General features: G+C 40.7%; 7 protein-coding genes across 14 annotated transcripts; 2 read left to right on the top strand and 5 right to left on the bottom strand.

Annotated features, from left to right (window-relative positions):
- Positions 1-4,079: 4,079 nt before the first annotated feature.
- Positions 4,080-10,547, bottom strand: chrdl2 (chordin-like 2). Of its 2 annotated transcripts, XM_041052226.1 has the most exons (11): positions 10,423-10,547; positions 9,824-9,936; positions 9,559-9,652; positions 9,306-9,451; positions 7,636-7,729; positions 7,251-7,312; positions 6,454-6,622; positions 6,143-6,331; positions 5,858-6,031; positions 5,279-5,371; positions 4,080-5,171 (listed from the first exon to the last, which is right to left on the bottom strand). In XM_041052226.1, the coding sequence occupies exons 1-11, from the start codon at positions 10,487-10,489 to the stop codon at positions 5,038-5,040; spliced, it is 1,335 nt and encodes a 444-aa protein (XP_040908160.1). In that variant the 5' UTR covers positions 10,490-10,547; the 3' UTR covers positions 4,080-5,037. The 2 variants fall into 2 exon arrangements, with proteins under 2 accessions (XP_040908160.1, XP_040908161.1); XM_041052227.1 differs by lacking the exons at positions 9,306-9,451; positions 9,559-9,652.
- A 1,012-nt stretch (positions 10,548-11,559) lies between these two features.
- On the bottom strand, positions 11,560-15,099 carry spag7 (sperm associated antigen 7). The gene is made up of 7 exons (XM_041052507.1): positions 14,956-15,099; positions 13,625-13,692; positions 13,398-13,486; positions 13,202-13,286; positions 12,996-13,085; positions 12,194-12,347; positions 11,560-12,076 (listed from the first exon to the last, which is right to left on the bottom strand). The coding sequence occupies exons 1-7, from the start codon at positions 15,038-15,040 to the stop codon at positions 11,961-11,963; spliced, it is 687 nt and encodes a 228-aa protein (XP_040908441.1). The 5' UTR covers positions 15,041-15,099; the 3' UTR covers positions 11,560-11,960.
- Positions 15,100-20,075: 4,976 nt separating this feature from the next.
- On the bottom strand, positions 20,076-29,798 carry mepcea (methylphosphate capping enzyme a). Of its 4 annotated transcripts, none has more exons than XM_041051245.1 (5): positions 29,199-29,798; positions 26,827-28,691; positions 24,829-25,047; positions 24,544-24,667; positions 20,076-24,452 (listed from the first exon to the last, which is right to left on the bottom strand). In XM_041051245.1, the coding sequence occupies exons 2-5, from the start codon at positions 28,642-28,644 to the stop codon at positions 24,418-24,420; spliced, it is 2,196 nt and encodes a 731-aa protein (XP_040907179.1). In that variant the 5' UTR covers positions 28,645-28,691; positions 29,199-29,798; the 3' UTR covers positions 20,076-24,417. The 4 variants fall into 4 exon arrangements, with proteins under 4 accessions (XP_040907179.1, XP_040907182.1, XP_040907180.1 ...); XM_041051248.1 differs by having other exon boundaries at positions 29,354-29,798; XM_041051246.1 differs by having other exon boundaries at positions 29,482-29,798.
- A 10,600-nt stretch (positions 29,799-40,398) lies between these two features.
- Positions 40,399-69,710, top strand: LOC121190361 (serine/threonine-protein kinase PAK 3). 2 transcript variants are annotated; one of them, XM_041051022.1, is made up of 16 exons: positions 40,399-40,553; positions 53,655-53,848; positions 53,976-54,076; positions 56,509-56,662; positions 56,784-56,821; positions 59,575-59,637; positions 61,106-61,261; positions 61,349-61,523; positions 62,344-62,407; positions 63,410-63,458; positions 63,560-63,672; positions 64,605-64,722; positions 64,955-65,054; positions 65,262-65,458; positions 65,600-65,737; positions 66,158-69,710. In XM_041051022.1, exons 2-16 carry the CDS (start codon positions 53,677-53,679, stop codon positions 66,245-66,247), a joined length of 1,728 nt encoding a protein of 575 aa, XP_040906956.1. In that variant the 5' UTR covers positions 40,399-40,553; positions 53,655-53,676; the 3' UTR covers positions 66,248-69,710. The 2 variants fall into 2 exon arrangements, with proteins under 2 accessions (XP_040906956.1, XP_040906957.1); XM_041051023.1 differs by lacking the exon at positions 59,575-59,637.
- Positions 69,711-80,403, bottom strand: LOC121190360 (calpain-5-like). The gene is made up of 13 exons (XM_041051021.1): positions 80,189-80,403; positions 78,182-78,370; positions 77,958-78,089; positions 75,537-75,745; positions 75,088-75,280; positions 74,807-74,997; positions 74,208-74,285; positions 73,914-74,109; positions 73,699-73,821; positions 71,581-71,783; positions 70,955-71,076; positions 70,713-70,849; positions 69,711-70,427 (listed from the first exon to the last, which is right to left on the bottom strand). The coding sequence occupies exons 2-13, from the start codon at positions 78,344-78,346 to the stop codon at positions 70,245-70,247; spliced, it is 1,932 nt and encodes a 643-aa protein (XP_040906955.1). The 5' UTR covers positions 78,347-78,370; positions 80,189-80,403; the 3' UTR covers positions 69,711-70,244.
- A 3,324-nt stretch (positions 80,404-83,727) lies between these two features.
- LOC121190233 (neuronal migration protein doublecortin-like) lies at positions 83,728-110,168 on the bottom strand. Of its 3 annotated transcripts, none has more exons than XM_041050794.1 (7): positions 110,047-110,168; positions 105,939-106,367; positions 102,715-103,055; positions 92,535-92,637; positions 89,797-89,907; positions 86,862-86,959; positions 83,728-86,772 (listed from the first exon to the last, which is right to left on the bottom strand). In XM_041050794.1, exons 2-7 carry the CDS (start codon positions 106,300-106,302, stop codon positions 86,716-86,718), a joined length of 1,074 nt encoding a protein of 357 aa, XP_040906728.1. In that variant the 5' UTR covers positions 106,303-106,367; positions 110,047-110,168; the 3' UTR covers positions 83,728-86,715. The 3 variants fall into 3 exon arrangements, with proteins under 3 accessions (XP_040906728.1, XP_040906729.1, XP_040906730.1); XM_041050795.1 differs by having other exon boundaries at positions 89,818-89,907; XM_041050796.1 differs by lacking the exon at positions 86,862-86,959 and having other exon boundaries at positions 89,818-89,907.
- Positions 110,169-121,032: 10,864 nt separating this feature from the next.
- On the top strand, positions 121,033-128,848 carry LOC121191271 (transmembrane protein 47-like). Its single transcript, XM_041052447.1, has 3 exons — positions 121,033-121,357; positions 124,092-124,232; positions 127,835-128,848. Exons 1-3 carry the CDS (start codon positions 121,141-121,143, stop codon positions 128,014-128,016), a joined length of 540 nt encoding a protein of 179 aa, XP_040908381.1. The 5' UTR covers positions 121,033-121,140; the 3' UTR covers positions 128,017-128,848.
- Positions 128,849-129,961: the final 1,113 nt, after the last annotated feature.

The following is a 129,961-nucleotide window of genomic DNA, read 5'->3' as shown; positions in this document are numbered from 1 at the left end:
ATGAGTCCTATCAAGTGATAATCTGTACATAATCAAAATAAGTGGCCTGGCCTGAGCCTGTCAGCACAGTTAAATCCTTACCGTGTGAGAACACGGTAAATTTGCTTTATATAAACACAAAGATAAGATTAGAGGAAAGCCAAAAATATCCCTAATTGAATTTGAGTACAGCTGAAATAGAACAACTGATTTTGTATGGCACTTTCATGAAGTGATGAAATGAGACACATTACAAAAAATGGTTGGTAAAAACCGAAGCAGCAGCGTCCATACGGTTCAGCTTCCAAAACACTGGATGCTACTGGATTTCCCACCATGCAACTTCTTTAACGCAGGGTTTCTGTTATAACTATGACAGGATCAGGATTTTTTTTTTTTTTTTTTTTTTTACTGTGGTGAAGTTTAGGAGTGCTCCTTTAAGATTATTGTTGTCAGTGTTTCTTTGATTCGTGTCCAAAGTTAATCCCCGTTTCTAATTGTATATCGGCAGCTTTTTTTCTTTTACTTTTCTTTTTTTTTTTTTTTTGGAACATATCAGTGTGACAGTCTGCCTTTTCATACATCACTGCAAACCACTTTGCTATCTGGCCTGCTAATCTTGGTGATTTACACTTACTGACCTCATGGAGGCATGCATGCTAAAGAAGTGAAAATGGTCTACTAATGTGACAAATCACTTCAAGACTGAGGATAATTACACAATCCACATATGTCTGTAATTTATTTCCTACAAATATGGAAAGATATTCCACAAGATTCATTTCAATAAGCACAAAGTTAGATTTACTTTACGTTGTGGAGCCGAGCCAACAGAAATTCATGCCTCTTTTTATTTTTATTGGACTCGTCCTCACATTAACATCACCACAGAATAAACGGACAAACAAAAAAGGCTCAGTTATGCTTTTCCTCTCTAACCTCTTTCGCTCTTACCATGAAAAGCTGATGAGGTGAGTTATTAACTGAAAACACATTTCATCCATGCTCTCGGTGATATAACAGAATCTGGCAGGAGAGCCGGATACTGTGTCCAAAAGCAAAAAATAACAAAGGACATGGTGGAGAAAGGCATCAACGGTCTGTGTCTTAGTCAGATCTCTGTTTATATATCTATATGTGTTTTTTTTTTTCTATGTATTTGAACGCAGTACATTTTCACATCTGGAGCAGTCATCACGGCAATCAAGCCTGAGAAATGTTTGGGTAAGGTTTGTTTGACTCTCAAATTGAGGGCCAACAGTTAAGCTTTGAGAATAACCCTGTGGAGATTCAGACACCAGATTTGGCTCAGGAAGAATAGGCCTGAATACCTCATCAACACTCCTCATTACTCAAGTGCCAAATGAGTTCACTGCAGACTGGACCTATTCATTATTTCTTTTGATGGACAATTGAACTGTAACACAATTATCATGTAATCCTGGAAAGGCTTCGGATACTCTGGCTGACATCTGAAAAGAGGCCATTATTAATTACAGATCATGACCGTAAAGTTGTTGTTGGTTTTCTTTATTCCGTGAAACAAAAGATCTCACTGTGGTCTGTCTTTAATAGTTTACAGTCATTACAAGCATGTGTTTAAAATTTTGACCTTTAAGCTGAGCCGCTCAGGATAAGGGGATGAAGACCAAAGTGTTCATGACATGTATCCCGGTATTGTCCGTGTTTTCTTGGCCAGACTCCAATCATCAGCTAAAATGATCAGGGCCAACTTAATTAATGAGAGGGTAAGGGTGTAAAAAACAGAGCCCTTGATAGATTTCGGAAGTATTTTGATGAAGTATAAACTCAGGGGTTCTGCTGAGCACCTTAATCAGCTATGAAAGCAAACGCATCTATCAGACTTAATTAACTTAACACAATTTGGCTCCCTTTGAATCAAAAGACTGCCTGATTGATTTGCAATGCTTCAGTTCCTCACAAACACTGTACACATCTGCGAGGAACTGCATGCTGCAGCAGATGAGGATACTTTATTTTCAGCTACGTTATTCTGCCTTTTGAAACAAGTTCAACTCAGCAAGACTGTGCGATTACTGCAAGGCTACAAAAAGTAAGTCTTTTCTGTACGACCATGCACGACTTAAGTGATGTTGTCTGACTGTGTCACAAAGGAAGTGACATGTAAAACAAAAGCAAAACAGATTTGTTAATATCATAATAATGGCTAAGAAGTGCCTCCAATCCTGAGCCGAGTCGTGACCCCCGAGTCTCACATTTTCTTCACTTCTCACTGAATCTGGGCTACATGGGCAGCAGGGTGGATTACACATACACAGAGAGCTGACCGACTGCATGATTTATACCTACTGACTGCCCCCAGCTGTTACAATTGCCAGAGCCAAGATTAAGCATGCATAGCTGAATGGGCCCGTGAGACGAATTCAAACATCCACAAAATGTGGACTGATAGGATTTCCATCAAAAATGACAAAGAAACTGAAACATGCGGTATGTTTGTCGAAAATAAAACAGGCTTTAAACCAGAACGCTTGATGTCCATCTGTCGATGACGTGCATGGGAAAATGACAACGTGAAAATGTTAATTACTAATTTAAGTTGGCAGCAATAAAGTAGAACACCCCTTTCTCACCCTTCTGACTGGAACAGCCACTTTGGACAACTAAGGGAGAGACTGTTGCAAACTGTCAGGTCCAGCAGCTTACAGAAAAAATGTTTGTGTGAGTAATGAAGGCACACAAGGCAAGTGCGTTTGTTTCAAAATATTGTTTCATGCCTTTAGTGAGAGACGGACAGGGCTGTCTGGCGCAAAGTGTGAAAGAAACACAATGAGTCATTGTGGAAGGGGAGGGGACAGAGAAAGAGAGAGAGAGAGCATGTCGGGAGTTCACAGAGAAGGGAAGCAATATTATTCTGAAGTGCCCACTCAGTCTACCAAATCTGCAGTTGCACACTGACTGAGTCATGGGAACCGCAGTGATAATTTGACACCTGTTGATCAAACAGGCCTTGCGAACAGACTGCACACAGTGCTGCTGAGCAAGAGGGCGGTTTCTGGGCTGTGGAGAACTCTCTTCCACAAACAGGCTACTTGTGTATATGTCATGTTTTTTCAAAGTTTAAATGTGTTTTTGTTGGCACCTAACTAATTATTAAGTATTATCTAGGCTGTTTCCTTAGCTCTGTGATTTGGAAATACAGATGTCCTTCAGTTTCTTGGCCTACACTTAGATCGACCAGTATAGTCCTACACCACATGTTAACAATAGCGCAATCCCCACTTCAGAAATTCAAAACATTTAACTAAACTTATTTTTTTCATCTTTCATCGTGATTCATAGAGTTTACAACGGGCTGTCTGACAGCCAAAACAGGGATGCAGGGAAAAAAACTGCAATAGCCCTTTATATGCAGCCATGCTAGAATTGGAAGGGGAGGGGACAGAGAGTTGTTTCAAATTGTGCTTTCATTTTTGCAGTTAACAGATTTTATGGGAAAATTGTTGTATTGTTTTTCTAAATTGTTGTTAATACATAAATATTGATAATAGCAGCTTTTCAACATTGGGGTTCCCACTGACTTGAAGGGTAATTCAAAAATATTCAGTATTTTTAAAAAATATTTATGTTTAGCTATCAGTGAATCACATACGCATGTATATACAGTATGATTTTAGTTGGACATAAATAATTGATTCAGCCAACACTTTACATATGGATTTTGCAGGAAGCTGTTACTGCAAGGGTGAGTTTCAACTTCTGCTTTTGATTTCCAGGTCTCTGATAATATTTCATCTCCAGCAGGAACACAGTTTATCCGGCCTTCCGGAGCTCTATTAAATGGAAGCCTTGAGGCGACGGCGTTGTCAGGATGGCTCTGCTGTGGCCGGCATTCGGACCATAGATGAATCAGCAAATCATTTTCAAACAACGCCTTCAAAAACAACTATGAGCTCTGAGCCACATCTTAAGCCTGTCTCAAGTACATACTCCCCCTTGTCTTACTGTGCATGACTCTGTGCAAATCAGTCCAATACATGTGGGCCGTGTAACATTAAAACATGAAAGTTACAGCTGGAAACAAATCAGACAAAAAAATAAAAAAATGCTGACCGGTGTAAAACGCTGCAAAAACTTTATGGGTTAAAATTGTGAGCAGAGGTACAGAGTGCATTCAGCTACATTAACAATGAACACTTTAAAATACAAATATTTCTGGTATGTGGAGTTGTAAAATGTCATTAGGCTATGATAACAAACCAAATCCTGTGGCTGTATAAAAATAGCTACAGTAGGTCTATATTTGACATCAGAAAGAAAGAAATGTGAAGGCTGTTTTCTCACTAACCAACACACAGTTTTGACAAAGCTGAGTTTTTACCCCAATGCAATGCCTCTCGCTACTTCATGCAAAGCAAAAAAGAAAACACCATTCAAGCAGTCAAATGTATATACAGAAATCATACAAGAACCAATACGCTTTAAATAAGGTGACAAAACCTCAATTTGTATTTACAATAAATACGTTGATCATATAACATCCTTAAAAAACCCTTTACATTCTTCTTAAAAGAACGTGGCCCCTTGCCCAGCACATTCTAAAATACAAATTATATTAATATAGTGTTTGTTTGTTTGAGAAATACTGATCCAAAAATGTCCTCAAACATCAGTGAGTCTACAAAGTCTCAACCCACAGACTCAGAGCTGGATCCTGAGGCTGTCTCCAGCTCTAAGCTTTATCCTCCGCATTCACATTTACCTTTTATTGCATTTTGTTTAGAGCTTCCAGCTAAATCCACCCAATCTAACAATGTCTGAATAATGACAGGTGGAGGCAGAACCATCTTCCAGTTTATGATCAAAACAGCTGTCAACCCCACTGCTATAGCCTGTGTTGACCCAATAATTAACAAAAATAAAAATATGTGATGATTAAAACGTGATGGACAATGATGTATGAATTAACTGATAAGCAACAATATTATAAATGAGAATTTCCAAGTGCAACATGCATGACTGAAGTATGTATATCAACCATGTACCTATGGGGAGTAGCAACATAAAGAGTGACTATTAGGGTGAACACAGGCCTTCAATCTGCGTGGGATTTAGGAAAGTCACCACCTCCCGAATGCCATCTTCACAAATTGTGGTCTGAGGAGCTTTACTCAGATTTTCTCCCTCATCTTTAAATTTTTTCCATGTCTCTGAAAAATGAATTAAAATAAATATGACCACAAAAAATAATAACAAATGAACAAAGCTCCCAAGAATTCATAAACATAAATGCATAATGAAATCATTTTCAACAAACCTTCATCGAGTGTTGTAAGCATTGTGTAATTTTCTGGATGATCAATAATATCTTTTCTTTGAACGTCACCAATTTCCATTAGTTGTAAAACACCTGTATGAAAAGAAAAGTTCAGATGAGAATCAAACACTGGTGCAGCAATACTGTATATTTGTCTTTTAGTTGTTTATTTGTTTTCCTGAAGCTTGATGTTAAAACTGATACCACTCTCATGTCTGTATATTAAATATAAAACTAAGGAGGTTAGCTTAGCTTAGCACAAACATAAGGAACACAGGGAAACAGGGTCTGGCTCTGTCAAATTGTCCAAACTCACCACCTACTGGAACCTCACTGATGAACACATTATATCCCATTTGTTTTATGCTCACAAATACAATTTGTTGGTAAGCTGTTTTGTTGTGTTTCCACTCTTTATGCTAAGCTAAGCTAACCAGCTGCTGGCTCTAGCTTCTTACTGAATGGACAGATATGAGAGCCGCATCAAACTTCTCATCAAACTCCTCAAGAAAGCAAGCGTGATTTTCCCAAAATGTCGAACTATTCCTTTAATATAGTTCCCACCAGTAGTTACAGTACCTTCTGCAGTCTTCCATGCTTGCACCTCGACTTCAGCAGTACTTTGTCTTTCGACAGCAATGATCCTAACTGTGTCGGGTGAGTCAACCCTCAAAGATGAATCTACTTTATACACCAAGAGGCTATTTTTATATCCAAGATAACACTGGGTCTGGTTACTTTCAGCTTTACTCTCTATAGAGAGAAAAAACAGAGGGAAGTTGTATGGACGATATATATATGTAACTGACATCAACACCGTATCACTATAAAAGGTTCCTTATTTGATAAGCCGTGTTTGACTACCTGGACAAGTTTTGCAGCACTTTCCCGCTGATTTCATGGGATGTTGGCAGGGGTACTGGCTGGGACACGTGATGCGTTTGCAGTCCTGGATGCCATCACTACAAGTGCACAGGATGCATTCCAGGACCTTCCCCAAAACTGGGTGCCACATGTCTCCATGAGAATACGTCTTGCCATTGTACAAACACGCTGAGAGAAATGGAAAACATCTGAGCGTTGTGCTACATATGGAAACGATCCTAAAGTCGTGAGGAAGATGCCCATAAAATCAAATACCTAAAAAGGATCTCTCTGTTTTGACAAAGTCTCACCTCTTTGGTGTTTCCTCTGCAACAAAATCTTCACAGTGGTCTCTGAAGCCCCTTTAAGGTTAAGTTTACTCAGGCTCAGGCCTCTGGGAGAAGTCCTGACCCTGGGTGGAGTGGCACGGTCGGACCGCGCCTTGCTCAGCTCTCCAGAACACTGGTCGACTGAATGCCTCTTTTGAAAACAAAGATATAATAAAATGCAGTTATCGTTCATCTATTCAGCTATTGGCTTTACTTCCTTCTTCCTTGCGTAATAGCTGAGGGAACATCTTATTTAGTACTAAATCAAAAAGGTTCATAGCTTGGCTCCAGATCGCTGAGTAACTGCCCACATCTCAGATTTTTTCAGCTATTCAAATAAAACGACATTGCAGCTCAGTCTGATTATGAGGCCAAACGGTCCACGGATCTTGAGGGAAAGTCTTTGCCTTTAACGAGCAAGGCAAAATGGATGTTTCAGTACTAATCTGAATAATGTGATGCCAAGCTGAGCAAATTACCCTATCAAATTCTCAAGGGAAAATAATAGACTTGCTTGACCCCTTGCACGGGGAGGTCAGTGGTCAGGGTCAGCTACAGAGCAGCTCCCCTGAAGCTTGCAGTGACCTGTGTCACATTCAAGGACACTTCATCAGAGCAGACGCTTGTCCGTGAGACTCGAACCCTAGGCCTGTAATTAAAGTGCAGTTACTCAACAAAACCACTTTGCTACTTTCTACTACATTTAAATATGTTAAATGATAGGCAAGTTTCATGTGAAAGCAGTGTCTAAGATATGTTGACTTCCAGTAAGGACATACAACGCCTCTGTTCAGTTGCTGGTTTCCATCCTCAGTTGATGACGACCCACTGGTGCCATGATCTAAGGGGAAAAAAAAAACCCAAAACAAGTGTAAGGAAATTGTAATTAACACAGAAAAACATGGCAGCCTGAGCTCATTTACATTAGGGCTGGGCTATAATTTAATATTATTGTATACCAATCTTTAGTGGAACTGTCTCATAATGATATGATCATATTGTGATAATTTTTTTGTGGAATATTGAATCTATTTGCATTGACTAACACACATATATCAGTGGGAGAAAAAAAACCCCATTCTCATTAATCAGTCCTGATCAACAGTTTAAATTCCTAAAAAATACCATTCCAGGTTGGAAGCAGAGTAAGTGGAGTTTGACTACCTTTACACACCAAACAGCAGGTATCTGGAACTGAAAGTGGCGAGGAACAGGTGATTGGTTGGCATGTTTTCAGAGCGCAGAAGATGTTTCCATTCTGAGAAAAGAAAGGGAGGGAAAAATTCTTATTTTATTTATTTATTTTTAATTTCCAAGAATGTGCTCCAGAAGGTGAAGGCTTAAGCACTCCAAAGCGTCTGCAGGCATCTCTAGACCTGTTTACGTATTTATCTAGACTAATATTTACAGCACATGACTTGGAATAATAGAGACATTATCACAGTCAAAACAACACAATCGTAGCGTCTTTTGAGATCTAATGTTCTTGAAAAATATCAGCAAAAACATAATGAGACCGTGGACTTGTTTGGCTTTTGTCCAGGGCAAATTACATTTTCCTCCTCCACACACAGACTCACTCATACAGCAGTGGTGGCAGAGCTGCAATGCAAGGTGCCGGCCTGCCCATCGGAAACAATTAAGGACTCACGGACACTCAAACAAGCACTCCTATGAATAATTGACATCCTGCTCTCCTACCTGAGCCGCCGCAGGGCATCTCTAGGTGTGTCTTGAAAAACTCAAGAATCCATTTTAAAAGCTGCAGTAAATCATAATTTTAATCCCAGTTTGTTTTTTTTTCATGTGATATAAGGGAAACTTAACTTTAAGTAACCTTGTTGCATTGAAATCAAGGCCTGAACTGAACCTGCAGTGCTCTAATAGTAAGAATGCAACCGACTAAGAGATAAATGAGAGGAGTGTATTAAGATAAACATGATGTGTACTGTTGTCAAGTTTATTGCTCTGTGTCGTCTCCTTGGAGACTTGGAAACATCTGTTAACGAACACCACTTAACAACTCATAAAATTAACTGCTCACATCATGACAGCTCCAGGGCGATTTCAATTTTGGCTTCACTTCCGCTTTCATCTCTGAAATCTGCCTTTTGTTATCTGAATCAAAACTTTCATCCATTCTCTTGTGCCAGTCACAAACAAGCTAAGCCAACACACAAACCAAAGCAAGATGCTTTCATCAGCCACAGTATTTGAATTAAATGGAATTCAACGACACACATTTCTGCACCGTGACTGCACATCAGCAGCACTAAGTTAGCGGGCAGAGATAATCTTCGTGCATATGCAGCAACATCATGCAGCAACTGAAATACACACAAAATTTATTTTAGAAAAATCTAAAGAAAATCTTCAAAAGCACAGGTGGCCTTGTTTGATGGGCATAAACACAAGTTTCCTAATTGTTGTAAAGATACTGTTCTTTAAAGTTTTTCATTAAAAGCTATTTTTTTTCATTCTTTTTTTCCATTCATTTTAAACTGTGGTGACTGTGCTTGAGCAAGCTGTTTAAGAGGAAAGGAACAATTCCCAGTCTGAAGAGGATTGTGAGGAATTCATGAATATTCAGTGGGAAGACAGTGGGAAGTTGTTATATTTCATTTTAGTGTACCTGATAAATTTGCTTGGAGAACACAATTCACAGAGTTTCACTACATGTCGGGCTGAAATTATAGCCCTTAAATGTCTCACACACTATTTGCATTTGACTTCTGATATTCTTTCACCGGATTAATAAAAACACAACCTGGCCAAAAAAAAAAAAACAAAAAAAAAAACAAAAACCCAAATGCAGTAAATAATCTGTAACTTACAGAGCATGTGCACATAACACACTGATTGCTTTGCTTGGACGGGAAGAGTTCGTGCTTAGTGAAGGTCTCCCCTGGCTGATAAACACTTCCATTATACCTGCAGGATTTCACCGAAGCTCTCAGCCCTGCAGGGATCCTGGGCTCATCTGAAGGACGGATCATCACACAGGACAGCAGGCTTTGAAGTCACAACGACAATCCATCGTTTCAAATGCTCAGAGCCGGTGAGGTGTTTAGTGAAAGGCAGTCTTACCTGTGCATCTCGGACAACACTGCTGAGGCTCAGCCACTGGGTTTTCACATGGCAGAGCAGGACACTTGATTGTGTTACATTTCACATGGCCTGTCTAAGAGAGAGCAGGTTTAAGGGTTTACAGGCACCGGCTGCCTTTAAAAAAAATCCCAACCACTGTGTCAGCAACTCAGAGCAGAGACAGTTGAACATTTTTTAGTGTGATATCCCTTTTAGATCTTTGCTCTGAAGTGATGCAGTTTGTAAAATATTAGTTATGAGTTACCTCTGTGCAGACACAGCGCATGCAGAACATAAATCCGAAGGGCTCCAGATAGGGATGCCAGCTGTCTCCTGGGCTGTATGTCTTGTCTTTGAAAGTACACAGCACCCCGGACCCTGGGTGTCAAAAGTGAGACAGATGATCTGTTTAAAAAACCCATATGGCGCATTTAAAACTGGACGGCACAAAAAAAAAAGAACCCAAAGGCATTTACATGCCAACTTATATAAACATTTGTTAAAGACATGGTGTCAAAGCGACAATCAGCTTAAAGTAACGCAAACTAGAGGAAAACACGGGAAACTACAAATGATCCCGCTTCAGCCCAGAACTATTCAGACAAATAGGAGTCATGATTTAACTTTTAGTGGCTTCTGTGACAGAATGAGGTGAAGAACTTTTACCACAAACACACACAGAAGTTACGTTTGGAGCAACAGAGGATGTTGATCAGAAAAATGTGTGCTCAGTTTTTGGCTAAGTCCGACAAAGCTTTCCTTACTTGGGTCACATTTTTCACGCTTTTCCTTATTTCAAGCCCTCACTCACTCACACACACGTTTGATCAGGACAGAATAAGCATCAGCAGGGTCTGGTCTTACCTTTCCGGGGTTTTAGCTCTGCATCTGCAAACCAAATGATGAAAAAGAGCAAAAGCATGGACTTCATTTTTTTACATGTGCGTGACTGACTCTTCAACGCGCAATAAAATATGTTTCTGCAGGACAGAAACTGCAGGACAGTGTGAAACAAGGATAAAAAAAAAAAAAAGCAACATTTTTCTTGGTTGATCTATGGCGCCTCCCTCAGGACAGACGTTTCATATCGTTTCAAAACCAGAGGGATGACAGGAAAGTGAAGGCATGGGCTTAAAATAGATGAGTGTGACCAAATAAAAACCCACAAATGCGTATTAACCTCCACAACCTTTTGTTGGTCCCCTCAGAAGAGAAGCCTGGCTGTCCGATTTATTAATACACGACTGTGTATAGTTGATATACATTACATAGTAGAGATAGCTGATATTATGCTTTCTCCTATTACTATTAGTGAAACAAAGGTCTAATACTGTTCTCAGTTTATTAACACACATGTGGGGGTGGGGGGGGGGGGGGGGGGGGGGGGGGGGGTAAAACAGTGCAACCATGTTAAAACAGACACCAAGATGCCAAGAAACTCTTACTTGAAGACATGACAAACAAAAGACATGGAATAAAACTTAGTGACCCATTTCCCAACAAGGAGCCTGGCACTCCCACTCCCTACTACAACGCCTATTGCAAGCCATTGCATGGCTTAACAATAAAGCATTCAACTAGGAGTAAACGGTTTAATTCACAGTCAGTGCAGACGTAAAGAAACGAAGAAAATCTCAAACTTAATCACAGATTCCTAAAATCCACAAAACAGTATTTTCTAAAATGGGGTTCCTCTCGTGATGAAGGAAATGGCATAATTCCAACTTTACAAAGTTTTGAAAGAGGCTGGGGAAAAAAAAAAAGAAAACAAACCACGAGCTGGTCAACAGACAGCACTGCTGTTTCCCTTTTAAAAACTGCACAGGAACACTGGAACACTGTCAGTTGGACTTTTCAGCCATGCTTTGCCTGAAACGCTGTTTTCAAAACTTCATCTGGCCCAGCTAAAGCCCAAAATTGTAAATATTTTAGATAAAAATGTCACTTAGAAAAATGATGTATTGAAGAAGATATCAGGTGTTTTTTTTTTTTGTTTTTTTGTTTTTACGTGGCCGAACATCAAGACACTTTTTTATTTAAATCCCAAAAAAGTTTCTTATACTGTATAGAGTCCAATCACGTGTGTGAGAAGCTTGATAACTGACAGCACGTCACGGGCTGATGTTAAATAAACATTTATACTGTAGTAACCCACCTCCTAGATCAGATCAGACACACCTGAGAATCTTCCACCTCACAGGATTTCATGATTGCAGCACAAAGAGTGGCATATATACTAGATTCATTGCCTGTCATATAAGTTAAACTTTAAATGTCTGAAGTAAAGGATATTGCATTACAGAATGAATTAAGAGTGTTCAAACAGACACACTAATGCGCCCACACGCACACACACACACACACACACACACACACACAACAGTGGACAAAGCAGTGGAGACTCAAGAACTGCTGCTGTGTGCCCCTGTGTCGTCCTCTCGCTTCTGCCGTTTCTTCGCTCGGATTTCATTCATGGCTTCCTCTATGGAGCGAGTGTCCCTCTTGTTGGCCACCGGCACTGGAAGAGAAACAACATAATGAGTACATAAAGAGGTGGGTGGAGAACGGTGTGAGGCAAAGCAATACGGTGTTTCTACGAGAGACATGACCGATCGGTTCAACAACATTTACTCACCACAGCCATAAGCCCTGTTGGCCTCCAGTGTATGCGCAGCATCTTTAGCAGCTGAGGTGCCAATCAGGTGACTGTATTTATCTCTGTAGTTGGAGTTGGGAACTTCTGACTTCTTTGTCTGACTGGATGCTTCTATTTCCAATGCAGCCTGTTCCTGCAGCGACAAGGAAAAGGTAAAGTCAGAGACTGTGACAGAAACTCAAGGATAAAATTCCTCAGAATTTTCTTACATTGTCAGATACTCTTACATAGAAAAACACGTTTAGAAATACCCTATTTAGGCAAATTAATTAACATCTGTAAACAGGACTTGCAGCAGTAACTGTGTGTTATGAATATAAAATCCATAGACAAAAAAGAAGAAGTGGCATTGACGTCCAAACAAGTTTCCAGTAAAGACAATCTAAGTCAGAGCAGCTTGCCAAACACACAGCATGTGTGATTGCATTTCTTTATTCTCCATTGAGGTGACAATCTATAATGAAACTGGTGTCTCTTTTATGATATCTTTGCCTCCCTGCATGACAGTTAAGTGTCTCTACAAAACTCGACAGAGAAATGCTTTCCTTTTCATTCTAAGACATTAAAATATATTCTTATTTGATTTTTTTATGTAGCTAATATGTGTATATGGTGCATAATAAATATCTCGTGATGTTTGTCTGCATTCAGCCTCAAACAACAAAATAGAGCCAGAGGTCCAAGGTGACATGCCAATCACGGATTTCACTGCAACACAACACTATCACCTAGATACACCTAAATACATGTGTACACACAAAGAAAGAGCATCCAGTCTTACCTTTAGTCTTTTCCGTTGCTCGGCCAGCTGGGGATCCCACTCCTCTCCTTTGCGATAGGCTTCCAGCTCCTCATCTGATGGCGCAAACTCCTGCCACAGCACAAGGTGGAAAACAGCCACATTACTCCACACAGATTTTCTCATATGTAAAGCCTAACAAGCTGGCATTTTAATATATCAAACAATGGACTGAAAAGTATTCATACCTTCTTGAAAAGCATTACATAACGGCTCTCCTCGTCCTCCCCGAAGGAAAAAGAAGTCAGACCAGCCACTTCTGCGACATCGTGCCTATGAGAAAGGAAGAAGTGAAATGTGAATTGTTGTAAACGTGTGACAAAAACATGTAATTTTTTTTGCCTAAAGGGGCTTATTTAATTAAATAAAGCCCTGACTACTTACAATATACTCCTCTCGATCTTCCCCATAGGGTTGTATTTTCGTTTCTGCTGCGAACTGTCTTGGATGAAATCCGACACCTCTTTCTCCATCTAAACAAGAGATGTTGGAAGTTAAAGTCTGTGTAATTTCGTAATGTGATGAACACAAACAGTGGTGAAGGGAAGACAGAGAAGCTCCATGCCAGAACTAAATCCACTGTGTATCAGATGTGACACTTAAGCTCTTACCTTTTTCCTGAACTCTGCTTTCTTTCTTTTCTCCTCTTCCTCCATCTTCTTGAGTCTTGCTGCTTGCTCTTAAAATAACAGAAGTTTAAGTTTTTCAAAGGGGTTTGTTTATGTCGGACAGCATTAAAAGTTTCCATTGTAAACACAGATCATGCAGTCTTACAGCCACAACCGGCCTACTTGTATTTTTAAAGGCTGAAGTCACAAAGTGGCTAATCAAGACACAGACTTTCTGTAATCCCAAAACCACATTCCCAGATCACTGAGGGCTGGAGCACAGAGTGACTCAAATCCTATTATTTGTTGCATGTGTCTAGGAAGAAACAGCCTCTGATGTTTTATTGGTGGGCAATACTCATAAGAGTTAATGAAACAGATTTGGTCACTTTTTAATCGCAGCCGTCTCATGACTTTGTCTTCACAACAACTGAGGAGTGGATAAAATTGTTTATGTAGCAATACTCCACTCAGAGTTGCTACAGTGTCACAGCTTCGAGCCTGTCTGCAAAAGATTTCAAATTTCCAACTGAAAAGTGTAGTTTTCATTATCTACAGGCAGGAAATGGTGTCAAGCATTCCCAGTTCCTGTTTTAGTGGTGCCATATGGCAGCTATGGGTTACAGCAGTTTTTTTTTTTTTATTATATATAATCGTTGAGCTTAATGGAAAAGTAGCTGCTGACTCTGAAGGTCTCCACAGTAACGTTCAGTACCATATGAATACAAAAGGGGTTTACCATCTGTCTGTGGTGTTTGTAACTACAGATGAACACAGCTAGGAATTATGTGCACATTTTATTTGTTGATTTCACTCATATTTACTGTAAACTCACTAAAGACCCACATCCTGATCTAACAGCAGATGTAATGGTTTCTGAGATGTCTAAGCAGTGAATTCACTGGCAGAGAGAAACAGTAGGTAAAACCTATCAAGAATGGAAATAATGATCATAATATAATATTCATAGAACCGAGAATGAAGTAACTTCTCCACTAACACTCAGAAGGAGGCAGCAGCAGATAAACCGGCTCTGGTTCTTTACAGGGTGATTCTGGCAGGTTTGTATTACAGTAACAGCATCTGCCTGTGATCCAGACTATGCCTTCTAGATCTAGGACATGCGGGATAGCATGCTCCGTTGAGGCGGTGCTAAACCCGGAGACCAGCAAGAGTTTACTTGAGAGCTCAACGAGCCAATGGCAGAACTAGAAGTGCTCTCTTTGCCTGTCCTCTCCATTTTTTTTACACACTTCTATGTCCCGCACTATGGCCACCTCAACGGTTTCAAACTAACGCTAAATGACTTGTTATTAAGGCAATACGTTATGTACCTCGAGCCTTTCGTCGGCTCTCCTGGTCGCCGACAGTTGGAGGCTTTTCCATCGAGTTTAAGATTGAACCTAGGAGGTCCGCCATCTTGGAATGATAGCGCAGACGGTTCAGACTGTTGTTGTTGGCCACAGCTGCACGGGCTGCGCATGCGCACATGAGCACAGTTTTCTTCGTCGAATTGAAAAACCGGCGAGTAAAGCATCTGTCGCCACCCTGTGTACTAGAAAGTCGTGTTACTATGCTGTTATGTATCTATGATGTTAGCGTTTCTGTTTTGTTTAATGAAATAAGTTACACAATAAAATCATACAGGACAGGAGAAGGCCCATGCCTGTCCTTAGTTTTGTGCCCAACATCCTTTAATCAAATTTACCAAATTTTGAATGAAAATTTATCCAGAGTAACCTTAAATCAGCATTCTGTAGGCCATCCACAGGCAAGAAAACAATTTAATTTCTCAATTTCTCTGCCATCCATCAAATTTTGCTTCAAATACAAGTGCTTGCAATAGTTTTTCCTCATCTCCAGTCTCAAAGTGTTCTTAAAGTTGCTAAGTGATGGAAAAAAAGATGGGGTTGAAAAAACATTCTTTAGACTGATTGGATCACAGATTTTAGGTGGTTTATCTGTACACGTATGCATGTGTTAGAGGGAACAAACGAGCAAACAAACATCTTTACATAAGCACTAGGGGGCATGCTATACAAGTACATGTCTGTGTATCCATGCCTTGTGCAGTTATTGTTTTGTTAACAATCCTCCCCTGCGTCACTGGAGCCGTGTGTTTTGTGCAGTTTGATTGTAGTTTCACAGCATCAGCAATAACACATGAACTACTGCCATATTCAGATGTGGGCAGAGCAGTGGACGAACAGAGGACAGTAGGACAGAATTGTACTGCTTACTGTGTCTAAAACAAACAGATTGGTCACTACTTCACCTGTAATTGTAACGTTTGGAGTCCTTTGTGGTCTATGTTTACTCCTCTGTCCAGCCATAGAGGTGTATGTAAGTACAATACCAAACAAATGTCCCTTTCTCATTTAGATGTCTGTGTTGGTGAACAGTACAGAGTACTTGTATCTCTAAATCACGGGGCAGGTCGAATAATAAAGAATAGTTTTGCACATCGAGAGGAAATTACACTATGGCTCTTTGTAAAATGCCTAAAAGCAATCTCAAATTCTCAAGATGCAGCAGCTGTTGACTAAGCTGAGTAAGCTGATAGTCCTGACCCTCAGCCCTCAGACTCCCATCATTCAGCGATACTTTGTTATTGTGATTTGGACAGAGCATGACCGACTCCTCCCCCGTGGTTGAAATGCTGTATAAATGCAGCATCAGCCTGTCAACAGCAGTGTCTGAAAGCTTATTGGTACCCAGACATGAAGGGACCGAGCTTGGTTCTCCTTGTGCTCCTACTGATGCTCGCAGCCGGGGAGGGTAAGCAACAGATACAACCATTTTCTTACTGTGTGAGATCAAATGAAACAAATCATGATATGACAAAAGCTCAAACTTCACTGTGCTCATATGGGTCCTGTTTGTGTGGAAAAACAAATCACAAAAACACAATGTGACAGTCTTCTTAGCCATTAAGTAATTTAAATTTTGTTAATTTCTTTATAAGAGTAAAGCATTTATTGTGATTACAGTTTATGAAAAGGTCATCAAATTAAGCTCATATTCACCAGGAATATTAGAACATTATTGTGATTCTTCTTTAATTAGCTACAGGCAATGATCCAGAAATGCAGTACTGGACATGTGGGTATAGAGGACTCTGCAGACGGTTCTGCTATGCTCAGGAGTACATCGTTGGACATCACGGTTGCCCTCGAAGATACAGGTAGAACTGCCCACAGCTTTGTAATATTTGTGCTTTTATTATAAAGACAACACTGCATGAGTTTTAGCAAAACATAAACATGTACTGTAAAGAGGGTAAAGAGAAATTATTGCTAAAAGTGACATTCACTTAAGTTGTACTGTTCTCATTTTCAGGTGTTGTGCTATGCGGTCTTAGCACCTGTCATCTAGTGACACCCGCAAAAGATGTCCCAGCTCGAGGGCTGACATCTTCAGGTCAGGTAGCTGGGATCCTGGTAACTGACACAGCATTCGTCTGGATAAACCATTCTGAAACCATAAACCATTCTCTCAATCAGTCCCTCTTGGACTCCTAACATGCTGTGGGATCTGACAATTAGTGCTTTTGAAGTGGACTTTATATAGTTAGACTTAATTCATTTATAGCTGTTAGGTGTGTCCCTGCAGTTGTATTGCTCACACTGTTGCCTGAAATGTGGCGTGACTGATCCTGTACCGCACATTTAATGATGTTTCATTATCAGGCCTTTGCGAACAGTTGTTTCTTCACTCTGAAATGCAGAGTTGCCAATAAATGCATGAAAATAAATGCAATGATGTTTGGTTTGTTGCTGTTAGGTTAGGACGATAAACACTCTCAGCTTTAATCAAATTGTCCCAAATAAAATGCAAAGTAATGCACTGACTTTGTACTTTGAAAAACATTTGTAATATTGTCCCTATACGCAGCCCATTACCCACTTGGCTTGACCTTGGGGAAATAACAGCATGGAAAGCAGTCTGAGTTGAGTCTGGCATGCTTTCGCTCGGCGCTGTACTGTCAGGAGACAATAATGGTCAAGTGACTGACCTAAATAGCTGTGATGGAATAGAGCTTTTGTGAATGAAGTGTTATGTCTCTCGTCTGTGTTTATGTTATCTCACTGCTCTGTCTGTCTGTGTGTCTGTCTGTCTGGACAGCACTGTCTGGACCAGATGGACAACGTCACAATGCACCAGTCACGATTGCAAAGCAAAATCATTGTCATATTGCTGCCTATCTCAGATCATCGTGTGGTCAAATGTCTTTGCTGGTGAACTTTGGCTTTGGACTTTTATTATATCTTTTTTGGGGGGCGGAACTTAACTGTCAGCTGAAAACAAATTTACTCACCTGAATTTGTTACTGGACGACAAAAAGCCTTTCATAACAAATTATAAAATACTGACTAACTATATGATTCAAGAATTTTAGCATCCATTCGGTTTCTGGATGTTGCACCACTGTTTACTGAGCCAGGACCTGAAGATGGTTGATGACTGGCTCAGGCTTGTAGGTGTTAAAGGCATGGATGCTATTTGTAAACAGGAGCCACTGTATTGTGCCCTGCATTGTCATCTGGGTTGAATATTTGTACTATTCAGACAGCGCAGCGTGACCAAACTACAAAGGGGTAAACCCCCACAAACCTGTTTACACGAGGCTGTCTGTCTTCACAAAGCTGAGAGCAACAGCTTAAAAATGAAAATTATAACAGGATGGAAGTATTTTTGAACTGTGTGGATCTGTGGTACTGCAGGGAATTCAAAGTTTTAAGATGCTGAAGACAAACTATCCACATACTTCTACATTCAATAGAATGATACTATGACCTTTAACATTGCAGAGGAAATAATTTGAGTCCCGGTTGAGGGTTTTCTTGTGCAGTTCCTCATGCATGATTGACCTATCAAAATAAAATAGTGACTTTAATTATAAATTGAACACTTGGAGAAGAAATCAAAGAGCTGACACTTGATTTTAACAATGTGCATTTCAGTGGAGTCTTTCCTGGTAAGTATATGTGAACATGCTTTTGGCAAACTGAATGACTTGTCTCCATTATATACACTAAAATTACACCATTTGAGCATTCACCTTTATAATCCTATCATGTAAAAAAAACATAGCTTCTGCTTTGGTGTTGAGAAGCAGTTCAGAGATTACAATGATTTTTTTTTATTGACAATAAGTAAATAAAATAAAATGGATTCTACATCACTAGATGGCAGTGTGTAAACTTTATAGCCTCAACAAAAAATCCTTTTACAGCTTCCAGTAATGTTCCTGTACTCCCCTAGCAAAGCGGTGGTGGTAATTTTCAGTCATGATATTAAGGTGAGATTTGCTCAGGTCAGATGTTTTGTGCCCTCTGGATGATATTCTCTTTAAGAAGATTTGTATTTTGCTATGTCCATCGTTCCCTCAGTCTTGACTAGTCTCACACAGCCTGCGCTCGTGAAGCAGCTCTCAGGATGCTGACACCACTATGTCCTTCCACTAAGTCCTTCACCGGAGGGGACTATCCAGGAGATGAGCAATACCTGACTTTCATTTGAAGTAGCCCTTGACATTCGGGCTACAGTTTAACTTCTGTGGTATCCAACCAGAGAACATTTTTTCACTCATGCTCTCAGGGTCCATTAAATACCATTATACAAGCTCTAGAGTAGAGTAGAGCTTCATAAGCCTTTCGCTTTTACAGCCACACAGGCCTGAGAGATGGAGGACTGCAGACAGGGTTGTCCTTCTAGCAAGTTCTCCTGAAGAGGATCTCTGAAGCTCTGTTAGAGTGGATCTTTGATGTTTTTGTCACCTCTTGCTCTGACATGAATCTTGAACCGTGTCACCTTTCATTCAATATGCTAACCGACTGTCAATTTGAAGAGAAATTGTAAGGAAACAATATCAAACAATACGTCTCTAAGGTCAGTTTAGAGGCTTTGCAGCATGGAGTCTGAATTCATGTATACGAGTGTGTGCAGACACTTGATAAGTAATATTATGTTTAAAAATGGACTATTTCTAACAACCAGAAGTAGAAAAGCATAAAAAATTAAGATGAATGAATGCTTAATGACGGCCACTGTACCACACAACAGAAGTAACACCCACATAATATTATGCAATCCACCAAAAAGCAGTGCAATAGACACTATCACCGGGATGCTGTTGTATTGGCTCGTATAATAATGCACAGGTTTGGTCCTTTGTGTCCACACCCTGTTCCAACCAAACTTTGGACTGTAGGCCTTTGTCTTTGATAATCATTTAGTCTTTTATAGGGAGATATAAACTGTCGGAAATAACTTTTCCCTTTATTACAGCAACAGCGAGAACTCAAAAGAGGTCACAGATATATTCGCTTTTAACTTACCAAAAGCTGGCAACCCAGCATAACAGGTTTATACCTCAATGTCTGTACCTACTCCCACCCACAATACATAACCGTATTATGTGCTGTATAAGCAAATACTGAACCACCAAATCTGGAATCACTTTTAATCAATTAAAATGTTAAACACAGAGAAACATTCAGATATACCTTGTTGTTCAGAGGCATGAAAATTAAAAGCTTCCCTGACAGAGGGGGTATTTTATTCCAACAGTTTATTCCATAAAACTGATTCTAGGAAAGTTAAGGTACATGTAAAACATCAACTTCAGCTGCAAAAAAATGTACTGAACTAGTTTTATTTCCCTCGAGTCATATCAGTGCAAATTCAACATGAGGAGGTGAATTCTAGTGCCATTTAAAAAATTGTACACCCCTTGAATTTATGCATTTGTTGTGCTCTAAAGAGATATTCTTTGTTTTCCCTATAAGACAACCCAGTTTTAGCTGTGTTATGTGTTGTCATGTTACAAAACTTCCAATAAATGTGAAGCGGATACGCAACTGTACATACGACCATTGTGGATTTCAGGGCTTCATTGTGTTTCTGACAAATATTTTGTTTTAATCAACATTTCATCATGAATGTTGCTCAAATCCTATAATCAGGCTGTAGCTACAAGTTTTAGACAGTTAACAGTGAAAAATGCTCTTTATGATATAAGGGTGTAGTATCTGGTTTACTTTCTGCAGCATCCAAAGATCTGTTGCACAAAGCAGGATTACTAAATGACCTTCATTATGTTGTTCAATAAAAGAGCAGCTATTTATCTCAGCAAAATGCCAGATAACCAAATGTTGTAATTCATTGATCTCTTTCTTGGAATGGGTCCCAGTCTTCACGTTGCAAATACAAAACTTGTAAATACATGGCAATAAACAATACAATTTCAAATATTGTATTATGCAATTTATCTTGTCATATCTACCTTTTGTTTTCTTTGCAACACAAAGACGTGGACCCTAAAGCTCTCACATCTTTTCTTTACTTCAACCTATCCTACTCTCAACTTCACCTGGAATCGATTTCTGCTGGCTAAAATGGCAGAATTAGAATTTTCAAGAAGCAAAAAAATGTACTGTAAACTATAACCTGAATATGAGATGTGACCATCGTAGGTTTTGAAATAGATATATAGTAGATAGTAATATTTCTCATGGTTTCACACCCTGTTGATAAAAGTGGGTGTTACATTTCTTACACCCTGTTTTTTAGTGTAATTTAATTTTGTTCGTGACTTCACACAACTTGGTGCAAAACCTCAAGGGAAGTACAAAAAGTTTATACAGCACTGCATTTAACAACATGTAATTTCACATCTCCAGCAAAGACATGCTTTAGCTTGAACACCTGGACTTACAAGTCAGGCCTACTGGGTTAAAATCGGTAAGATACCGCTGCTGAGACAGTAAGGTGCAATCTTTAAACATTGGTGGTAAAACAAAAATGAGCTCTTTCAAATAAACTGCTTATTATGAGACCTGCAAAAATTAAAACATTTGTTAATGCAAAAAAAAGCAAAATGCCCTTGAAATTACAGCAGTGGGCTGATCTAAGCCTGAGAATCCGATTGTCTTAGCTTAGGAGAAAGGTGTGATTTGGTGCCCTGTGTCTGTTGGGCCAACTGAGGTTGAGGCCAATTCACTTTTTAATCAAAATGTAACCTGAAGCTTCATTTTATAGGTTGCTCAGTGTTCCACAACTTGTTATAAAAAGTCTGATGAAAATTCTCATTTCTGAAGAATTTTAAAACGTCTACATGTCAAATGAAGTGAAATGAGAGTGCACTAACACAAATGCTCCTTTCAAACAGTTTATAAAAAAAAAAAAAAAGAGCTAATCTAACAATCCATGTGCCTGCCAAGGACAGAAAAGAGCAGACACATCAGAACTTTGCAATGTACATTTTCATTTGTTGTTACAGAGCTGGATTAGCGATCCGTTTTAGGACGATAGCTCTGACCTCTGACGTGAAAATTGGCAGCAAACATTTGAAAACAAAAACAAATCCACTGGAAAATGACAAAAGCAGTTATGAACAGTAGAACAAAAATTTGCAAACTTATTTACATTGATCACATACTAAAACAGAAACATACATCGTCCATCATCTCCTACCCTAGTGTGCCAAACGCTGTGATTGAACCAGTCACAAGAAAAAAAAACAAAAAGGAAGATTTTCTGTCCCAGTCACTTCAAATGAAAGGTTGTAGATGAACGGTGCTCAGTGCACCCCAAGAAAGACACAATCACAAAGACAGACTACCTGTAACTCATAACCGTCCTCATTAGGCCAAAGACTAAGATGATGATGGTATGTTTTGTCAAATTCGAGAGCAAAAGACCCATAAAACATTTTGGCAGCACTTCAATACAAACAGCATATTAATATTCAAATTTGGTTAAAAGTCACATGGATATTCTCCACTCCTTTTAGTGACAATCCATTTTCTACAAATGTAAAATTTTGTCCACCCTCACAGAAGATGTGTATAACTCAGGAGCTACAAAAGCACCAGAGTAATGTAAGGGATTCAGATGCTGTTTGAATGAATGCCTGTCCAGTAGTGATGATCAGACCACACAAGACTATGCATGTGCCAGATTTATACAACACTGAAGACGCTGTAGCAACTCTCTAATAACAGGGCTCTGCCTTCAGTTTCACTCTCAATTATATGCTCAGTCAGCACCTCATGAAGGACGTTGTAAACAACACATAAAGAAGGGCTATGGCTTAACTGTCATTAAAAAAAGAAAAGAAATAGATCACTGCATGCTACAGATCTACTTTGCAAAATAGTCCTTGTGGTCTCTGTGCTGAATTATCTTGAGCGGAGTTCAACACCCGGGTGTCATCACAGCTCAAATGTGCCCCCTACCATTAGGATGGAGCATCAAAAAGACTTAAAGAACCCATGAAGTGATCTGCTGCTTCCTAAATGGTGAAAGTTCACACTCAAAACAGCCCGAACTCCTTTTCTTGAAAATGCAGACATCAGATTTTTCAGCTTGCACTTGGGGATTTAACATTTTAGCTGATGTCAGGTTTGAGATTCTTCTTCCCAAACACAGTGAGGCTTGTTGAACTGTATGCTGTCTCTATGTAAAGTGACAGATTCTAATATTTGGTGACTATCGTTATTCATCATTTTTAAAAGGAACTGACTGTCGCTATGGGCCCTGACTTACCATCATTACCTCTATACAGCTCCTTTCACTTAAGCTGTAGAAAAGGTTTCACTGTGTGGGCGATGTGGTGATGCATAAAGGGGAAAAAAGAGGGGCAACGCTTTCACATCATGGACTGGGTTAACATTCAGCATTTCAAAGGATGTTTGCCGTTTTGGCTATTTTGAGTGTACCTCTCTCACTGTGCATCCTTATCACTTAGACAAGCCACTTTTCACAGGTCTTCAGCTTGTGCAATTTAGAAGCTTTTGGTATTGTCTGCTTCAAAATGCAATGTAATACATTTTGACAGCTCTGTGACAAATTTAAATTCACTCAGCTCTTAGGCCCATTTTGCAAAAATAATGACAAAACAAACTATATACTAGGGCTGGGAGATGTGACAAATACATCAGCTATTAGTGATAGACTGACTATGGCTGATGGACTCAGCTTGGCTGTTTTAGAAATCACCAAAATACGTGCATTTATATGTTTGATGCAAGAGGATTCATGCCTTCAAACACAATGCAAGTATTTAACAGCTAACAACATTTTCTATGCCATCAGTGGTTACAATGGAGGCGGCAACATGGGGCTTCATTCACCTACAGCCCTGCACAGTGTCCTTTACCAGTGCTCCACTGAGACTTCTAAAAAGACTTAATGGCTTTATAATCCAGCACTGAACTGCCGTGATGCAGCGGGCTGATTTGATGAGTAACACCAGCTATGGCCATTTCAGGTGGTAATGGTAGCCAACTGGAAAAGTCTGCCTTATCCCCCAACCCTAATACGTATGTATGTTGATGTGGTGGCACAGAACAAGATCATGAGAGTAAAGTTATATGGCCAAAGGTATTCAAACACGTGTTATGGCCGTGCTTCAAAACTGGGGCATCATTAGCACAGGGACAGTCCAAAGAACTGATCGGATGATCACATCTTCCACAGTCTGGCCCAGCTATGATGCCTGGCTCCACGTTACACATTGTAGACTCCAATCTGAGTTCACCCCATGCCTTTTTTCTTTTTGTTAAGAATTTGTAGTCACAGAAAATTCTGATAGGTGCCTCTTCTCGACAGATCTCGCCTTTACAAAACAAATTCCACTTTTGGTCCCCATTTCTCCTTTCTGAATTTCATCTTCAGCGTCTGAAAAGCTGGATTCACGATGACTCCTCGCAGTCAGGGCAGCTGGCTGGCTTGTATGTATGGTGGTGGTTTAGGCTACTCACATTCAATGATCTTCAAGGCAGGAGCGGTCATTTGTGAAATAAGTAGATTGGCCTCTGAAAACCTGTCACGATGGAAAGAAGAGTTGAACATGGTATCAAGCTTCAGTGGTAAATAACAAGCAGGTCATAAACTTACTCTGACAAATTATTTACCTCTTATTGAACATTTGGGAGCCCCAAGGAACTCGAAACTGGTGAAGCCCACCTCAGTTGTAAGGTATGATGAAAACTGCTCAGGCTTGAGGCGAATGCTGTGATAATTCCTGCTGATATTATCCTGTCAAGTGAAAGGAAAAAAAACAAACAAATATTTCTTATATTTGGGTAAAACAGCCAAGCTTTAAAAATCACTGAATGTTGCCACTATCCAGACACATCGGATTTGTTACAGAAGTCATGGTTATGAATCACAACAGCTCTGTCATCAAAGTTTCTTACAGTCAGCTTCTTCCTCCTCACATAGGACTCCCACGGCTGTGGCTCCAGGATGAACAAGCCTCCAGGACGGAGATGTCTGTAGACTCTCTTGAAGAGCCGCTTGAGGCCACTATCTCCCCAGTTCAGGTGAACCCATTTGGTGAGGCTCAGGCACAGGATCACGTCGTACTCTGGCCGCTGAGTCAGAAGCAGATTATCATCCTCCAGTACATAATTTGCCTAAAGGAGAGAAGAGGTGCAGTGAGAAAAACACGGACATTTCTGAGAAATTCAGGGCTATGGTTGTCATAAAGTAAAGACTAATTCTCAAACATTTCTCAAACACATCAGGATGATGGCCACAGGTGACAAACTCGAAAATGAAAATCTCATTTGAATGGTGTGGAGTGAAGTGATGCACAGGTCCGTCGACTGATCTGCAACTCTATAGTTTCATTTCCTCAGGAGAAGAACAGTTGTTACTAATTAGAGGGGATATGTTTTACGCCAGGGTTATAGAAGGATCAAGACTTTTCCTCCTAATCACTGAAACTGTATCATGTAATTTTTATAATTCAGGAATTTATAAAGAATTTAGAAATAAGCAATTAAAAAAAAAAACCACCTGCTATATTAAATATATAAATATATATCAAGTATGTTTCCCTTCCGTTTTCCACACTCCTACTTGATACCAGTGAAGGCTTGTCAAACAAATACTGCACAGCCTGACACTTCTCTTTCAAATCCATGTGGTATTGTGAACACTGAGGGGGCTCAGGCGCTCGTCTTGAGGCCTTTCACTGATTTACAGGATAGGCTCTGTGCTACGCTGCCGTTATCTCTAATGCTCAAAGCAGGGGGGGGGGCAGAGTTATCGATTTCATTCAGAGACACTACAGTTTCTGCATCTAACCATTTCATGTAGCTGCCTCCACAAAACCTGTGGGCAAAAGGCCAGTGGAGTCAAGCAACTTCCATAGTGACTAAAACAATAAAATGAGAAATATTTATGTTGATAAAAGAAACGCTGTCGGAAAATATATGTCAAATTCTCAATGAAGGGCAGCAAGAGAAAGGCTGATGCCATTAGAAACAACACTGATCTGGTGAAAAGAAATGACAGTGCTGCCTCTTTGCTGCTTCCCTCTTTCAATTCCCTTCCCAACATCACCGGCAGCTTCGGAGCCTAGGGAGCCTCCCTGTTGGAAACAAACACGCACACCAAGGTGTGCAACACACACACACACACACAAATCGAAGGGTGGCAAACTAGTGGGAACTCCATCCATACTCACAGTCTGAGGCGGTGGAGATAAACTTAAGATTACTGTAAATGAAGTAACTCAGAAAATGAAAATGGTGCAGATGCTTCCATCTTGATAATGAAACTATGAGATGCTCAACAACCCATTTACTTCATATAAGGCTGATATGTTATTTTCTTTTTTTGACAAAGAGCTGAGTCTCTTTAGTTAAACAAAACTTAAACACTGCATCCAATCATGCAAACTAACCTAATAACAATCATTTAAAACATAAATCTAATTTGCATACAGTTCAAAGCTATGTGCTATTCATTTTCCTAGTAAGTTATTACTATATGTGTATTCTCTGGATAAGAAGCATGGTGCAGGGTATAGCAAAAGTGACTGTGCTGAGACAGTGCTACTCCTGATTTAGACACAAGACAATTATCATTATCATCGTCATCAGGTCCCAGGGAGAATAAGTGGGTGCACAAATTCTATCACATCCTCTGGTGAAGCCAGTCAGAACTCAGAGAGCTTCCCCTAACATGCAGTCTTTTTCTTCATTGGTCTGTTTGGATATGTTTAAGGGCTAGTTTCTTTACATCGTGCTGTTTCCCTAGTCTTAATGAATATATATGATGCAAGCAGCATCACACCGTGAAATAATGAATTTGATTATACTTTCATCTAGGCTCCCGAGATGCAGTAACATGGCAACCTCATGCACGCTGCACCAGATGTTCACACACATAGAATACTGTCTTACCTTGATGAAGGACACATTCGAGGGGAACTCCCCAGGCTGTGTAGTGGATGTTTCTGTTAGCGGAGGTGCAGCAATGGGCCCCCTGGAAATCCGTAGGGACATAGGAAAAGAGCAGCTCACCGAGTGATCAGTGGGGGGTGAATCACAATCTTCCTGCTCCATTTCCTCTGTTTTGCTGTCCTGCCTCTGGGTCCCTGCCTCATCTGTGTGACAGGAGTCATTGTCATTTACAGTCTCTGCAGGGCCACTTTCTCCTTTCACTGGTTTCCCATTTTCATCCCTGCTCTCGGCTTCATTGTGCTTCCTTTCTGTGCCTGTGTGACTCTCATTTCCATTCCTCTCCTCTTGTTTAGTGCTCTTTTTCTCCTGCATTGCACGCCTGGCCTCTTGGGTCTGCAGCTCAGACAGATAATGTCTGATGTTCTTTCGGGCTGCGTGTACCAGACCACTGTCAATATCCAGGCCCAATATGCGGGCAGGTCTTAACATTTTGGCAATGTAAAGTGTTAGGTGGCCTGAGTTGCATCCCAAATCCAGTACGTCTTTACCTTCAAACCATTCTGGACGAAGCACGCGTATACGCGGATCCTCACTAGCACCTGGGTTACGGTAGCCATAATACTTGTTGTAGTTCCCATACTGGAACTTTTTCTTCTGTTGCTCCTTTGCCTGGTGGTGGGGCTGCTGGTGCTGGCGGCCTCCTGGGCCTGTTTTAGGACCACTTCTTGGTGTGTGGAAAGACTGAGAATTTCTCTGTCCTCCTGTACCAGAACTTCTGTCTCCAGATCCTGACTTTCCAATGGGGGTAGAGTGGGTCACAGGGGGCTCCATTTTGCCGGAGTTGCGCCTACGCTTGCGTCTGCTAGTGTGATGGTTTGGTCCTCCTGACACAGAGGAAGTGGAATCCTCCATAGATACAGATGACATCTCTTCTTTGCAGCTGGCAGAGTTGTCAGCTGAGGGTTCATGGGAATCCCCTGTGACGCTGGAGAAACTGTTGGACTCTTTGGAGACATCTAGTGCAGAACATGAAGCTAACATACCTGGAAGCGGTGTGGAGGTGGTAGTTTTGACCTCACTTTTTCCTGATTCTGAGAGGTTGATCTGTGTGGTTGAAATCCCACCAACACTGCCACTTCCACCTCCTCCTCCTCCTCCATGGTGTCTGTTGCGGTGTCTCTTTCTGCCACCACTCTTGTAGGGGGACACCAAAAAGCTACTGTCTGCTATCCCGCTATTCAGGTTCAGCGGATCTGTGATATCTCTGGGGATAAGGATCTCCACAGGGTCTCGACTCTTCGCCGGTAGTGGGGAGGATTTGGGCGTCTCTGCATTCAGTGCCTTGTTGACCTCCTCATCCAGCAGGCTGTTCAGATTCAGTGGGTCAAAAATGTTCCCACCCAGAAGGAAGTTGGTAGGCAGGACGGAGTCACTCTCAGAGTTGGCCCGTCGTCTCCTCTTGCCAGATGTCGGATGCTTGAAACTAGAATTTGCTGTGTTGCGCCGTTTCGTTAGTTTTGTTTGTTGCTGCTGTTTGGAATGATGAAAGCTGTTCCTGCGATTGATGTTATTCTCGTTCCCTCTGGCTCTCTGTCCGGCATTGTCTGTGTGGGTAAGTGTGTCAGTTGTGCTGGTGTGTTTAGGTGAGGCTGCAGTGCCCGGGACAGGACACGCAGCTGCAAAGTCAGGGGTGGCTGCGGTACCCTCAACCATTACAGATATACTGCTGTAACCTCCAGTACAATCTGAGAGCTGCAGAGATGAAGTTGAGCTGGCCTGTGGACTGCCAGTTTTTACAGTATCCTCATCAACAGACATCTCTTTTGGTTTCCGGAGCTGATGCAGACATGGAAATTTTTCTAGATCTGAAAGTCACAGAGAAAATCAGTTAAATGAAAACCTTTGAAATAATCTACTCTACTGAGTGGCATAAATCATTTCAAGTGTGGTGAACAATATTGCACAAAAGAGGTGTTTCCATGTTGCTGCAATCTCACACACTTAGAACTGCAATCTAAAGTCACTCACACCAGCCTATGTTGGCTAACATTACTACTAGGTTATACTTTTGGGATCCTCAAACCTAAGTCCAGGGACTTGCAGGAGACAAATAAAATAAAATAAAAATAAATTAAATGAAATAAAATAAATAAAGCGGGTCAGGGTCAGCTGAAGTTCACGTCGTGGTCAGTCACTTTATATTTACAGAGGGGTATTTACAATATAACCCTTTACTTTCCACTGTCATTTCCACACATAATGTTGCACTACCAACAAAAGTCTCACTTAAAACGCACAGTCTCAAAGACTACACCACTATGAGACGGAGGATTTTACATCTGAGGCGTGACTGCTCAGGTGGGGTTACTGACCTGAAAAGTTTGGGAGTCTCTGTGTTTGGACAGTTATCCTGTTAGCAAGCTAGCTCTTAGCTTCTCTATCGCGGGCCAGGAGACTGAAACGTCGAGTAAACGTTCAGCTCCACTCCGGCCAAAAAGCGATACTAGACAAACAGTGAAGTACCCACCTCGATACGCTGCTACCCGAACCCCTTAAAATCGTGAGCCACATTTATGGTAAGTGATACTATCTTCCAGATGGCCACCTATTCGCGTACAGTCCACAGTGTAGTCACCACCAAAATAACAGTCTCACCTCGCAGTTCTCCCCGCCTCCGGCCGGACTGTCACTACTCCGCACTCCCTCGACTCGAGCTAATGTTAGCGTAGCTAGCACACAAGTGTCCCTACATCAATGCAACGGTGGCAAGCCACGCTAAACACGCAGGGAAGCACAGCGCGGATATTCCGCGCCACCCTGTCCGCCGTAAAGGCTCCTCTGTCCTCCAAACTGTCTCGTCGACTTCTTCAGTCAAACTCCTAGTCGCCCAGTGTCAGGCAGGTTGGTGAATAAATTATTCCACTCGCTGATAGAGTCGGCATGGCGGCGCATCCGGGCTCCGAGCAGTAGCCCAAGATGACTGGGGCGGAGATCTCTGACTGGTGCCTACAAGGTGGTGAGGAGGACTCAGTCTCTGGGATATTATAATGAGTCCCTCTCTTATCCTCATGCTGGTCGAGCGCTGAGACCAGCGATTATGTTCCTTATCGATGAATAGGTCAACTATTAAAAAAAATCGATCAGTTGTTTGGTCAGAGGATGCACATCACTATTTATAAACAACAGTTCAGAAATTGTGTTTTTTTTTTTTTGTTTCCTTAATAAATTACTTAATAGTTAGAAATTGTTGACAATTAATTTATGTAAATCGATGAATCAACACATCGATCAAGTCCACGCAACTTGCAATGTTAGGCCCGTTTTGTGCTTTAAATATATTTTCCAACTCAAAATATAGTTATAACTGTACATAACAATGAGTTTAAATATTCATTGAAGTTTTCATAAGTAACGGAGATATTTTCATACATAACATAAACTGATATAATATTTAAAATTTTTGATCAAACAAAAAACAAGACCACTGTACTGAGATGGCTACAATCATGGCTACAATCTACAAACCAGTTGTTGGTGGTTTGGTTTTAGTTTGATGACACCTTCACAGTTGTCTTCAAGGCCACAAACTACAAGGTAGGCTTGTTCATCCTATCATTGTTCCACTCACCAGTATCAAGAATAAGCCTGAAATTAGAGCTCTTGGTGTGAAATAAGAGGACATTTTGCTGAGGTAGCAGGGCAGCTTCTTGTCACTTCCATCTCCACATATGTGTGGGTGTTCACCACTGCAGCCATTGCAGGGTTTGTTAAAGACCAATGTTTTGCCCTCAGGTTGAAGGTATACAGTGGTCCTAGTTTGCAGCAGTAAACTGGTCAGTGCTGCTAACGCTAAAAAGAAAATCTCTAGATGATTTTATTCTGTGACCCACCTGTCTCTGGATCATCCCTGTGCTCTGAATCTTCACCTCCTGGTGGTGAGGAATCAGTGAGTTTTTCATCTAATGATATAAATTAATACCATTTCATACACACAAATTACATGCTTTATGCAGATTTACTGCTTATACAACTATTTGTGTTTATGTAAAATTACTCATATGTTGTTTTGTGATCTTATACTGTAACAAAAGAGCAAAACTGGCAAACATCACTGTTTCTAGAGTCTATGCAAACTACTTTGTTTACTAAGTCCCATGCTAATAATCAACTGTCTATCAAGTTCTATCCCATTAAGATCTCAGTATAAGCTGTGTTGACTATCTCTGTTAGTTTGTGTTTTCCTCAGTATTCCTTAGTCAATGTGGGGTCACAATTATGTAAGGAAATACTGTGCTGAAGGTGGGCAGGAGGACATCTGAATTTACTGGATTTCAGCACTCCTCCAAATGGCCACTAGAGGGAGACAAATATGGGTTTAAAAATAAACAGTTCACCATAGACCATGCATGAAAACCTGGAAAAATACACCTTCGCAGTATTCAGTTCTCTCTTTCCCTCCTTTTTAGTCTTTTCTATTTAATCATACTGTTTGAATGAAGTCATAATGATTCTGTTAGTGCATCGCTGCAAACTGAAACTTGAAATGTTGCTGTCCAGCTTTCCCAGCGAGTTGGTTTATTTTGGAATACAAGAGATGAAGCAATACATTTCTTCTTAGAAAGTAATATTGTGGTCATGAGAAGTTCTCACATTGTGGTTGGCTTGACAAATGAGTCAGAACAACAGAGCGGCCTCATTCCGCCCAGAGAGAGGCTCCAGCCCCAGAAATCTGCAGCTGTGGCAACAGGAACGTTTATGTTTTTAGGTAAAAGATGCCTCCAGTGAAAAGAAAGGAAAACAGTACCAACCCTCAAGGAATCTGGCGAGGTTTTGCTTTTTTTTTTAATGCAGTTTCTTTATTGACACTATGAGCTGGACTTTTTTTGTGCACTACTTTCTCTGAATTATCAGAGGTTTCATGATGACTGTAAACTGAAAAATAAATTTACGAGGTCCAGGAACGCTCAGGAAAATAGAAAGTTGTTACTGCAATATATTCTTGCTTTTTTAATTGCTTTTTTTTTTTTAAACAACAATAATGTTCCCCAACAATGATCAGTAAGTTCTGTACCAGCTTTAACTCTATGTATTACCCACTAATGTGAAAACCCACTATGTATATCCACTTAAATCTGACATTTACACAGATGAAAAGACATTTTACAGATTTAACCACCTGCTGGCATTTAAAAAGAAGGGTATAATTAAATTTAAAAAAAAATCACATGACTGCTTATTCTCTCAAAAATGACAGCAACTCAATAGGAACTGTAGCCACATGCACCAGAACATACTGTTTGCAATAAAAACCTCAAATATTTTGTCTTCAGCCATAATGTTCTACTAATCTTGAGTCACTTATTCTTGGAGGCTAATATGGCACATGCAAAATGAAATTTCCTAAATAAAAGATGACCTGGAACCCTTAAATATGGATAAGAAAAACTGCATTTTTTATGCAACTGTAGATGGGACTTTTTTTTTTTTTTTTATTAAAACAGGATCCCCACGCTTGATATTCTCTGCTGCTGAGATGACAGCATGCTCCTAATTGGGTTCCAAATCAGTGCCACAGACTCTGTTGGGTAAATGAGTCACCCCCTCTCTTAATCTCTATAGAAGGGGAAAATAGGAGAGAGGGTACCTGTTCCCCCGCCTCTGTCCCTCTCTTTTCTCATGTTAATGGGGGTGCGGTCCTCGATCCCGGACACCATCTGCCCTTCCTCAGGGTTTGGGCCCCAAGCACTCCAGACGTGTCCCATTGTTTGTGTGTGTCCAAGCAGAAAGTGGTGAGTACACACGGTTCTTGTGGCCCAAAAGACTCCTCCATCAAGAGCACGAGCCTGCTGTTCATTAGCCTACATGTGACAGAGCTCGCGTGCCCTGTGTGCAGTAACATCAGGGCGATCCGTCGTTTGTTCTGCTGTGAGTCCAGTTCAGATTCAATGTGTGATCTCAGTGTAAGTAACCGTCGGCTGTGGGATGGCTCGACAGGTCAATATTCTTTTTCAAGTGTTTTTTTTAATCTTTTATCTTTTTGAAAAATCCTATTATCAATAAAATTTTTCCAAAGACATCTGCGTTTCGATTTCTGTTTACATTTAAACTGAATCTAATAGCACATCACAAAAGTAAAATAAGAAAAGCACAAAAACAGTAAAATCAAGGCTTCCATTTGTAAGATGTTTAAAAAATTGTCCACTAAATGGTTTTCAGTGTCACAGATCTTTCATATACTGAACTGAAAGTAGTGGACGTGGAACTAATTAGTATAGCTTTATTGACATTCATCATCCTCACTGAGCTTAGTCAAAATTGGTTGTCTGAGATGTGACAGATGGATGAATCAACTGAAGGACACAGACCCAACTATAGCTACCCCCTTTCTCAATTTCATTATTGAGGTGGGGGAGCAGACAATAAAATGGCAGATCAAAATTTCATTTGCAGTCTTGGGAAGAATAATTGCAAACGTGCCACGACAACCTTTGATATAATTAATTTGATTTCAAACCAAATTGTTCTGCAGATAGTCAAAGAAAACTTATTTACTGGCAAATATTCAAAGTTAAATTAGGTTACAGGCGTGCTCCCTAAGACCTGTGCAGAACAAGCTGTTGGCTGCATAAAACTAAACCAGTAATATCTAAAAAGAAAGTTGAAGAAACAACAAGCCACAAAGACATCTTTGGTGAAAATGCCATCTCTTTACAACTTGAAAAACCGTCCATCATGTTTGTTTTTTTATTACTATTATTATTATTATTATTATTATTATTATTATTGTGCAGCCAAGGTGCGTCCACTATCTCTGACCCATCTATGAATCCTCATGTGAACTGAAAAAGGTAACCTACCAGTTACCCAACAACATGGACAAGCAGATTATGACTTTCCATCGGGCCTGCCCTCCTCATTTTCAAAGCTACATGCTGCTGGCTGCATTGAGATTAGTTATTGAACTGTCCAAGCAAAGGGAAACAAGGCTGCTTCAGAGGCACAGCGCACAATAAGCCAGCTGTCAGTGGGAGGGGCTTGCTCAGACCAGCGTTGTCATGGATAGTACTTCTGTGCTGTGTTGCCCTCTGAGAGCTGATAGGTGCTCCTGTGCGAGGCCGCCATGCACTGACTGGTATTGACACAAGGCTTGATTGAGGACAGGCAAGTGAGCAGAGTTAAAGAGTGCGGCAGTGCGTGTTCAACACGGAAATGTCAGCAAAGGGGAAGTGAATATGTATACTCTGTGGTTTGTGAATATCCATGAGGGAAGGTAATATGTAAATTGTGTGTGTGTGTTTGTGTGTGTGTGTTTGTGTGTGTGTGTGTGTGCGTGCGTGTGTGTGTGTGTGCAGGGCATATAATTACAAGGTTAATTAGAACATACTGGATTGTTAGTGATATATGGAGATAGTGAATTGTGCTACACGTGTACCATTAATGCTGTGACGGTATCTCTTTTTCAATAATAGTTGTATAACTACTGAATAATAACTGATTGCTACAGGCAACCAAACTCTCTAATCCCCAGAGGCTACGCATTTGCCTCCCCACACCTGTTTTACATTCAAAGGTGTGTCTCTGAGCATCGTGTTCGCAGCATCGGCGCTGATGTCCTTGTTGACTGTTTCAAAGTACTTAACTGTGTGATTTCACACTCGTACACTGAATGATACACCTGTGTTGCTATGCTGCACAACTGGATTATAAAATCATCCACACAATTTAACACCAATGTGCTATCTATAAGATCTTATGATGGCAGTTTTCCCCCAAATGTTACAGTCGCCTGTTTGCTAAATAACATTTTGAATGAATTAATAGATTACTGTTTAATCATCGTAGCTGATGGCTTACATATTTGCTGTTTTAAATATATACTGCAATGCCTATCAATGTTAATAATAAAGTAGTTTGGAGTTGCCTCATTTTAAAGTCCAAGATAATGTAAGTGTAAGATGGATTTGTATACTGTACAGTCCACTGTCACACAAATGTCCCCCCAATAAAAATCCCCAAATCCCTCTTAAGAACGGATTTGCCAGACTGTGTTACAATCCAGAGGTTAAAGCATGTTGAATGGTAAAAGTTGCTCTGTAATGGAAAAAAAAAAACCCCAGCAGTTTAGCTTGAATCTTTTCCCTGGGCAGCTGTGTGGAAAGATATTGTATTTCATCCAGGATGTGATACTACACTGACTGCAAATAAAATAGAGTTTATGTCATTGTATTTTTTCAGCACAAATATCACAAATTGGTTTGGTATCACAGGCCCGTCATGTATTAGTTTTATAGAAAAACTACTATACCCATATCACATTGAACACATACCAGCCTCGCAGTTGTTAGAGAAGACTCTGATACGGCAAAATGTCAATAAGACCCACCTTCTACACCACCACCCACACTGTGGATAACCACAGATTAGCAGTGTGGGGTCAGAGGAGTTGTCTTTGTTGACATAAACCGGCATTTATAATCCAGAACACACAGTAGCAAGAGTCAGATGAAATGCTCCCTCTTAGCTTCGGCATCCTCTCTGAGTAGGTAGGTTGAAACATGTAACATACCCTACATTTAAAATCTTGGCAAAACAGCCAAGGTGTTAAGTGCACATTAAACCACACTGTAATCTGTAATTACTGCGCTTGGCTGACAGCGCTTACATTACTGCTGAGCATTTTTAATTCTAAAAAAAAAAAAGGGTAATGGACTTAATTAGCTCCTGCAAGACCAATGCGTAACCTATCAATAGGTTACCCATAATCAGCAGGATAGAGGCCTACTAACCTCAATTATATTCCTTTGGGGGTAATCTCTTTTGTGGCAACACACACAAAAACTGTGCGTGGTGTTTTTTTTTTCATTTGTGAGTGTGGCTGTAGCATGAGTGAGCGTGACCCATTATCTTTTACATGCCAAGTTACCAGCGGAGGGCTTACAGAAGTTAATCTGATGTGGTAAAACGAAGAGCATTTAATACACTGTCCATACCAGCCCTCTCTCTCCTGTTTTATCCACAGACACCAGCACTCTTAGACAGATACCATATAATGCTGTATATTCATGTCATATTATTCCTGAATTTAGTCAAAGTTAATACAGTGTGCCTTCCTAAATTTCACTACCTGATGTCAGCATTAACTAAAAGAAAACTGCTTAGTTGTTATCACAAGATGTACATATATTCAGGCACAAGTGAGAGGTGAGAGATTTTATTGATGCCCGGAGCAGAAATTGAAGTTTAGTTCAGTGGGATTCACCCACACACCTCATCTCTTCTCGTTTATCATCGTTTCCTGCGAGGCTTGCAAGTCTCTCTGAAGCTTCCCTCTACCTCCCAAGGCACTGTGAGCTCTACCATAATATGATAATCTAAACCATAATTTGATATGGTTTATACAGCAGTGATTGCCCAGTGCTATGATTATTTGATTTTAGACCAAAGGACCTATCTTCTCAAATTTCTTCCTTCCATTTTGCAGAATGAGACATTCCTCTTGGACTGATGAAGAAGGATCATCAGGAAATGCTGCCACACACAAGCAGTGATGAAATTTCACATTCACATTGCAAACAAAATTTTATGATGTGCCTGTTGATGGAATTTATGGGTGGCCTTGCCAAGTTGGTAAACCAAAGGGATTCTCGAGCAGATCAAGTAGACTGAACTGGATTGCAAAGCTTCGTTGCCATAAAATGAGAAAACTTGTTTTGCACATTGCAGAAACACGTGATGTTTCCTGATTCCCAGAAGGCAAAACCTTTCAAGGAACTAAAGAACCAATAAAAGTTGTGCAAACCTTTAAATCCCTTGTACATACGTTACAAAATAAACTTATAACCAAGACTAGGAGACTGCAGCTGTGCTAGCAACTTAGGATACATCTTCTGGGCACTATGGATAAATGTGAAGAAGAGTCAGGGCATCACAAAGGCAGCTGGATTCATCCTCTGTGGACCATGAATGCCTAGACAAAACGTCATGACGGTTCATTCATTAATTATTGTAATATTTTCATCTGGACCAACACTGAACAACAACATTGGCATCCATAAAACCACTCCTCTGGTATGGCTTAAAAACCACTTGCAATTGACTCTATTAGTATTTTCCCCACTTTCCCTTCACATAATGTTCATGTCATGACAATAGATGTAATACACACTTGTTTGTAATTTTGTGTGATAATCTTGATGCCACATTGATGAAAATAGTTTTTAACACCAACGTCTAGTACAAAGAAAGTAACACTTCAGTGTTAAGTGAATTATGGGTTGCAGTGAAATAACAAGGCTGTTTTAAATTACAGGCTGGTAACTGTAAACTCAGATGCACTTAACAAGACTTCAACACAAGGAACCTAAATAATTATGTTAGTGATAAGATTATTGGCGAGGTTATATGTAGGTTATACAGATATGTAGGTTACATAGGTTTCATTCAGAAAGCAATTTTCCTGACTCTGCCCACAACACTTGTAAATTCCAGACAGGGCTTATTACAAAATGTCACCACGGAGATGTGCTCTGCCTCCGAGGATATTTATAGGATTCATTATATAAACCTGATCACTGACAGCAGCCTATGGATACTAGTAAATCATGCTCCTCCTCGCTGCCGCTGCAGGTTGTCCTCTCAGCTCCTGATCTGAGCTTTTACTTCCGAGCTTTAAGAACGGATCTGCCTTGAGTGTTACTTGGCTAAGTTTATAAATAATTTTCACACATTTAGCAGAATGTGGAATGGAGATGGAGAAAATATTGCATCAGTCAAATTAATGTAAATATACAGCTGCTGGAGCTGATACAGTTTGAGACACTCGAATAAATAAGTCAGTTGTGCTGGTCTTTAATTAAAACATTTTATGCGTTCTTATCTATGGTAACTTACAGTGAGGAAGCAGGTATGGGTTCAGTACGTATAAAGGACACAATTGTTACACACATAGTTGTGAAGGGACATGTAAACCCCCTAATCATTGTCGCCATTGTAGTTAGTCTCTTTCAGCGTACAAAACATCTGCTCTTCTTCTTGTAATCTTTTGTTCATTTCACCTGTTAAATTTGAATCAAAAATGAAGGCTAACACAAAGGTAAAAGAAGAAATGAAGCACCATTTGGAGCTTATACCTCAGTCCAGTCATGTACAGAAGTGGTTATGTGGGTATTTCTTTGTTGGTTGGTTGGTCCAGATTCTGGCCAGGGCCACATAAATGTTAGGGCTGTCCCTGTTGATTGGATGAAGGAGTGTGCAACAGATGGGTTTCAGTTAGTGAACTAACAGCCCTTTGTAACTTTGGAAAAAACTCCATTATACCATGACATTCACTCTGTAATGGGCAGCATGAACATAGTGGACCAAAAGCACAAAGCTCTGGCTGCTTCGGTCCATGGGAGGAAAAAAGGCTTGGATATCTGAGAATACAAAAGACAGGAACTGATCAGTCCTGGTTCCAGCTGGGGCAGCATGGTGTCTTAGCGGTTTGCACGTTCACCTCAAGGGCAGAGTTCCTCTTGCTGGAGTTTGCATGTTTCTGTGTTTGCATGGATTTCTCTTGAATCCAAAGATGTGGGTTAGGTTAACAATAACTCTAAATGTGTCTCGTGTTTGAGAGTGTTTGTCTGTCCATGTGTTGGACCTGTGATGGACAGCTGACCTGTCTAGGGTATTTCCTCTCCATCAGCCAAATGCCTGCTGGGGCAGCCACACTGTGATGCTGACTATTCATAATTACAGTCACATGTAGTGGAAAGTCATAAGCATAGAAAATTAATGAAGTAGTGGTTGCTGCTGTTTTAAACTCACAGGAGTATTGGATTAGCAAAATGTGACAAAAAATAAACTTGGATGCAGTATAGATGTCCAGAAATGATCACATTTAGGCCAATATTATCCAAAATGGGTTTTTTTTTTCATGTTTTAAAGGCTTTAGTAGTTGTGTTGTTGCAGATCCAGGAGCTTTATGACATTTTTCTGTATTAACTGTGTCACTGACTGTGTGTAACTGTCTGCTGTTGGGAGTCAGAGTAAAACTTCTCTTAACTTTAAAATGTTTGTATGCCACTGTTGAACTAAATTCACATTTGCATTTCTCTTCCTTGTCAGAGTTGGCTGGGTTTAATCTGGCATTGCATTATAGCCTGCAAAGACGGAAAAAACATGTACTGTCATAAAATACGTGCATGGGATTATTCCTGATTTTTAATGCATTTAAAACCCGTAAGACCTCAGAAAGTTCCATGATTGTTACAAAACAAAATAAAATAAAATAAAATAAAATAACTACAATTTTTAGACATTTACCAACAGTTATTGAATAATGTAATCCAAATAATTTCAAAATGTCTTAAAAATATTGTTGTGATTTATTTAAAAAAAAAAAATCACAAAGGCCACTTTCTGATGTGAATAAAGGATTATGGGGGATGTTATGTTCTTGTAATCATCAGGTTCTCCATTTGAGTGAACACTGTCAGAGAACAGCCATATTACTCTCCGACAAGGAATCGACATTACAGGGGTTGTCAGGACAACCAGCCATGATTCACAGAGCCTCAGATAGGCCTCCACCTTGGGCTAGAAGCACTAGCCATGAGACTGAGCAGATGCTGTGACAGTCAGCCAATCGCAGGTGAGATAGAGGAAAAAGATGACATCATAGGCAAATTAGGGCAAACGCAGTGAATGTTTTGGTTGTCGTCTCCGCCTGCTTATAAATCTTTTGTACAGTTTTATACTCACTTTTATAAACTGACAGCAATTCAGGAAAAAAAAAATCATTGTTTTCTTTTATATATATATATATTTTAATTTGATATCATTTCCAAATCTGGAAATCAGCCCTGATGGATTTTATTTAAGAAAAAACAACAACAACAACAACAACAAAAACAAAGAATAAGGATCTCTTGCAATGAGATCCATACAAATCGTTCAGTGAAACATTTTACCAGAAACTTAATTTACAACACTTGCACTTTTGTCAAACAGACAAAACTTCTCACAGGGGTAAAAATGTAGCATTACAGTTAAATAACAGCTGCTTTTGAACTGCTTTTGAACTCAGGGCTTTAGGGCTTTTGTATCAAATTATTAGTATATTTTATTATATTTTTACTATTTACACTTGCTTATGTTCTGTTTTCTTTCATGCGGGCTATACACAGTAAAACCATAACTTTTTTTTAGAAGAACCAGTGCATGAAACACTGCTTTGTCAGCACAAAATTTTCACATAAAAGACCCATTTTTGCTAAACCTTTTCTTGTTAAATTTGCAGTTTTTCCAGCCTCCCTGATGTATTAAGTGTTATAACAACATTAGACCACTGCCTTACAAGTCTGCAGAAGAAAAGCTCTTGAACAGGACACATAATTCCTCCCTTCTGGGCGTCTCACTCAGCAGGTTGGGTCTGTCAAACAGAAAACCAACCCCGTCTGGCTGTTGGCTTCCTCCTCCCCCAGACCTGCTGCCTGCATTAATATTCAGCCTCTCATCCAATGGGCAAAGCCGGGTGGATGACATCATGGGCTAGGGAACAGTGAGCAGCCAGTGAAGCATCCAGCCTGCCGAACAAGCTTGCTTTTAGGGTCAGGAACTGGTCTGACAAGAGAATGGCAATCCTGCCTTTAAACTGTCACTAGGACTGTATGGTTGACGATGAATCTACCACAGCTCCAGGCCCAAAGGCGAAACGCTGAGCAAGAGAATGTGAAGACATATTTCAGGTAATTCCCTCTCTGTGTATGCAATAGGGGATGTGGAGGGGGAAGGCAGAGGAGGGAGGAGAAGAGAGGAGGAGGAGGGGGAGGCTGTGTATGTAGGGGTGCTTTGTAGCCTTTTTTTTTTCTTCTTCCATTCTGCATTCTGTCCTGCTAAGGAGGCAGCTGTTTCATCAGCAGTCTGTCCGTGAGGGCGAGATGGAAATGGATGCCTGCATCAGTTGGGCTGGACATGTTTCGTACATTCATATACCCCCCTCTGCATCACATCATCTCAGTATGCACTCCCTTGTGCCTCACAAATAGCATCTTTATTGATGGGGAGGTGTTAGAATCAATGGTGGCGTTTGAACAGGCCTTGTGTGTGTATGTGTATGTGTGCGTATGTGTGTGTGTGTGTGTCAGTCCTGGAGAAATGCAGCAGCTGCAGTGGCAACACTGGAACAAAAAAGAAGCAATGCTATTTTGGGTCTGTAGACCCGAGGCTGACGGATGGATCTGAGCTGTATATGCTGTGGATGGGGTGGGGGTGATGGATGGTTAATATGCTGATGGATGTTCTTTTGTTACCTCTGCACTGCCTCCCTTATGGTCTTTTTAGGGAGGGTTTCATGAAGAAATGGCTTTTGTTTCCATTTCTGTCCCTCAGTGATCACACGCACACAGCAGACGTGCCTCTGTCTCATGGCTTTAACATGGATGTGTGTAGCGGTTTCATGGCGGCTGTAGTGACAGGGAGATATACAACATCTGGTCACCTGACTTCATTGGGGAGTGGGGGTGGGGGCCGGTCCTGTGGAAGCTGAGCTATTCTGCCTCGGATTCTTCCACAGCCGTCGGTGGTGGAGGAGGAGGATGGAAGGACTGGCTACAGTTCGAGCTGAATGTGTGTCTCCCCATCCACCTCTGCTCGTTCAGATTGTGGTGTCAGAAACAACGTAGAGGGAGTGAGAGATTCCTCTCCCAGGAAGCGCAGTCATCCTCCGGTTTGTGAGAAGCAGGGCCTGATGGGAGACCTGTTGTCTGGCTGTCGTGTGAAAGAGGGATGTTAGGGAGTCATGTCAGTGATCGAGGGAGGGTGAATTGGGGGATGGGATACTGAAGGTGCTACTCCCTTCCAACATTGGCCTGCTATATTGATATGGATACATGCTCTTCTGTTCACCACTAATCTATCTGTCCAGACATCCAACACCATGACCACGCTCCATTCTTGTTTCACTGTGTTCATCCAAGGGTTTATACTGTGTCTACTGCTATCGTATTGCATGGAAATATTAAGTGGCTAAATTGTCCCTAATCACCACCACCATGGCCACTCCTTTGTCATTTTTCAGTTTGAGAACGTGATTCGATGATCTGACTTAAAACTCATTGGGAATTTTGTCAGTGCATAAAATAGTTTGTGCTTGTACAGCACTTTAAACAGCACCGCCGCTCCTGGCAGAAAAGACACCAGGTCTACAGTAGTAATCTAATACAGTGTCACAATCAGAAGGCAGAGAGACAATAAATGCTGTGATACACCATTAGAGTAGAAGTGTTTGGCATTTGTTCATCCTGTTGCTTAACTGATCTGTGAAACTGTTGCTGGATAATTGGTCTCCGCTCTGGGCCTTAGACGCTAAGCTCCGCAAGCCACATGCATTATACATATAAATATACAACGCTATTTTCACAGGTCTGTTGCAGGCATATAGACGATTATAAGCTATGTATTTTGTGTGGGTTTGCGCTGGGCTGCTTACCATCAGTTGAAAGTATTCATACCTGTATAGGCTATTGTCTCTGCACAGGCTACATGCACCTCATGAAAATTTTATGTGTGCAAAGACAAAACACAGACAGAAGCTGCCGCTAGTCAAAATGTGATGATGTGACTGGTCTTATAGACCTGTGTATTCTGTATTCCTAAAAATAAAAGTAAAACTGCACCTTTCAGTTTACCGTTTATACTGTAAACATGTTTTCTGCAGGCAAAATGCAGGTTTATTGTGGCTTAGCTTTGATGCAAATGTTTTCACAACTGATCCTCATGATCGACTAACTAAAAATACCATTACTTTTATTCTAATAAGTTATACATATAGTTTGATTGAACAACTAGCATTAAATATAATGGCCTTGCAGAGAGTGAAGGGAGGGAAACAAGAAGTTAATGCACACTGAGATTTTTTTATGGTATCTTTTTTGTATGCACTGTAATATGACTTTCTCTTCTACATTTTACTTAAACAATGATTTTATTCTAGTTTTTGCAGTTTCACAATACTAAAGATATTGTTGAGGAGCTTAGCTAGATCTCCTTATCTCTTAGGCACTTGGATAAATGTACTAGTAGATGTTCAATTTTCCTTTATTTTATTTATTGTCTGCCCAGACCAAAACACAGACAGTAAATATCTAATCTGGCACCACATATGATCATAAATTGTCCTGCACCTTTATTTAACTCAGCCAGGGAGGACAAATGATGAAAGCAGCACTTCATTTGTGCACTGGAACAATGTAAAACATTTCTTTTTTAAGTGTGTCTGCCCGTTTGTCTCCTTGTGTATTAGTGGGCCGTCCTGGGCTTCCCCATGTTTTCCGTTGGCCGGTGTAACCCAACACACACAGCTTCTCTTACCTCACCTCAGCTAACAAAAGCAGTAGACACAAGACCTCATCTTGGCTTGTAGCCTGCTAACTGGGCTGGCTGAAATATGATAGTAGGACACACACACACAACACATGCAAGTTGGCCTCCATCTGTTGAGGACTTAGTTTGGGTGAGTTATGTTGCTATTGTTAAGTGGAGTTATCGTTCAGGACTCTTGTTGACAGTTTATAAATGTGTAGTGGTCTTGTGCGGGGTGTTTTTGTGTGTGTGTGTGTGTGTGTGTGTTTTGTGTGTGTGCGCGCATTTAAGGGCATAGCTCTTTAGAGTGGAGCAGTAGTCTTGTGGTAGGTGTGTCAAAGCTACAGTCTGTGTGTTGTGGATTAGCATGTAGGATTGGAAGCCATCTGGCCATTTTGTCTTAGAAAGGGGAGGGGGAGTAAGTGAGAGAGATGGATGGAGAGAGACAGGGAGAGAGAGCGAGACAGAGGAAACACTCACACACTGACACATTGACACAGCTCCCTCCGTAATCTCCCTACTTGATGTCTGTTGCTACTTAGAATAGGGTTGCTTGTCTGTGTGTCTGTGTGTGTGTGTTCATCTGTCGTCTCATAGAAACGCAGACGGTACTTGTGCGACTTGTACAGTTTCTGATGTATCAAACTCAGATTACAAATACGACTTCAAGATAGTCAGAGAAATGTCTTGGGAGGATTTGAGATTCCAGAAAGTAAGAGGTGTTAAAGCCTTTACTGTAAGATGATGTGCGAAGACATTCCAGATGGATAGAGACTGCGGAGAATAAAAGGATGAAATGTTGCAGAGGAGGAAAGGGTTCAGGGGGTTTAAGAGATTAACAAGTTTCACTGGGTCAAGAGTTTGCAGAGAGTTGCAGAGGGGCATCTGAACTTGAATTTGTTTGAAGATGAACAGGCTGCAGAATATTACATGTTTCAGAGAGTGAAAAGACTGCCGATGACCTCAGATGTGTTTACAAGGTGACCGTTTCATCTGTTCTGAAAAAATAATTGCTTAAACTGTTATAAAATTCATATTTCAGCCTTCTCATGATGGATTTCTATTCTGTATTTGTATGCTCTCTATTTCCTGAGGTTAGAACTTCACATAAGTCACAGCAGCAGTATCCATATTAAACTGTAAGGGGGGCTGAATGCTGAAGAGAATGATTATATATCAAAGATACTCAATGGGTAAAAAAAAAAAAAAAAAGAAGTTGGAGGACTGAAGAAAAACCCAGGCACAGTTCTGATTCAAAGTTATAGAAAAGCTGTCGTCATAACCACATGTGCCAGGTTTTGTAACTCCATGTTAAAAAGGAAATTACTCATCTGTCACAAATAAATAACACCTGTGAACGGAAGATCATCCACGGCGCCGCTGACACACTGTTGTTTCATCTCCAAGTAACTCAGAATTCAGTGTCTTTTCTCAGCTCGTTGCTGTTGACAAATATTTACACAACTATTAGTCTCACAGTAGCGTTTATCTATGCAAAGTCATAATGCAGCTATATGAGCGTAGTGGGGCAGAGGTTATTAAAATTAAATGCATGGCCAGTAGTAATAATGAGAGATTAGTAAGACTATACTATGTGCACTATAACTGTGGAACATGCCACCGAGCCTGGCTTTTTAGATACAGAGACATGGCTGTGGAGAAGCACAAATTAGGTTTTATACTTTATGAAATAATATATTAACTGACCTTGCATATATGTGTGCACTGCTGGAGAAAATTACATAGAGTGTGACAACATATACATAGCCTCATGCTGTTTTGCCATCTTCCCTTGCATTGGGTGCGTTTTAACCCTTTCAATTTGACTCAGAGAAGGTGCACCAGCTGGCATGGCAGGAGGGAATCCACTCCCCTCTCTGCCTCCAGCTGGCACTCAAACATGCCCACCCATGCCACACTAATGCAGAAAAACACACTTTGGTACCTTGAAAGCAGACAACACAAGATGAGCTGCCTCACCTGCGTTTCACATCTTTAGTGGTCATGGAGAAGTTCAGGGCAAAAGACAGTCCCAACTCAAATGGAGTGAGTCGGCAAAGTAAGGCTTGGTTCAAGAGTTAATTGTAGTAGGTTTTGCTCATTCTTTGATAAATATGAAACCAAACCTTGTAGGTCTGTCTGATCACTGACAAGTCCTCTTGCAAGTTCAAGGAAACTCAGAGATGCTTCCAAATATCAAAGGACACCTGAGAACGAGTCAGTCATATCAACCACAGGGAGCCATTAGCATCTCTTGCTGGTCATTTTGAAAGCCTTTGTGTTTCTTAGCTCGTTACTTATAGTGTATTCATTCTATTCATGTGTTCATAGATTACATTAACTGTAAGGGTTACTTGGAATATGAAAAGTGTGAGACATGCTGAAGGTTTTAGACATTCCTGTGGCGTTTATAATTGCAGTGTCTTTATAATTGCAGGGTCGATTTTCCTTCTGTTTCCTGGACGTCTCCACTAAATAAAGACAACATACCATAAAAAGGTGTTAAAGCTGTTGAGTTGGTGACAAAACCCAGTGGACTAAGCCAAGAGCAACCACAGACTTCTGCATCTATCTTGTGTCTCTATTTTAGACCTGAGAGAATACCAATACCTTAGTGCAAAAATACATCAAAATGTTTCATATTTCAAGATGAACTATCAAATGTGCTTGAAAATAAGGCAGCTTTAATCTGTCTAAAGAATATAAAAGCTCTCATAATGTACAAGCACAATAAATTGGCTCTGTCAGGCAGGAAATACCCATCAGAATAAACTACCAGTTATAGAAATGTGCTTGGAATAAAATCAAGCCTTGTCTCAAACCAGACAACCAGCCACATAAATTAGCTTAAAAATATTGTATCTAATTTTATCAATAGCTTTTGTCCACTTGACAGAATGAGCTACCATATTTTTAAGCACACTTACGCTCCTGGTTGTCCTTTTTTAAAAAATAGAAACTCCCCACCTGACAGAGTAAACTGCTTCACTTTAAAGCACTTTTATTCCACTGGTAGCTCATCCAGAGAGGATGAGCCAGAACATGGTGCACAGCAGTTATGTCAGCTGTGACTGTTCTATCGTGTTATTTCTTGCTTTTAATTTAATGGGCCTCTTGTTTACTTTTGCTGCAGACATGTCATCATTAAAAAAGAAAGTGTGCACACAGTTAATTAAATTACCCTGGAAAACACTTACCAAAACTCTTATTGTGAGGCTTTGATGCAAACATCTGTTGAAAATGAGAAAGCTAATGTGACAGGTTTAAGACATGAGGGAGGAAAAATAAGTGTTTGTCTTATACGAGAGAGCAGCACTGGGCCGGGCTTACCAGAACTAAATATTAAATGACACAGCGAGCTCCCGAGCCCTCACAGCAGGGGAGTTTGGGAAAGGATGATGCCTGGTAAAAATGAGAGTCATGGTGGATTGTAGTCTGTGGGGAATAAATGGATCTTGAGGGTGGACAAACCTTCCTTTTTTTGCTTTGTTTTGAATATGAGGAATGTTATCGCACACCCTGAGAGCAGAGGGTTACTTAATAATAAGTCACCCAGGGAGATATTGTGTGGTTAGACCACTGAATCCTTTGAATCTGAGAGAGTGATTTGTGTGAGCCACTGAAGAGAAAATAAGGCTTTGTTTTTATCACCATGCTTTTTCAATCTCATTAGTGTTGCTTGATTAGCAGTGGATAAGATCAATGTTGAATTTCAATAGCCAAACAAAAGGTGCATTGGAGTCATCTAATTTAAATGAAATGAGGATTGGATCAGAAAATAATGTGTAATTTCAAAGTGGATAGGAGGAAAAAACAAACAAAAAAAACATCTCAACTCAAACTGTGCCAGCTGAAAAATGTGGTGGATTTAGGACCTTAATTTATCTTTCACCTTTATAACAACAATAGAAATTTCAAGTTTTGTAACTGCTGTTTGACCCAGTTTCATTGCATGAAATAGAACAGTGATACACAATATAATAAGCATAGAAGGTAAAAAAAAATAAAATAAAAAAATGCCGGGTTATCTAGAGTTTTCTTTACAATCCAGAAAGATCGGACACAGATATCTGGGTGGTGTCTGATGGTTACCGGTTAGAAATGTTTATGCTCTGTGCTGTGTGTAAAATAGGGCTGGATGACATCCTAATGATTGATTGAATAAGTTAAGGTGTTTACTGTCAGGTTTAGTCTTAGTAAAAATAAACTGGGACAATATACTGTATGTGAACTGATAGTTTTTTAGATCTACAAGGAATCTAATGGGTCAGTGTGAATGGACATTTAACATGGAAGAGCAACTATTGCATCCATTTAGGTTTGCCTTTGATATTGTGTAATCATGCTCTAGTTGGCGTATTATGAACGGGTATAAGCCTTTTATACCGACACGATTGAAAGATGTTCATGTTCAACATTTTCATGGCTTTTCCCCGGAGCCATGTGTATCGGTTAAAAATAGAAGTTGGAGGAAAAAGTTTGATTTTGATTTTTTTTTGTCCGTTCAGTAATGAAACACAATTCCACTGCTGTGAGGCAATTAGGAAACGATAAAAGAAACGATTACGCACTTTATGAAAGGTGACAGCGACTGAATCAATATTTATGAATATGAAATGAAGCTGTTGCTCATGTTCAAGCATCATTAATATGTTATTGAGCTAATATTAACTGTTACCCTGTGTATAGGTGTTTATTAAACATATTAAACTGTTGCATAATTGTACAACAGTTTTTTTTATTGTACTTTCATTGAACTCAGCAAGATGTATGCTTGTAAGTTTTGTTGATAATAAACTTACACACCCCTGTTTCATTTGTTACCTGTAATAAGAAAACTGAGGTAGTTATGACTTGTCCCTTTCATGAACCAAACGTTAGCAGCTGTATGCAAAGTAGAGTCACTGAGTTTTGCAGGAGGGGGACCAAACCAAAGAGGAGGAGCCTCATCACACAAAAAGCTGTTATGGCAGAATTTTTTTTAATAGCACAGTAACCACAGTCACAATCATCAACTGAATGCTACAGTGGTCAGTATTTAGATGTTTTGGAAATTCCAGGTTCAGTGTGAGTGTTGTGTGTTGGTCATACTTAATGCAATCACGTCAGAAGCTCTGTTACACACTAATCTGCGGTTTAAGTATCAAACAGCTATTTTTCTCAGATATGGTCACCTGGATTTCTAATACTGACACAATCTGTGTTGACTTTATCAGTGCAAAAACTGAAATTGCAACACATTGCACATTAAACAAGATATAATGTGTGAAGTAGATCTTTTATTGATCTTCCCATCTCACCTCCTGGCAAGAAAGTGATCATATTTAGGGTAATGATCTTTTTTTTTTTTTTTTTTTTAATGTAAATATTAAGTCCAGATCCATGGCTGGATGTAAACTGTGGTACATGCCAGAGTGGGATCAAAGGCCCACAGGAGTAATGAATCTCCAAAAAAATGTTTCAAAATGTCTGTATAATAACATAATCATCATCACGTGTCTGTGTAGTCAAATGATGCTACACTACACTCAAAAAGTCCCTTTTGCCTTATATTTAATTTGGGTATTTTTACAAACAATAAGAACTGAGAGGAGATCGGGTCATTTCCTTGAGGATGCTGTGGCATGTTTGACCACATGAGGTTTTGATCTTGTGACCATAAATTCTACTCATGTCCCGTTTCAAAGCCCTTTTTTTAACAGAATTGAACACCAAAACTCCTCCTCCCTCCTCTCCCTCCATTTGAAATTAAAAGGGGGATGGCATAACATGGCATCTACACTGTGGCTTTGTGTGTTTTATTCTGACCTTGAGAGGCCAGCCATGTGAGAGAGGAGTGTTCGTGCAGTAACATGTTGACATCTGTGTGTTGTCAGCCTCCAGTGCTTTAAGGCCTGGGTGAGGTGTCTGTGATTTTCAGGTTTTCTTCGTGTTGCTGTGTTGTGTTTGTGTTATATAATGGCTTTCAAGTCAACTGGTCTTGCCTTTCTGTCTCAGTGTTCATACAAACACTCTACAGTGGTCAGTGAAACCAAGATAAAGAAGGTAACAATGGTAAACTGTGGCTATGGAGTGCCCACCCCCCCTATCCTTTGAATGTCCTCTAGCTGTCCATCCCATCCAAGTAATCAGCATCCTTCAAAGAAGCACAGCCAAAGCTAAAGCCAAGTCAAACAGAGAGCGTGTCCTAATCAGGGGCATGAAGAGCCAGGCTTATGGAGCCCTCCCCCCACTGCGGGGGCCATTACTGGGCCGCCATGGGCTCAAGATTAGAGTCTCTTCCTGTGTTAGCCATTCAAATTCAGCATTAATGTTTGAAAGAGAAGAGAAAATGCCTGCTCTTCGTGGATAGATTAATATTTTATGGAAGAGAAATGTGAAAACATCCCCAGTAATATCTGAGTTCAGCTGGTGTGTCTGTGGTGGTCCTGTGTGTTTTTTAGACACTTGAACATTTTTATATCACTGTCAAGATGTCACATCCCATACCCAAGCAAGCTGAGCAGAAAATGTGGGACTGTGATTTCTCACAAATTAGCATCTTTTGGATCAGTGTTGCAGCTGCAGTTTTTCTAGTTTGCATTTTAACTCTATAAAAAAAAGAAGCAGCTCATGAATGACAGAAATTGGTCTCTTTTCTTCCTTGTCTGCTGGAGTAGTTGAGCCTCGTATAAGACTTCAGACTATCTTCAGTATCAGGCAGACGTAGAGTTGATTGATGATGTTGAGAGACTGGCCTATGTGTGTTTCAGAAATAGGAGCTGCTTGTTTCAGGGACAGTGCACTCACTGACTGCTTGCCTGCCTGTCAGTCTGCACAGTAAATAGGTCAGTGTTTTATGTGAGTGAAGAATCAGTAATGTCTGGGCCTCCATGAATCTGCCATCTTTAGCCGTCTGACCGCTCAGCGGCCAACAGTCAGGTGATTAGCTGAATAGCCACACAGCAGTGAGGACCAGAATGTGTGATTTACAATAAATAAAATCATTCGGTTCGTTGTGAGTTCCTGTTCCTAATTTTCAGATTCTCACTGTTGCCCGATACAGAAATGACCACAGACGCTGAAGAGCGTTTCGGCTACATCGTTCAGTCACACTGCTCTGCGATTGCAGTTGTTCACTGAAATTATCGTATTTCTGAGCATGCACTATACCTTCACTGTTTTATGTAAGTGTATTCTGTATCGCATGCTCCCAAGGAGGACATGAGAATTGATCAAGCAAAGGAGTACAGTACAAAACATCCGAGAAGCCTCAATTCAAAATATCAATTTTATATTCAAAAGGATTGAAAAGCTCCTGTCACCTCATCATTATTAGATGTTGCAGCCATTGATTTTTTTTTCCACTGCACCGCTGACCAGATAGTGACCTGATTGATTAGATCCCAGTTACTGTTGTCAGATCTTGCTTGTGCCATGTGCACGTTAGTGAATCCCCTTCTGTGCATGACTATGAAAGCTGTATGACAAAGTGTAGCTGGCAACGATGTGTTCACGAGATTATGTTAATGGATTAACAGAGGCATCAGTCACAGCTGCATTAGTCTCAGCAGGACAGAACAACTTGTATGTGTCTTTGTAATGAACTCTAGATAAGGTGGATATGCGCAACATTTGAATGCTTTTTAATGCAGTTCAAAAGCTGAAACTGCCACAGTTATTGTCTTTCTCTCAGTCAATAATCTGCCGTGATTTCTGAGTACATGAATATATATTTTTTATTTGTAAAAGACAAAAATATGCAAAGTTTACCTAGTTTAGTTTTTAAGATGTGATGTGCTGCGAGCGACAGTGAATCAGCTAATAAAGGTTAAATTTTATTTCAGTGTTAGTTTGTTGATCCCGTAGCCTCGATCAATAAGTGGCATTTTAAATGAACCCTTAAAAAGCATTTTGAAGCCATTGTCTGACTGCATGGTGAAAATGGAAAGGTCGACTCTTGCTCAAATGGTCAGCTCTATACAGAATTTCCTCACTTAAGCCATATAGATAAGTAAACTCTGTGACCCTTTAACTACATTTGGGCTCATTTTGTCAAGTGGCTCTAAAGCTTCCCACAAATTCTTACCATGTCTTCCGTGTTACCTTCACAACTTCCCGTTGGTTTTTCCCCCTCAGGTGTTACAATAGCGATGTTGTCAGCAACTCCCTGTTGCTTTAACATGTCAACATTGTGACATTCCTTTGTAAACAACAGAGTTCTACCAGGTTTTGTTGTTACTGACACGCCTAACCTCCAAGCTAAGAAAACCTGTTTTTTGTTTTTTTTTGCAGTTAGCTGGACTCTTACCTGGAACTCATCCAGCACAGTAGAAACTGCCTGCAGGCTAACCCCCTACCACCTGCATATAAGATAAGATCCTGATAATACACCAGGGAAACAAACTTAAAAATAAATTAGTACATTAATACCAAAAGGTGTTTCTCTGCATCTGTCTGGTTATACAAAAATAGTCTGTGCCCTTCAGTTAAGATGGATTAACATGTAACTTTTATTAGTATATTTATATTTAATCTGTCAGGAGTGACTCACCTTTTTATAAATCTTTCTCAGGAAGGATTACATCAGTTGTTTCCCATGGGTACAACTGTTATAATCTCAGACTGAAAAAGAGGCTGGAAACACACTTCACTGTTTATGCCACTCTCTGCTCAGTGTATAGCTTGTGTCCACCATTTGCTGCATCTTGACTCAGATAAGACATGAAAATTCATCTACAGCAAGCTCTGATACTGAAGGACAGCACTGTACGGGCTGCTATCTAACAAATAATTTCCTGCAGTGATTATGGAATAGTTTATCAATACATTTTCTGTAATAAACTCCCTTTGTTTCCCAAACAAACATTCTCCTTATTCTCATCACACAATGAGATAGTTAACAAGAAAAACACCAAGATTATGTTGGTAATATTTTATCTTTGACCAGTGTTTGATATTCAAGACTTGATACAGTCTTGGAGTCACTGCAGAGTTGTAAAGACAATGAAGGCATTCTGAGAGATTCTGAGTATTGATGCCGGTTGTCCTGTTCAAACAGGTTCATGAGGAAATTACACATAACTGACAAACATGTGTCACGAAAGGACAAGCTTCTTTTTCAGGATTTGAGGCAGCAGAAGGGAAAGCACAGAGGTCTTGAGTGATAATGCTGTTACTGTAGACATATCTGATTAAATCATGGCTTCTTATCGTATTACATCTTTCTGCTAATCTAATTCCTTCATTCAGAACCAGCTCTTTTGGGAAGTTAACAAAGAGTAGGGTGTAACCAACCAGATCTTGTCTTGTGCAGGGCAATGGTTATGTAAAATTGTAAAGGCCACTGTGAAGAAGGCACATGTGTAATTTGTCAGAGGCAGTGTGTGCTGTGTAAGAGCCGAGGAAGGCTCTTTGTTTGCTAATGTAGGTCTACACTAAGGGGGCGGCCTGGATGGCCCGCTTTCTGGGACGGTTGTGCTGCACATCACATGATGGGCTTGGCCTCGGGGGTGAGGCAATGAAGGAGTCTGAGATGTTAGTGGGATGGGGAGATAGAAGATGAGAGGATGAGTGATGGGAACATTTACTCTTGCCAGTTTCTTTTAGAATCAACTCCTGGTCACTGTTTTTGCAGCTGAACAGACCCACTGGACATCAGACTCCACCTCTATTCTAAACAACCCCAATTCAAATAGCAAAGGGATTTTGTATATAGATTTTTCTTTTTTTTTTCCTTTCCTTTTTTATTTTAGAACATCACATCGATAATTTCAGGAGTTGTGTCTACTTCTAAATCTGCGGTTCAAAGTGTCTGATGTGTTGGCAAAGAACTGAGAGTTTTTCAGACCTGCAGCCAGTGTCAGGATTCTTCATGTTACGATGCTAAAATAGGCCAAAGCTCTGAAAATGCAGAACTTTGGAAACTATAACCAAGAGTCTTCTGTAAGTGTTAGATCTGTCTGAATGCAGTTATCAAGTTTTGATATGGCTTCGACACATTCACCTTCCTCCAGTTCTGCTGCTTCAGAAACCAGACGGAGAGAAAAAGACATTCACCTCCTTCTCTGCCCACCTTTATCCATTTTCTGTGACCAAAACTGATTATTGTCACACTTTTATCAAGTAGCAGATTTTTATTGAGTCAAAGAACAAATAAAATTTCACCAGTTCCTGCTTGCGTTTCTCTGTGTTATATCATTGTAGATTTAATATCCTAGGGTTTTTGACCGTTGGTCAGGGAAAACAAGCAATTTGAACACATTACCTCAGGCTTTGGGAGATTCTGAACAAACAATCTCACACTATTTTTTTTAACCTTCAATAGATTAGCTCATAGTTATAGATTGTGCATTTTGAGGCTGTCCCTAATGTTGACTAAAACATTTAAAAAATTAAAAATCAAAAAGACCTTGCTTAAAACCTCGCCTTTCGTTGTCCTTGCCCATCAATAATCAGACTTTTTACTGAACGCTGAACTTCTGCATCTCTCTCTTTCTCTCTCACAGGACATTGTGAGTGCCACTAAAGATGTCTGATAGTGTCGATATTGAAGAGAAACCACCAGCCCCCCCCTTGAGAATGAACAGTAGTTCCCGAGACTCTTCATCAGTGAATCACGCCTCTAAACCGCTTCCAATGGCTCCTGAAGAGAAAAACAAGAAGGTTCGCCTGCGCTCCATCTTCCCCGGGGGAGACAAGAGTGAGTATCCATCTCCATGTCATTTCTTTACACTTGGACTGATTCACTTGTAATTTGCTAGTTTACTGTGTTGTGTTTAAAGATTTTAGAAATCGGCCCGTAATTAGTTTTTGTTTGTGTCCTTTAGCAAATAAGAAGAAGGAGAAGGAACGTCCTGAGATATCCCTACCCTCAGACTTTGAACACACCATTCATGTTGGCTTTGATGCTGTAACAGGAGAATTCACGGTGAGTATCTCTTACACCTGACAACCAGGCATATAAACACGGGACCGATGTGCTTCTAAATTTCTCCTCCCATGGCAAAAACCAAGGCACACGTTTCTAGAATCACAGTTCCCTGAGGTGATAGTCACACACACACACACACACACACACACACACACAAAGTTGGTAATACAAGTGACTTGAATGACAATCACTCTATCCACCCTATCAGGTAAAACCTGCACTGGTAAATTACACTTTAGCTGCAGTTTCAGTTTGCAGTAGATGTTTTATTCTTGCACAAGTCTGGATAAACAATACCATGACACAGTATTTCTTTATTCTTTTATTTTCTCTGTTTGATATTCTTCACATTAAACTTGATCCAGTCTTTTTGGCTGTTATTCATAGAGAAGGACTGGAAGTGTTTCAACTTTCTTGTTTATACCAACCCCAATCATCAGTCACTCTAACCAGATACATTTAATGCAATAGCCCCTGTGCAAAACATATAAAACTTGTCATATAGTTTTATACATGTATAGTGGGTACGGAAAGTATTCAGACCCCCTTAAATTTTTCACTCTTTGTTATATTGCAGCCATTTGCTAAAATTATTTAAGTTCATTTTTTTTCCTCATTAATGTAAACACAGCACCCCATATTGACAGAGAAACATGAAATTGTTGACATTTTTGCAGATTTATTAAAAAAGAAAAACTGAAATATCACTTCAGTTCTGTCAGGTTGGATGGTGAACATTGGTAGACAGCCATTTTCAGGTCTCTCCAGAGGTGCTCAATTGGGTTTAAGTCAGGGCTATGGCTGGGCCATTCAAGAACAGTCACGGAGTTGTCATTGTTATTTTAGCTGTGTGCTTAGGGTTATTGTCTTGTTGGAAGGTAAACCTTCAGCCCAGTCTGAGGTCCTGAGCACTCTGGAGAAGGTTTTCATCCAGAAAAAGTCCCTGTACTTGGCCGCATTCGTCTGTCCATCGATTGCAACCAGTCGTCCTGTCCCTGCAGCTGAAAAACAGATTGCTCAGTTTGGCCAGCTCTAGGAAGGGTTCTGGTCGTCCCAAATGTCTTCCATTTAAGGATTATGGAGGCCACTGTGCTCTTAGGAACCTCAAGTGCAGCAGAACTTTTTTTGTAACCTTGGCCAGATCTGTGCTTTGCCACAATTCTGTCTCTGAGCTCTTCACGCAGCTCCTTTGACCTCATGATTCTCATTTGCTCTGACATGCACTGTGAGCTGTAAGGTCTTATATAGACAGGTGTGTGGCCTTCCTAATCAAGTCCAATCAGTATAATCAAACACAGCTGGACACCAATGAAGGTGTAGAACCATCTCAAGGATCATCAGAAGAAATGTCCAGCACCTGAGTTAAATATATGAGGGTCACAGAAAAGGGTCTGAATACTTATGGCCGTGTGATATTTCAGTTTTTCTTTTTTAAATAAATAAATATAAAATAAAATAAAAAATTTCAACAATTTCATTTTCTCTGTCAATATGGGGTGCTGTGTGTACATCAATGAAGAAAAAAATTAACTTAAATGATTTTAGCAAATGGCTGCAATATAACAAAGAGTGAAAAATTTAAGGGGGTCTGAATACTTTCCGTACCCACTGTATTGTTTTTAATTTGAGGCCCTGGTCACGGGTGATGGTTCACTATATTGTATTACATACAGTTCTTACTCTATTCTGAGGGGGGCTGTTGCAGAGTAGGTGCATTATATTGTACAAGTGTTCATGATATTGCTTTCCACACCTTGTTTATGATAATCAGTTACCCTTGAGGAGATCATCTTTAATGAAAACTATAAAAACTGTGTACTTCAGTGTGAATTTAATTTGTTAGTAAAAACCATAATAATAAGGAAAAGCATGAATTTTAAACAGGTTCAGGACTAATCTTTAACTCAGAAGTGTTCTCTTATTTAATTTCAAAAACAGCCGGTGAGCACAGAGACTGATCATCATTTCTCCCTAAAACCACCTTTACACTAAGCAACATGTATCCTAATCTATTTGACTTCCAAATGTGCAGCACAGAGTCCATGACATCAGTAACAAATGGCTCCTTGTTCATTTGATAAGCTGTGTGCCTGTGACGCACAGAACCTCATTTAGAGAGTTTTAAACCAAACCACTCTGCATTTTACTTCTGTCATGGTTTCCTGGGAGGATTCTGTATTTTACTGTTGATTTGCTCCTTGATCCCTAACACCACTGCTTCTGTAGAACAGTAGAGTTCTTTTTTTCAGCACACTGAGTTTTTCTAAAACAAAGGTGACATGAATGAAACACTGCATCAGTTTCTGGGTGTGAGTCCAAGACTATTAACAACCCTCACACTTTCCTCAAGACAAAACTTGCATATTGCATCTTAAAAGTCACCTTTCACTTTAGAACGTTTGACATCTGATCTCTGTTTATTTGTCCAGGGTATCCCAGAGCAGTGGGCGCGGCTCCTACAGACCTCGAACATCACCAAGCTGGAGCAGAAGAAGAACCCACAGGCCGTGTTGGACGTCTTAAAGTTTTATGACTCCAAAGAGACCGTCAACAACCAGAAATATATGAGCTTCACCTCTGGAGGTAAGCGATACCAGAATACTGATACCATAAAATAAAAGCTACCAAAAAAAAACAAATAAACCCAAAGGAAAAAGATTTCCAGTATGCTTCCTCTATAAGAAAGTTTTCTTTCTTGTTACAGACAAGTCGGCGCATGGGTACATAGCAGCAAACACTCTGGTGAGTTGTTTTATATCTAAACTTACTTTGGTTGGTGTTGGTTATTTTCTAGGCCTAAATAATATGTTTCAGGATTTTTAAGAATATTTGTTACCAAAAAACACCATAAAATGTTAATCTGACAAAAGTAAACTCCAGTTAATAGGACCTAACTACTATTTAATGCTCAGCTTTAAAAGAATTGTGATGTTGGTAATTAAACATGCCCCTTTTTTGTTGGAGGTGGCTCCTCTGTCTCTTTTATGAGGCATTTTATTGCTGCACTGCATATCTTGCCCTCTCTAGACTGTCTGGTTATTATACTAAAAACTTTACAACTACAAAGCAACCCAGTCTCTGGTTCTTACCCATGCTCCATCTCTGCCATATTTCATTGCTTTGGAAAATCTCTCATCTCCAAGTAATATATATATATGGAGGGAAATGTATTTCTTTATGAATTATATAACAGAGTAATAATATAACAGGTAAGTTCCAACATTATGTGGCTTTATTTCATTGCCTTGAACCAATTATACCACTCCGTCTGCACCGCAGTAAATCTTTCTCACTTTACTCTCACTAACTCTGTCTGGGAATTTCTGGGATAGACTGTGTTACTCTCAAGAACATTTGTTTCACACAGACTTCTCCTTCTAATTGGCAAAATGTTTCTGTTCCCCTCTGGAGGCTTACTTTTCTGACTATACGGCACAATGCCCTGATTTTTGCATACATGCCGATCCGTTTTTGCAGTTCACGCACGGAAACGGTGACTGCCGTGAGAGCTACTGCTGCTCATTGTTTATTTTTCCAATCTACTTAACCAGATTTTGAAATACCCATAGACAGGCTTCACTGGAGGCTCAACTGCATCTAGAAGGACTCCCGCTGTGCTGACCTCATTCCTGGCTTTGGCCAGAGTAATCTATGCTTTGAATGCCTTGGCCTGTACACGCTCAGCCGGGTGAAGAAGTGGAATCCAAGTCTGTTCGGTGGGATTCGCCGCCCCAGGCAAACCACACTGGGATCACTTCATGCAGGGCTGTTGCTTAAAGGAGCTCTTTCCCAGTGAAGGGCAAGCGGGTGTGGCAGTGAGTCTAAAAGGTTGTGCGAGCCCAGTGAGGGTATTGAGAGCATCTCAGCCTTGGACTGTCACAGCAGTCCACGGCTGCAGAGGTGACTCAGCTATTGGCTATGATGCCACAGATTTTATCCTAAGATTGGGCCGCACTGCCTGAGACAAGCAAAACTGCAGGAGAGCTGCCAATAACTGGTCTATAGAGGCAAACAGTCTCTTTTTCCAGGAGAAACAGTAACTCATCATGAGCTACCTGATGCTCTCTGTCAAAATATTTTCAACACCAGCTTGTACTAACCTGTAAAACAGGTAAACATTTGAGATCTGGTGTGTTTTTTTCTGTAAGCAACTTAGATTCACTTCTGTACTCACCACCTGCTACAGTCCACGTCAATCCTGCTGCTGTCTTGTCTTTTAAGCCATTTTCCTATAATGCATTAGTACGATGGAAAAAAAGACGACTATTTATTTGCAGTAGTGTGAGATCTCTGGTTTTTATTTAACCTCTTCATGCATCTGAGCCAGTCGTTCATGTCTTAGATCGACCTAACTTCACCTTGACCTTAGCTCAGCATGAGCGTGTAACTGCAGTAGAGACACTGTGTTGCATCCTAATCCAACCGACCAAAAAATCACAATTGAATTATGAATTCAAGCACTGCAGTAAGAGAATCTAAACTTCACTTCCTGCGTCTGATGTCCACTCTAACGTGTTAAATCAATGTCTATGCCTCTAGCAGACAACAGATTGACTTGGTCTTGGTTCTTTCTGTCCTGGTTTGACATGTGACGAGTTTCCCCTGTTAAACCATCCGTTAAGTCATGTTTGATCTTTTCATATTAGTTCTACTAACAAATAGGAGGTCCTGTGTTTGTCAGACCACAGCACTCATCTGTCAACCAGCAGAGACAGGCCCACCACTGTTCATATAACTACACACTGTCACAGCATCGACAGTTCGGTTATCAGAGTGTGAGCCTCACCTCACATTGCACTTGACATTTCATCTCTTGTGTGTTGTTGACATTACTGCTCAACGTCACACACGTGTATGGACGCTACAGTTCTAGGAAATGTTTCACACAGTTTGTTCACACAATACATGTGTGCCTTAGTAAACAGAAGAAAAGCTGAATGAGTCAGAATGCATCAACAACAACTTAATAACGTTGGGAACATCAAGTCAGTATTGATGTTTTTATGCTGTAGCAGCTTGGTGTGATTTGTAGTATACAATTTTGTAGTATAATGGAAAACAGCATTAATCCACTCAGATCAATGAGAGCAGCCACTCCATTTTCATGTGTTATATAGCCAGTCTGTAACTGGTCCCCTTTTATCAACAGTGAAACCATTTTCCTGCCTGAGTAACAGTTATGATAAAGTCCCAACCATAAACACCACAAACCTGTAAAACCCAAACAAGAAACTGCAAAGTGGACAGGAAAACAAGTTCTAGGTTTGTGAAAGTACGGTCCTCTGGTGGCATGATTTGTCTCTATCATGTCCTCTCCTCATGCTGTGTGTAAGGAGGACAATTTGTGGACTTAATGTCCATCCCTCAGTAGCAGACCCCTGCCCTCCTCTCTCCCCCCCCCCCCCACCCACCTCCTCCCCTGAAGTCCACTTACTCTTAAACGTTGTGTGGGTTTGTTTTGAGTAAAACCTCCCATTTTCAACCTTCACATTCAGAACCGACTGCTGTCATCTGGGCCTCCTGTCAGCCTTAGAACCTGCAGCGCATTATTTGACAAGGTAACTCCTCCATATTACTTTCCACATGATGTATCTCTGCATTGGCTTTGAAGCTAAATTCCACTATCTGATCTCCTAATTTTGATAATGCCAACTGGCTAATGCAAAATGCACACAAATATTTGATTTTAGAGGCGTCATCACTCTCTGTATTGAAATTTCATGGGGGGCGTGATTGGTTTCTATTAGTTTTTGATCTCATAAATGTATTTATTATCTTCCACAAGAGCACCTCTTTATCTTTTTTTGAATGGACCGTGTCTGAAACGGCAGGGCAGGGGCGCATGCCACAGAGGGTTGTGATGACTGTCAAACTGCATGTATGAGCTCATATTCCTTACAGTTTGATCCATATTGCCGATTATGTGCCTGTAACTTCATCACCATTGTAGACATTACCGCATGGCTCTGGAAAACAAACACATGGCACCGCTTACATTTAGCCAGACACTCATTTCTGCACTGCAGTCTTGGCTCAGCCCTCCTTGGAGCAGGTCAGAGGCCCAGTACGTCTGAGTGAAGGGCTGGGACTTTCCCTCAGCCAGACCCTTTCCCTTTAATCACCAGGGCTAAGCTGCACTGATTCATTTATGCATGACAAAACTGGAAATGGATGAAATGTTTCCATTCCATAAGAGGAAGACGATCCAAGGCTAGCAGAGTTTTGGATGGTGGTGGAAATAAAGGCTGAGCATTAGGCATAATAAATATGGCTGAGGCATATTAATCATGCTGGTTAAAAGGTACCTTCCATATCAATAGGACTTCTACGGTTCATCGCCATATTGCACATTACTGCAATGCTGCAGCATGTTTTCTCCAGTGGCACAGTTAAATATGAGCAGTTTGTTCCTTCTTAAAAACTCATTCTCATCACTGGTTCATGGCCCACCTGACCCAACCCCCTCAACTTAAAAACCCTCAGATAAACTGCACTAAATGGCACCCCACTCTTTTAACGCTTATCTCTTTAGCTCTCACTTGACTCATAATGCTTTCCTCCACTATTAACAGAATTTAGCCTGATTCTTTTTTTTTTTTTTTCACGAAATGTACTGTTCCAGCATAGTATCACGATACATTAACTGTATTTTGTTTATGTTGATCACATGTGCTCCTTTTTCTGGCCTCTTTTGATGTACATGTTTCTGAATATGATGCATTTTTTTAATCTACAATAATCTGAATATGTTATACTGTATGATTGACATGATTTATAAATTAATTCACCATCAGTAGAGCTTGTATGACAGACAAACTCCTGTTTGACATCAACTGGCCAGAACTCCAACTCTGCACATGGCTGGTTTGGGGTTTGCAGGCTCTTTACTGTGGTAACAACTCATCACAGAGAGAATAATAATTTTGTTTAATTTGGGGGAAAATTTGAGGATCTGCATCTTCTCTTTTCATTCCATGCTGCTACGTGGCACATGCATCCGTACTCACTCACATCTCTGTCCTCCAGGGTGCCAAAACATCATCATCAGAGCCCCCAATTGCTCCACCCGTGTCAGAGGAGGAGGATGAAGAGGAAGAGGAAGAGGAGGAGGAGGAGGAAGATGAGGATGACGACGACGAATTGCCCCCGGTCATTGCACCTCGGCCCGAGCACACCAAATCTGTGAGTGTATACGACACGATTGGTGAAATCATTCTGCTGCAAATGCATCCTCCTCTGCATTTCTATGACTTTTTTCTCCCCTTGCAGATCTACACACGCTCCGTCATGGACCCACCAAAGCCTCCCACTCCTGTGAAAGAAGTGTTGACTCCGCCGGAGTCGCAGGTCCAGCCGGAGAACACGTCCAACACAATGTATCGCCACACTGACCGCCAGAGGAAGAAGTCCAAAATGACAGATGAGGAAATTCTGGAGAGACTCAGTACGTGTCTCTAGAGCCACACACGTTTTTATGTTTATCAGGGCAGAATTTTAGAAACGTATAAAGTCCAAATTAGATTTAATTTATCCATTTAATTGTTCAGTTATACTTTCAGTACATTTTATCTTTGTAGACGATTATCTAAAGACGATTTCAAAGCCTTCTCCGCACAGCCAGGAACAATGTTCTGAGGAAATCTCTGGATTTTTATTTATTTATTTTTTTTATGTTTATTTGCCTAAAAACAATCAAATTTAAAGATACTAAGTCTACTAAAAATGATTACAATCATCCAAACACTGTAGAATGTAAACTCCTCTCAAGGTTAAAATCCCATGCCCAAAAACAATACTGAGGACATGACCTCCGTGTCCCGGATGTGTGTTTGTGTGTGCTAGTCGATTTGTGGTTGTGTGTGTGGCTGTATCAAATAATTCAGTGTGTGGTGATTCAGAAGACAGGCTGGATATTTGGTTTCCAGTGGCGGTTTTCCACATATCCAGTATACCAGTTCTGTGTATTTAGTAAAATTATGCACAAAAAACTGGGACAAAGAAGTGCTTTTTTTTTTTTTTCATTAATTGTGGTTAATTATAACGCTTGTTTCTCTACAATGCAACTTCAGCCAAAATTACCAGCATGCACCATGAAGTAGAGACGTACGTAGAGTATCTGCACTGTGAGGCAGGGTATGTCTGAAATAGAAAGGCAGAAAAGGTTCTGCAGTGAGGCTGTATTTGTGTGTTTGTGTGAAGGCTGTCATGACGGTGTGCGCCCACACGAGCTCAAACATTATATATCTGTTTTCTCTCTGACTCAGGGAGTATTGTGAGCGTGGGGGATCCCAAAAAGAAGTACACGCGCTTCGAGAAAATAGGACAGGGGTAAGTCCATCCGCGATCATCAACCAGTCGTCACAGTTTCACAATTTCAAGAGCAGTCAGTCTCGCCAGGAGAGATTGAGCTATAGTGACCACTTCAGAGAGGCAGAGGGAGGGTCAGGTTGAATGACTGGGAGAAAAATAAGTAGAGAGGAAATGAGAACTGTATCCTGAAATGGCCAAGGGCCAGATTAGCTCAGCCATCTCTCTCTCCCTCTCCCTTTCTCTCTCTCTCTCCCCCCGTCCTCTTCTTTCTGTTTTTTAAGGCTGCTGCTTTTCTGTCACTCTCCCTGTTCACCACACATCTGCCCAGATAAAAACTGTGTGGTTCTTATCTGCTTTAACGTGCTCACTATTTCCACATTTGATCAGGAAGTATCCTATCTTTGTCTGTTCACTCTCCACCGGTTTATCTTTAACTTATTAGTCCCAAGAACTGTGCTTCATTATTCATAGCTTCTGAAAGCGCACAGGTGCAGCTGACAGCAAGAGAAAGGCAGAAAGAGGAAAGACTAGAGGTCTGAATGCAGGTTTTTAGTATCATTGGTTACACTTCCAAATAAGGTCAGAATGACTGCATACCATTCCTTTGACCAGCTATTGGAAACCATAAATTCCTTGTGGATCCAGGATGTGTGCTCATCACTGCTTAGGTTATTCAATGTAAGTCCCGTTGCCATGGTGACATGAGCACATACAGTTTATTAATGAAGAACCAAAAAAAAAAAAAAAGAAAGTCAGCGGTGTCACTGTGGTTATTTATTATTTCATGACATCATTGCCACTTCATTTTAGCTGGTCATAGTTTAATATCAAAGGAATAAAGGCGTTTCGAGGTTTTTTAAAAAATGTTCTTTCTCTGTATTAATCTGCAGAATACAGAAATATATGTGGATCATACTATACTATGTTTTTCTAAGCCCATCTGAAAAACAATTATCACTGCTGCTGTAGCCACAGCACAAACAACACTCTGAACTGAACAACGCTGTGTGTTTTTTACAGAGCATCCGGCACTGTGTACACTGCCATCGACATAGCAACTGGCCAAGAGGTACAACATGCTCATACTGACTGTGTATTCTTTCTTTTTCCTTACGAAGCCATCAGCTTTACGCTCATTCTGAGCCACAAATTCTTCGTCTGTTTTCTCAGGTGGCCATTAAGCAGATGAACCTGCAGCAGCAGCCGAAGAAAGAGCTGATCATCAATGAGATCTTGGTGATGAGGGAAAACAAGAACTCCAATATAGTGAACTATTTGGACAGGTCAGTTTTAGTTTTCTTAAAAGAAAGTTAGATTTCTCATTGCCACAAAACAGAATTATAAGTCATTTTTCTGCAGCCCAAGGTGATGTCTTTAGATTGCTTGTTTTGTCCAACCAAAGCCTAAAGATATTAAGTTTCCTGTCATCTATATGCATTTATACAGCTAATCCTCACACTGGAGAAGCGGAGACAAGCAAATTGTTTATAAGTTGTTTAATAATTGAACCCCAGAGTTACTGATAACTAATATTTTAGTTGTTTGATTGACAAATTGTCTTAGTACGTGTAGTTTTACCCATTATCTTGCTCCTGCACATATTTACAAGGCCCATGCAAAGACTTCATAACATTCAAACAAGAAACCAGCAGGTATATGGCACAGTAATTCAAGCTTTGCTTGCACATGTAAAGCAATTTTTGTAGTTTTGAAGCTAAATGAGGTGAAAGCCTGTAGTTACCATAATGACATTGAGGGTGCCTCCTCTTCAGGTCTTATTCTTCTTCCTCATCTCCTTCTTCTTCCTTTTCCTTTTTAACGGTAGTCAGCAGACATCTTGAGGTGCATTGCTGCCACCTGCTGTTTTAAAACTCAACTAAGAATTAAACTACAAAACCAGCCGGTTTCTTCACTCAGCTCTGATTTTATTACAATCGTCCTCCTGCTTTTCACATCTGACAGTAACCGTATGTGTCATGATTAACCCTGCATTACCAAGTGCTAGTTGCATCTCAAACTGTAAAGATGCTTACGTGCGCTCTTCTTCTTTGGAAGTTATGTTCTCTTTTTAAACATGGAGTGATTAGAATTTGTCTGCCTATCAAAGCAACAGTTGAGCTGAAAACTATGTCATGAATTACATACCACACTAATTCAGAACCATGACAATGTCTCAGTTTCCCTCCATTTTCATTTCTTTCTCTCCTCTGTTTAGTTACTTGGTGGGAGATGAGCTATGGGTGGTGATGGAGTATTTGGCCGGTGGCTCATTGACAGATGTAGTGACTGAGACGTGCATGGATGAGGGCCAGATTGCTGCGGTCTGCAGAGAGGTAAGAAGCCAAGTTTAGACATCAGCAATGCCGCCCACTGCTTCTGTGCCTATGATGAGCTGACCCTATAATTCAGGTGGGCACTTAAAAAAACATGTGAACACTTCACCAGCCAAGAGAAAAAGACTGTCCAAATGTGTACTTGGTACAGGCTTCCCTCAGTATGTGTATGTGTCGATCAGATATATATATATCTATATGTTTAGCTTTTCTTTTCCCTCCCTCTTCATAGTGTCTTCAAGCTCTGGACTTCCTACACTCCAACCAGGTGATCCACAGAGATATAAAAAGTGACAACATCCTCTTGGGTATGGACGGATCTGTCAAGCTCAGTAAGTGTTTACGTTTTTGACATGAAATCTGAATTGGTTTTTAGAAAAAAGCACCTTTAATGACTGACAGGTTGTTCAAATTCAGTTTAAGAGACATAGTATTTTTGTAAAAGAAAAACCACTTGAATGAAATATAAGTAAACACAAAGTAAATAGCTAAATGTTTAACACACCTCTGCACCTCTCTCCCTCTGTCTCCCTCTGCAGCCGATTTTGGCTTCTGTGCCCAGATCACTCCAGAGCAGAACAAGCGCAGCACGATGGTGGGAACGCCCTACTGGATGGCACCGGAGGTGGTGACTCGGAAGGCTTATGGTCCTAAAGTGGATATCTGGTCTCTTGGAATCATGGCGATAGAGATGGTGGAGGGAGAACCACCCTACCTGAATGAGAATCCACTCAGGGTAAAACATAAACTGCAGCCACACAACACAGCACGTTAGCAGCCTGGTGGTCATTTAGTTTGAGTGGAGATGAAATATTCTGATTTTTTTTTCTGTGGTTCCCTCGTTTGATTAACTCTTTGACCACATCAATCTTTCCAGGCGCTGTACCTGATAGCTACCAACGGGACTCCAGAGCTGCAGAACCCAGAGAGGCTGTCGTCTGTGTTCAGAGACTTCCTCAACCGCTGTCTGGAGATGGATGTGGACCGCAGAGGCTCTGCCAAGGAGCTGCTACAGGTAAAACTGAGACTGTCTTCATGTACACACAGTTTTGCCACATGTAGTATCTTGTACGTCGACTAGTACTGTACCATGTGAGCGGTGTCGCATCAAGTATTATAATTTAAAATTAAATGTAGAACTGAAAGAAATGGACAAACACTTTTATCGGGTGCTGGCTAGCAGCAAGCTACCAAAAGACGGAGGTGAACACTAGAGTTTTATTATTTGAAATTTTTTTAATCAAGTAGCAGATCTTGCCCTCTTCAGGATATTCAGGATGTTTCAGAACCATGCAACCGACTGCAGATGTCCATAAAACCAAACAACCATAACAAAACTCTTTGCAATTTGTGTCAACTGCAAATCACCACTAAATGTCAGCTTTTTATCATTCTAAAGATACACCTCTCTACATATCTCCTCTGTCTTCTCCAGCATTCCTTCCTCAAGCTGGCGAAGCCTCTATCCAGCCTGACGCCTCTGATTGTAGCTGCGAAGGAAGCCATAAAGAACAGCAGTCGCTAGGGAGCGCCCTCTGTCCACACCCAAGGCTGGAGCCCTGCCTGTGTTGTGTGCGTTCATCGGGGCAGGGGGACTTGGGTGTATGGGTGGTGGGTGATGTGATAGTGACAGCACAAGGAGGGGGTCTGTGTGACTTACAGTGACAGCACAAGGACAAAAGACCCCCAGGCCTCATATGTAGGACGGACATCTGGCCTTGCAGCCTCTCGGCCCATGCTGCTGAAAAGACCTTGCCTCTTCGTTTACTTCTCCAGCACTCTGTACATGTAGAGCAGTCCATCACAAGTATGTGTGCGTGTGCGTTTGGGTGCGTGTGTGCAAACCGTGCACATCTCTTTGTGTCATATGTTTCATTTGGGCAGCACTCGCTCCCCAAACCCCTGCGTCCGCCCCCCCAAAAAAAATAGGGTGAAAAAATTCAAAAGAAAGTGTGCTCAGAAACTTCAGGAGCAAAGAGGAGAAGCAAACAAAACTGAAGAGCCCTTGATTCCTTCCCTGGCCGGCTGTAGGCTTGGTTTTCTTTTCTCTAGTCCCACTCCCACGGAGCACGATCAGGCCACACCTGCACCTGCAGTGACCAGCTGATGTGAGAGAGCAACTCTGGACCCAACCTTTGCCTGCATGACTATGGCTCTGAGCAGAAACATTGCTACTCCTCTGCAGACTGTCACATCTCAAGGTGGTGGATTTTTGTGTTCGTTGTGTGTGTGTTTGTGTGTGTGAATGCTTGTAGGGGTGCAGCTACAGGGGAAAAAGTCAGGAATAATTTCACATGACACTATGGCCAGCTTTAAACATCCTTCAGTAATCATGGAGGTTAATTTACTGACTTTCTTTCCAAAACTGGTGTCTACGATGTGACTCAGCTGCAGATCACCTATTCAAATATTACATTTTAAATATATAATATTCATAATTTCTTATCCAGGAGGAAAGTGTCACACATCATACATTGATACACACACGTTTACACTAACATGTAGATGACCTGTCATGTATTTAAATCAACATTTGATGCTGAAAACACGATGAGACCTGACTAGACTAAAACAGTGCACATTCACAGTCAGTTTCATTGCCAATGCATTTCATCTGTAAATGAGACAGATCCTTAAAAAATGCATGTAAACATACACTATGGCTTTCATTGTGTACAAGCATCTCAAATAGGATTATCCATACTGGTATCTGTGGCTTTCTTCTCATGACATCTATCTTAATATAAAGGCCTTCTTTTATATTTCTTCTGACAGTTTAGTATTGAAAGACAAACAGTAGATGAGAGACTCAACAGAGATATGAATGTTTTCATTTAAATATCTATATTTGGTGATGGATATTCCTTATTAAGGTGCTGGCACACAGTGAACAGTGTGTATTCCTAAATCCCAACATTTCAGATTTTCAAATGAGCTCTTTTTTATGTTTCCCAGGGGGCCCCAAGCATCCTTGTATCTTCAGACCTTAAGCAGGAATTAACAAGATACAAGATCCAAAAAAAACATTGCAAATATAAAATACATACAATAAAATGAATATAAATGTATTCACTCCAAATTGTTCAGTTATAGCAACAGTCTGCAACAAGACATGGAAGGAGAAAGAAATTTTCCTCATCATGTAATTCATGCATTATTTAAACAGATGACTGTTTAAATAACTATGTCAAATGATTACGAGAGACATCTAAGTTTGAAGTTGTTTCAGTTCTCCTCCAATCTGGAAAATGATTCCTCTGTTTTTCAGGAGCATAAACATGGGGCATTAGCACATCCTGTGGTCTCATCATCTTAGTTTGCCGAACACATTATGTGACTGTGACTATACGCGTTTGGATTGAATGCCAGCAAAATCCTGGCCTACCTTTTCCAGGTGAACATACTAAATATTCAACAACAGGTCTAATAAGGCACTGGCCACCAGCTGCCCTCCTCACCCACCTGCCCTCTCCCTCCTCTTCTCCTTTGGTGCTTCAGTGCTGCTCATTCATGCTTCAGTGTCCTTTTGTCTTTTGATGATGTCTTCTGTGACTTTTCTCTTGTGATCTGTTTTGTAGTGAGGTTTTTTTTTTGGACATGTGGCAGATTAGAGAGGGCGGGATGTTAACCACTGAGCGAAGATAGTGAGCACCATTTCATGATTGTACCTCATGACCACCGAAAACAGAAACTGTAGTAAAAGTTCATATTGTTTCCTAACATTCCTTCCATCCCTGGTTAGCCTTTAAACTCATTCCTGTACAGACGTTATCTACTTCGTGTCAATATTTGGTAGGCATTTCCCATGTAGCATCCCTCTGTGCATGAGTGTGTGTGTGTGTGTGTTTGTGTGTTAGGGGGCTACCTCAATCTGCACTAGAAGATGCCTCACTCGTGTTGTCCACCTTGACTTTGAGGTGCAGGGTAGCTGTTTAGTCATATTGTACCTCCATTGTACAGCAAATGTACAGAAGATGAAGGAGTGATGTTAGACAGGAGGATGCAACAGAATTCATGCATGTAAAACAAACTATACACTGTATCTCATTTTCAAATAGGTTAAGATTGTTAGAATATGTATGTATGTATGTAAATATGACGGGAACCCCCCCCCCCCCCCCCCCCCTCCTCCTTTTTTTTCAGAATTATGTAACTTAAAATGACAATATTCAGGTTGCTCTATGGTATGTATCAATAAATGTTTTGCACCCTGGAAATCAAAAAAGAGAAAAACAAAAACACACACGCTGTCTCTGCACTCCTGGACCCAGCTCTCCTGTTTGGGCTTTATCGGACACTCCTTCATCTGGACAGAGAGCCGATGAAGGCAGCACTCTGTGTGCGGGCCCACACAGTCTGTCCTGAGTACCACTGCTGAGTGTTAGTACATGTATGTGTGCGTGCGGTAGGTGTGGGGGGGGCCTGTCAGGAAGCTTCGCCGGGCCCCTGGGACGTTTGGCCTTGGCCCCATGTACAGGTCTGAACAATGAGCACAAAGGTGAATTTCAGGACAAGAGACACCGCTGACGTGCCCCTCTTCTGTGGTTGCGCCTGTACATTCCTATCTTCTGAATGTGTAAACCTGTACACGTGGTGTGAAAATTCCTCTATTAATGTGTATCAAGAGAATGGAACAAAGACAAAAATGTTACTTTTTAAATTATTATCATTATTATTATTATTACTCTTATTATTGTCTAGCTTTGTAAAACTGCTGATCCATCGGGCATACCTCAGCAGGCCTTTCCCCATCTTTGAAAAAGGACAAATGATTGACGGGGAAATGAGGTTTTGGATAAACTATTTTTAATTGTGGTTGAAGCAATAGACTTTTTGAACTTTGAATTGTGCATGGCTGTGTCTTGAGTGTAAAAAAAAAACAAACAAAAAACAAAATATTGCAGTTTGGGAACTGGACTGAAATAAAAAGAGGAAGAAAACCAGAGTTGTGATAATGCTTGTGGGCTATTATGGTTGAATTTACTTCATTCAGGGTTTTTGTTTTTTTTGTTTTTTTTTGTTTTTTTAAATCATGATAACAAAACATGATGATATGAACTAAGGAAACAAAGGAACAGAAGATGTATTAAAGAAACAGATACATGAATTATGAGTTGTACTTATAATAAATTTCTCTGCATAACTGTGACAATATAGGTCATAATTAAGGTAACTGTATAAGAGTTGAATGACAAATTAGTGCCATGTCACTCACAGTATTTAAAGTGGAACCAATAAAAAAAAAGCAAAGAGTGATATTGTCACAAGCAACTTGCAAAAAAACAATATAAAAATGTTTTATAAGTTATACAAAAATTATTTAAAAAGTAATGAGAAATAAAAAATTATAAACATTTGGATAAAAAAAAATAACTAACAGGAAGTAACATTCAGTCCATCCAATAGTGCCTGCTCAAAAGAAAAGTTGAAAACCATGCTCTGATCACAGCACATGTCAAGTAACTTACACGTTTGTTCACCACATAGTTCAGCACTGAAGATCTCTCAGGTCACTGACAAGGTCACATGGCGGTCAGCTGAGTCGAAGTGATGATCCTCAGGCTGATGTTACCGGGCATCTCGTCAGCCATCTGCTCATCTTGCTTCCTCAGCTGAAGCTTCTGAGGGTCAGAGTTGTCCTTCACCAACCCGGACAGCACCACTTGGCCCATAAACTCGTCCTTCACTGCATTACTGTTCCACACCTGAGGAAGACCAGTCAGTTTTAAATATAGGTAAGGAGTTCATGGTTCCATTTTACAAAATGGGGCTTTGACAAAGAGTTAATTATGTTGAGTTCAAGCAAATATGATGTCTCAATTACACCCAAATAAAGTTATATATGGAAGTTATATTTCTGAGTCTGCAAAAGTTTTTTTTTTTTTTTTTGGAGATACATGGTCTCCACAGGACAGTGACCAACAATCCCTTTGCACTGCCAGTCACTGAGATTAATTACAGCCATCAGGATCAGACAGATGCCATGTTACCTCCACAGTTATGGGCTTTCTGGGCTTCTTCCTGTAGAAAATGGCGCTGGTTGCAAATTCTGGTTGCAAGGTATCCTTCTTGACAGTGGACTGCACTGACTGGCCCTCACAGGATATGATCACGTAGGGGTCTGCACCTGCATGAAAAAAATGTATAGATGTGTCAGGAAACTACTTTAGTGGAATGAAGACTTTAGTAGTAGATATGAGGGTGAAGTCGAGCTTGTGGGATGTCCTCTAACCTCCTGAGCTGTCCTGGTTCTGCAGTCCCTCAGCTTCATGGACGTAGACGTGAGTCACAGCTTGTGGGTATCCCACAAATGGAGTCCAGCATCTTACTTTTGGCTTATCCTCTGTCAGCTCCCTGTGAGACCAGGAGAGACGCTGAGTTCCTATATCTTGAAACTCTAACTTAGATCTTACTATCAGAAAACTGAAAGACTGGCAAAGTGACAATATGTCTGTGTTTCATAGACATAACACAGGCAACACTGGACTAGCCAGCTTTGATGATCTGTATGTGCACAATTTGGCCAAACAAAATCTTTGGCCAAGAAAAGCAGTGGGAGAGTGATGTTAATTTATAAGTGATTTAATGTGAACAGTCCCTCAACAACCATTATGGGTAAATTTTGTAGTCTCCACTCCCCAAAACACTCGTTTGTGTGCTTTTCTTGGACATTGTCCATCCGTCAGTGTCTGAAGTGAACAGCCAAAAACCAGCTATGTTCGCACTTTTCCTTAAGTGTCTCTTAAGGCCTGATAATTGTAAGATATGTGAACATGACATTTCTGTCTGCCAAGATCAAGCACAGCCACGTTACTGATTTACACCGACTCAGCTGCACACTCTGCATCACGGTCGTACCTGCACCCTGAGTCCACGTCGGTAAATACTCTGATCATGTAATCCCCCAGAGTGTGAGGCTTGAAGGTGGTGGGGATGATGACGTAGCGGCCCTGTGTCAGCATGCACCTCATGAACACTGTCCGAGCGTTGATGTAGGTGGACGTCGCCACGCACTTTTGTGTCAGGACGTCATGCATCCTATACTTCCTGTTCAGTTCCACCTGGAAAAGGAAAACCAAAAGAGTTCATTCACTTTACTCATCAGGTACAATGAGTGTGTTTAACATGTACACTAGTATCCTGGTTATGTGTTTGTCTATGTAAACATCTCTTCCTGGTTTTGTAAAAATCTTCTATATGCTACAGTAGCTGAAGTCCTCCAATATAGATGTAAACACCTTCTTCAGGATTGTGAACATTTTTTGTTGGTAGGAAAGTACACACACACTACACACAGACGAACAGAAACCTCAAATCATGAAAACAGGAAGAGGAATAACCAGGTTTCTCATGTTCCATGTAAACTAAAATATAAAACTCAAATCAGGATGCTAGTTCATATTCAACATTAACATAGCCATTGTGGTTAGACTAGTTTAGGCTTGATGGGTCGTGTTTGTTTTTACATCTCATGATACAACACAAATATAACTTCTATAAAGCCCTCTGGTATCTTAAATAAACACTCAGTGTTTTGTACGGCTAAATGCTTAAGAAAGAATACGTATGCATATAACACCTACAGAAAACACAAAATAAAATTTCAAAAGTTTAAACAATATCTAGAGGAGTACAAATGTGCTGTTTGCTGCCTACACAGATTCTTCTGCCCCCTGGTGGCAGGACAGTGATTAAAATTTCAACATAACATTAATCCAGTGTTATTGTAAGTTCAGAATTCTTTTACTGGTAGGATGAGTGGTGTGGTGATCAGTAAAGAAAATGTAAATCCTGTTGGACATGCTCCAGGGTTACACTGCATTTCCTTCATTTCCTTCTTGCTTTGCTTGAGGTTAATATAATAAAGGGGTCCATCACATAAAAAGGAGGAGGATACATCTCTTGCATGACCATAGATGACAAGGTTTATATTTAGGTTAAGGTTTCAAGGCTGTAGTTCAAGAGGTCGTGTGCACACAGCTGATTTTGTTTTTGTTTTTTTAATCACAGGGTCTGTGCCATGTGGCACCAGCATTTATTGCTTGCCCCTTTGGCAGCACTTCTGTCAGCATGATAAGAGTATGTGTAGTGTGTGTTTGAACTTAGCCAGATCTCTGACAAGTAAATCACAGTACGGGAAATGTGAGGTCAGTTTTTGTTTTTTGTTTTTTTTGTTTGTTTTGTTTGTTTTTTTTTTTTGCCGCATAAGGTCACATGGCCTCATGTGAATGTGACAGTTTAATCGCTGCACATAAGATAAGATCTAGTATGGTCTCTTTTACAGCTGATTTATAAGAGAACTGAATTGGCTTTTCAATTTGGTCAACCTTTCTTGAAAAACATCTGAGTTAATTAGCCTTTGAATGTTGCTCTCTGTAGTATAAGTTTACCTATCAGCAGTTTTTTTTGTGCAGTTGCTGTATCACATATGTTCAGAATATTGTAGCTCAGAAAGAATGTAAATGAGATTTCTGCAATAGCTGCACAAGCACGGCATTAGAACACAGGCGGCCGAACAGCCTGCACCTTACTGGGAGTTGTGTTTGTTTCCACTCTGTTTTTCAGCTTGAAGCAATCAACTAAAGCATGTGCATTCTTCGTGTTTAGTCATGCGTGATTTAGCCACTTGTTGAAATGGTCTGTTTTGGTTCTGATAAACCTTTCAAGTAATGTCTGTCTGTCATTAAAAACACCCAACAACTCTTCACTGTTGGCTCAACAAATGAGTTGGATTATTTTTTTTTTTTTTTGACCAAAAACAAAGCCAGAATGTGATGAAATGACCTCGTTTTCACCCAAAATAAACTAACTTTGACTAATGTCCTCGTCCCAGACGAACACTGTGTCCTTCGTAATGAACTCATCTCCCGTCAGTTTCACCCTCACTTTGACGTACTGTTTCACAAAGCCTTCATATCTTTTACTGTTGTTTACCCCTGATTTATAAGTCTTTTGTTGAATAAGTTTTACAGTTACCTTAAAGACACCGAACCCGATGGTTAGATTTTCTCCTTGACCAAATTTTCTGTGGATCTTCATGTCTCTCTGTTGCAACGAGATCAGAACTTCATCCACCTCCTTCGTAACGTCAAACAAATACTGCGAAAGAAGATGAAAAGGAGTGAATACACAGGTACACGTGCATGAGCACAGGTGATGTGAGTAGAGATTGCATCCAGAGCGTGCAGTACCTGTGGGTTCTGCAGGAATGTCTGCCTGTGGTTAGCACAGCCACCGCAGCGGTTTAACAGCGGCTCTGCGTGTTTGGTCCAACTCCCAAAGTGCACAACCTCATGCCATGCTTTACGGAGGCTGATCACCGAAGTATTGATGAGACGGCACACGTCTGCATCTGAGAATGACTTGCACCAGTCTGTGAATGACATCCTGTGGATGCAAACAGAACATGAATTAATACTCTCGCAGGGAGGAAGAGATTAAATCCACAGGTGAACCATCATAATCAGGGGAACTCAGTCACTAACCAGAATTCTCCATCATCTTCCACAGTGATGCCAAGGTTGCCTCTCTCTGTATCACCAACCTTTGACCATTCCTCAGAGCTGACAAACAACAAGCAAAGCAAATGACAAATCAATAGTTTTAAAGCTACGATCAACACAAAATCCACTTGCTGAGTCATAAAATGTGGCCACAAATTGCTTTTTCACAGAACAGAAGCTGTTACTAAGTTAGATAATACAGCCATTACATTCAATTTTAAAAATCATCCACGTCTCTGCTGTCCCTCCATATGCTCAGCATGTTTCACTAAAACACAGCAAATTACTTCCATCTCAGATCGCACGTCCCCAGGTGAAACTGAGTTCTTTCACTGGTCAGAACCATATTTTTGCAAAAAATATTGCTTTTCGAACATACTAAGCATACTGATGGGCAGTAGATGGAAATGGATGATACACTACTACGAGTTTAAGCTGACCACAGCCTCAGTTCTTCATGATGGAAACTACAAACTTTTTACAGTCACCTTTTAAATTTACAAGCAACGAGTGTTTCACTGTCCGACCTGTTCTGGAAAATAACAGTGGAGGGGGGGAAGTGAACTTTAAAAACCTCTCACCTGTCACTCCAGGCTCCTTTCCACTCAGTCTTGCCCCAGGGGTTCCTCATGCGGATCAGAGGGATGGTTTCGTTTTTGAAGTAGGCCAGCAGCCCGTGACCCAAACGCACTCTTTTCACTGCTGTCACTGAGTATGCGTGGCCTTTCACAAGCCCGTTTGCCATCTTGAGCTCTATTTCATGAGGTTGTGCCTGATGAAATTGTAAAAGCAAGTCATCCACCATGGCCAGTTTCTCTTAGGTGTAGAGAACAAGAAGCAAACATTCAGAAACATTACAAACCTTAATGGAGCAGCTTATAATTCCTCCATATTCGTAGACCTTTAGTAGATCCTCAAACAGCTGGTCTTGTTTTTTCTGGTCTTTGTAGTAGGCCTCTGCCTCCAGGTTGATGGCTTCGGACACAGCTCCGCTGAAATCCACCACAGCGTCTCCAGTGTTTCCTCCCTCCAGCGACTCATAGCAGCCAGAGAGCCTGGACACAGAGGGCACAGGGCAATCACAAGTTTAGTTAGAGGTCAGAAATGTTACGTAGTGAAAGCTTAATATTTATATGATATAATATCTATGATATTATATTATTATATTTAAATTTTAACACAGTCATATAATTGGTAAGACAAATGACAAATGGTTATATATGTTTTCATGATATCAACAATATATAAACATAAAAAAGAAGATAAAAATCAGTGTTTGCATGAGGGACAATCTGGTTTAAGTTTACTGACTTGGCGTAGGCCTTCTCCAGCAGAGCGCTCCAGAATTCATTGTTGTCTTTCGAGTGACAGTAGATGAGTTCTCCGTTGATTGTAGGCAGCCGGTCGTCAACCACCACATCTACCCACTTTCCAAAGATCCAGAACTGAAAGTGGAAGATTCCTGCATAGCTCTCCGGGTGTTTGGGATCCCACTCCTGCTCCTTCCAGTCAACAATCACCTGGAAATACACAAACACAGTGAAAGTAAGGAATTACATTCAGGTGAAACTGTGAGTTTTGTAACTAAATTTCCTTTATTGTTACTGTATCTTCCTCTTTGCTGCTGTAACGGACATAATTTCCCCCTTGTGGGACTAATAAAGGTGTATCTTATTATAATTTTTATGCTCCACATAAAAATGAAATGGTGTTTCACACATGCCACCAGTTGATAAATATACATCAGTGCAATATGTAAAACATCAAAAAAAGCAATAAATCAAATAAATAAGAGCAATAATGAATGTGCTAAAACTGTGAGGCTAAAAGAGAATGAGTAATATGAATAAAGTGCCACTAAAAACACTTCATGTTCACATATTCTGATTTAGAGATCTAATTGCTCTGGGCACAAAACTGTTTAACTGCCGAGTAGTCCTCGATTTGATTCCCCTGTATTTTTTCCTGGGCTGCATTAGTGTGAACAGGCAGGAACAGGGGATAAGTGGAGTCCCTTCCACTTAGACATAAAGTTTAACAATTCATCAAACGGTTTTCAAATTCTAATCATACATCAAACATCAATCATACAACATTTAGAGCAAAGTGGAAGAGCTCCAGATATCAGAATTTTTTCATAACATATGTACAAGCACATATAAACTTCAAGAGTACAATCAGAACCTATGTGTGCACCATTAAACGCTGCTGATCTTTGTTTCACAAAAAAATATGTAATATTATATATATTTCCCCATGTTTCCACAGAGTCCTGATGATTTGATCTTTTACAAATAGAGAATATACAGAAAATCATCAGTTGAGGGTGGCTGTAACTTTAACTGTTATGCTGAGACTAGGAATCAGGCCAGGACCCAAAAGCAACAACCCCCAAGACAGGCTAGGAGTAACTTAAAGTCTTTTAATGAACAAAAAATCACTGGAAGTGTCCAGGGCCAGGGAACAAAACTCAAACAACCAAAAATCATCCACGCAGGAGAAAAATACTCAGGAACCAAACCAAACGAAAATACAAAACGTTCTTACATGCAAACAGAAGAAACCATCAGTGGGGAAAAAACGCAAGGCACAGGTACAGGAACGAACACGGGGAAGACACAGACTCAGATACACACTCAGGCATGGAAACAGACAAACCAACAAGGACAAGGGAAAAACGAGACTTAAGTACACAAGGCAATGGTCAACAGGTGAAACCAATTAGGGCGGGGCAGACAATCACAAATGGAGGGAAACAAGACAAAGACAAGAAGTAGAACAAGACAAGATACACAAGGACCATGATTTCAAAATAAAACAGGAACAGTGAACAAAACTCAACAAGAGTCCGAGAGTCCAAAAGAGAGTTCAAAACAACCGAAAGAGTTCAGAGAACAGCCCCCTTAGGGGAGAGTCATGGCATTAACAGCTTTGCTGTGATGGTCTCCACGCTTGAAGCTCATAATACTGTAAACAAATACAAGATGCGTGCGTTTATTTTTCCTTAGTTAATAAGGCACTGTGGGAACTTTTAACCAGAAAGATCTAATTAATGGATAAGACCAAAATATGTGACAGTGGACAGCTTCCAAAAACTCAAACTAACTCACAGTTACACTTTCTATGGTCAGTTCTCTGAACAGGAGTGGAAAAAATCCTGAACATAAAGTTTATGGCTGGCATTCAATTCTTCGTTGATAGGTTCCCTTGTTTCTGTTCCACTATTTTCAAGTTGCCCTCTTTCCCCACATTCTTGTTTGATGTATGTAATCAGTTTATACACCTCGCTAGAACTAATGCAGCCTAATACAACAATCCTGCAGTAAATCCTACCTGAAAAGTAAAAGTTATAATGTTCAGTTTTTATTAAACCTGTCTTAAAGAGCTGTTGATTCAGCTGCATGATCATTTTGGAGGTTGCAGGTTGTATGATACCATCTACCACCAAAGACTATTTGACCTATTGTTATAAGCCTTTTTATGCCACAGGAATTTGTTTTGCTGATAATCATGAGTGAACCCACTAAGGTGAGTTCCTGTGCTGTCCTGATTTGAACTCCGTATCAGCTGGTTACATATTTCAAGCTTAATCCTTCACGCCACTGCTGCTGTGTCTGCAGTTCCATCTGTCCTTCTCAGAGCTACAGTACTTAAGCCTTATTAATATTTGGTTACCAACAGCAACTACACCAACCCCTCGACTCACAGAGTAAATGAACCGTGCTAACTCACCTTCTTCCAGAGGTCTGGCTTCAAAGCCAGACAGGAGCAGGCAGCAACAAACCAGCAGTTCCCCACAAGTCCCTGGTTGAGGTCATGGGAGCTGATGCCCCCCACAAACAGATGAGGCCTGCTGCTTATTTCCTGCAACAGAAAAATTAACAGGATGTATTGAAGACACTTTATTCTTAAAAAAGATGCAAGTGATGGACCACTACCACAGCCGAGTCACTCACCCCAGGTCGTTTCCACTCCACAACACCAGGAAGTGGTCTCCTGAAATACAGGGATTCCTTGGTGGCTGGAAATTCTGGATCTTCAAAGAGCTTCTTGTCCTTGATACAGTTCTTCTTCAGCTCAGCATAGTGCTGGTTTTTAAATGGGACAGCAGAGGAGAACATGGTGCAGATGCTGAAGCCTCACAGCTGTAGATTGATGACAGACACCAGATATTTTCAGGCTTTATATAGTGTTTAGTAGTACTGTATGTGGGCAGGATCTCCCTCTGACCTCTGACACTGAGCATTTCTGGGCAAACTCTGCTGGAGTGTATCCTATAAAATCTCTGCACTACTTCATTCCCACATCCACAGCAGACTGCCCTGTGACCCAGAGTCCCTCCGGACCGTCTAAGTTTACTGATGAGCCTACAGTGTAAGATATAAAATGTTATTTACAGGGCTGTAAAAACCAAATCTTCACTAACAGTGGGCTGGGATTAGTTTTTAATAGCCTGGTATGCTGCAATTATTTCATGGACAAAGGGAATAAACTCATGTCTTTTAATACTTTTTTGTTTCTTCATCAAGCCTGACAGGAAAACAAATTAATTACATGTCTTTCATACATTAACAACAGGCAACAGAGGCTGTGTGATTGGCACTTCATGGGTCAGTTTTGACCTAAACTGTCAAGTATTTCAAGAATAGCACAAAATGTGTTCAAGGCCAGACTGTGCATCAGAAAGATGTGTTTGTGACAGAATCAGCGATGAACAACACAGCTGTATTCTCTGGGGAAAGATGATATTTTAACCCTTGAACTTTTGTCCCCTCACACTGACCCTTCACAGATGAATTTTTGGGCAATATGAGTCAATATAGTTACTTTGGACACATGTTTATATTCTCTTTTTGCCAAGAATAACACGTACCAGATACCATTTACTGGAAGCAACGCACTGAAAATTGACAGAAAGCTTGTTCTTCATAAGAACACATAGAGGTCAGACGGGAAGTAATGAAATGTCTGGAACTGTAAGAGCTGCAACTTGAAATCTAAAGTAAGAGAAATTAAGTCATAACACACACACACACACACACACAAACACACAACTCTAAGGAAAGACAGCTGACAGTTACTCTTTCCTGCTCCGCAATAAGGAAGTTTCCAGGTGTTGTACCTGCCTGTACGGTCCTCCCACACACCAGTGATCCTTTTATGCATGTGCATTGTCAGAGCCACACCCAGGTTGTGGTTGTTTAATTTATGTTGGATTTTATTAGCTCCCGGTGTTATTGTTCTACAGAATGTGATGTTAACAAGAAGGACTGTTGTACTTTCATGGGTCATAGCTACCAGATTTTTTTGACTGAGGAAATCAAGCATTTTATGGCTCTGGTAAGGGGGCAGGGTTGTGAGCCTGTTAATGCCTTTGAGTGAATGTTATCTGTTTGAGAGTTCCTGGCTAATGTGGTCAGGCAGGTTATTTTTGGATGGTTATTTTCTCTTCTATAGTGGACCATAAGTGTTGTCCAGGTCTGTAAAAAGTTCGCTTCAAACGCTGTTTGACATTTTATTCTCTGTTTATCCGGCGTAGTGTGAACTGCTGTCACCTTTACACACACTACATAAAGGTGACAGCAGTTCACATTCCACACATTTCCGCCATACATGCTAGTACACGGTGGTAATGTAAAAACTCTCTTTCAGTTTTGTTACAACAAGAAAATAAACACATCCAAACTGATTTGACCACTGGTATCATCAGATATGTTTAAATGTTTCATATTTTAAGGAGGAGTTAATACCGACGTGACCCAAGTAAACCTATTTGTAAAGCATTAAACAGGCACAGAGAAGTGTAAAATATTGAAGTGATGGCAAAATCAAATAAAACATAGTAAATGACAAATACTTAATTCCATGAAACTAGTGAAGCTAAATAAGTGACAATGTTAAAAGTGAATTAAAGAGACGAAGCGTCAGCTTGTAGTTCTAAAAACGCTAAGGGCAGCACTCACCTGTGCTGTCTTATCCTTGCAGTGATGAGATCGAACACATTCAAAGTCCTTTTGAGCTCCTGTGAGATGTGTTGAAATCAATCCTGCATATCTGTTACAACATCCACCACATAAAACAAGGTGCCTGTGACACTTATCTCAAAACCAAATCCAGTTTCTTGAGACAAAGCGGACTTCCCTAAATACATTCATTCACACACGGGCACTGCCTGAAAACTGGTCTGACGAGAACCTCTCTGCAGCAGGACGTGCTATGGAAGGGCTGATTACAAGAAGGGAGGGAAGGGGAAGACTGAAACTGAACACCTACCTACCTCCCACCACTCAGCAGCTCATAGGTGAAACAAGTGAAAACTTGCCCTGTTATTTTACATTAACAACAAAAAATTTCCATTTAAAATAAATCTTGCCTCCCTGTCTGTACCGGATGTCACATCTATCTTGGTTAAATCTTTTGTTGTTTTGTTTTGTTTCATCAATTTAAAATAAATAAATAAATCTTCCGGTTACCCCCGAGGTCAGTCAAAATGAACAAACAAAGTTAGCCAAACATGGCTAACTAATAAGCCATTTTCAGTCCTCATACTGTAAGTGAACTGTGCTAATAAGACAAACTGGCAGGCACTCAGAGGTCTGGGCTTAACTTTTAAGGAGCACAAGAAGCACTTTGACTCCTCCAGAGAGACAAAAATCCTGCCTGGATAATTCCAGCTTTAGACTGAGGGCAAAAGAGGCAGCTTGAGAAGAATGTTTGGAGGAAGCCAACAGCAATAAGGTAAATGGAGGCAGGAGTTAAGTAGACAGGCTGATGAAGAAACTGTAGAAATGTTTCAGTGTATGACGTGAACCAGTTTAAAAAGAAGACAGCACTTAACATGATACAGTCCAGCGAGGCCTGATAATCTTCCCCGCTGTCACTTTCACAATCATCAATGCACTGGGCCAAAGTCAGGCCTGCTGGCGGCTCACATGATCGCTAAAGTCGAAAGGTCTCCTCCCTGTGGGAATGAATCTGTCTTCACAAAATTCTCTGCCTGTTCGACATCAGTTTTCATGTTCACCACTAAAAAAAAAAAAAAACACATACGCAAATTACAGAAGCTGGTGATGGTTCATGTTATTCATAAAGCATGATTCATTATTTCACAACGGTGTTGGGAGGGAATGGTAACTGCTGAGAACGCCACTGTCATTTTTGGTGATGTTATGAAATAAAGAAAAAAAAATCCAATTAAATGCAAATGTCATGAAAATGTTAACTTAAATATTTAATTCTAATATGCATCGACTGACTTATTTTACACAATTTGTTTGTGGTCATTCATTTTAATAAAGTTTATTTCATTTCAAATATTCATTTGTTTGACATTAAACACTGGCCCACACAGTGGGGTCTGAGGTCAGTTTGTCTGATGTACCAACAATTTGGTCCACAGACAAATATCTCATCAACTGGTGGCCAGATATTAATGAAAAATTTGCTGTGGATACCCCAGCCCCACGCTGATCCATACCATAATTACACTTCGCCCTTCTGCTCTTTCTAAAAACCGCTCTTCACCCCAGAGACACAGGTCTGTGATATATAATGGATACTGTGTTTGACTTCGATTAAAGCAGGACAGGTCAGAGAGCGATATCTGCCCTAAAAGGCTGCAGACGGTCCAGACAATATTTGTGAACATGAAACAATTTCTCTCAAAAGCCAGAAGGCGACGAACTTGGACCCTTCATGTCGCTGAGATGTTAAATCTGAAACACATCCAGTGAAGTAAAGGATGTTTGGAGTAAGGGCACATTCTCTGGCACAGAATAAATAGTGAGAGGAAAAAAATAAATAAAATTCAAACCCAAAATGTCAACTGAACTGCTCTGGATTTTCTATCCTAATGTCGTCAGAGATCAGAGTATTGATCACCAATATTGATTAGACTGTACTGTACTAAACCTACACATGTGCATTTTATTTTACCTGAAACAAATCACAGTTTCTGTGTTTGAAACCAGAGAATGAAAGAGCCAAATGAGAACCAGTCAGACTCTCTGACAACATGTCGTCTCACCTCTGTGGAAACTTTAAAGTTTAAACTACAGAAAAAGTTTTTTTTCTCCTGATGTTTTAAATATAAAAAAACAAACAAAAAAAACAGGTTCATGAACTTACATGACCTAGAATGGTATTTGATTTTAAGTGCTTGTGTTAAACATTTACAGTCTTTTTATAGTACATTTATAGTATGACTGATAACTGCATGTTCTAGTTCCTGTTTATCTTTCTTCATTTTTGGCAAAATCCCAGAGTTCAGTGAAGTCAAGAATGAATGTCCCCTCACGGAGAAAGTCCAAATTACAGGACACACACATTATAGCCAGCAGATGGCAGGACATTCATAAATGTAAAAATGTGTGTCCTTGTATGTGGGTGGGTGGGGTGGGGGACTACGGCATCTGTGTGTCCATACTTGGGTCCGGCAGCAGGGGCCGCCAGAGCTGAACTGTTGTATTCAAACTGGATGTATCAGATTCAGCGTCATGTTTAAGCAGGGAGGGGAGGGGGGCTTTCTCAAGCACAATACTACAATAAAATGAAAATGTGCAGTCATGGTCCAGAAAGGAAGTGCTGCAATAAAACTACATGAAGGTGTTACATGTTTAATATAATTACTATTGTAATGTATTGTACAGTGTTATACCCCGAGATCAATGGTTTCCATTGGTCACTAATGAATTCATAGATTTTGCTCTGACCTCTTATCATCTGAACTGTTGCTTGTTGCTCATTACAGACAAACATTATTCTTAAATCCACATCCTAGTGACACACAGGGATTACTGGTTGGCTGTAGGTCTGATGAAGATGAAAACTGTCCACAGTATTCATGATGCTACAGGACCATGGGTGGAACCAGTTGCCACAATGAACCTGATGCAGCTTAGTTATATTCTGCAAGATGTTTGTATTAATGTTTTACATTCATTTGGCATTAAGTGGAGCAGTCGTTCATATGTGTTTCACTGATAGATATACCATAATCTATCAATCCATAAAAATGGGATATAACCTGAGCTACATACTCTATCCCAGACAGGTATTAGGTTCTACAAGCAGCTTACAAATGTAATGATTTCAATTAGCTGGACGACAATATTTCAGCGTGATTATTTATTATTACTGGCAATGTTAACAGTTCAGACCCTGTTTGACATGTTTGGCCACTGCTGATAATGTGAGAGACTGATTTCCTGTTCCCATGGTGATGAAGATGGTTTTGTAGTGATCTACACACCAACAGAATACTATTTTTAACTCCCAAATCTTTTATCTATTTATATGACTCAATAGATTTGTAGAGCACGTTGGCCATTAGTGTTGTACACATTGAGAACAATACACACACTCGTTCCTTTCTGACTTCGCCAACAAAAACCTGAATTATGGATTTATCAGTGAAAATAGGTGTGAAGTGAAAAGTACTGTTGCTGTAATATGAGACAAACACTTTGTGGATCAGAAAAGAAAACAATCTTCAAGTCAAGACCAGAGGGGTGAAATACAACTGTTTTAATTGCAAAAGGATACCGGTTAATACATTGAATGAAGCACTGAAACAAGCCACTGTGACATTGCAAAATACCACTAAAAAAGGACATTGTAAATTTCCAAGAAAAAAAAAAAAGAGAAGTCATTCATTCGATCAGATAGGTATACGTATGAAAGAGAACAGGGAGAGTATTTACACCATGATAAAGTGTCCTGTAACTCTGCGAAACAAAATGCGCTGGGATTCTTCCTCATTCAAGACATTTAAAAATGTTTTACAAACAGCTGTTAACAAAGAGCAAGCCTTTCGATTTCCCATTTCGTTTATTTTATCAAAAGACAGTAATCTTAAAAAAAAAAAGGCACCACTGTAGGTGATGAATTCACACCATCCATCTTACATGGTGGCGGCCGGTTCACACAAGACAACCAACATTTTCTGTTAATGTTTAATATGCTGTAGCGCTGTAATAAGCTGTAGAAAAATCAAGGAAACAAGACCATTATTAGCATGTAAGGTTATACAGAACTGATAGCTTGAGGAAAATGACAACAAATGGGGAATTTGTACAAAATGGTGGGTAAAGTGAGGTGTCCCTGCTGTTGGATTAGCTGATATTATGAGCTGTTGTGCTGGTGTGACAGCGCTCCCTGCAGGAGAAAGGTGTAGTTCACAGCACCAGGTATTTTTGAGATAGTTTGTCTTGAGCATTAAGTGGCTGATGAAAACAGCTGTTCAAAGCTTATCCAGAGGGCGGACACCGGATCACTCCTAAGACATACAACTTTCAGACTGTCACGTCATCACAATGGAATAACTGCATGGAAATTTAAGTTTTAGTTCATTTCTCGTTACGCTGTTGGGTATAAAAAGGCCATTCTCTACACAAAAGAAAGATTTTTTTTTTTTAAACTAATCTTTAATCCGAATGCATAGATGTTAATTTAAAGGATGCTACGAGTGCAGCACTTTTATCAATGCACTTGACAAATTAGTTGTGGCCACGCATTGTAATGCCGGCTAGTGGACAGTAAAGTGTCTGTTGCTGTGATGAATAAGCAGCTCCCTGCTTTGTGCTTCAGTGTTGTCCAATTCAGAGATTCTCAGGTTCGATTCCCTGCAAAAGTCTGAGAAAACTCCTTTCAGTAGATTCCTAAGACACTCGAATGCAAGTCATGACCGGAGAAAAAAAAAAAAGAAAGAAATATGGCGATAGAAAGTTGCACACAGAGGCTTGAAAAAAGTACTAGTGTTTAAAGCTCATGTGAGCAAGTTAAAACTAGAAAAACAATCCTAGACAAGTACCCTTGATATAAATTAATAGACTTTATAAAATTTAAAACCCACACATAGAATTAGACAACCGTTAAGTTTTCATCTCCCCTGTATCTGAGAACTACGCTGAGCCATGCAAAATAGGAGAAATCCCACTAAAGTTTAGCGCCCTGACAACACTAATTGCCTCAGATGAGCATGATTTAATCTTGACGTTATTTTGATGTGTGAAAAGTAACATGCATAAATCTCCAGGTGTGCTTCCTCCAGAATATTTAAAGAATTTTACAACTAATAAAATTACATATTTTCCCCTTTCTATAATTCTTCGTCTAAAATCATACTTTGGCTTTGAGACCTTTATCTTTGAATCTCACACATTGTACTATAAAATATCACTGCTATTTGTGGTGAAGTAGTGATAAACTGGCCTAAAAGGGAATTATTTAGACTTCATGGATAAAACTTTATACTGACTGAGTTGGTTCTCTGGTTTAAAAAAAAAAAAAAAAAAGGAATAGCCCAATTGTTTTTCCTTTGGTTGTTTTATGCACCATTAGGTCCTTCAAAATCAGCTTTAAACAAGCCCAAAGTTTCATAATCATTCACCAATATCATGCACTGCAGTTTGTGAAAATCTAAAACACAGAGGGTATATACCATGTATAGCCTACTGTCTATGTAGAGGGTCAAAATAGAGGAAACACCAACATGAAGATTTCCCATGAGGGCTTCTGTGAGATGCCTTGTTGTCACCTTGTCTCTGATTGGACAAGATGAATGCCAATTATTGCCAACATATGGATTTTTAGGCCTCCGTGTTTCTGGTAGTTTAAATAGCGGAATTTTGCACAATTGTGGTTTTATAATTTCTTATGTAAAGTCAGTTTCAGAACGTGAACCCTCATCGTGGAGGCGTGGGCTTCTGACCAATGATCCTCTTCAGTCAGGAGCTGCATCCCACACATCCTCACCCCCTGTGGTGGGACTTCATTTTGGTTGCCTCTTTTACTTTGACCATACCCTGTATTATGTTGAGCAAATGTTAGACAGATACTGTAGTGACGTTATGGAAGCACAGCAATGGACGTTGGGCAGCGATGTTATGATGGACAGCTATACACAGTATTTACAGCGGGTAGGAAAGACTCTCTCTGGCTTAGCGGACTTTCTCTGACAAGGAACCATTACCTTTCACACTGTTAACCGTAGGGCAGAAGGAACAGGAGGACATGGAGGAACGTCACGAATACAAGTGATACAAAAGTTGAGTCAGTTCTGACTAACACCCCTAAAAATGTCCATTTGCTGCTTGGAATTCTGTGACTGAAACATTAAAGTCATAGTGCATCCTTAAACAAAACGTCTGAGACCAAAGTGAGAAATTTTTCCACCGTGAAATCTGTGGGTCAGTGAACTGTGAACCCTTTTGAGAAATAGTGGCTAACCTCCACACAGAAACATGTCTGATCATTAGTGAGCTGATTGTTACAAAGTGGTCGAAACAGATTTTTACAAAAAAGGTTTGTGTTATTCTCAAGCAGCAAATGGTGTCATAGCCCTGGCTAAGGCTAAGGCCTTAAAAAGAGACAAAGAGTGGTTTCTCCTAGACAACAGGTGGCACTGTGAGTGAAGGTGGAAAGCAGCAGAGGTATAAAAACTTCTGTGTTTCAGGCCAAAAAAAAGGGAGGCAGGCTGCAGAAGGAGGGTCTACATGGATTCGCCGAGAGAATCGTCATCATCCAGAGATAAGGGCAGGTAGAGATCCTGGGGGAAAAAAAAGCATAATATGATGGATTTGGAGCAAAACAGGGCAACAAGATGAAAGGGCAGGAGAAGGAGAGATGTCCGGGTACCTTCTGCTTGTTGTTGAGGCCTGGACTGGTGGGGGTGGAGGTGGGGGAATGCTTGGAAATCGGGGTGGAGAGCTGGCTGCTGGAGCCCGTCCCGTTGGCTGAGAGAGCCCACAGAGCACAGACAGAAGAAGAGAGGGGAAGAAAAAGAGTGAGCGATGGCAGAGGAGAGAGGGGAACGGGAGAGAAAGAGGTAAGCAGAGTAGTGGATTTCTCCTTGGCTCTGGAGAAAAGTCATTCCTGAACTGTGGCCTCATTTGGCCACAGCGTAGAGGGGACGTTTTCTACAAGCTGTTTGTTAGATGACATTTTATTCACTCGCTCTGCGTCCTGCCACGTTGCTAGGATTCCCTCTGTGTGGAACATTGTGTTTATATCTGAGAGCGGCGCGATGTGATGTAGTTGTGTGTTTTTAAGTGATTTAAAAAGGGTTTTTGTCTGTAAGAGATGAAAAGAATTTAAAAAGGACTATGAACCAGATGGCCAGTGTAAATTTGAGCCAATGAGTGTAGAAAACGCGACGGGGATAAAGCTTTATTGTTAACCAACTTAATGCCACTGGCTTCATGTAACCACTCAGCCAGATAAACAAGCCTCACAAACGTGGACTTAACAAGCTGTTTAAACACTTTAAAGGACAAACCAAAACAGAAAAATTACACATCCTATTATCCTGAGATCTTAAAATCACCATATCTAAACATGAGCACATCTCCCACTTTTACTGAACAGGGGAGTGCAGCTGTTTCATTTAGAGGCCAAACTCTATAAAACACTTTATATATCAGCAAAGTTGGCCCCAAGGTTTTGTCTTTAGATTCCTACATTTGAGAGACTTATTCTATTCGTCCTCTGTAGAAAATTCATTGTAGAGTGGTGATGTTAAATTGTGGATCACTGTGTTTCATTGTGGGCTTTCATCCCAGGACCATGCCAAACACACTTTCAGTGCATTCAACTCATTAAACCCAGTGCACCCTAAGACAAGTTGTTTCTTTTTGGGTTTTTTTTTTTTTTTAGATGCAAAAGACTGAAGAAAGTGCTGGTGAGCAGACTAACTGCTCTGTCAATCAGACATATGTTGTAGACTGATTTAACATGATGGACAACATGAGTCTGCAGTTGAAGGCACATGCACATCTATTGTTGAGCAGTTGGCCAATAAAAGGCCTTGATACCAGCTGTTAACCAATAAGAATTAAGAGATTTCAGAGACAGATGGTAATATACAGTACTATTTTTATGTTCGATTATAATAATCACAGGGAAACTCTACCTTAGCTACTGTAGGTAGAATTTCAATAATATTTTATAATAATTTCTCTTTCTGTGCAAACTATGGTGGACAATAAAAACATTGATTTCAGCCACACACAGACCCATACCAATAGCTTTGGTGCATGAGCAACATAAGATGTGGAAAATATTTTTTGAATTCTTCAGGACTAATCCCAGTTCAAGCAGGCAAGTCACATACTGAGGCGACCCCATTATCTCTCTGCTGACCTCTCAGGCACTACAGAGGTGGTTAATGTTCAACAGTTTACTGCCTCTCCAGCATGTTGGCCAACCATCTGCTGTTTAAAATGCCTGCCATCCCCCCATCAATGATCAATAAAATATTCAAGCTCTCTGAATGACTGAAGGACCCCGCCACACCTAAGGCGCCAAGTGGCGTGAAACACGAACTGTGGACTACCTGCTGTTGCTACCACGCTGCCAACTGCGAGCACGAGAGCGTCATCTCTCTGCATTTACCTCGGAGGGGATTTAACAGCTCACCTGCTCTGTCTTACCACATGCTGGAGAGACACCATCAATGTCTCTCACACTTTAACAGGCTTTAAGAACATGGAGCAAAACCTCTGTGTGGGTGTGCCATCACGGTACAAAGCAATAAGCAGTGGAAGAATTTCTACAGTTTTTCAAAATACATAATCTAATGCTAAGTGAAACCTGTTATGTGAAACAAGAGAAAAAGACCTGATGCTGTATCTGAGTGTTTTTGTTTTCCAGCGCTCATAGCTCATGTGGAAGATGTCAACGAACACAGCTTCCTTTTTTTTTTTCTGTCATGCCTGCACCAAATTTGATTTTATGGCACCACCTGTTCACTGTTACATAGACTCAGGTAGCACTGTAACACAGAGGTATGAAAGCTGTTGTTAACATAAAAGATTCAAGCATGAGCAAGCACCAGTGTCTCTATTGTGTGTTATGCTTAGGATATTATTAAATGTTAAAAAAACAGCTACAAGCTGTTTACACTGTCTTTGTTTACTTTTCATGTTTTATTCATGTTTAAATTAAAAAAAAAACTGCATTTGCAACGTTATACGAAATCTCATCAGATTACCCTCAATAAACAAAGGCTGGATTTTTACTGGCCCCATTCTCATGTATTAGAGGGTTTTTAAGAGGCGCTGCAGTGAGATTAAAGGAGCTGAGGTCGTTTGGACCCCCCAGTAAAAACAGCCCGACTCCAGCTCTGTAGGCACAGCCTGACAACACAGAGAGGAATCACAGATTGAAGTCTCTCTGTGCATTTCTTCAAATTCCAAACAAAATGGAGATAACAGTGGAGAAGAAAAGAAAAAATGTTTTCTCTCTTTGCCATTTCTGAAATTTGCTCACAGGGTTGGTGTTTTTGGATGTCTTCTATCATACACTATTGATCCTTAAGGAGGAATCTATCATTATGCCCCCAGTTCTCATCAAGGTAAGGTCAGAGGTCAAGGTCAGCTACAGACCACCAGGATTTTGTGTCATCCAACCCAGCCCCAGGAGCTCATCACTACATCACTCTACTGTCAAATTTTATGTTGTGTTTGAGCTCATTTCCTGCAACACTTCTAATATTTTCCACCAGCTCTTTGTTTGGATTTTTAAGGTCAGGTCAGTTTCTGCTTTAGTTTAAACAGGAAGAGTTGTAGCGTACGTGAGATATTAATGCGCTCACTCGATTCAGCGGGAGACTTGCTGCGCTTGATCGCGCCAGGACTCTTTGCAGAACCACGTGGAGTTTTGGGTCCCTTCATCACCCTGCATTCTGTGGAAAAACAAATATGCACAAAGCAAGTTAGAAATCATAACATTTGAGTTGTACCTCTCAGTAGTGTAGCTCTGTCCAAAATATGAGTTTTCACAAAGTTGGAAATTAATGTAACATAAATAAGACAAAACTAGTCAAAACTCTACCTAGTTGCTACGTGGCTTAGATAATACCAAGAGTAAATGATCAAATGTGGTATTTTTTTCTCATCTGGGTTTACTGACCATTCAAATAATGATTTTGACCCTGATGCTATCCTGATAAGGTAAAATGAATAAAATGTTTTACTTCTGCAATAATAAAAACAATATTTTTGATTCACAAGTGTTAAACTTGCTGAGGTGAGACAATTAGCAGTTTGGTTAAGGCATAATCTGAACTAAGTACCAACCAAAATGTACAAAGTACAACAGTACCAAGAAACAAAAGGTACTGAGGAAGGGACATTAAATTTTTCTTTGATCAGTTGGTTCCTGATTTCAATCAAAATCTTTTTGATTTCATATTAGAACTGTTCTTCTTTTTGGATGAATGTGTTTAACCATCATTAACATCTAAGGGTTTGGCTTCCTTTTTAAAAGAAAACAAAAAAAGGTTTTCAAAAAAACATGTTTATTATCCTTAAAGTAACTATCTTCATAGCATCACTTTGGAAATACTGGAAATGGTTTTTAGTATAAATACTTTGATCTTGATATTCCTGGATTCACTAGCTATGACTGAAGAGTGATATCTGTTGCTTTTAAATTGTACTGTATAGCAGTGAGCGCCTATATAAATCATATAAAAATGTATGCTGTATATTCTGGGTCACTGTATTAATCAGGGTAGACAGACTCCAGACACTGCTGCTCCTCCCTCTGCATCTTCCCCTCTGTTTGTACTGTCAGACTCTCTCTCTCCTCTCCCCCCCCTGCCACCCTCCCTCTGCTTTTCCACTTTTGATGCTAATTATACTATCTGTCCTCCCTCCATCTCCTGGGATCGCACCACGTCTATCTTCTCTCTCTCTTAACCTTCACACACTACTGGATGCAGACGTACATTTCATGTGCTATTGTTTGCAAGGTGTGCCACCACGCCTTTGACAATGCCTCAGACTGGCAGGTTGTCTTGTCTACTCAGTGGTTTCAAAAATAGCCCTGAGTCTATCAACACAGACTCCCCCCTTAGCTTCACCTGATCTTGTCGTTACATAAACAGTGTTGCAGGTACAAATAATCTCCTCTGTCTGCACGTCCAGCTGCATAGTCTTGTATTTAACATAAGCAGTGTGAAAAATAACCACTGGGGATTTGAATCTATTTTAGTAATTCTGCCAAACCAAGCTTAAAAGCAGTAATAAAAGGAAAGAGAATTCAAAGTTTATCTCCTGCTCAGACAAAGCACCTCTCAGATTTCTACATTTCTAGAATCTTAACTATTATCATTCATCATATTATCTGAATTGTCTTCCAAAACATCAGGATTCGACCATAAATCATCCAGAGACAAAAGTGTTATGGATGCACAGTTGTCGTAATGTAATGTGATGTGTTACAGACAGGGCTCTCTCTCCTCCTCCTCCTCTGCTCCACTGAGGCCAACTCAGTGATGTCTGGATGCTGGAGACTCTCAGCCATTTTATTTAGCATTGCCCGAAGGTTATTACAGACTGAATGAAACAATTTAGCTTTGGTTCCAACGGGGGAGTATTCTGAAAGGAAAGGACCCAGATCATTATAAACGAACTGGCATCTCCATCCTACCATGATCTGACAAGGAAGGGAGGGGAGGGGAGGGGATGAAGGGAGCATGATGACAAATCAGCCCTGTACTCTATCAGTGCTGTTAAGATTAAAAGACATTTATACGATAGTGAATGCATCGAGGAGACATTAGGTGGAAGTGGGTTGTTAAAAATAGGGTTTTCGAGTATGTGGGGAGCAGAGAGACTCGGTGAGAGGATTGGTTTCACATTTTCTCTCCTCGACTTCTCAGCAGTATCAGCACCAACAGATCAGCTGGCCTAAACCTGTCACCGGACAGATTAATGGCTCATCTTCTCTACCTTTTCCTTTCCCTGCTGCCAGCCGCAGATAACGGACTTTGTAAGGCCTCATTCTCACATACATATTCTTTTCTCCTCACTATAAACAAGCACACAGCTATGTACACGAACATAACTTCTTTTACAGAAAAATCTCTGTGGGGACACTGGTACATTAAATGATACTCCAACTGTTTAGCTCTCACTCTACTGCGCATATATATATATATATATATACACACACACAGACACACATATATATGTGTGTGTGTATGTGTGTGCTGGAGACCAGGGGCAGTTTGTTCTACACCTGTATCCTATCTTAATTTGAACGTTAAGGATTTTTCTATCCTTCAAGTTTCCTTCATTACTTTTTTTTTTTTTTTTTTTAAATCCCTATTCTAAATACCTAATTATCAGGTCTATCTCATGGCATTCTGTTTACTAAACAGGTAAGAGGAAGAGGAAGAAAGTCTCTGTAATAACACGAGAGGCCAGACAACTGGGAAATCAATAATATGCTTTATGTAGAGCAAATATACTGTTACAAGTCTATTTTATGATGTAACATAGAGACTAAAACTGTCATCCTCACCGTTCTCATCCAGAGAGAAGTCATCCTGGGCATAGCGGAATTTCTCTGGTCCACATGCAATGAAGACATCATCCTCGCCAAAGAAATCTTGAAGGCAGGTAACCTGTGAAGCCAGAAGACGCAGTTCTTGAGACCCTTGATAAACTGCCATCAATTGGTACCATTACAAGACTAAGAGTTTCCAGCCATGCCGGCGGCTCTGCGAAGTTGTACGTAGGCACAGCAGAGTTTTGGAGCTAACATCAGCATGTGAACATGCAAAACTTCCTGTGGAGAACATGTGTACCAAACTTCATGTCAATACATCAACACCGTGGATACTGTGGCGCAAAGGAAGAACTCAGGGAATCACCAGAGTCATTGGAATTATTCATCAGGGGACCATGAATTCCTACTGTTACTTTCATCGCAATCCATCAAATAGTTATTGAGATATTTCAATCTGAACCAGAGCATTGGTCTGACGGACAGCATGGTTAAAAAACGCCATTTTTAAATGCTAATCAATGCCTTTATGCTCCTTACTGAGAGAGTTACAGAAACCAAGAGAGTGCAACTGCCAAGAGCGAATTATCTGCTCATATCCATCTGATTATATTCATGCTGTTATTATTCATCATTTTAATTTTAATGAAGTGCATTTGAAATGCTGATTCAAGACTAATTAAAAAATATTATCCATACAGACATTTACAGCATGAAGCAATTGCCAGTAGCTGAGCAGAGGAAGCACCATGGTTGATGTACTTACAGGTCTGATGACAGAAATCAAAGTGTTAAATGCTGATTACGTTTAATTAAAAAAAAAAAAAAAGAAAGAAGAAGATGAACTGTGTAAACACACACAAAATATAAAATAGGGCTGTGGTTGTCTGCCAGCCAGAGGATTTAGTCAGCTTCAAGTGGAAGTAGTAGCCCCCGCCTTTGTCTTTTACTTGTCATGTTAACATGCCTTTAGCTACAGTAGGTGCATGTAACAAAACACACACACAAAGACAGGAAAAAGCCCAAACAGAGAGGATAATGTTACACCTTTGCTGTAACGTTTAAAATGATTCAACTTCCCTCCCCAGGGACTTTTCACTCTATAGCAGCTGTTGACACAATATGGCCTACTTAGTGGACAGATGTCTTTGGGCCACACCTTCTCCTCTGCTCTCCATTATACAGGCCCTGTTACCAGCTCAGGCACGCCTATTAAAGCCATTCAAGCTGAAAGCTCTGTTTCCTCTCAGGTTTTTTTTTTTTTTTCATCCTGGTGCATACAAGACTTGTTACAAAGCATCTTAGTCTCATTTTGCCTTTCAACACCTGTTGAAATGTTTCTGTTCCCACTTGAATTATTGGATCAAGACATATAAACTAATCGAGCTACAGATGACTGGCTGTGTCTTTTTTTAGCCGGCCTAATTTTTGCTTAATGCTTTGCTTAATTTTCTAAAAAACACCAAGTCTGAAAAGACAGAATAAACATATCTGTAGCTTTCTCTGAGAGATCCATGGCCTGAAAGATTATCCTTTGTTGGGACATTTGCCAGGATAGTCAAGATGCATCATGGTCTCCTTTGTGATACACATCCAAACTATGAGCTGCAGATAATTTGGGAGCACCCCACCCCAGCAGCTGCCATGATGGTTCTCTGTCCTGCTAGACGAGTTAAAAGCGTGTGGTGGTGACTCTGTGGCGTGGCATCCAACAGCTGTACCCTCTCTGTGTCCCACAAGATTCCCCGGATACAGGCCTGGCAGATCCCCGCTGAGGTAAAGAGCCGGTGCTTTGACTCCAGGGATCAAAATCTAATTGGTTTTTCAGCCAGGGCTAATTTACAGGCTGCACATTTGGGTTTTCTTCTGTGTTTATTTTCAAGAGATTAGATACATGTTACTTTCATTAGGTTAAACTGCTGTGCGGCAACGAGGGCACCTGACAGTTAATCATAAGACGGAAGCATTAGGATGGGCTCTTTTTGTTTTCCCCCCCAAGGCCAGCTGGTGGAGGAGAGGTGATGGAAATGGGCTGGAACGGGGCGAGAGGGTAGAGACTAGTCCATGTTTTAATAGCTTTAAGAACAGAGCTGATTAAAGGGATAAAGTGTTTATCCAACAGACCGCTACTTTAATCTCTCTTAACAGAATCTCCATTAGAAACGAAGATTCGGTTCTCTCTGTTGGTTTCTGATTGCCAAATAGGCAGCACTTTAAACTCACACTTTAAAGAGTACATTAAGTTTAGAAGTGTCTGTCTCCTAAACAAAAAATTAAAAAAACTCCTATCCGGCCAAGTGCTTTGTCAGTTACTTAGCATTTTTCTTGAACCAAGACGTTATTATAATGCAACATCTCAGAAACCTTGATGGCATCCACCCTTGTCATGAGTCCTCAGCAAAAACACTGAATCCTATTTAGTAATCCTACAAATCCAGTTCCCTACAGGGATCACTTGATCCACATTATCTGTACAGTTACAGTGCAGATCTCTGACCTGTCCTCTTTGCACCATTAAGCCCACAAATAATTCATATATGTGCATCAAATGTCCTGCAGACAGTCCAACAAACACCCAAACCTGGTCTGCATGTGCCCAATCAAATAAACAATCAAAAAACATTATCATCAGGTGCTGTCACGTGGGATGCCAATCATGGGTCCATAGTTACCGTAACCCTCAGTGAATTCTGACATCTGTCACCAGTTGATAGAAATAATGTGGAAAACTGCTTTGCTTTGCATGCAATCACGTTGCCAGCAAAATGTCAGAGTCTCTTTGAAACACGGCTGCAGTGAGGAAAGGGCAGGCCAGCCCGGGAACATTTGGATTCAGGTTAAGAAGCATCGCCTCTCAATTTGAAAAGGTCAGTCAACTGCATCAACCAGAGCCACCTGGCAACAGTATCTAGGAGAAGGACAATATGAGATGACATGATGCCATTCAGCTTCATTATTACCAGAGGCCCTGTTATGCTGCATATTCACATACTGCACATGCAATGCACGCATTAGAGTCAGTGTGTATGTATATATTCATTCATGTGTTTATTGGAAGAAGGCGAGTGGGGTTTTCTGTAAAAACTGGCTCCTTTCGGAGTCCAGGTGCACCCCTCCATCCCACCCTACCCCACCCCCTGTCCCACCAAGCCCATCCCTAATCTCTGCCTCACCAGCTGTCGGGACCACATGACCCCCAAAAAAACCACCAACACCACCAGCAGCTACGCAGGGATCCACAAACTACAACAACTGAATTATTCAGAGTTCCTTTAGGCCAACATTGACCAATCATACACAGGCTGCAGACGTTTCATTAGTTAACAGTGGTCACGTGGTAAATATAGAAATTCAGTGCGTTGTAATCTGGCTCTTCTAGTTGAGTAGATAGTGAGTCACTGTCTGTGTCCTGCTTAGTAATTATTTTTTTCCATTTCTACAAAACAAAACAGAGAAAAAAAAACTCTGGCAATTACCTCAGATGAGAGATGATGTTTCCACATTTTTTCAGTATTTATTCATAAAACCATAAGGTAACAAGCTATTTCAGAAAACAGAGAAACTCATGATAACATGCAGCATCACCTATATATAAGTTAATATAATAAATGTACTATATGATGCTAAGTTTCGCCAATATCCACAACCAAAGTAACAATCTGGACTGTGCTATGCCAGAGATATGGAATAATAAATATTTTTGTTTCTGGTGCAACTAAAATGATTTTTTTTGTTAAAACAAACAAAAAACTTTAGTGGTAAAACAGAGCTCATGTGTCTTTTGTCTTCTACACACAACTGCCCTGTCTTCACTTCAGCTCATCCTTTCAGCATCACAGTCAGAGCAGAAATGAAAGGGTGACTGATGAGTCCCAAGGTCCAGCTTCTCTCTGACTCCACTCTGCCGTGCTAATTGATCTCTGTGCAGAGGTACAGCTATTCAATGTTGCATTCTGCCCTGTCGTGACCTGGATGGCTCATCTAGTCTTTACTCATGTGATGAAGAGTAAAGGCTCACCACCGGTGTTAATGAGTCAGCAAACAGCCAGCCAGTGGAATCAAATACTACCGAAAACAATCATCTGCTCTGCTCTGAAAAACAACATAGAGGAGTGATCCCAGATCAGTTTCAAATCAGCAGGAAATGCTACCATACTATTGTTTTAAACAAAATAAATAAGTCTTCAGTGGTGGTGCACACTGCAGCATTTTTTTATTTTACTGTGCTTTCTTTACATTAGCAGAGGATACGACTCCGGCTTGGGTGTAAGGCTGAGTGCAGGGTATTCAACTAAAGATTTAATGAAAGCAGAATGGCAAAAAAAGGACAAAGAAGAAATCTCACAGTGAGCAAAATAGTTTTCATTAAATATCATATTGTTTAGTCTCGGTGTTACTGAGCTGTGTTGTGAAGAAACCCATCTCTGAAAAAAAAAAAAAAAACATAAAGGCTGAAAAAGAGCCTGTAAGACCTTGCTTTGCAACCCATGGGGAAACTCCCACACCATTTCCTTCACTGTAGGCACACAGACCTGATCAATATCAGTGCCTCTGCACTGAGTGGAATATTCCTCCAAAACACACAAACACGCACACACACACACACACACACACACACACACACACACACACACACACACACACACACACACACACACAAGCACGCACGCACACACACACAGTCTCCATTTTGTCCATTTCAGTGTTTCACAGACAATACAGAGTGTTAAAAAAATAAAACAAAGCTTCAAAAACACACACAAATTATATGTAGTTGTTGGCTTTTGTATGAGCAGCTCAGTTGATGGATGCAGATTATTTGCCAAAGAAAAAGCAAATACAGTCAATCAATATATAAAGAAAGCCCATCATTTTTTTGGTCCGAACCTCTAACAAGGATTTTTATGACTAGTTGCCTTTGTGACCTGTCTGTGACCTTGGTGCACCAGCACAGTGTCTGTGTGCTACTGTAGGCGCTCCAGATGCATTTGGAGCACAGATGAGCCAGTTAGGCAGAGATATCTGCACAGTCATGGGGACCAGCTGGTGTCTGATGTTGTTCTAACCCTACCCCCTCCTCAACCCTGAGGAAGCAAGCTTTCCATTTGGCTGACTGATGTGGTCTTAGCATTATTAAATTGTGCCTCCTCCTGCTCTTCTCCCCCACCCCACCCCCCCACCCCCCCAGGGGTCAGGCTCACTTGTTGATGTGGTGTGTTCGCGCAGGACCCGGGATTTAGGCACAGAGGATGCATACAAGCTTCCATGCCTGCTTGAGATGCTCCATCACAAGGGACCACGCCCCTCTCTCAGCCTGGCTGTCTACCTCTGTTGAACACAGCATGTGAATGTGTGTGTGTGGCTGTGCATGTGCCAGTGAAATGTGGCTGTGGTGAGCTGCGAGGGCGATGGGCGAGGAACAGAGAGCAGGCAGGTAAGACCTGATGTAAAGAGCACACTCAGCGTATTACAGCCATTGTCACAAACTGAATCCATCACAGCGGAGCTTATTGCCATGACAACTGCTTCTGCAGCATGGCAAAGAGCAGGCAGACTGCAAGAGCACTGATAACCAGGGAAAAAGCAAGCTTTTCTTCCCTATTAGCGGATATATTTTAGTGGTTTAGAAGCCCTGAACCCATGCCTGTATCCATCCCCTATTCAGTGAATTATTTCTTACCACGAGTTATTAACTTTAAAAGCGAATTGGAATCTTTTGTTCTCTGACAATAACAGTGTGACCTTGTGCCTGAAGCACGCCTGAAGCATCCATTTCTTTTCTTCTGTGGCTCTTTGTTGACAGATTTTCTAATTTAAAAAAAGAAACAGGACTTAAATGAAAACCTTAATTCTACACCACATCAGAATAATGGGTACTCAATCTGTTCAAGAGCTCTCTGCAATCCTGCGGACACATCAGAGTGATTCATAAGGACAAATTGCACCGCGACACAATGTACCTGAGATATAGTTCATAAATGATATTTGGATTTTGCATCCATTAGACGAAAACCTTCCCAAAGTACAATTCAGATAAACAAGCAGTGGATCTTACATGCAAATCAGAACTATTCTCCTACGCAGACACCTCTATCAAAGAGGAATGAATACAAAATGGCTGCCAGCAATTAAATAAACCCTCTCTGATTTAATGTAGTCTTTAGTGAGGCAGTGAGGGCAAAGAAATGCACTTTTTTTTTTAAGGCACAGGGAATAATTACTCCCCATCAGCACAAATAAAATGATCCTAATTTGCTCTAAGAATGGAAAATGACTCCTGAATCCACTGGCCCCACCCTTCCTGATTGAAGTGAAAAGCGCCAGCATTTGAGAGGAAAATGGGAGTGATTTTGTTCACAACACCGACAAAGAGAGGAGGGCAGGCTGTCTTTGGAGTCTACACAGCACTAAGGAAAAGCGTGGGGGGGGGGGGGGGGGGGGGGGGTCAAACATGAGAAGTAGCCATTTAAAAAAAAATGCTAGAAAACACAACCTGAAACACCTTTTAGTCAATCACAAATGAATCTTTCAATACACCTACACACTATGCTACAGTCCATCACGCTTCCAATTCACACCCAATGATGGAATCTGTACAGGTAAAAAACTATATGTGTAATATAATATGTATATATACATGACGTGATTTTTAAAACCAAAGGCTTGCATTGATAGTAAACTCTCACACCCACTACAGGATGTGGTATCTGACAGACCAGTCCACACCAGCTGGGCTCTCTTTGTGCCTGGGATGTGGTCTCCTAGCAACCAGTCCCAGCAGCTATCGCAATGGAATGGGAAGAGGAGGATCAGCGCAGAGTCAGGGAGGGGTGGGCACTGCATCAATATTGCCTCTACCATATCACCTCCACCACAGAGCAGCTGCAGTGTGCCTCTGCACACAAAGGCACCGCAATAATGTGTGCAGCATTTCTCACATGGCTGTGCATTGCAATGAAACTGGGAGTCCCGGGCATGAGTCAGAGATCAATGGACAGCAATTATGAAATAATTAATCTATATCTACAATGATGACAACAGAATCAATATGCTCTGATTGGGACGGTGACCATATGGTGGCTATCATATTCATTTTGGAAACATATCATTAAAAATGCATAGCATGGCAAAACTATTCATAGCAAGACAGGGACAAAAAGATGACTCAGATCTAGCCACAGCCCAACCAACAAAGAGAAATACACAAAACTATAACAGCAACTGCAATATCCCAGAAGGTGATGATACTCTCCAAACATTCTAGCAAGTGCTTCTGTAGGAAAACCAGTATAAGACCTGGGGCAGCCAGACTGCCCCCCTGGGAGAGCCCATTAAAATCAAATTTCCCCATCTATCATTTCAGAACACCCCCCCCCCCTCCTCCAAGACACATGTGATTCAGGCTTTGTGAATTCAGAGGAAGCTAGAGACCAACTCACAATAGGATCACACCAGCCACAACACCGTCAACATGGTGACATTTTAACCCTTGAGCATTCGGTAGATGTTACTACATTACTGCATGAGTACTCATGGGTCGGACCACACCCATCTTCAAACTTGACTTTCATTTTGATCTCAACTATACACCTGCAAAGTTTCCTGTCTGCTACTGCTTTGACAAAATCTGTCTACAGACAGTAGTATATGGTAGTTTCCACCATAGTGGGTGTGTCCAGGACCACACTGCACTATGATGAGATACACACACATTTGTACTTCTATCTTTGTGCAGACACTCACTGACACTAAAATAGAAGTACATATGCACACACGCTCACAAAGTGATAACAATACCAGCCACGCTGGTCAAAAAGAAGCACAACTCCTAAAGGAGCTCAGCAGGGCACAATCCATAGTCCATCTGTAATGAATAAAACAGGAAAAGGGTCCCCACATGGGGATTAGTGAACATTTAACCATATCAAAGACAGGACTGAGGAACAGATGTCCACATGCATATCAACACATGCGTTCACGCTTGCTCTTCATCCACGCCTCTGTTCATTTGCCTCACGATAGACTGAAAGGCCCAGGTATTTGATCTATGCAGCAAATTACAGGTGTGAGTTTTTAAATCATCAAAAAAAGACAGATCGGTGCCTGTGTTTATCTCAAAGATACATTTAATCACAGTTGCTGAATGCATCTGTAGTTAATTCACTCCCAACTGCACAGAAAACTACACATGACCACTGCACCCACATCCTATCCAACTACTGCTCTGGTTGGATTACACCATTCACTCACATTTTATTCATTACTTTATAAAGTTCCACACATCTTGATTTAAAGAATATAGCAGACAGTTCATCTCACAGACCTTTCCACCATCTTCCAGGTGGGTGATCCTGCGTGGTGGCTATGGTTGTCCCTCAACATTATTGCTTTAAAGCTCAAACATGAATAAAACATTATGTCCTTTTAGCTTAGCCCATGTGTTGAGAAAACAATAGTCTTCCCCTGGGAGTGACTTTTAGCCAAAGTTTAAGCATGCTGTGTGCCTCAAACAGATCATTTGATTAGCTTTCACCATTTGTGTGCTTTTATTCCAGGTTATTTTATAGCTTTGTCCCAGTTACATTGTACTAATGCTAGTTCTTTCTATTCTTCACGATTAACTTGCATTGGAGGTACTAGCTTTTACAAGAAACAAATATACTATAATATATCTGTAATGTGGAATAGAGATACAGCTTATACTGTATGACCGCATCTGTATTTAGCAGGCAAACTAGGTAGCACAACTAACTAGCTAACCAGCTTAGCCTCAGTTAGCCATTAAACCACATTAGGATGTGTGTTTCAGTGTTTTCTGTGAAATAAAGAACGTCAGATGTGCAGCTTAAATGTTGCCAGAGTGATAAGAAGGTCAATACGCAAATTTTGATAGTAATGAAATCAAGACCTTGATCGTGATTTTTTTTTTTCCAGGAGACATCATATTACCTTCAATCACACACTATAGTGTACATAACAGAGGTTTGATATCAGTGCGTGTTTCTTCTGCTCACAGCCAGCCAGCGGAAACATTCCTCTGCAGGCTCTTCTCGTGGGGATTCCTGTGCCCTGAATTCAGTTTGGCTACAACAGCCAAAGGATCCCATGGGTGAACACCAGAGAGTTGTCAAGGTTGCTCAGGACACTTTATTCTGTGGTTTCTGTTACATGGACAAAGACGTGTCCGTGTTTTAAACCTCAACAGCTAAAGCATCGTCTCACATAGGGAAGTGAGGCTGAGAATCCAGATGTGCCACTGTCTTTGACAGACTGACCGTCTCTGGGACTGTCTGATTGTTTTCTGAGCTCAGCAGATTGAATAACAGCAAGTTACCACACAGAATAAATTAAGTTTAGTTTATATTGGTTTTGGTGTGTATGTTGACATAAAGGTTTTTTAAACCCACATTCTCACCGTTTTAAAACAATAACCAGCCTGCACCAGTCCCAAACACAGCAACAAAGGAGACAAAATGATCAAACACAACAATACAGGGCTTGGTCCTTTGTGTACTACCATAGTGGGTGGAAGACAGAACTTCCCAGGACTTTTGAGCTTTTCAATTACAGACGGACTCAAAAATACAAGTGGCCTAAAAACTCCACAACAAAGGCTCGTGGACAGGATACTAATGACCTGAACCACAAGACAGGAGAATGCGTTGTCTAGGACTGAAAGTCAGAATAAAGACTGTAGACAATGAAGGTCATTGTGTACACGGGTTGTTCTCATGGTCGCTCAAGGTTCTCATGGACCTGCTGTGTCATTATTGACTGAAGGTAGGAAAGGACAATAACATTTTATCCTCTATCAACTATCTTTATTTTTTGCATTTCCAAGCAAATAATCTGGTTTCCTGCTTTCCTTTGGTCCTGATGATACCTGCCTGGGTGTGGGTGCATGTATGAATGACGAACTGTCCTCAATCAGACCACAAATTTTCCTATTGTGTAGCTTTGCTTACATAATGTACAGTACCACCTTTATTCCAGTTAATTCTAGGACAGAGGGCCTTATCCTGTGTTAAACACAAAAAGCCATCAGCAGCTTGGTGCATTTGAATTTTAGATGGTTGGAGTTTTTCATATGTATATTATGACCCAGCGATCTAAGGCTCGAAGCGCCGCGTTTGATCAAATGTCTTTTCACTGAGAGCATGATGTAAGCCGTTCAATGGCTGAAATCGAGACATACCTGCTTGCCGTCAAGTGTGTAGATCCTCTTGACCACGCCACTTTCAAGTTTAATGGCCTCTGTGATGTCAGTGAGGACCTGCTCGAAGGAGTGCGCCGTTTTCTTGTTGAGCAGGACACGCACAGCTTTGCGCGGCTTCACACCACTGCGCATCACCGTCACAAGTTTGGGTCGAACAAAGTCCTTGGCCTCTCTGGGCTCGCTCGCAGCCTTGGCAGCTAGGGACTGCATGTTCTTCTGGCTTGCCGAGGCCTTTACATTCACGGACCAGTTGGGGTTGACGTTCTTTGTGTAGTCGACCTTCTTGTAGAAGTTCTCTGATGCACAAACATAGCTTTCCCCTGTGACGGCAAAAAAACAAAAAAAAACAAAAAACAAATTGGTTCACATTGCTTCATGTGTTGAAACACATTTAGCTATTTAACTCTGACACCTGAGAGTCCCAAAGGTGTCCATTAGGAAACATTTGAACCTGCAGGAACTCAAATTGTGAGATGTCAAGGCCAGTGGGAGAAATTATCTCTAGGCTTTTACATCTTGGATTTCATCTCAAATTGATCTAATGTCACAACCAAAAATCGTTTCACTTTGTTGGAGAATATAGTACATACTGCAGATGGTGTCAGTTTTGTTTTCTGACATTGCAGAGAATAGAAATGGTTCACAGAAATGCTTTGAGCAATAAGATTGTTTCTGGAAAGACACTTCCAGAAACAATCAAGATTTTTTTTTTCCCAGTGTTGTTTTTGAGCCCCACAAACTAAATTCCATTCATCCCCATTGTATTTTGGTGGCAGCTCAAGTCTCAGGGTTGTGCAAGTCAAAACCTAAACTACAGTATCTGACTGGATAGATTTCACTGGGATAAATAAGAACGTGTTGTTTTCTGTTGTTTGGAAAAACAGTCTTTTCTCAGGATCCAAACAAACTCAGAGTTTCATATTAGATTGTTTTAATTTCTAAAATATGTATCCCATGATTGAATTTAATTAAATGAATCCATGATGAACAAACGACATTTGAATTACAAGGTGTTGTTTTGTGATAGTGGATTATGATGTAAAGTAATTCGCACTTGCATGTCTTTGTCTGGTGTTGAAGAAAAAAAGAACAGCAAAAACGTCAAAGATCTCCCATGAGACCAGAGCACATATGAGTCCAACAATACCTGTGTTTCACAGCAAACACTGACAGTAATAACAATAATAAAGAAACACACCCTCACACTTTAAAGATGAATCCTGTTTTGAGTTTAAAACAGAAGACCTTGGTTTGGTTAGACTTACTGCACAACAGCCTCTTCAATCCTTCAAAATGAAGCCTGACCAACTCCCTAGTTAGACATTAAACGAGGACTTCAGTCATATAGGGACTAAGCATTCTTTTACCGATTTAAAAAAATAAACAAATAATTATTCTCTACAGCCTTATCGCAAATGTACTTTTCCTAAACTGGCCCATCGTTCCAATTCTCCAATTCTCTAAATAATCCTCCATTTCCATTGTCATTTGTCGACTTGCAGTTTTTACAGCAGATTGTGCTCTTGCTCAGACAGGGAGAGGGGCTACAGTAAAGACAAAAGGCAGCAGGGGGAGAGAGAGAGATAAAGAGAAATTTTGGCAAAAGGGGAATCCAGAAGGCAACAATTAGGCCAAATGTGGAGAAATTACGGCAAAGACAAAGGCCCAAAACAGGATTACACTGTGCAGAAGAGATTGAGCAATTAATTATAACCCACAAGAGGAAGCACAATGAAATGCCCCCCACCACCCACAGTGCTTTCTTTCAGTGCAGCCCCTTCTTTACTGCACACACACACATTCCTATCTCTCCTAAGCAGCTCAAGTAGCAGAGATGATCACCTCATTTTGGACAAATTAAGCTCCAGTTCATCTTCTAGTTTTACCCCAAACTCACTCTGTCCACCACCTCTTTAGAGAAATATCTCTCAGCAAGTAGATCAGGACTTAGAGTTGGGCCATTTAATTAGGTCTTGAAAATCTTCCTGAGAAACACTGGATTGTTGGAAATATTTGCCAGGGTCAAACCATGTTCAACAAATATTTTTGTCCGTCTCCAGCATCAATGTTAAGGACTTCTTAAACGAAAGCTTTATGTTGCTGCATCTGAGCAAAGGTTTCACTGATTTATGACTTTCCTCTAAGCAGGCCAATGCATCGATCATCCTGTTGCCTGCCAAGAAAATGTTTCATCCAGCTGCCAAAAAGGTTTCCAAATCATTTTTGTCAGCTTACAACAACTAGAATCTGTGAGCACATGAATCTTTTCTTGTTCTGATCAGCACTCTGATGCCAAATATAGACTATAACACACACTAACAGCCATGATGGCAGCTGCTCATGAGGCTTGTAGGACTGATCAGCTTCCCAAGCAGTTAGAGTATAAAATATGTTATGATGTAAAATGCCTTGAATGCTGAATCAGATTTTTTCTTTTTTGGCAGTAGAAACCCATAAAAACCCAACCCCAAATTGTGACCTGGAGGTTTCTTTTAAGAATTAGATCATAATGCCGTCTGTTAATGAAACATTTATCCCATGCTGAGAGAGCTGTTTTTACAGCTCAGTATGAACCCTTCAGAGAGACTAAGCTAAACATCCTAAAACTGAGACCAATGAGCCCCATTAAGACCCAGGCAGACGACCTGCTTTCAGTCTATCAGCAGGAAATCGTTAAACGCTGAACCATGAAATACAATTTGACATGGGACAGAACATGCCAAGAAATGTTCTGCAAACGTGGGCATTTAAAAACTGATTTCTTCGTTTTTATAAAACTTCAACACATTTCATCACATTTGTTTTGTCTACTTTGTCTTTTTTTTTTTATAGAAACTTACAAAATGCCAAGAATTGAGAAAAGTGGACCATGTTCACTCAACTGCCCCAAAGTAGCTCTTCAGATTAGAAACTGCTACATCATATGAGAGATTACAGGAGTCTAGACCAAACAGATAAGACTTCTAATCTCAGAAAACTGGAAATGTTATGCTCCTAAATCTTCTCAGCACAGAAACTAACTTGATCTTCTTTACCATGGTGGCCTATAATGTCTCAGTTTGTTCTCACTACTGCAGCTCTGCTGGGGAACAAAGAAACGGATAATCCAAATGATCCAGTATCCCAGCATGATCCAGCAGGAAGGAGAATCATTAAACCAGATCTAACAAGTGCTTGGTGGGTCCTGCTAAAACAATGCTTACCTTCCTCCAGTTCATCCATGGATGTGATCTTACGCATGCCATCGATAGTGAAGATGAAGCGGACACCCTGTGGCAGGTTGATGTGGTCAGAGAGCGAGCGTGTGAGGTCAGCCAGCAGGGAGTCGAAGGTGCGAAATCGGTCGTTGGCCACAGCGTACACAATGCCCTTGAAGTAGCGGTCTCCATTGCGGTAGAAGCGCACCTTTTTGGCTTTCTTCTCACTGGTGAGGGCCTGCAGAGTGCGTGTGCGGTAGAAGCTGCAGTGGGCGCTGTGGGTAGGGCTGGGGAGTCCGTTCATGCGCCCGCCCCGCGGGGTACGGGATGCCTTGTCCCGCTCGTCAAAATGTCCAAAGTCTAGCTCCATGATGACTGAAAGTTGTGATGGCTGTGACAAATATGTGGTGGTGGTGGTGACCAGCTCCGAAGAGTCTAGGGAAGGAAGGAAAACAATGCATGTAATGTAACACAAAGTAAAACACTGAAATAATAATGGTATTCACTATAAGACAGCATTATTTAATCTTATGGCTTGTTCCAAAAACACAGGCCAGACAACCAGGAAATTGAAAATGCCAGGAACACCAGCTTCTCGTGCCCCTTTTCCTGTCCCTGATGACTTTAATTTCACACCACTATGATTTCATTTCATTTCAAAAGCAGAGGAGACACCAAACTTCTGTGATTTGGACGATTTGGAATTTCATTTATATAAATCTGCCATGCTGGTAATGGTCTCATCTGCATACAGGTAGACAAATGAATGAAATAATCATTTTGCCACTGGAGGAGCCACTGGGTCCTAAAGACCTGCCTACTGTGGGAATACTGCAGATACCAGTCAGCGTTGGACTGGGGTGGAGCTGACATCAGTCTCACCAAAGGTACATGGACAGAAAAAGCTTGTATGGATTAAAGGAGAAGATTATTTACAGTCATGGATGAAAGATGAAAGAGTCTCTTAGGGATCTCATGGTGCACATGTGGGGACTGTATGAGGCACTTCTACTTTCTAAACTTTCAAAATATACAATTCATGCCTTAAGGTGGGATTACAATCCAACGTCTCATCGGCTTTAGTTAAACTGCTGTGTGAGGCATGTAGCACATATATCTCTGTCGCTTCTTCTGTATTCCGCCTACATACACCTGTGAACAGTTGTCTCACTTGCACAGATGAATAAGCAACTGGCACAAGGCCAACTAATAAAGTTCAAGGGCACCGTTTGTAAAATGATCCTTTGATGGAACATGTGTTATCTTGTTGATCGTTGGTTTAGACATTTGAAATGAATTTCACCCCTAAAAATCACAGGTAAGCAAATGGATGACCATGAAATAATAGTTATGCTGCTACTGTGTCCAATGGGAGCAACTTATGGTGATCTTTTTAAATGTGTATGTATATTGTACTCATATGTGTCAATTGCAACCTGGCTACCTGATAGCATGACATGATCATGAAAATGTTAATGTTAATATCAATATATTTACAACTGACACAAGTATCCAGAATCACATTAAAGTTACATTTTGTTATCTTAATTTTTTAAAAACAAAATCCTGAGTATAGGTATCAGAATCTGTGGCTCTGTGTAAAATATTATATAATATCTGTCAAAACCTTGTGATTTGTGGTACGCTGAAGGGTGGAAGATCTCAGTTAGTTCACTGGACAACATGGATTCTCTGAGGAGTGTTAAATATTTCATTATTTAAGAGAAAATGTTAACACCCCCCCCCCCCCCCCCCCCCCAAGAATAGCAAGGATTTGAATGTTCTCAGGAATTATTCAAATGATGCACCTGTTCAACCATTAAACAATCACCCACTTATGCCATTGAGATGGACTGGCATAAGGCTGGAGCTTTCCCATTTAAAAGACCAGTCTTTTCCTGTTAGACTCCCACCTTGTGACTACAACTCTGTTCTCAGAAGCCACAAAAACCCATTGAACCATATTTGGTTTGAAAACTGCTGTACACCCATCAAAACACTGACACAGACCCGCAAGAAAGAGGAAGTTATCTGTGCCCAGTTTCAAGCCCTGCTGCACTGATACAATCTTCTTATTCATGAAATGTTCTTTAAAATACTTTCAACAAGAGAGATCTTTACAAATTCACAGGCAGAATAAAAATGTGTTTGATGAGTTTGATGTTTCAGGTCTGAAACGTCACCACTGGGCGTCTTCGGTCACTGACGAAAACTGATCAATCAATTTTGCACCATTTTGCAACAATTTTCAACCAAACTGTCAATCAATATAATGATTTTTATCGATTTTGAGTGGAACTGTATCACAATGATATAATTTCTCTCAGAATTAAACTGAGTTTCACTTGTTTCACGTCGAAAGAGCTTTGTCTGATTTATGCGTGACAGAACGCTGTTCGTTGCTTTGTATAGAGCTGAAACTACTGACAGATCAGTTAGTCCATAGAAAATTTAGATGATGAATTAATTGTTTCACTCATTTATTTTCCAGCAAAGTTTCAGCTCGTCCAATGTGAGGATTTGTTCATTTCTCTGTTTCACATCAGTGCAAACTTCAATATCTTTAGGTTTTGGTGTCTTGGTCAGACAAAAACAAGACATCTGAAGACGTCACCATGCTCTCAGGGAAATAATAACGGACACTTTTAATCTTTTTTCCTGATTGTGATTGACTAGTCGATTGGGAAGGTAATCATCAGACAAATCGATAAGGAAAACAATCGTTAGATGCAGCCCTAGCTTTGAACATCACACACATATTGTAATGTTCATCTCTAGCATACCACCCTTCTCAGTAACCTCTAGTGCCTCTTTCACCATTTTGTTTCATGCATGAAAACCAGTGAATGAAATACAGTCTAACAATGATAAGAAATTATAATCTTTTGCTCACTGAATCTTTGCTTCATTGTCCTCCATGTTTTAAAGCCCGATATGATATTTATGCATATACAGTACTGCACAGATAATCACACCGACAAACACGGGACATTATAACAGAACAGAAACATGCTGCCGCCACCCATCCATGTGGTGGGGCCCTCCAATCCTCACCTAACCTCTGGCTGTGGTGCCGCTGACAGGGACACTGATAGGGGTGGGGACTTCTGTAGAACGGGTAGCTCCTCAGCTGACAAAGGCCAGGTTTCAAGCCCATCTGCTGCACTAATGGGCAGAGCTCACTGTGACCCTTCCCCAGTGGAGCATCAACTAGGACAGTCCATTGTCTCAAACAGGGTGCCTGCCTTCAGAGTGACATCACCATCACTGCTGCTGCTGCTGCTGCTCCTTCTGCTGCTGCTTGTTGAGGAGCAGCCGGCTTATTCTCCAGCATAAAGTCCATAAAGTCTATCCTCTCAATGAAGATTTTACTCAGAGCCAGAGCACAGCTAAAATATTTCCAGTATTAAGCTTTACGACATGACACACTTCATGATTCACACCATGATTATCCCTCTATATATGGTTGATACACTGCAGACCTTTATCAATAGCTGAAAGAAAAATCACTGCCACAGCAAAATGCATGCATTTCCCCCCAACTTAAATCCAAGCATTAAGCAGCACTGCAGTAACACTGTGTGGTATCACTGATATTCTGGCTGGTTCTGTGTTCCTGACTGAGCCACCCACACAGCACAACACCCGGGTGACTACACACTCCTGACAAAACCAGCACCACATTTATGACTCTCCAGTCATCTTCATCAGAGCTGATCCACGTACGATATCTTTCTATCACACTACACCACGCACACAGAGATAGGTTTAAATCACAGTCGCTAAAAGGGGAAAGGGAAAAGTTTCATGACACTACACTTCTCATTTATGGTGGATGAGTGTGGCCACATGGCAGAGAGCTGCGGCATAAAATGCAAGTTTTTTTCTTAAGGAAGAAAAGGGGAGAAGGAGGAGGAAAAGGGGGTTGGGTGTGCGAACACCTCAATAATCCACCTGCTCAAACGCACATCTGAAAATCTAAAATCCTTCCTTCCACACAGAAAAATCTCCAAATGTAATCTCACTTTACCCACTCAGAGTCAAAACCATTACAATATCAGGATTCCTTTAATCAGTAAAGTCTGTGCATAATCGCACCCAGTAGCGGACTCACCTGCGTCGCTGGCTTGCGGAGTGAAGGGAGCGAGTGTGTGTATGTGTGTGTGTGTGTGTGTATGTGTGGGGAGTGGATGAGAGTGTGCGAGTCGATGCTGCAGGATAGAAGCACGCCGTCTCTCCCCTCGCCTTTGTCTGCTTCAGTCTGAGAGCCGAGCCGCTGCCTGCCTCGCTGGAGGAGCCACTGGGTCCTAAAGCCAACGTACGGCGGCCCCGCCCACTGTGGGAAAAACTCTAGGTACCAGTCAGCGTTGGCCTGGGGTGGAGCTGTCACCAAAGGTACATGGACAGAAAAAAAAAAAGATTGTATGGATTAAAAGAGAAGGTTATTTACAGTCATTGATGATAGATGAAAGAGCCTCTGAGAGATCTCATGGTACATGTGTGGGAATTGTATGAGGCACTTCTATTTTCTATGAGGAAAGGTGAAAGTACTTTTATTTTTTTCCCCCCTGATTTCAGATCCTGATTTTGTTTGTCATCCTACAAGATTGTAGCTTTCTGTGTGTGTGTCTGTGCAATCAGCTGAGTCAAAGTCATCACGAGTGTGTCCCTTTGAGACAAACCACAGTTTGCTGCTTTCAGTCTGTTGGAGCTCTTTGTTGGCAGGAGATTAAAGCTTGAATACCTCAGTGCTTGTGTTTGACTCTTCCCTTTCTGCTTCCTTTAAAGGAGCATTTCATTGTCAGACATTCATAGACTTAATACTGTATTTTAACTCTGAAAGACACGTATTCAGCCTACTTTCTAACTTTTGCGTTTGGCAAAACATGACACTGTAGACTGAGAGTATTACATAAAATTTCTCACAGCTTCAAAGAAAAGTCTGGTCTAGTGATTTCATGTGTTAGCACAAATGATTGATGATAAGAATGACGACAAATCCCCTAGGGAACATATGCTTATGGTTGATTTTGCATGAACTTATAAGGCACTTTCTATGACAGATGCACTAAGGTGAGGCTGTCATTTTAAAGATACCACACAGAGAGGTTATGGTGATGTCGTATTGAATTACAAGATGGAGACGTAAACTTTTCTCAACCTTGTGGCTCCGTAACCAACTTGAGTTAAAAGGGTCTGTGTGCTAAGTTATTGTAGTGCGGGATTGATTTCACTGAAAGCTCGGTCAGGCTACTGGGGGCTCCGCTGTCAGTGTCATACATCGGGGAAAGGTGAGATGCAGAGCTTCAGAGGAGTCACACGATACTCCCAACAGGCTATAATGTGCCAAGGAAAACACAAACGTAACATCAGGACAAACAAATGACCTCCACTGTTGTGAAATTCCTTGAACAGTGATGACTTCTGGGCCTCAAAACTGGACCACAGTACAAATGTATACGGTTGCGTGAAGTTCATCTTTGGTACAATGCTTGAACAGGTCTGACCTTAGGGTACATACCAAATGACAGTGTGTTTTTTTTTCCCAACTTTGTAAGCCTACTGAGGTATGAATTCTCAAAATACAAAACAATAGTTTCAGAGAACACAGGTTTTCATGCCCCTAAAGTTGCATTCTTCATTCGCTCCTCTGCTGATACTGGCTCTCAGATCTTGGCTTATTTTCTTCATAAACCACATTACAGTTTGGATTCAGATTCATAGCCGAGTATCCCAAACATCCTTAACTCTCAGTGCGTCGCATTGTGCATTGAAAATCACAATGTTTTACACAACTAAAATCAGATTTAGATTTAAAACCATGTTTTTCAGGCAAATGGGGCAAGTTATAAATAATCAAAAATAAATGGACTCTGATTTGATATCTCAGTCACATTAGATATAACAAAATAAAAATTTAAAGGGGCAAAAAATATATAATTTTAAGAAGTAGATGTCTTTTTTTTTAATCCATTATCCACATGGTTGCACATGAGATTTCAACTGCCAGAGGTGTGAGGACATTGACAAGGCCTGAGATTAACAACAAGCACGATAATTTCTACTGTGGCAAACATGTTCATTAATTAGTCATTCTACTTTGACACTGAAGACATCGCTTAGTAGCCCACTGCTTTAAATGACAAGGCCAATGGATAACAGGTCTCTGTTTTTAAAGAGCCAACAAAGGGAGTTGACTGTTTTCACAGCGAGCTGTACTCTCTTTGTCGTCTATTCCTCTCCCCTCAGGCAGAAAAGCTTCACTTTAAAACTCAGCTGTTGTCACATTCTGGAGCCTCTCCTTTGCATGTCAAGCATAACTCTAATTCACTCTGATCACTGGCTGCTCCACACCTCCCTCAGACTGCTGCCCACTGCCTGTAGTCTGACAGAGGGGAGAGGGAAGAAAGTGTCAGTGCGGGAGGTGGTTTATTGGGGTGGGGGCATATGGGAAGAGGAGCAGATTTGGATACTTGGCTCTCAGTTGGGTGCTGTGTCACATAGCGCCCCGTGCCAAAAGTGAACATGTACTCAGCGACTTTCCAAATCTGGTCACAGAATTATTAGTTAGGATATGAAATCATCACTGAAATGCTTTGTTAGAATCACAGCCATTTTTTGATTCTCTGACTTGGATGTGATTTAAAGAACAGGAGGCCTCTTCATGTCTCTTGATACATATTGTTTGTCTACACTGACAATTAAAATGTCTTATACCAATCAAGAGGGAATGTGACGTCCCTACATGCAGTTTTAGGAGAAAGTGTTTCACACTAAATACATCTGATATCATCTGTCCTAATGCCTACTCATGTTTCACCCATGTTTTGCCTACACAAACACCAGAAACTGAGACATCCTAATAACACATTATAAAGCATGATGCGGTATACAGTACACTATATCACAACACTTAAATGTAATATAAGTACAAATGAGTATAACCAGTTTTTGGCTGGCTATGTCATCACAGTCCTCAAATACAGGATCCACACATACACACATTATCTTTTGATGAGGTGGAATAGTGAAAAGATACTTCCAGCTCTTTAAGTATGCCAGTGAATAAAAATCCCAGAGTGCAGAAATTCTTCAAGATGAGCAAAGTGACATGACCTCAACATGCTTTCACGCATCATTACTGTCAAATAAAAAGCTCCATGTTAAGAGACAATTTGAAGTCATTTAAATTCTGCCTCGCAAACGTTAAGATGTAAGGTGGAGCAGCTTTGCCACAATTTTCCTTCATGTTACTGGTGACTAGCTTTTAATCTCTGTTCTTTAGACTGAATGTACTGAATTTACTCAAGTATACTCATGTACACGCTGTTGCCTGCAGCATATGCCACGGTTCAGGTCGGGTCGGCCATGGTTTCCATGGCAACAGGCACATGATAAACAATTATTTTCAATTTTTTTTTTTTTTTGTGTCGTCCAGCAGTTGTCCTAGTTGGCCTGGTGTGGTAAACAGATACAAGGGATGTATTCAAAACTACATTTGCCTATCTCCCTGCCTTTCAACCATATGCACAATTTCTCATTCCTAATTTGCTTTTTATAAATCTGAATGGACATATTCCCAGTTTCGGTGTGCACATTTAGATAACGTATCTCTGGATCAGCAAACCAGGACACACAGCGAAGTACAGTGACAGTTTCAGAAAGAGTGTTCTGCTGGATGTGGATGTGACAAGGCTAGGTGGACTGGAGGATAAGCATAAGTGGTTTAACAGCTGGTGTCTGGGGGAAACACGAGAGAGGGGTGGAGAAGGCCGGCCAGGGAGGGGAGGGGCCTGGTGCTGATACGGTGGTGGGTGGGGGGTGTTTTGCAGCCATGACGACTGATGGAGGAGGAAGTAAACAGATGTCCACAAGCTGGCAGACAGGCCCAGAGTGGTCGAGCCACTGAGAGACAGGTGGACATCCAGGAACACAGTGGGACTGCAGAGTGACTGTGGAGCCAAGCAGGGCTTTGAATGTAGAACGCAAACAAGGGAGTCTCTCATAAATAAATCTGTCCTTGTATAATTTAGCGAACTACACATAAATGAAGTCCATCTTTGGCTTATTTTGGATGTGAGTCCCAGTTAGTGGAACTGCAGTAATCACTGTGGCACCAAATTAAAGGTTCTTGGTCACTGTTGTTCAAGCTCGCAAAACGAAATGTGAATGTGACTCCATCTGGTGCTGTCCACTACACCAAGGTAACTATTGATGGTCTGACGGCCTGTCATAAGTTGAAATCATGAAATGATGAGACAGTGATGATGATACGGTCAGAAAGCCTTCATCACAGCAGTCCAAATTAATCCATCACTGCTGTCCTTATAACCCACTTCAGCATTTTGTAGAGTCACAGCAGCAGCAGTGGTCTCGGGAATAGACTTGAAACTGGAAAGCCATCAATTTAAATCCCCTGGCAAGCTGGTAAATCTGAGTGCAGGAAGTGAAGGAGACACGCTGTCGCCTCCCTCAATTCTAACTGTCAACGTGACCTTGAGCAAGCCACTTCAAACCCAGCTGCTCTGATGCACTTGTAACTTGGAGGACACAATGCAATACTCACTGAAGGGAAGAAAATCCAACTGTCAGGACAACATTTGAACAGGCTGAGGGCTCAAGGTGACTTTGAGCAAACCCTGCGTGCTCTGATGGCTGTGATGTTCAGGAGAGAGCAGCATCAATGCGATGCCACATGTCATTAGTAATGTGGGTTGAAGAAGGCGGGACAGTGATGAGCTAAACAAGTTACACAGTCCAGGGGGCATGACAGGTCAGCGTGTAGAGATATTCTCATACAAGTCAAATTCCTGAAATTTTGTATTCTGAACCTGAATCTTCAAAGTAAGTAACTAAAGTTATCTGTACCGGAGTAAAAAGTACAGTATTTGCCTCTGAAATTTGTGGATTAGAAAGTAGTAGAAAACAACAATACGGAAGTAAAGTACAAGTAAAGTAACTGTACTTAAGTGCATTATTTGAGTAAATGTGCTTAGTTACTTTTCACCAGTGACTTTTCATACAACGCCATCATAATAAAAATTTAAAAAAAACCTATTGATTTGAGTACATTGAAGAGTCCACAACACTAAGAAAGTGTGAATGAATAAATGAATGAGACTACTGTAAGTCAATAATCCTGATCAATGTGTTTTTTAACATGCAAAATTGTTTCACATACATCTCCGCACACAGTCTGATCACAGCATGGCTCATGCTGTGATCAGACTGTGATGGCTGTGTTACGGTAAAGAGAGACGTGAGCAGGGCAGACCTCTGTAGTAATGGCAGCATCATTAAACAAGGCCTCATCAGTTACCATGGAAGCTTATTCATTGCCGGAAAAACCTTGAGAGGCTTATTCTGAGCTTAATCAGCTGCAGCCTCTCCATGAAGCCCACAGCGAGCGATAGAGGGTGACGTCATGTGATGTGTAGTTTGTGAAGAAGCTTATTCATCCTCAGAGACACTATATAACCTTCATCGTTATCAGCTAAACTTCTGCTGAATCACTGATGTGTCACCATCATGTGTGTTTACTTATTTATGTGCTCTGCCCCTTTCCCATTTTCCCATCATCTTGTTCTCCTCATACATCCTTGTTACTTTATTCTCTTTGTTATCTGTATCATAGAGGAAAGTATTAAGCAGCTACTCTGTTAGTGCCTGTGTTGGCATGTGAAAATCTGAATAACACCACCTGAATGTTTTAACACATGCTGGATGAAATAAAACTGGTCTGTAGGCAGACGGCTCAGTGGTTAAGTTAGAATTAGGGAGAGAGAATCCGAAAAGTAAAACATGACCTGGATTTTCTTCATGCTCTTTCAAATCACCATGTGGGGAGTCACCATTGTGCCATCTCAAGTAGCTTTGTCTGCTCGGCAGATTTTCTAATGAGGGGCTTTTGGAGGAGGATGACAGAGCGCTCTGCCTGCTCTGTCGGGGAGGAGGGGCATTTAAAGGAAATGAGCAACGCTCTGTCTGTGGATACGCCTAATACTAGATCCCCCCTACTCAGATGTCCTACTGGCAGCTTGGTAGTACCATTAGAACTGAGAAGGCTGGCATTAGTCTGAAACTCTCATTATGTCAGATACATTGAAAACCTCTAATCTAGGCACTAAATGATAGGGGTAGAATTAAACCAAACTGGGCAGGAAAGCAGCAGAGGTGCAATTCAAAGTAGGCTACTGAAATCAGCTTGGTTTGTGTTCTTCATCCTAGGAAACTTTATTTAGATAGCAAATGCTGTGCTCAGAATATTTACTCATACTGAATTGCTTAAAGCAACAATCCGTTACATTTTCATATAAATCAGTTTCTGTGTTGCTCCCTTCTCTTCTGGTTGCTACAACACAACACACACTCAGTGTGGTGGAGGGACTTTCCTAGGAAAAATCCGCTCATGCAGAGTTGGGGGTTTTTTTACCAACATTTAAATCGTGTATTTGTTTTATTTGTATTTACATGTATGTATATATGGATATACATATATACATATGTATATATTTCTTAGGTATCTTCTGAAACATGAACTTCATAAGATGAAACCAGATTTTAAAATCTGACAGGTCAAGAAACAAGGTGGAGGAGCTTAGAAACTCATAGGTAAAATTCAAATATGCCACCAAAATGAAAGAAACCTGGATCTTGCAGATTGTCCCTTTACATTTGCGATGTAACGCATTGGGAGTTTCCATAATATTTTCTTCCCATCTTTGTCCAAGGAAACAGGAGACAGATATTCTAACAAATTAGATCACATAAACTGGTCGTCCCTCTTGTCATCATGTTGTTATTGTGAGGCAGACAGATGACAGTTGGTCAATAAATCGTTCAACCAAAAATGTGTGAAGAAGAGAGTCTGACAGGCACATCTTAGAAGAGGGGATGTTTTGTCTTTACTCGTGCTAACAAAAGGCTCCTTTAATCTCAACAAATGTTTCTGGATTGGGTGTGTGGAAGTTGTATCATCTCTGCACACTGGAGAAAAATCATATTGGCCTCCCAAGAAATTTCCCATTTTTTAATGGAATCAAGGAGTGAATTAGTAACTCTGGCTGAATCCAGGTCAAAACAGGTGATAGGAGCCCTATTTAAGGCATCTACTTTGATATTAAAGATACTATGGATAGCTACTCCTGTTCCCCTTGTGTTGGTGTGGCGTTGTAGCATGAATGACCATTCCTTCGGCACTACAAGAGTGGTAATGTGCTGAAACATTTAGGTGGTCGACATGGATTATGTTCAGAAAAGCCACAGAGCATCATCAAACACATGGAGGTGAACATTAGTGGTTCAGATAGGGGTTTGGATTGTCCCACATCCATCTGATTATCCAAATTTGCTCCTGCAATTATTCAGTTCACCAGAAGATGGAAATATTTCACAAGACAAACAGAGTGAATGAAAACTCTCAGGAATATTAAACCATGAAGTGTTCAATCTAGTCTAATTTTATACTTGTCATTTAATTTGGGGGATTTATTAAGTGTTTAAAATTCTGTAGCTGTTCATGGGAGATATTAAACCCAGCATTTGTTTGAGCATGGATCAAAGGGTGATTTCCCAAAGGAAGTAAAAACATATCAGTGAGCTCTGGCTCTACACACTGACTGTTTGAAGAAGCCAGATCAGGATTAACAGAACAGACCACCAAGCTAACAGACAGTACTACTGTCACAATGTCACAACAATTTTCAGCAAGCCCTGGATTTTTGATGTCTTTTGTGGTCAGTATGTCCATATAAATGCTGCCACTGATCCTGCTACAACCCATGTCTGCTGCTAATAATTACACATATCATGGCATAATAGCAGTAATAAGTATAAATAGTTTTGTTGCATTGTGGATATCATGAAACAAAATGTTGCATGCCTGCCATCTGCTGGATCATTACCACACTACAACATCAAATCTGACCCTCAGACTGTGACACTAAAGGGATAGTTCAGTGTGTCTGAGTTATCTCTCCAACCACAGCATCTATAAAGACAGAGCTAATATCCACACATCAGCACCACTACCAGTGAGCAATTCATATGTCAAAAAAAAAAATCTGGACTGGCCTTTAAATTCCATAATGCATCGTTGCCTAAATCGAGATGGTGGAAATTAATCTTTGCACCAGTGTGATTTGGCATTATTACTGTTGTTCCAGTCTTATTCTGTGTACATTGTGTTCTATAATGTGCGGTGTGACTTATGTTGCTGAGCCTCTAAAAAAACATGCTTCTAAAGAGGTAGTGGTTTCCTAATGTGTCTTGCGAAATAAAAGCACCAAATTGACACAATGGGCATTCGTTGAGCAGGAGTGCTAATCTATATTGTTGTATTAGCTGTAGATGTCTCATTTCTCAGAAGTTTTTGTCGTCCACAAAATTAGGTACATCAGCCCACACCGTCTCCATGTGACAAGGATCTCACGGCCAACAAATATAACAACCAAAATCTTTAATAATAGTTTGAAGTTATGGCTATACTGAGAGCAGGATTTAAACTCTGTGCTGTGTTGTTTGAAATTTTTGTCAAAATAAAACCACACAGGTCCAACCATAGACTGTATAAGACAGAGGTGGGACCAAGTCATTGTTTTGCAAGTCCCAAGTAAGTCTCAAGTCTTGGCCCTCAAGTCCCGAGTCAAGTCCCAAGTCAAGACAGGCAAGTCCCGAGTCAAGTCCAAAGTCAAGATTGACAAGTCTCAAGTCAAGTCCAAAGTCCTACACTTTGAGTTTCAAGTCCTTTCGAGTCCTTTTAACCACACAGCAATAATATATTATGTAAGAGGTAAGCATATTAAACAGATGTCAGAACATCCCTTATAGCCACACATGAACTGTATTGAAACTACTCTTAATTACTCATATTATTAATATCAATCTTAACATTGTGTGATAATATATTTTGTATCTTAGTGTGTTACGTTGCAGCACGTAGACCAGCAACTCACGTGTGCAAGCTAACTTGTTTTTTCGTCAATGGACTGCTGGAGAGTAAGAACAACGAGCAGTATAACTTTGTTTTCCTGTCGGAAAAATCCGTCTGACAGCAAGCTAAAACGGTACACATATTCTTAATATGGCGCACATTTAAAGTGACCTTGATTTTATTAGGTTTGCCTCTTTGTAGGTGGCTAAAATATGCGTTGCTGCTAACCGCCGTCTACTGTGTGATACCTTGACTAATGTTATGTATAAGTACCTCAACCATAGCCCTGTTAAAAAAATACTTAACAAAGGTATGAATAAGGGAGTGAACTCGCAGTAGACGCAACAAATTACCGTGTTTGCAATGATTTAGCTACACAGCAAAGAAAAAGCTACTTAGCCAATAAATGTAAGCTTTCATTCAGAACTTACCTTTCTTTGTGCAACTTCAGATGTCGAACGAAGTTCGAAGTTGTTGCGTCTCCATCTGTAATCTTCGAGCCACATGTTTTGCATACTGCAATTCGTTTTTTATTGACCACCTCGTAGTTTTTATACCCGAACGAAACTATCTTTGGTATCATTTTTTCCAGCTAGCGCGCTGTTTGACAGTCCGTCTTCATTGGTTGTCCTGCAATTTGATTGGATGGATGCTGTCGGATCAAAACAACGTTGATCTAATTTGATTGGATGTTGTGCCGACAGCACACACACAGACGCACACATACAAAGAAAGATACAGAGCGTTCCTTAAATAACATCCTTTTTAATCTTTGGGTTTTTGAGGAAAGTAGCAAGTCTTGTCGAGTCAAAAGGCTCAAGTCCAAGTGAAGTCACAAGTCATTGATGTTAAAGTCCAAGTCGAGTTGCAAGTCTCTTTACATTTTGTCAAGTCGAGTCTAAAGTCATCAAATTCATGACTCGAGTCTGACTCGAGTCCAAGTCATGTGACTCGAGTCCACACCTCTGGTATAAGACATGGACGTAGTACCTGTAACGTCACCCATTGGTTTCGGGGAGTCGGTTTTGTGACCAAACCATGGGCATTTGAGATGCGCCATCTTGGACTTTAGTGGGAATGTACTTTCCATATTTGGCGGAGTGGCCGTTACTCTACGGGTCAGCCGCGGTCAGCCGGCCGAGAACCCGCCCACTTAGCTCGGAGCAATATTTAATATTTACCGGCTTTCACCGCTGCCTCCATCCGCTATCCACTTACAGTTACAGCAGCACACAAACAACAGCAGCCGCTTACTGACGGAGCTGCTCTGTCCATGCAATGTCCAACTTTTTAAACAGAAAAATGACACGAAATAAAATTGTAGCCTAGTATTCCCGCAATCAACGGACTCTGAGAGCACGGAACATACCACAAGTGTTCCTAACATTAGCTGCTCTGGTCCTCTATCTGTATCAGCAGCGACCATAAATCGGCAATTAAGTCATAAGCCAACGGCAAAATATGCTAATACATGCTAATTAGTGCAAACATCCGGTGAGAAATTTACTTACCGAAAAAACTGCAACACAGACTCCTTCGACGGTCGGTTAGTACAGTCTACACTACAACAAGCCATATTGTCATAAAAACCTATACGAACATTGGCAAACAAACACGGACACTGCAGCAACTGTCAGCCCCTGGAGGTAGCCGGAGGCCTCTGGATGTAGCCGCCTAGCCCAGCTGATTTATGAACCCCTGGTTTATGTAAGAATTATTAAGAATTAAGCCTGTGCAGTGTTCAAGGAGGTGGAAACTATCAATAGAGACCAAAAACAAAAAATGTACCAAGCTGTAAATGTGTTTTGTTTTTTTTTAGGCTGTAAAGCTGGCTATTTTAACATGGGGGTCAATGAAGAATTGCTCACTTCTGGAGCCAGCCCCCAGCGGCAGCTGAGGAACTGCAGCTTTTTGAACGCGGAAGTGATCCTCACTGCTGAAACCTACAACAACCCCCTTGGGTCCAACACAAAATAACCACAAAAGAACATTTGGTTGACATTTTATTGGCAATATAATATATTATGTGAAAGGATTGTGGGGGGTGAATAAATAAAAATACACATTTCTTTGATCTTTATTTCTTGTTCGCCCGGTCCAGCACAAGAGCAATTATTTTGAAAACCCGACCTAACCGGATGTCTCCCGTTAAACTTTTCCAGCTGGACAGACACACGAAAGCAGTGAGGGCTATGGTGGGAGAAGACGCACACGGACCTCCAGCGAGCTCATTTCACAGAGACTGACCTGCGGCGGTGTATCTCTTCACTTGAGAAGATGTCCGTGAACGAGGTGTATGTGTTCCGACCCTTCAAGCTGATCGCTCTGCTGTGCGTCTTCCTTGCGCTGTGTTTGGACGTGGTGGCTCTGCTGAGCCCAGCCTGGGTCACTGCGGAGCATTTCTCCCTTTCGCTGTGGGAGTCCTGCTCCCAATCCGAGGCACGGCACCCGACGGAGGAGGCTCAGTGGAGCTGTTTCTCCACCCTCACTTCTGGTAGGAATCATTGTTTGTGTTTTTACACATTTTGTTGTTTATTTTCGCAGGGTTTTGTTGTTTATAACTTTTTTGCGTCTGGGGGTGAAGATGCTGTTATTGTGTTGGAGAAAACAGTTAAAAACTGCTGTAGATTTCGACCTCTTGTTTCACAATGTGGGATGATGTTGAAAAAAATGTGCTACATAGATTAGAAAGCTGAGATCCCAAGACTGTACTACTGTAGGAAAGTACGTCTTTTGGGGAAAACAGAATTTCCAGTCAGATGGTATTAGGTACAGTGAGCAGTGCACTGGTAATTATGCCTTGTGTTGAGTTGTGCTCTGTAAGTTGTGGAGATGGTTTTACCCCAGCGGGTTATCAGTGGCATGTTTTCAGAATCTCTTATTAGGGCTACAAAAAGGCTGCGCATCCAGTGTTTGAGCCAAACAAAGGGGAATGTTTGTAGAACTGTACAAACTCAGATCAGACTGGCAGCCCTGGCCATCATCTCCCAGACAAGAGTTTGTTTTAGTTGGCCTGTTGGTCTCTGTCCAGCAGCCGAGGCATTCACGGTTTTCTTGTGCTGCTGATAAATTTCCTCTGTTCATACCAGAGCAGTGACGTGGTGTCACTATGACAAACACATCGTGATGCTCAGCTCAGTCAGCCTGGTTTGACTGAGTTTAGTTATAGTTATCAGTGTTTTTTTTATCTTTACTCTGATAAATCAGTCAAAGTTGATTCTTAAATATTATTTCTTGGTCAGTTAGATGCCAGTTTTCATGTTGGATGAAATTGTACAGAAAAAGGAATGGTGACATGCTGTAGAAGCATAAACATAATCCTTTTGGCACACTAAGAGTTAACACACTCCAGCCACCAGAAGGCTTTGGGTGGCTATGGAGAGATACATTCAGGATCTTCCCTGTCATCCACCTCACCAGGCCTGGACCCACCAGGTTTCCTTTTGTCAAGCAGAGAAGCCACATGACAGGAGTGTTTACTCCCCTCGACCCCCTTCTTTTCCCCACCGGGGGAGGAAATCCGTATTAAATATACCAGATTTACCAGCATTTGGCTGGTGGCTGGTACAGTAAGTTGGCTTAGCTGGAGCCTCATCTCCATCAAACATATGGTAGGTGAAAGAGTATGATTTTATTTAATTTTTTTTAACAGGAGTGAGCGACTTTTGCTGCACATTTACCACCATCACAGACACAAACATGCATAGCTACAAAGAGGGAAGCACAGGCTTTCAGTGACTGACTGCTCTCTGATATTGTGGAATGTGCCGGGGTGAATAGGAGGCGGGCTTGTCGCTTTGAGTGTCTGCAGAGCTCATTAAAGCAGCAGTGGAGGGGTGTGTTGGGGTTAAAGGTGTAGTTCACCAAAAGGCAAAGCAGATTTATCATGCCCATGTTTTCATACCTATCCCAAGATTCTTAAGTTTCAGCTAATCTTAGGAGTGCAGGCGACTAAAATAATGTCAATGAAGACAGTATTATGACTTACAGCCTCAGTGAGTGATAGAAAATGATACTTGTGATGTGAGTACACTGTTTTTTTCCTCTTTGAAGAAAAGGTTTTTTTTTTAAGTCAAAACCAAACTTATAACCACATAATGGAACCCAGATGTCAGAAAAAAGTATTTCCTGAGGGGTGAATCAAATCGAGTTCAGATGTGTCATTGTCAAAATGTTGCTTCTTACCATCCTGGAGACAAATGAATCAGAAGCTCAGAGAGAGAGAAAAAGAGAAAGAGAGAGAGAGAGAGAGACACACCCGGCAAAGACTGCTCGCTGAGCTTGTAAGTGTCATCAAATGCAAATTTTCCTTTTGAGTCGAGCCTTTTGAGGTTTGGCTCTCTACTGACAGTGACGAGTGGGGACATCAAAGAAGGGAATACTCAATGCAGGCAGGAATGGAAGAATTAACCGTTTTCTTCTGAATATATTTGTGGTTTCAGACTCTATATTAGTGCTTCTCTGGATAAAGAGCTACATCAGTTAAATTAAAAATTTAAAAAAAGCTTTAAAATTTGCTGTTTTAACAACCAAGTGTTGTTGTTATAGGTATTTCCAGGGAAGAATCCTGTGACGCATTGGAAGCAATGAGTATTTCATTTTCCAGCGGGAGCAAACTGCAGTTTGTTAGAAATAAATAGAATAAATGTTCTATTAAAAAGCCACCATGGTTGAACCGACACGGAAAAGGCTGGCAGCCGCAAGCACAAACTAAAAACTTCATCAATTATAAAGCTGTACTGAAGCTCAGGAATATATGGAGATTTATTTCTGGTCTACCTTGCCTTTAAAACTCTGTACATGAAATACAAAAGTAATAATATTTTGTAGGATGCAGTTGTGATTTGAATATTTTCATCCACTAATTAACAGCTGTTAGTTAAAGATAAGGAAGTGTATGTTTCATAGTGTTTGAAATACAAACTTGAACCCTCCAAACACGAATGATGAACTGTAATAACAAGGAATTCAGGTACGTTTTGCATATTTAAACTTACTGTGACTACTGAGTTACTAATCAGGTCCTTGTTATGTGTGTTCCTGATGGAGCTTGTCTGTCGCTCAGGCCTGAGTTTGTTCTGCTTCACTCACTTCACTCTGTGGGATTAGCTCTTGTTTTGTGTTTGTCAGCACAGCGGTTCAATTCAACAGTGTTGTCCTGTGAATCAGGCTTTTGTTGTTGAGTGCGATGCTCCACTCTAACCTGCATGTGTCCCCCTGTCCTTCAGACTGGCAGATTGCCACCCTGGTGCTGCTGGTGGCCGGCGCCGTGGCAACTCTGGTGGCCTTTTTGGTGGCCCTTATTTCCCTCTGCCGGGGGACTCAGAGACAACACTACCGCACTGTGGCCGTGTTCCTCTTCACTGCAGGTACGCCTTTCTCTCCCTTGCCATCACCTTCCCCTCACACAATTTCTCAAGACATCTGCACTTTTTCATTTTGTATGAATGCTTATCCAGTGTTCCAACATGTGGTACCCTCTCACATTTGGAAACAGAAGGACGGCACATATGCATACACCACAACCGCAACAATTTCCATATAGACAGTGTCTATAGTGTTCCAGTGCTCACAACAAATAAAAGGGTGCAGAAGAAAAGAAGCAGCTGAATGAGACTTGCTGGTTGAGCTCATTTTTTCTGTGGTGTGGAGTCTGGGGAGCTGCTTGCTCAAGCGCCAAGAAAAAGTAGCCACAGAATTTACAGGCCGACACAGTGAAGTCACTGAGTGAAAAAAAAAAAAAAAAAAAGACGCCACCACAGACTCCTCACCCAGCACTGCCTCATAGTTGGACTGCACTTTTCCTGTATGCTTTTCTGAGAACGTCCCTCGCTTGAAACCAGACATTGACCCTGCTGAGGGAGGATCTATCTATAAAACATGGTTTAACAGTTAAGACACATTGTTCCATATACTACACAGGCGTTGTAATAACTGACTCGTAGCCTGTGCTCCTTACTCTAACAACAGTAATGAAACACTAACCACTTACCACGACTTAAGTCGTGCCCAGTTCCAGTTTTGGCGGTCTCCAAAATAGAATTGGATTATATTAAAAAAACAGACATCCTGTTCTGTATCACTAATAATGATCCTTCTCCTGCAGTTTTACATCATGCCTGTAGGCTAAACATAAAGGAGTAGTCGGGAAATCCATACACTTGGGTTTCTTGACATGAGTTTCTGTCTTACATCCGTTATGTATCCTGTTTGTTATGTGTCCAAAGACTACAATACATAGGTGGCATTGCTGTAAAAATCAGAATCAAACAATGGGCGATACAACCAGTATTTTATATTTGTTGTACTTCATAGATTAGACAGTATGAGTCTACCTTTCAAATCTACGTTACCAAATCTACCTTTGAAGGTCATGTAAGTGAAATGAGAGGGATTTCTGTCTTGTTTGGTTCCTGACAACATCAGTCACAAAGCACCAGTGTGTTCAGTCGACTTTAATGGCCACGTCTTTGAATGTTAGCCATTTACTGAAAAGCGTGGGAATGCAGTGTTATCCTTTCCTGTGTGTAATTGCTTTAAGCGCCTTGCGAGAAGAAGGTCTCCATACAGGCACACAGTCCTCAGCAAAGCAGCAGCAGCAGCAGAAGGGGTGGTTTGTTAAATGCCCCTTGGCAGCACCGTGGCTGTGTGGTATTTATTTTCTGTCCAGAAATATGACCTCAGCGGACTACGAGCTCAGTCTGGGCTCCATCAACACCACCACATTCTTGGACTGCCATCGGTCCTCCTGCACGCCCACTGCTCCATCCTGTAGGAAGGAAAGGTGGAGCCATAGTCACACAAAGTCCTTTCCTCAAGAGTCACCCATAGCATGCACGAGAAGGAACTGCTGTGAGAGCAGACCACAGTACGCCTTTGATCACGCACGTGCACGTACAGTCACAGTGACGCCAGCGCATGTACCACCGGTAGTTCATGGTCCTGAATGATTTAAAGGAAAACTGATTCACAATGTTGGCAGTAACAAAGTCATTTTCTTTTTGACATTTCAAGGTCAAAATAATAATGACAATTGTTTGAAAAGCTGTTCTGCCATATTTGACAAAGTGAAGGAACTGCACGGACTTTACTTCTGGGTGTGGAAATGTGCCTTTTACGTCAGTCACTGCCAGGGAAGAAAGACAGGCCACTTCAAAAGAGTCCTTACTTTCCTCTGAACATGAAGCCCACAGGGAGATGTGTCATACAAAGATGGTTGTCTTTGAAAAGTGTTTTTGTCTTTTTATGGAGATGTCAGACGAGGTGAGAAATAGAAATACATTTTATGCTAAAACATATCCTGTCACATTGTGTTAAATCATTTTTAAAAAATTAATTCGTATTATAATCTCAGAAGAAGCACAGTATTTTTATTTTTTGTTTGTTTGTTTGTTTGTTTGTTTTAAAAACATCACGAGTGAAGAGTAATTAATTTATCACAACTTTCACATCTCGCTTTTGATTCCAATGCTTTTATGCAGCAGAGTAATAAACATTATGGTACTAAGAAGTCAAGGATGTAAATAGTCAGTGCTCAGTGAGAGAGGATTAGAACGGCATTAACCTGTTTTGACGTCCATCTTCATTCATCTACAGGCTCCTAAAAACTCTCAGTATTTTCAGTGTTATTCCTGTCATGGTAAATCTTCACAGGTTCATTTTGATGAAACACTGACTTGAAGAAGATAATCACTTTATATAACCAGTCTCTGGTTACCTTCAGTGACTCTTGAGTTTGCAGACACTGAAAAACACCTTCCTTCTCTTTTTATCCTTCAGCCTCTTTTCATGACCAGCCACAATCACATTTCTGCCTTTACAGCAGTGTGTTAGTTCTCAGATCTGTGTTTTTTACATGCGCAAGGCCATTTGCGTCACATGTTTTTGACTTGAATGGTGCATTTCTATGGACTAAATGGCTTGTGATTGCCGAAAGCACAAACTCACAAAGATGTGAAACGAGGTGAATCGGGTTCACGGGGTTCACAGATCTTTTTTTTAAATCTTGAAAATAACGATTACACTCAGAGTGGGACAAAAGCAATTGAGAATATGGAAAGAAGAAAAGGAAACTTTGAAAGTTTAACAAATAAAGAGTAAAAATACCGATGTGTTGAGGAAGCAGGAGTGTTCACAGCAGCAGAACTAGAATGATTAAAGCTGATTTGTGCAGAAAGGGCACAAGTGCAGTAAAACATTAGGTAAAGTAGAACCTATTATACTTTCAATTATAGCTTTTTTTAAATTATGGTTCTTGCAACAGTAATAAAATATGGTGACAGCAGCTGTAGCAGAGTAGTAGTTGTAAGGATCACTATATATGTGCTGCTGTAACAGTGTAATTTCCCCATTGTGGGACTATTAAAGGTTTATCTTTATCTTATCTTGAAATGTGGGGGTAGCAGGATGTGCTAAAAGGTTCATGAGCGATAATGAAGAATAAAAAAGGATTAGAAATAAATATAAATATAATTATTATTATAAATAAACATGAAAAATGTTTATCATAAATATATAGACATACATGTACACATGTAAATATATGTAATGTAAATAATGAGAAGTTTAGGCAGACAGACAAGAGAAGTATGGGCAGACTACAGTATATAATGAAAATTGTTCACTGTTTAATAGTATTATAGATATATAGACATATACTGCAGAAGTAGTATTTAAGTGTGATTAGAATCATTTGTGTTGAGTAGTGTTGGTGGCAGAGGTGGAGTAGGTGTAGTACTGATAATAGAAATAGAACTGGGAGCACTGCAGTGGCGTGTAGGTGGTCGAACGTAACAATTTCAGCTAGTGATTAATTACATTATTTATTAATGTGCAGATTATTTTCTCTATAAAATATCAGAGAGGTGAAAAATGCTAAAGCCCAAATATGTTCAGCAAGAGGTGAAGTCATGTGATTTAAAATCTGTAAGGAACAGGAGTATCTTATGTTCGACTCTCTTTTTGGTTCCAGTGGTCCTGCAGGCCTGCGCTCTGGTCCTCTACCCAATCAAGTTCATAGACGGAACGGTTCTCCAGACCTATCACGAGTTCAACTGGGGCTACGGGCTCGGCTGGGGAGCCACCATCTTCATGTTGGGCGGAGGGATCCTCTTCTGCCTGCGGACGGACATATACGAGGATGCAATGTACTGAGTCCTGGGCCAAACCTCCGCTGCTGGAAATACACACATAAACAACCACACTCACACACACAAATTCCCATACAGGAGGTGTGCTACTTTTCTTCTCTCTGCACACGGCCAATGCGTATGTGAGCACAGACCCTGTTTCTCTCTTTCTCTTGCTGTCTTGCTCTCTCTGTTATTTTTAGACAGGTTGTGAAGGCCTAATTTAGGCCAGGGCTGTTTGAATAGGACCTCCACTCCCCCCACCTCCCCCCTCAACCTTTCCCCACGTGCAGCTAGTGGGTCCCTCAGCCCTGCCGGTTTCAGCGAGCGGTGAGGTGGCAAAGCTAAAGCACAGAGAGCTTTCTGGACAGGCACGAGCCTCCGATGCTGGACGTTTCCACTGTACGTTGACCTGGATCTCTATTGTCCGAGAAACAGGGCAGTAGATTCTCAGCACAGACGTGATTGTGCAGTGGCTGAACATTTAAAGGGACTGACGTATCTCCGCATTTCCTTTTTTTTTTTTTTTAATTCTTTTTGTAGCATTTCATGAGGACAAGCTTGTTGTTAATGTATTTATGGCACCATTTCCCACTTTATAAATATTGAAAACCTGAACTTGTCCCTCCATGTGTTCTATCTGAAACATATCTAGTATAGCTACGCCTTCTGATATTAGAAGTGTAAACTAGTCAGCTTTGATATATTGATATGCTGAAGCTATTGAGTGTTTGTAGTTTGTTTGGAAACTCACACTAGTTTGTCTTGAAGGAAAATGTAAATGTGTACAAAGTATTTCTACATGAAGGAAAATCCAGAATAAACCGCTGTAGTTTTGGGAGTTTTTAGGAGTGTGAATTATTGTTGAAAAAAAATTTTCAGTGCTATCATGTGGAATCCTTACCCCTTACACCCTCTATGAACTGACCTGCGACAGAATTTGAAGAGGGGAAATATAATAAGCCACACCAGGCTGTTTAAAGACGCATCACTAGGTTGCTTGCTCGCAACTTGTTGGTGTGTGAAAATAGGACGCACTGGATGAAACACAAGTAGCAACATAAAATGTTTTATTGCTAACAACAAGACACGTGTTTCAGTTACATTTTACAACTGCCTGACACATGATGTCATGTAATTAGGAGGGACATTTTTACTACGATGTCAGATTATTGGCTCGTAAAGGATAAATATTCACGAGGGCTTATATTTAGGCTTGTGTTTATTAAACATTACAGCGGTGCACCGAGACATTAGTTTCCCTGCACTGCTGAAACAAAAAATGTGAAAACTTGATGTTTTTTAGTCTTGTAAAGGCTTAAAGCTGTTCAGTTTCTTAGTGTATTTATGAAAAATAAGTTTAAAAAAATCGATATTATTTCCCCAGGCGTTTTGTGTAAAACAGAAGACGCTGCCACACTCGAGCAGCTTGGTGTGAAGTCTTTTTTTTTTCCTGAACTCCACAGAGTTCAAACTGCAACAGCTGGTTTCTGGAAAGAATCTTTCCAAAGGGATAAGCAATTTCCGCAACTACTGCAGCAGCAGTGTGTGAAAACTCCCCAGCTGTGGACAATATTTACGCCACAATCAACAGCTGCAAGGGAACAAGACACAAAAAACTTCACCGTGTGAACCTGATGTTCAGATTCTATGAAGAGTGTAATGGTGTGTGAGGTGTCAGGTCAGTGGCTGTCTTATAATAGCATTGACCTCTCAGGAATCTTTTAAAAATGACTTACTAGTCAAAGGTGACGTGGTTACACAACATGGCACCAGAGAAAGCGCACATAATACAGTTTCTAAAGCATGACAGATTTGATCACGCTACTTTCTTGTCCCACACACTGTACATGTAAAGTGTGTTGTGTTTGGTTAAACATTAGAACACAAAGCGAAATATGTTTTTACAATGAGGGAACTTGGCTCTTTCGAAAAGTGGAACATTGACTCAGGACATTTAAAAAATAAAT

Source organism: Toxotes jaculatrix, chromosome 12 (genome assembly GCF_017976425.1).
Source record: "Toxotes jaculatrix isolate fToxJac2 chromosome 12, fToxJac2.pri, whole genome shotgun sequence".
NCBI classification, from domain to species: domain Eukaryota; kingdom Metazoa; phylum Chordata; class Actinopteri; family Toxotidae; genus Toxotes; species Toxotes jaculatrix.
The sequence above is the reverse complement of the archived record's forward strand: the minus strand, read 5'-3'. Positions and strand labels throughout refer to the sequence as shown.

Excerpts from the sequence above, each read along its gene's own strand:
- mepcea (XM_041051245.1), bottom strand. The coding sequence starts at position 28,644 with ATGTCTGTTGATGAGGATACTGTAAAAACTGGCAGTCCACAGGCCAGC. Across the intron at positions 24,668-24,828 it reads TGAGGAGGAAGAAGCTGACT|GATAATATCAGCAGGAATTA; the intron begins GTAAGAAACTTT and ends TTCACTTGACAG. Across the intron at positions 24,453-24,543 it reads TCCCAAATGTTCAATAAGAG|GTTTTCAGAGGCCAATCTAC; the intron begins GTAAATAATTTG and ends CCATCGTGACAG.
- LOC121190233 (XM_041050794.1), bottom strand. The coding sequence starts at position 106,302 with ATGGAGCTAGACTTTGGACATTTTGACGAGCGGGACAAGGCATCCCGT. Across the intron at positions 92,638-102,714 it reads ACACACTTGACGGCAAGCAG|GTTACCTGCCTTCAAGATTT; the intron begins GTATGTCTCGAT and ends CTGGCTTCACAG. Across the intron at positions 89,908-92,534 it reads CTTCTCTCTGGATGAGAACG|AATGCAGGGTGATGAAGGGA; the intron begins GTGAGGATGACA and ends GTTTTTCCACAG.
- LOC121191271 (XM_041052447.1), top strand. The coding sequence starts at position 121,141 with ATGTCCGTGAACGAGGTGTATGTGTTCCGACCCTTCAAGCTGATCGCT. Across the intron at positions 121,358-124,091 it reads TTTCTCCACCCTCACTTCTG|ACTGGCAGATTGCCACCCTG; the intron begins GTAGGAATCATT and ends CCTGTCCTTCAG. Across the intron at positions 124,233-127,834 it reads CGTGTTCCTCTTCACTGCAG|TGGTCCTGCAGGCCTGCGCT; the intron begins GTACGCCTTTCT and ends TTTTGGTTCCAG.
- spag7 (XM_041052507.1), bottom strand. The coding sequence starts at position 15,040 with ATGGCGGACCTCCTAGGTTCAATCTTAAACTCGATGGAAAAGCCTCCA. Across the intron at positions 13,693-14,955 it reads GAGCCGACGAAAGGCTCGAG|AGCAAGCAGCAAGACTCAAG; the intron begins GTACATAACGTA and ends TGTTATTTTAAG. Across the intron at positions 13,086-13,201 it reads ATGTAATGCTTTTCAAGAAG|GAGTTTGCGCCATCAGATGA; the intron begins GTATGAATACTT and ends GTGCTGTGGCAG.
- LOC121190360 (XM_041051021.1), bottom strand. The coding sequence starts at position 78,346 with ATGTTCTCCTCTGCTGTCCCATTTAAAAACCAGCACTATGCTGAGCTG. Across the intron at positions 74,286-74,806 it reads AAAGGAGCCTGGAGTGACAG|CTCTGAGGAATGGTCAAAGG; the intron begins GTGAGAGGTTTT and ends GTTGTTTGTCAG. Across the intron at positions 73,822-73,913 it reads CATTCCTGCAGAACCCACAG|TATTTGTTTGACGTTACGAA; the intron begins GTACTGCACGCT and ends CTTCTTTCGCAG.
- LOC121190361 (XM_041051022.1), top strand. The coding sequence starts at position 53,677 with ATGTCTGATAGTGTCGATATTGAAGAGAAACCACCAGCCCCCCCCTTG. Across the intron at positions 53,849-53,975 it reads CTTCCCCGGGGGAGACAAGA|CAAATAAGAAGAAGGAGAAG; the intron begins GTGAGTATCCAT and ends TGTGTCCTTTAG. Across the intron at positions 56,663-56,783 it reads TATGAGCTTCACCTCTGGAG|ACAAGTCGGCGCATGGGTAC; the intron begins GTAAGCGATACC and ends TTCTTGTTACAG.
- chrdl2 (XM_041052226.1), bottom strand. The coding sequence starts at position 10,489 with ATGAAGTCCATGCTTTTGCTCTTTTTCATCATTTGGTTTGCAGATGCA. Across the intron at positions 9,452-9,558 it reads GTGTTGTCCGAGATGCACAG|ATGAGCCCAGGATCCCTGCA; the intron begins GTAAGACTGCCT and ends TCCGTCCTTCAG. Across the intron at positions 6,032-6,142 it reads GTGCTGCAAAACTTGTCCAG|AGAGTAAAGCTGAAAGTAAC; the intron begins GTAGTCAAACAC and ends TTCTCTCTATAG.